Raw genomic sequence first — 144,179 nt, 5'->3', positions numbered from 1 at the left:
TTTTTTGCAAGTGCTATTTGTTTAGATCCATGTATTCCCTAATGTTGCTTATCAGGGGTTTGATGATTTTTGGTGGTGCAAACATGTCTTCATCACCTATGAGTGCTGTTTCTATAGTCCGTGGCAGTTATTATGACTATTGGCATTAATCTAATGGTCGCACATGCGCAGTTGGCTGCAGGAGGTGCGTGTCCCTTTAAGGAACAGACTCTTTAGTTATTTATTTATTTTACACCCCTCGGCGGTTCGCGCACGCGCAGTTGGTTCCGTTTTTTGCAGCCTCTTTATTCCTCGCTTACCTGATCCTTTTGGATGGCTGCATTATATATGTGAGTGTTTCCTAACATGCATAGATGTATTTCCTAAGTGTGCTAGCATTTAAATAGTAAAATAATGGCTGTTTTATGTACTTTGAGAGTTCGAAACCTTGCGCAAACGCAGTTGGTTTTTAATGGAGATTTCCTTGCGTTCCATTAACCATAGATGCGTGTCAGATACACGCAGGTACTCCAGAGCTGCAGCAACCGCTGAGTTGCTGACAGGTACACAAGGGGTTAAACAACATGGATGGGAGGAGTGATTAAGTTCATTATTTCTTCCACCTGTACACTTAATGGGTTTTTAGGTATATATGTGTGTTCGTTCTCACTCTGTAAATCACATCACCTTGATAAAGGTCCCGTTTGTGGACCGAAACGTTGGAATGATGTCTTGTTGATTCAATACAATATTTTGACTACCATTTGGAATGCTGCCTCTGATATTTCATCTTGATGCGGTATCGTATTGCCTACATTATTTTATAGGATTTGCACCCAGTATTTTGTTGATCCAGACGGAGTGCTTGTGGTTCTTTCAAACTGCTATATATATATACACACACCTCTATACTAGGGGTGCGGAAAGAGGTGCGAGATTTTGTGGGAGGGGCGCGGCACTTACAGAAGCCCCACGCTCTTCCCCAAAGCATTTAAATTAAATGCTGGGACACCGCGCAACACCTCTATAAGTTCCCTTACCTTGTGTCCGACGGCTTTGGGCGACGCATCACAGGGTTGCGTGACGTTGCCATGGCAAAGCGACGTCATTTGACGCTGCAGGCAAGGTGAGGCGGCGCAAGCGGGGGGCGGGCGCAGGGGAAAGAGTTTTTGCACCCCTGCTCTATACAACTACCTTCTATTCTCATTTTGTTTTTGTGTCTTCTTCCTTTAATAATAGCATGTTCTTGAATAGCGCTGCTAGTTTATTACGCTTTACAGAGACATTTTGCAGGCACAGGTCCCTGTCACGGTAGCTTATGACAAGATATAATGAACACCAAATATCTGGGTTGAACTGAACGAGGCTTAGATATAATAAAATATATTTATTCCTTGAAAAGGTGAACACAGCAATATAGTACAATTAACAGACAAGAAGATAACACTTACTTAGGGTTGGGGGATGGAGAAGTATCAGCTAGCAATTCTCCAGCAATCCGGTGACATCCCAGGTGGAATCAGAAGAAGAACTAAAAACTGTAGGGTTGACACAGTTTATATACCTGTGTAACCCTATTCTTAACATTGAATACAGACTATTGGTGAACAATTAACTGTATCCAATCCCTAACGTGGAGACACAGATTAACCCATGCCCCCCAGCTAATTAGCCCATGTGTACTGGGACTCTATGGGTAGCCCCATAATTAAATCAGGGGCGACGACCAGTTTACCCAATGAAGTATCTGCATTGTTTGTAGGTGGAGACATAGCACTTACAAACCACTCCAGTTTGATGATTCTCCACCCTCAGGTAACAATTAGAGTGGCAGAGTCTGTTGATTAGTACTTGGTCTGTTGATTAGTACTTAGTGTAAACAATCCGGTCAGTTAACTTTTGATCACAGTGCTTAGGCTCAATCAGCCGGCTGCCCTTCATGACCTATTAGCATAGCAGATGGTCTGCATTTTCAGAGCAGATCCAAAAAAAACATACATATATACTTTAATATCTACACATATTAATAAGTTCCATTCTGGTTGGCTCAGTGGGTCGAAATTTGCCAGTTCTTAATGCCTACAGTGACTCCACACATTGGCCAAATATCAACTCTCTGCGACCTCCATAACTGGAGATACAGAAATGCAATTTAAAACATTAAAATACAGGATTATAATGAAACATGGGAACAGGGGAACATACATTTTTCATGACATGACAAGGTGTAAACCACATTCCTGGACCGCAGGACCCCTTGCCTCCCTGGTGAGGTCAGGGGGTGGCCATATGGGGTGCAACCCCTTTAATACCGGGCCAACCCCTCTCTCCCTCTACAGTCCCTGCCCCGTGGAGCTTACAATCTATGTTTTTGGTGCCTGAGGCACCGGGAGATAAAGTGAGTTGCCCAAGGTCACAAGGAGCCGAAATCAGGAATTGAACCAGGCTCCCCTGCTTCAAACTCTCAGTGCCAGTCAGTGTCGTTACTCACTGAGCCACTCCCTCTCTTAAGGTTCATTTCCTGTGTTAACAGAAAAACATAACACATTCAGGAGTGCGCTCGTTTTCAGATGAATGTGCAGCAGTTTGTTCCCTGGCAAATTCCTAATACCTGCACCATTTATGCTTTCTCCTAAATTATTTAAGAAATGTGGCTGTGTGGATGTTGCCTGGGTAAGCCTTTTGGAATCAGTGTGAGTCTGATGTGTATTCTGTTCTTTCCATTTGTTATGTATTCTTGTAGGGGAGAAACCTTTTAAGTGTGAGCTGTGCTCTTACGCCTCGATCGATTCTAGCTCCCTGCGCCGACACATCAGGACTCACACCAGTGAGAAGCCCTATAAGTGCCAACGCTGTTCTTACAGCTGGTAAGTATACAATTCTCTCGTCTTTTACAGAAAAAATTGTAACAACACTTTTAGCAGAGCAGTGCCATGTAGCATCACATACTGTAATAGAATATATTGAAATCCCTCCGTATTATAGCATATGCTCTACCATTTGAATGTTTATTTCAAGATTTAAAATAAGTTTATAAGCTTTGCTAATTTAAACTTGAAAGCATAACGCGGCGCTTCAAAACAATCGCATTGATGCTATCGCGTGCGCTTATAGTGGATGCGACGGAGCAACGGCGCAACCAAGGATTTTATTTTGCAGAGATGGTCACCCCATGTGACTGCCTATAAGCCAATCACATAGCCCCTCTGCCTTCCCCCTTGCTGACGTTACTCCCCTTGTAGCCAGCGACGTCTCCAAACCTGATTGCAACTTTCGCAATGGCTACGGGTGATGTCATCGGTCGCGTCGCCGGCACTATAAGCGCGCCTAAATGTGAAAAGTTTAACCCTCTCAGCACCAACATGTCTGTTGCATAGATGACATGGCCTCACCACTCCCCTGAACAAGCAATGGGTTATTATTGCTATTATATCCACCGGCATACTGGCTCTTGCGGTGTACCCCGACTGTCATCAGTGAACATGAAGGGTTAATAACAAATATTAGAACATATGTAACCCATATGCTGCATGTTATTACATAGTAGATATAAACATTTCAAACTGAGGAAAGACTATAGCAAATTGTCCAAAATTGCAGTGATCAGGGCTGAGATAATAAGTAGATTGTAGATTATCTCAATAGTAGCCATTTTTAATTGGCCCCTAGAAATCTAGTGATTGATTCCACAATGATGGGCAAAAGCTCTATTAGTCGTATATGGCTAATAGCACTTTTGCCCATTCAAAATAAATCAATAGCCAGCCACCCTATAGTAAATAAAAGTTGTACTTACCCCTGCCAGGATGGGGTGGCGTTATTATCGGCAAGTTAAAATGTCCTGGTCACGTGGGCTGTGACGCGCGTCATTTAAACTTGCAGGAGATACCGGGACCCGATGCCGAGGCCTGTACCTCGGGAAGCAGGGGGTCCCCGGACCTCAAATGAATGCGGGTCAGGCTCGGAGCACCCCTGCTTCAATACTATATTAATACTGTAAAATTAAAATATAAACGGCGTGATCGCCTGTAAGAGCTGTGCAGGGGAGTCTGGAAGTGAACATCAAAAAGACCTGGCTCAAATAGGCGCATGAGAATCCAATTATGAGTCAATCCCGTTAGAGAGATGCAGCTTCTCTCTGCACAGCTCTTCCAGACTGGAGGGAAATCGCACGAGCATATCTCTTGAAAAGCAAATTCTTACTGTTGCGGTATGTCATTTTTGTTCCAAGCGATATATCTTACTGAATACCGTTTTTTTACAAAAATTCATACTGTTCGGTAGGAACATGCAAACACGTTCGATGTTTCAGTGTTAACATCGAAGATACCTAATAGGCCCCTAAGGGTTGATTCTATACACGCTTATTCCAGTCAATAGACATTGAGGTAGCATAGAACAATATGACACAAGGCTAGAATGGCACACAAGGTTGTTGTTTTTTAATCTGAGTAACTTTCTCTTTATCACCCTCTTATTTATCACACTCTTTATTCACGTATTTGTTTCTTGGTGCTGTGATTCTTTAAGATGTCCATCGTCATTATTTGCTAAAAATGTATTTGATAATTTATCCCTGATAACTACAACTTTCAGGCTGTTGAAGATCTTTACAGCACCTGACAATCAAGACATTTATTGCACCTTCTGTTACATTTGTTATAATGCTTTCCACATTGTTGTGCCTAACGTCTAAAGTGTTTTAAACATAGCTTTAATTACAAAGCAGTTGTATGGCAGAGAATGTTACATTTTCACGGAACTGCAAAATCCTGCTGCATGGAACCGTGATTTTAAAATGTAAATGTATGGAAGTAGGGGAAAGATGGGATATTATTAAGACTTCAATAAAAAATAGACAGCTTAAAGCAACCGTGAACTATTTCCAGAGATAGAACAGTGAACCCATCTGTCCTCTAAAGGTGGCAGGGGAATGGAGAAGGTGTAAGCATTAAACAGCCTTTGAGCAAAGTGGAGTGGATTCATCTGAAAGTACTTTGGAAAGATACAGAAAAAACATTAAACATTGGGTAATAAGATGTAGCAGACGTTACTGTGCCTGTTAACACGTCAACATTGCACAAATAACACGTGAAATGATGCGTGTTAAGGAAATGACGTGTGCATTGCCATTTGTTTCAGTGGAACTGCGTCAAATCTTGTGTAGAATATTGCGACAGCTTTGACGTGTGGCGTTGCGTTGAGAGGTGCAATAATGTCTGCTACATCTGTAGGACGTTTATGGGGGGTACATTACATAAATGTTCATGGATCTTTCAGGCGTGGTTGTTGTTCATTGTGACAGCAGGTTTTTTTTTAATGGCAGTATTCAGAAGAAGAGTCTTGATCTCCACATACGTCGCCACCACACCGGGGAGATGTTCAGCTGCAGCGTTTGTGAGTATTCCTCCCCAGACAAGCAGCTACTACAGAAGCATATAAAGAAGTATCACGTCACAGAGGAATCTGCACTGACCAGCACACTGCTCCCCAGCAGCTGACAAATGGGCGATTTCGATATTTTGTATTGATATGAAAAATATGATAGATTTTTAACTTGATGGATGATAAGTAAATATGCAGACAGGACTGAGGCTCCTTATTAATTTACTTGCCAGGGCTGTTTCAGTGAAGTCCTGACATAAGGTAATCAGAGGATTCCAAATTCTGACAAAAAAGACACTACCATTTGTTCGCAATACTGACCAGCAAAAATGTAACTGCTTTAGATGGAGAATCACAGACCAACCAATGAAAGTCTCCATGTGAAAAGACAAAGTGATTCAGTGTGACATAATTGCACATACATTAGACAAAACATTAGTGACTTTGTCATATAAATCACTTTTTCTAATGAGATATTGGTTGCGTTGTGTGTAACTTTCCAAATTATTTTAATGGTCATAAAGCAGGCAGTCCAGGTTTTACATATTTTATCTAATTATTTTTTTTTATTGCTGGTATAATTGGCCTCATTTCAAATGAAAAAGTGATAGACCTTGCATATGGTATCACTTTAGATGAGGCCTGTCAAGTCTCACTCACATAAGGGTTGTTCTTCAGAATTCTGTATCACTCACAGCCTTGGTGGACTCAGATTTCAATAAAGTATTTGATAATTTCTATAAAAAAATTGACATTTTGGTCCATAATACCCTAATCTTTCTAATGTGTGCTTGAACCTTTAAAGCAAAGCTAAATCTGTTGAAACATTATAATCTGGAGTCATGTGGTCATTTTAGATAAAAGGTTAACACCTCAACGACCTTAACGTGGACAAGAAGTTACCCATGTGTTTTTGTGTCTAACTTTTACAAACCCAGTGTTATAGAATCAATCCATGCAGCCTAATAACTTATGTATTTATTCTTTACATATTTTAAATAGGGGACAGTATTAGTCTGCCACAGGTAGTTGTTGGCAACCAGTTATTGACTGTAACCAATGAGATCCGCTTTATAAATTGGTTTTCTTGCAGGAAGCTGTATTGTGGCCAAATTGATTAAGGGCAAATGGCCACTTTAACAAAAAAAAGTAAAAAATGTTCTAGAGAGCCAAGGGATTTCCCGGAGTAAGTCCGCTCTTGTCCCAATCCAAGAAACAACTTTGTTTTAATGCGCCACCAAAGAGGGAGCCGTTTTTACGTAAATGCTGCTTTAAAACGTGTGTAAATGAGGTTACAGGATCGTTAAAGCATAAGTCTGATTTTTTTATTTATAATTTTTTTTTCTTCAAGAGATCTCTTCTCGTCATTTACAGGGGTGTTTTTATGTTTAAAAGCTGATACTCTGTTTAGATATATTAAGTGTATATTAAGTGCCTGGGACCTCTCCCCAGAGCCCAGTACAGTTAAAGATGACTAAAATCATGATATTAAACAGAAAGAATGGTGTTCCGCGCTGGTGCTGTTTTTAAATGTTTATGTACTTTGTTGCTAAATCTTTTGCTGTTGCCTGCCAGGGAGGACTCCACAACCTCCTATAGAAAGGTGAACTCTCATAGAGAGACTCACAAAAACAAGAAGAAAAGATAGACAGGAAGGTGCCCCGAGTAGCAAGGATATTTAATGGATAAAAACCCACAAGGGGTTAACGATAACACTTAAAACCAATGTTCAAGGCAAAATGAATAAAAACCACACCATACAAAATATATCATACAATATAGTATATAAAAGGAAACTTATCAAAATGTGGCGCTCTAAATTATCAGTTAATACACAGTGATACTGGTGCAAACTATATCCAAAAATAAAAAAGGATATATATATATAAACAGTGATACTTATACAAATCAATGGTAAGATGCAGCTGTGACCCGGTAGAGGTTGCTCGGTCAATCCTCGTGATATGAAGTATGAAGAAATGTCCGGGAAGCGCAATATGTGAAAAGAAATACAATTCGTGATAGTGCAATATTGTTAAAATTAAAATCTGGATTTAATATCTTGGCTCAATAGTTAATACTCACAAACGTGAGAGAGTATAGGGCACATAAAGGTATCTTTTTATATGCTGCTCACTCGGTGGACAGGAGATGCAGAACTCAATGTTCCCCCAGATATGTGGACTCCCAAGCACCTTAATAGAAGATAAAACTGGACATAGTGCAGACCGTCTGAACAATTTATAATGGATAAGTGAAAAAGGGGATTACACTCACATGGTATCAGTTAAAAACAAGCATTTAGATCTCTCTGGATCTCGTTGGCCAGATGGATGGTGTCTCCTCTTCCCTTCTCTCGTGGCGTGCGTTCCAGCGGTGCGTTCCACTCAACCGGAAGTGATGTCATCCGCTACGTCCACTTCCTGGGGTTTCGGCCGGCGCTGAAGGAAAACGTCACTCTACGCGTTTCACCACATAGGTTTCATCAGGAGCCAATGTTCAAGGCAAAATGAATAAAAACCACACCATACAAAATATATCATACAATATAGTAAACTTACAATTGTCCTAAATGGAGAGTGGTGCCGGAGAGGTCCGGTTGTCAGCTGGGTGCAGTAGATGGTGTGAGTCCAGACCCAAAATGCTCACTCGCGCTGAAAAACACCTTCACTCTCCCGGCAGCTCTCTCACCAACTGGAAGCTCACGTAGCAACCTCACATGACCTCTACGCGTTTCGCATAGCGTGCTTCGTCAGGAGGACACGTGGAGAGGCTGCTCGCGAGACTACTGCACCGACACACTTTATTCGAGTAAATACCCGGTATGTACCTGGCAGATACCTGGAATGCGCCACTCCTAACCTCTGACAAGCCCCGTTGCATTTGCCTTCCCAGCCTGGGTTCATGCCTGGCTGACAGGCGGCTGATCTGTTAAATGATAATGATTAGGATTTAATAGGCTGCAATGCTTCGCGTGTCTACCAGATGGCATAAATTCATGAATTGTAATGCAGTTTATATATATATACTGTGCAGTATTGCAGCCAGCGGGAATAAAATGCTTCAATCCCTGCTTGGAAAATAACTCAATGTACTCGGGCAGAAAACAGTCACAAACCTCAATACACCCGGGTATACCCGAATTCGTGGGACTAGCCAAGCTCGAATAAAGTGTGTCGCCAGTGTATGTATATTCTTGTAACCAATAGGAACCGTTTGATGTAAAATGTTCACTGATGTAAATGACTTGCAGCTGGACAGGGAGAAATCAATCACACTCCCTGTAATATTTAATATGATGATATTTACAATAATAGAGAATCTACTGCAGAAAACTTACGTTATAAACTATAAAACTAATAATAATATAACAGGCATAATAACACCAATTGTTGGATTACTTTAACATTTAAAAGTGAATATACTTATACTGTATTTGTTATATTAAATGTATCATACTACCCAATATATTATTAATACATAATTTATAAATTAATAAAATTGGTAAATGATGTAATTACACTGTCATATAACACCATTATTTCATGTATGTACATACTTAATATTTATATAAATTTCGTTCTCCTGACACAATAAAAACATTGCTAACCCCAGTCAAAGAGTTAATTGGTCAACAGAGTTGCATATATATGTACACACTAGTGAACCATGCTGCTGCTTTAATTTCTCATCTTAATGCTATTCAATGTTATTCCTTTGGGAAGGGAATGAGCTTAGTATAATCGTTCAAGCCCTGAGGATATCTGGACTGCATAGTATATATGCAATACAGTTCCCTTCTGCTTAAACGGAGCTCTCTGTCCCCCGATCTTTTATTTGCAGTGATAACTTCGATACCCATAAAAGTTAAATCACTTGCGTCACAATGGTGGGTATCCACAAAATGTTTCAATAGATGAGTAAGTGGTTGGTTCTTATCTGTAAGTTTTTGTACATTTTTAATGTTTCTCATGTGTTCTAAAATGCGGATCTTTAAGTTTCTTTTAGTTTTTCCAATGTACTGGAACCCACATTTACACTGAATAAGATAAATCACATGAGTGGTGAAACAATTGATAAAGCTATGAATTTTATAACTTAGTTTAGTAGCAAATGAGATGACGTGTTTATCAGTGGTCATATGCTTACAGACCTTACATCTGTTGCACCGGCAATTGCCCTTTAGTCCTAAATGTGTTCTCATCATTCCATCTCTTACAGTTTCAGATTTAAGTTGGCTGGGGGCCAGTATCTCTTTGAGATTTTGTGCTCTTTTGTACACAATTTTAGGTTTAGGGTCCAATTTTGAACCCAAAACAGGATCCAATGTGAGGACTTTCCAGTGTTTATTTAAAGCTGCAGCTCAGTCAATATCATGCATGTGTTTTTTTTAATACATCAGTTCTGTAATAAGAAAAAATACTTTTAGCATTTTCTGTTTTTAAAAAAACAACTTTGAAAGACCAATTTTCTTGTATTCTATTTTAACAGCCATTTGCTAAGGCACTGCCCCTTCATGTCCTGTCACAAGCTCTGGCACACCCCTTTGTCAGCCCTGCCCTCCCTCTAGCACATGTCGGTGCAGGAGTGCTCATGAATATTCATGAGCTTCCACTGAGTGACAGAAGCAGAGAAAAAACATATGCCATATCTAAAGCTATTCCGTTTTGTTGAATTAACTTTGCCCATAGCTACATCAATGAGATCCTTCTTATATTCTTTTGATACAAAGCAATCCTTGAGAAATAATGTATACTTGAGGAGAAATGAATCTCCATGTAGTGCTGTAGGCTATCCTTGATCAAGCCATTGTAAGGTAAAGCTGTAGCTAATATCCTTTGTATATAACAGGATGAAATTCACAATATAAACTTTGATGCTGGATCCTATATGTAGTATGGTGGGATAGAAACCAATTGGAGCCTCGCAAATAGTTAGGACAACATTAGGGATTACGGGGAAACCCAGCAACCTAGATCCAATTAAGCAACCGAAGCCGCTCCCAAAGGCAAAGTAGCCAGAAAATGTGAAATCTGTACTGACGGTACCACTTCTTTTCAATATTGGTTCATCCTTGCGTGCGTCCCCTCGAGCCAAGTCCAGGAAAGTACAAAAAGTAACATGGAGCACAGCCGAAAAAAAAGAGAACTGGAGGCAGGATCAAAAGTAAAAAATAATAAGAAATGTATTAGCACATAGTGCCCGTGAGGAAACGGAAGTAATACTCTGACGCGTTTCCCGCTGTAGCCAGCGCTTTATCAAAGAGTGTTTACTGCAGGTAAGGTGTAACCTAACATAGGTAAGAACCCCGGCGGAAGTACCACCCTTGGTGTCCCTCCAGGTAAACCGACCGCCGACACCAACCACAAGGCATCCGTGGTCAGACCACATGAAAGATAGCTGCCCCCCCCCCCCCGCCGGAACCCCTCCACAACACAAAGTATAACATAACACAATTAATCAAAATAAACAATGAAACAAATCTACCGTATTAAAAATAAAAACAGAATGTTAAAGCATGAAAACAAGGCAACTCGAATATTTATCCTCAAAGGAAATAGAAAATCCGGACAGAGGAGATAACCGACTGGTTAAGCAAAAATAGCTACTGTTCTGATATAGCTAGAATAATGCTGATCAATTAACAATTAAACATTTGGTTAAAATTCTACATAGCAATTAAATCCTGCATCAGAACAATAACACGAGTTCAGCCAATCCGCATTATAAACACACATTCCCAGCAATCTCAAACTCCCACACCCACCACATGATGAATATATATTTATGTCAAGTGAAGGTGAAAGAAACGGCGCTAGCTCTATTAGTGTGCACTTGTGTTATACAGTGAGTTAATAATAAAATCAAATGATTATAAAACTTTGTGACGTGATTCAATAACGTGCAAAACGATATAAATAAGTTCAAACCCCCTGCTCAAAACCCAGCTGGTGGGGATTGGTTTCACTAGTCCCACAAATCTTCACTCTCCAACTGTAATCCAGGGGGAGCATAAAGGGAAATAGAACAGAAAACAAAAAACAATCTAAGTGCAGACAGTTTTTAAAAGGGTGTATGAATTTGTGTTCTATCTTGGCTCATATGTGTTGCCTACTTACAAGATGTAAGTCAAAAACGAGCGATTTTGACACACAATGGTCTCTGCTAGGAGGATTTCTTAACCAGGTAGTGGGATCTCCAACTCTCAGCTCAGCAGCAGTGTATATGTAAAAGAAATGATACCATAGTGCAGACCAGTAACAATAAAAAACTCGACTTTATAGGGTAAAAATGAACACTTACAATAAAAACAAGTGGTTAAGGCATGTATCACAATGATTGTGATTGAGGAGAGAAAATGGTTAGCTCCAGGCTCACCCGCCTCCTCCGGTGTGACTGCGTGTGGACCACCGCTCTCTGTGACCTTTCACCTCCGCTGGTGATCGCTGTCTCGCCGGTCTAGTCCCCTCGTAGATACCCTCTTGTGTGGGCTATTCGGCTCCCTTTGCTGGGTATATACAGGTGCTGCAGAGGACTTAGACTCCAGCTCTCTCATCGGTCGATGGTCCCGCCTTGCTTGCTCCGATGCGTCACTTCCGCTCAGTCCCGATGCGTCACTTCCGGTCGCGGCTGTGTGAGTGTCAGCTCCCAGATCTCTCCTCTCTCCTCTCAGGGCGGCTACCACTCTACGCGTTTCGCCAGTAAAGGTGTGTGACTTCCTCAGGAGTGTACCGCCCCCTCCTCTCAACTATCTCTATATACCTTCCATAATTGGTATTTAATTAATTAATCAATAAAACACTTGTAAAATCAATTGGTCTGCACTAATTTTGTATCCATATATATAAGGGAGCTCATTATTCAACAGGAGTGGAATCCTAAATATCCTTATGTGGTTTGGCATGGTTTAACCTGTCATTAACCACAACATGTGGGGTAAAAGAAACAAATAATTCTGTATGTTTAGAGGGATAGGGTGGTCCAATTAGATAATTGATGCTAGAATGGTGTTTTATTTCTTTGCACTAAGAATTTAGGCTCATAGTAGTGTAGTTAGAATAGTTTCCAAGTGGGACAGGTTTAAGGCAGACTTAATTTCTGTAATGTGATCTATATTATAATATAGCCCACCAGGGAAGAGTTTAAAGGGCATGGGTATGTTTTTTAGGGGGAGAGAATATTTCCCGTGACAGGACTATGGGGGCATGACAATTACAATTGATATATAAAAAAGTAATTCACAATTAATCTCTTACCACAGATTGTGAAATAAAATCCCATTGACAAAACATATATGATGAAAAGTATAAAGTAAAATACTTCAATAATAATATTAAATACTTGATTATTTAGTTAACCCTTTGGCCAAAGCGTCATAAGCCTGCATACCAACGCCGAGGTATATCCAAATTAATGCAGGTCCTACACTACACTGTGAACCCTTCCTTTTACCTCTGTAAGAGGGGAAGAACCACCATAGGTCCTGTTCCTGCAGCAAATGAAATGACCTCCCAAGTTAAAAAGGTGATGGAGGAGGAGTGAGCTCTGGGGGGAGGTGCCACAAGCCTCCAAATTGACTGCTACCAGTCAGACATTGATAAACACAGATTCCCAGCAAGCTCAAATTCCCACACCCACCACATGATTAATATATATTTATGTCAACCAGAGAGCTTCTGAGCGTGGCAATGGTATACAACAAGAGACAGGGGGTGCCCAATGCTACATCCCATTGACAAAACATATATGATGAAAAGTATAAAGTAAAATACTTCAATAATAATAATAATATTAAATACTTGGTTATTTAGTTAACCCTTTGGCCAAAGCGTCATAAGCCTGCATACCAACGCCAATGTATAATCTGCATTATAGAATTATATCAGGAATCATATATTAGTATTAAGAATTGTAACGATGTAGAAGCAGCCTCCAACTGATGGTATAGTTGCAACAATTAGATATACTGATACAATGTTCAAATTCAAGTCCTGATACAGATGTAGCTGATACCTCAATAAGGTTTGAATTAAATGACTGACAAATCCAAAGTGATTGGCAATAAGCAAATAGGCAATAAGCAATAAGCAAAATGATTGGTCAAAACATATTTAAGGCGAAATAACCATTATTTGTTTAATTGGATACAATAATTCTTTAATGGATTGAAGGAAGTCAACGATCCTGTTTGAGTAGTTGATATGACGCAAAAATCTGACAATAATTGATTGCCTTCCAAACAGTAATCTTTCCTACAGTATCTTGTATAAATATTCCTCCACCTTTATCCACCTCGCGGACAACAATGTTTAAATTGGACCTCAATTCTTTAATGGCCTTAGTCTCACCGTGGTTCATTTTGGAATAAGAATTCCTGTTCAAGCAGTTTACCAAACCGTTAGACATAATGTCCCTTAGAGTAATGAGGATAAAATACTGATTTTGGTTTGTAACCTGAGTGAAAAATAGTTTGGTCATTCACTTGTAAGGGGTTTGTTTGATTCTCTTGTAAGAGACCATTCAAATCCCTATAAACTTGTTGATCTATAGAATCGCTGAACAAGTTAGTTAACACTGGTAAAAGTTTTACCCCATTTTCCTCAGTATTTTTGGAATTTGCAAAATGTCTATGCAATGTTAATTTCCTTAAATATTTTTGAAGGTACACATATAGCTCCAATTCACTTTGATTTGCGGTGGGAGAAAATGTGAGACCTATGGAAAGAACGTTATAAAGTTGATTATCCTATCTGAATGGTTGAGATAGAGAAAGATAACTCTGGACCTCAATGTTTCTGCCTCTGGGTTTCTCTCTTGGATGGTGGACTTTCTCCCTCCTCTCTTTCCCCTCCTGAGTATGATTTTTTCTTGTTACTGATTTTGATGGGGGGTTGTCCAGATTCCAATCCGATCTCCTATGATTTTTCATCTCTCTCCCTTGAAAAAAAACCATACAGATTTATCAACATCATTGTCACTTTGTACGCCATCTACTGCACTCAGCGGACAATCGGACCTCTCCGGCACTACTCTCCATTTAGGACAATAGTACGTTTTACTATATTGTATGATATATTTTGTATTGTGTCGTTTTTATTCATTTTGCCATCGACATTGGTTTTAAGCGTTATTGTTAACCCCCTTGTGGGTTTTTATCCATTAAATATGCTTGCTACACGGTGCGCCTTTCTGCCTATCTTTTCTTCATGATATTTAACACTTAACATTTTTTTTTAAAAATAAGCAGGATGTGCAGATGGGACAAGATACGAACATAGCAGTTAAACCCAGGCTTCTGGTGGACATTGCTGCTTTAAGATACCAATCAATACGTCTGAGCTCATATGTTGTGGACAGTGCAAAATTCTGGATAAACGGATTATACAGAATCTTTTTCACTGAAAGAACTGGGACCTTCATCGAATCCAATTAACAACTTTTGATGCTTAATGATTTTACGCATAATTTTCTCATACTGTATGCTGACTTAAAGTACACACGATTGAGTCAGTACAGTATTTCCTTGTGAGTGGTCTTATAATCCAATAAGGTACTTTTATAAAAAATATATATATATATTCCTGACCCTTTTTTAGTGGGTGGTTTTAAAAATGATTTCCTGATGGTCTTTCTTTTTAATTAAACCACATTTAAAACTTAGAATGTAAATAATGTAATTTTATTTTGATATATCTTTATGCAGATATTTTCACGATCAGTGCTATATATATATATATATAGTTTAACTGTGTGTGTTTCATTTCTATATATATATTTATATACAATACCATTATCATTTGGTTTTGTTAGTATGCATTGGGATAATTGTTTTCCTCTAAGACAAACTTTCAGCTCCCCTATTGAGTATCTACATGTTAGCAGAATCCCCTGATCACTCCTGGACTGTATACTCGAATTTCGGCCGAAATCTCGGCTGAGTGACGTCAGCGGGCTAGTCTCGCGAGATCGGAGGCACACCAGGAAGTCAAGGAGAAGAGCTGCAGCCAGAGGATAACCAGCACGGTGGATTCCGGCGTTCCACGTGGAGGACAGAGACATCATAACTCCAGGCAGCAGGACGGAGAGGATTATAATATCCTATATGCTTATTTACATCTGCTACTTTGTAAGTAGCGATCTACTTTTGCGCATATTCTTTTACTAAACGTACTTCACTATATTTTGTTTTCTCTTCATTTCATTTCAGAACAACCAGCAATCTAAACTTATATCCCCAGTCTTTTTATGCTCAATTTTTATTGTATTGTTAACAGTCTTTTGCGCCATTGTTTCCCCTTTTCCCTATATATATATATATATATATATCAGAACAAAACAAAAATATTAAGGAGCGCCTATTATAACAACCTGCCTAACTGTGAGTGAGTATGCTACTGTGTTGATACAACCAATGGGGTGGCCAAGGGGGGGTAATATTAAAAAGTGGATCCTATGTTACTAGGTATAATACATATAATATAATAAACTTTAATGAAAAAATGCTGTGAAAAATATTTTTAAAAGTATATTAAAAAATATATAAAAAAAAAATATATAAAAAAATAATATTAAAAATCTAAGGTAGATACCAAAACAGAAACCTTAAAAAACATAGAGTCCCGTTCCAATAAATTGCAACCAGGTACAGGCAGCCCGTTTGAAAGGGATCACAACTCCCTTGGAAATACCTATGAGAGAAAAAGAGAAAAAAACAGGCGCACACCTAGTGCATTAAAGTAAAACAATGATTTTATGGAACATTAAAAAACAGACAAATGCCCACTCACAAATCAAACGGAAATAACAAGCAGTTATGAGATTGGCCCTCATAAGCCTCCGGTAGCGTCTGGAACAGCAATCGAGTCTTCTCCTACACACGTGTTGCGCAGTCTCCTTCACCGGAAGTGACGTCCTCCCGGTGTGTGCCCCGCAACAGGAAATCCCTCCGGGAGCCTCAGACTTCGCCTACTTCGTTCTGGCTGCTGCACCTCCAGGAATAGTGGAGATCTGCCCGCTCCTTCTGGTCTGGCTTGCCGCTCTCAATACTGCATCCGCAGTGCACTGAGTTCAGTGGGAAAGTGCCTCCTCCGTCTCAGCCACGCCCTACGCGTTTCGTCATCAGGATGACTTCATCAGGGGATCCTGATGCTCGATTGCTCGATTCTCGAAAACTCGATTGCTGTTCCAGACGCTACCGGAGGCTTATGAGGGCCAATCTCATAACTGCTTGTTATTTCCGTTTGATTTGTGAGTGGGCATTTGTCTGTTTTTTAATGTTCCATAAAATCATTGTTTTACTTTAATGCACTAGGTGTGCGCCTGTTTTTTTCTCTTTTTCTCTCATATATATATATATATATATATATATACACACACACACACACACCACGACATCTGTTTTCTATGGCAGGTTAGGACCAAGTAGCTGTCATTTAGTGTGGTGTAAAAATAATTACAGTTAAGATGTTTTGGCAGCCTTCTGTTTTTTTTTTTTTTTTTTAAATGCTCAGCAAGTTCTAGTTCATCATTGATACGGTTTCTCCTTGGTTTCCTGTTTTCCGCTTCAGACAGTAATTCCTCAGGAGTTCCAGCTTCTATTGGGCCAATGACATTTTGCAAGATATTTTTGTAATTCTTTCCAGATGACAAAGATCTTCATTTTGGCCCTAGTTTTTTTAGGGCATTGGTTTTCAGTTGCAGTGCAATTCATCTTGGATCCTGCACACAGAAAAGCCTGTAATAAAAATGGGAAATATAAATGATTATACCTTCTATTTATACAGCACATTTCCATTCCAGAATGCTTTACAATTATTGCTCTGAAGGATTCATGCAACCTTGTTGGAGGTGGCAATCATGGGAGCACATTTCTGTAGTTCTGCTCTGTATGTCAGACTCTTGAAGAAGTGTGAGTGGGAGCAAAGGAAAATGGAACATACATTACCTCTTGAATATAGGTAGGTAAACGGATGCAGTGTTACTAGATCACACTCCATAGGGACACGGAAATCACCAGGCACTCCTGAGGGTGTTTCAGGTGGAGTGTAATGACATACAATAAAAAACTAGTGATAATGGTGAAATGACAACAAAAAGAAAAATGGGAAGGAAATATACAACCAGTGTTCAAATGCAGCTCAACCTTCAATGGATCTTCCTTGTTGATCCTTTACTAGTTGCTGTGTCGAAGAGTCGGGGAGCGCAGTACACCAGGGTGGACATAGAACGAAAAAGCATAACACAGATAATAGTGCAACACTGTATGATAAGATGGTGTGTAACCTGTAACTGGGATAGGCACAAAGGGAATAGACAAATAAAGAATGGCTACACGGATTGTAAGGACATAAAGTGGATTTAGTGAGCAGACATCATGGAGCACACAGATGCAATGGGGACTTACTGGAAAGCCCCAAATAAAGGCAATATGAATGGAGCACAGTCGGTGTCCGTTGTGAGAGGTAAAAAAACCTGTGAGTGATGAAGCTGTTGCAGGGGGGTCAGGCTGCGCGGGCGATTCCTCCACTGCTAAACATCACAGGACTTCCGGGTTGGATCCTCTCACTCAGTCTTCCGCTACACGTGACAGCGTCACACTGCGGACACAACGGGCTTCTAATGGCACAGGAAACAAGGACTCTATCAATCACCTCCTGTACTTCTTTATCTTTTTTCTTAAACTCCTCTGTATGTTCTAAAGACTCTATTGCGATTTGGATTTTATTAATTTCTGTATCCATTAATCCTAGAGTCTTTTTGTCTATTCCCTTTGTGCCTATCCCAGTTACAGGTCACACACCATCTTATTATACAGTGTTGCACTATTATCTGTGTTATGCTTTTTCGTTCTATGTCCACCCTGGTGTACTGCGCTCCCTGACTCTTCGACACACACTCCATAGGGGCCTCGCATATATTTCCAAGCTAAACCTCTGAAACACATCTCCAAAATAAAAATGGCCATTGATTGAGAATGTCTGGGAGGTGGGAGAAACGGAATTGTCTGTCAATGTGTTACCAGTGATGCAAAGGGTAACATGGAAATTATGTCATACCTGCGTTAAAAGACTGCTGCTTAAAAAAACGTTGCCTCAAACCTCAGGCAGCTTTTCTTATATCAGTATAGGAAGCTAATACATTACACAAGTTACTGTTGTTTGGTGTTTATCACTCCCTTCCTAGTGAAAAGTGACTGCTTTTGATGTACTGTACTAAGGTTCATACTGCCCTGTACCATCTATTCCTCTCATCAACTACAGAAGTCATTGCCTACATTTCCTAACGTGTTATTGCAGCTTATCTGATTTTACATTAGAAAATCTCAATCAAAGTGGTGCTAACCTGGAAGTCATTTTTGTGCATAGAGACAGAAGTAAAAGATTAATAAATTGTGTGTTGCATTGTTTACTTCTGTACAAAACGTAAGCATTGCAGATATTAATAAAATACCTAAAATCGAGGCAATGTTATGTGGCACTGTTTCTCTCCTCTCCCCCCCCCCCTCTGGGAGATTACACAGCTTGTGCTACCTAGTATGTGGTGCACTACCTGTTGGGTGCAGGAGAGCTGAGCTGATCTTCCATGTAGTGGAGATCAGGACAGGCTTAGCTTCTTTCTCTGGTTCTTTCTCTTTGGTGTTCAGCGCCTCCAGCCGTAGTGGGTTTCAGGGTATCCAGAAATCAGTCCCCACTACTGCACTCTTTTCCCCTCAGCCCAAGGACTGATTCTCAGACTGAGGTATATTAGCACATGATCTTTATTGGGTGGCACTCACTGCAGTTCTTTCTCACAGCGGTGCATGGTCTCAGAGGTTCTATTCCTCTGGATGGTGCTTTGCCCTGATAGTATAGAGCAGGCCTGCACAACATACGGCCCGCCCGGCCTCTCTGTGCGGCCCGCGATGAGATTTAAAAAAAAAAAAACTTAAAAAAAATAAAAACTTTAAAAAAAAAAATGGCAGCGATTCCCCGCGGTCCCGGGGGTGATGTGAGGTGCATTGAGGTGAGGTGCAGGGGGGTGAGGTGCAGGGGAGGTGAGGTACAGGGGAGGTGAGGTGCAGGAAGGGTGATGTGAGGTGCAGGAGATGAGGTGCAGGGGTGATTGGAGGTGCAGGGGGGGTGATTGGAGGTGCAGGGAGCGGGGGGGGATTGGAGGTGCAGGGGTGTGATTGGAGGTGCAGAGGGGTCATTGGAGGTGCAGGGGGCGTAATTGGAGGTGGGGGGGCGTCATTGGAGGTGTGGGGGGGGGTCATTGGAGGTGTGGGGGGGGTCATTGGAGGTGCAGGGGGTGGTCACTGGAGGTGAAGGGGGGTCATTGGAGGTGCAGAAAGAAACTAAAATACTGCTGATACAATTTCTTTACAACTAAATGATTTTATTTTGTAATCGTAATGAATCTGAAATTAAGAGACCCAATTTTATATACATACACTGCAGGCTCATTTCATGGGATTTTGTAGATCTTTTTTGTTCTACTTAGAAAATAATAAACATTGGTCATCTAAAACACAAAAAGTAATCTGTAGTAAAACATAAATCCTCCTTCATTCCACTTCCACGTGAGTGTGAAGCATTACTGAAGGCTAATTCCCTACGCCCCGTCAACCAACATGGTATAAATCCATGTGTTCTGCCCATACAGTATATGTGCAAACATGTAAGTAATCATGCTTTGCATTTCTATATTATCTTTAATTTCCAAAGCAATTTTCACTTACCTTAATGTTCAGGCACCTCATGACACCATTTTTAGTGTAGCATCCTGACAGTACAGTATATTAATTCTCCCCAGTATGTAATTGGTTTAGGTTTTCAATAGAGAATCACAGATTATCCAGTTCAAAGCCTCCTGAGAGACTGATACTATTTACAATTTTTTTTTATATGTGAGATAGAGACCTATTTTGCTATAGTCCCAAGTGCTATATTTATCCACCCCCAAACACATCTATAGACAACATCTGGAGAGATCTGTGCACAAATAGGAGCACACCTGGGATATATGCTAATATGGGTACGCATAGGGTTGCCAGATGTCCCATATATATGGGATTGTACCTTATTTCATTGTCCTGTTGTCCCGGAAGGGTCTGTCGGGATGGATAATTGTCCCATATTTTCGTGCCTTGACATGAAATGCCTGAACCTAAGCTTACTGTAATGAAGTCATAAAAATTTAATAGTAATGGATTTGTACCTGTGTAATAGTTACATATTCCGATGGATATCGCCTTACTAAATTATTAAAATAATAAAGTTACGTCATCTGCCATTTAAAGATACACATATTTTCTCCATTTACATGAACTGCGGTTGCAGCGCTCAAAAGCCCTAATCCACAAAAGGGTGCTAAGCCAGCAGTGCGCAAAGTGGTGTGCGCGCCTCTCAGGGGGGGCTGGAGAATTTCCTGGGGGGGGCGCGATGGCTACAGAGGTCCCGCGCTCTCCCCCAAGGCACTTAAATTAAGTGCCAGAGGGACTGAGGCCTCTGCAGCTTCACTAACCTGATCTTCGGCGATTGGTCGCCATGGTAACCGGCGCCAAATGATGTCACGTTGCCATGGTAACGTGACATCACATGACCCCGTGACGTCATTTGACGCCGCAGCCGAGGAGGAGAGGGGGCACGAGGCAGAACGTAAGGAGGCAGGAGAGGCGCAAGTTAAAAACTTTGCTCACCCCTGTGCTAAGCTATAGCAGACTTATGAATGGGAGTAAAGGCATGCTAAAGCTTAGCACCCTTTGTGGATCTGGCTCCAAGTCTCATTCACTTCTAAACAAAACAATATATGGACAAGGATACAATAAACTCTATAGGGGTAATGTATCATATCCCACTGTTATAATGGTGGCAAATACTGTATCTCCATTACATTCAATATTGTTTTTCTCTGATAAACCTGGTGTTGTTTACTTGCAATAACAGTGCAGAGGCCTTGCAGTAGGAAGACCTGTATATGGCTTCTTAAGTCAACCTTTTAATTTACTACTAAACATGTCTCTTCCCTCTTTATCTGCATTTGTTGTTTGCATAGCGTACATGCAGCTGCTATTTAAGATTAATCAAGTCTATTAAGTGGACTTAATATTAATTTAAGTCACGTGTAGTGGAACATTCCTGTTGATACAGTTTGCCTTATAACCGGAAAATCCCTGGATAATTATAACATATATGCATAATTGAGCTGCGTGTTGGAGCATGTAACACGTGGATCTGCAATGCATCCTAGACACATCCCAACTTCACCTGACAGCTCATTGTACCTTATTTTAGAATGATTCATGCAATATCAGAAGATGGGCATGTTTTTATAACACATCCCTTTTTATTTATAAATGAAAGTGGAACTGTTCATGTGTATAAATACTATAAAAAGAGTAGTGGTCCTGTACATGGAAATGCGAGACTACATACAGTAGGTGTCAGCCATGGTTAGCTACCATTGGTTAAGTCGTACCCATTAAAAAATAAAAGATTTCACGGAAACTTGTCAAGAAATGGGGAAATTCTGTGGCAATTAACATAAAATAGCTAACTGAATAATATATATTATAGAAACAGAAAATTCTTACATTACAAGTGATACCTAAATCAGACAGAATTATAAATATATGAATTGTTGTAAAAGTCAAAAGATGGATGTAGAGCGAAGTTTAGATACAGACACGTTAGAATTAGAAATATAAAATACAACCTGTTTATAGACACTAAGTAAACCTTTACAGTGCGCTAATGATATACAAGGTACGTCATGAGCACTAGCTTGTGTTTTGAGGCAGACTGCTCCGATGGTTAAGGATTTTGTAAAAGCCCTAGACATACCATAAATAGAGTGGACGTTGGGATTTGAATGGCATTTATCTGCTTTAAAGACTGGGTTAATAATAATAGCATGTTCTTGTATAGCGCTGTTAGTTTTACGTAGCGCTTTACAGAGACATTTTGCAGGTACAAGTCCCTGCCCCGTGGAGCTTACAATCTATTTTTTTGGTGCCTGAGGCACAGGGAGAAAAAGTGACTTGCCCAAGGTCACAAGGAGTCAACAGCAGGAATTGAACTGCTTCAAACTCTCAGTTCCAGTCAGTGTCTTTACTCACTGAGCCACTCCTTCTCCAGCTACATCAGCCCAACCACTTCCTGTTAAGTGGAAGTTATTTTGTTAGTTTAATACTTTTAGAAGTATATTTTTAATTTCAGTCAGGTCATATAAAATCCTTGCTTACTGACTAGTTGAATTAATATTCTTCTACTTGCCATGATGTTTCTGGAATGATCATAGTTGCTTTTTACGGATACTGGATTGATTATCCAGTAACTTGCATGTATAAAAAAATGAAATCCAGAACATTGTGCATTTTATTCCTGGCAATTAATATCAACTGATCCGTATGGAACTCACACTTACAGTTCTTTTTACTTTTTCACACTAGAAACCGTTAACTTGTACAATTTTTCTAGATTGGAGCCACCGCGTTGTGAATAAGTACCCTCAGCAGAACAAGCCACAGTCTTGGTGTACAGTATGTGATGACAATGTATGTAAGCAGTGGTGCTTTTTTAGATCAGAAGGCAAAATCATACAATGAATATGGACTGGTCTTCATAAAACAGCATTATTAAAGCATGTGGGTTCTTTCACTGCAGTTTGATGTTGCTATTGTACATCTCCGAAAGGTTTGCTTCACAGAGACCACGAAGGAAGAGTGGAACAGAACCTTTGGCTGCAGAATGTTTGAGGGATCCTACAACGGGAATATCCCACACATTACTCATTTTCAATGAAAAAAAGTGGGAGCGATACTCACCGGAGCGGGAATCGGAGTCATCTCATCCGCCCCAGCGGTCGCTATCAGCATGATGTCATCTCCTGCCGGTCAAACGGGGTCCTGGTGCATATCCAGGTCCCGCACCGGAAGGGCGTCGACATCCTGTCACAGCATAGAGGTGGGATCTTTATCCACTTCCGCCACGTGGTCGTCGGCACCGGAAGGCACCTCCATGGGTACTGGAGAATCGCTGGATAGGCCTCTGGACACCTCAACAAAAGGTAGGCTCATCCGTCTCTCAGGTCTCACGGTCGCGGTCATCTGTAATGGGCTCCGCTGTCGTGCAGAGTTGTTGGCACCTTTCGGTCCGTCTTCAATCTCGGTCAGCATAATCGACAGCGGCCGAAACACCACCGAAGATCGGCTACTGGTACAGGAGGAAGAAGGCAGGGACACATCCGCAGGGGAAAGGCACTGGATCATTTCTGAGTCCACAGTGGCAATAGACAAGGCCTCTCCAGGCTCCTGCGCTTCTGGGAGCAACGGTGCCTTCTCACCCCAGGCAGTCACCTTACCCGACATCTCGTGGGCTGGCTCCGGTTCACCGACCGTCTCTGTTCCTCTGCAGGGACCAGGTCTGGTTCCGTCTCAGCCTGCTCGATAGTCATCGGGATGCTCGGATCCCCTTGGGCCTCATTTCGGGCGCATGGGCCCTCAGGAGTCTCCATACTTGAGGTAGATTGTTGCTTGGTAGCAGCAAGGTCGACCGCCACGGTATTGGGGTCGGTCGCATTGTTCTCGGCGAATTCCGTAGGCCGCAGCAGCGTGGGCTTCAGGAACTGTGCTCCACAGCAGGCACACTGGGCTCCCCAGGCTAGTTTGACGCCTAAAAAGTCACACTTGGGGCAGAGGCATCGAAGGTACCTCTCCCCTTCCACTGTTACCACCAAGAGTCCTCCTGGTAGTCTATAGTGGTCGAAATCCATAGTAGCCATTAGTTTCTGAAAATGGGCACAAGAGCAAAGGGTAGCTCACTCCTTTCACTCGCCAGGCTCCAAAGAACTGATGGTGCGGTCCGCTGCATCTGGTACCTGCCTTATTCTCCAAAGTCTTTAGACATGGGTTGTCAACGTGTCCCCTCCATCTGGTGGAGATTAGAGGGGGGCACTCGGTGATGTGGAGTGGGCATGACTCTGACTCCTGGTTGAACCAGTCACATCGCTTGGGTGGGGATCTGACTCTCTCGCCAGATCCCCGCAGAATTGTGCAAAAAGTTTGCGTGCAACCTGTTTGCAAGCAGCACGTGCGCTCTCCAACGTTGGCGGGAGATGCCATTTTAGCTCATGTAACTCATGTGGCGCATTCCCGAAAAGGGGAACCTCTATCTTGGGAACAATTCCTTCACAGACAGACTGCTATTCCGGCAGGAATCCGTTCCTCATGGGATCACGCAGCACATAGATTAGCAGTCTACCAAGAGTAGGTTGTACCCCAGGCTAGCAAAGCTCCATCTCGATACGCTGCACACAATTACAGTCCATTGCAAGCACTCTGTAGTTCCATGATCTGGCTACTGGCTAGTAGAACTCTGGGTTCTTCCCTATTAGTACCCTTATGCTGCCCTGATCGCTGCCGGCATCGCGGACCCTCTTCAAGGTGACTTAGAACAGCAATAGCCTTCTTGTCTCGTGACCATTCACCCAATAGGGCGGTCTAGGTCGTTCTTTGCAAAGAATACTACCCCTGACTACACCTAGCCTCCCTCCTTCATTAGCACTTGTTCTGGAAGCGTACCTTGTTACTTCCAGCCTTGTTTCGCTGAAAGCCTGTCCTGTTACAGATTTTAGCAGCACCTCCAAATGTAACGGTATCTTCACCCTCCCGGTGGGAAATTTGTCCATTACTACGGTGTACGGTGCATATACCTGCTGGCAACAGGAAGGCTGTGTTGTCCTCCAATGGTAGTGGGGACCCAGGACTAGGCTTCTGGGGTTCATACCCTACATATCTCTTTAGCAGTGCAGAGTCTCCATCTGCCGTAGGCTCCAAGAACTGAAGGTGATCTCCCACGGTAGAACTTATTACCTCTCCCCCCAGTAAGGTCATGCACCAGACAGGAGGTATATGCAAACAGGAACAGGTTTATTACTCTTATATACAGTTACAGGAAACAGGCAGGGTTCTGCCTGATGCAGTACTCTCAGCTATTCATTGGATGATGGTCCCTGGACTGTCACTACAGGCCAAGGGCACCTGCAGCCATCCTAGCTCTTCCCCACCTCCCTAGGAGAGGCAGAGGTATGGTCCTCACTCGTTCTCCCCCGGAGGGAAGAGGACTAGGGAAGGCCCCAATCTCAGGCTCCCAGTTGTGCGACCTGCCTTCCTCAGAGGGGAAGACAACCTAGAAATTTAGGGCGGTCCTGCCTTTAAGTACTGCCAGGAGGAGGGCACCAGGTCTGGCTCATGATTGGTCATGCCCAGGCCTGATGTCACCGCCTCCCGCTGTCACTCAAATGCAGCTCCTCGGAGGGGGAAAACCCCATATCAACTACTGGCAACGTGATTGAACCAGGGCTTACTGCCAGCCCAAGGGCAGAATAGTAGCCATCAGGTGACCTGGCTACACTTGTAAATACAAAAGTCTTCAATCGTATGGGTCTTTATTGCAAGTCCACCATTTTCCCCTTCAGGGATTCTCTTCAATATGCTCTGATATAGTCCTCCACTTGCCCCAGAAGATTTCAGTTCTATCCATTTTTTACATATGTACTAATTTCACGATAAACATTCTTTTCTTTCAATTTGAAAATAAATAAAAACCTGCTTATGTTTCTAATTACGGGAATAGACAGCATATTTCCTAACTAAAATATTGTTGGACTGTGGTTGTATTTTTCCAGAATGTGCAGCTCTGTTAAACAGGTCTGCCAAAAAGACTTAAAAACAAAGATTTTGTTTTGTAATATTTGTTGCAAAATACCATTTAAAAGTGTGAAATAACAGTGAGGGTTAGCCGGTAGTTTAATCCAGCATTTTTAAATAAATGGTAAAGCGAGTAGTATAATACATCGCAAAAATCCAAATAAAAACACAGTAGATTGTATAACTTAATTAAATACATATATCTGTCAATATTGTTATAATTTTTTTCCAATTGAACAAAATGGAGATGAAGGATTTAATTAAAAAGGCTGATGAAGGGATTCAAACAGTCACTGCATTAGCGACATTAACAACCAATCACAACAAACCTTACCACACCTTTGAATAGGTGAGACAAACATCTAACCACAGGCGGGGGTGGCGGGGAGGGGGGGGGGGAGGATGTACAGTATGTCATCACTATAATGTCACCCCCATCATGTCTATAATTAGTGTCCCTGTGAATGCTTGTGAATCAAGTGTTTCCTCCACCCACACCTATTAAAGGACAGAGCAGGAAACGGTGGGAACTTTGCCTCTATAGAGGAAGGCAATTTGCTGCATACAAAGGGACATCACAAAAATGGGAAGAGCAAAAGGAAGAAAAAAAACCTTCCTAAATGCCAACTTACAGTGCTGCAAAATAAGGGGGAGTTTTACTAAGGTCTGCTGCAGGGCAACACACCCAATCTGGAGGTAACTGCCATTGCCACCGGATAGGATGTGTCATCCCGCAATTGATCTTAGAGAATCTCCCCCAAGCTCTGTAATATTATTCTAAATGTCAATGTCATTAGACCATTTTCATTCCAAGAGAAGCAGCACATTTAAATTCACACATTGGCCATTTTTAGAGAATAAAGATTCTGGGCCTCATGCAGAGAGCATAGAATTTTAAAAATGGCGAATTTCATAAAAAGTAGCTTTTTTGGAGAGTTTTATTCTCCATATGCAGAAAAGTGCGAATTCTGCTATGTTTAACATGGATGCGTGTGGCGAGTTTAAATTGGCGAGATGCGCGCTTCAGAAACGTGTAAAAACAAATTCGCGCCTTTTTTTTCCCCTTTACTATAGGCGGCGAGCGCCATCTTGCCATATTTTCGTGGCGCGGCAAAAATGCGAGAATCGCGCCTTTTTTTGGCGCGAACAGCCGCTACTTGCCGTTCGCACCTCTCTGCATTCGGAGAGTTTTAAAAATGGCGCGATTGAGGTTCTCGCCAGCCGCGAGGCGAGTTTTAAACATAGAAATAAAAAAATGGCGCGTTTTTCGCAACTCGACATTTTATGCCGTTTTCTGAGGGAAATTGAACAAAAAATGGCGAGTTTTGAAATAACGATGCTCTCTGCATGAGGCCCTCTGTATGCTGTAGTAGAGGCTATCCTTATATAAAGGAATGTTAAATGCAAAATTAAGATTATTAAAGAGACCTCCAATTTAGGATGTCTCTGGTTTGCTGATAAACCGAAGGGCTTCTTACCCTGCAAGAGATGCACGATTTGCCACTTAGCTGAGACCAACAACAACACATTTAGCTCTAAATCCAATGGATTCACTTTTCCTATTAGACATGTTATCAGTTGTTCTACAACTCATGCTATTTATCTTTTGGAGTGTCCCTGTAGATACCAATATGTGGGTACAACAAAAATATCTCTTAAGAAAAGAATACAAGACCATGCCCAGATGCCAGGAACCATGGTAAGGAGGGGTGCACGGGGAAAAGATTGTGCTCCCCTGACCTAAACCCAAATAGTTTTGTTTCTAAGGATATAGATTTTATCAAAATGAATATAAGAGGAGGTGATATATACCAACATTTGGATTAACAGGAGATTCTGGATTTCCCTATTGCATGTAATGTTTCCAAAGGGATGAAATGGTAGCACAGACATTTTATTGAGGATGAATATATGCGTTTGTCCTCATTTTCCCCACTCGTGTTCCCTTTCCCCCTATTCACCACCTCTAACAAATACGAGATCCCTATCACCTAATAAAAAACAGGTTTTTGAAGAAGTAAGGGATTTTATCCCAAATTGAGCCCCCCCCCTCTTTTTTTTCTATTCCACTTTTTTCATCAGTTTCATGTTGAGTATCCGCCACAAAAAAAGAACTATATTAGTGTGTGTGTGTGTGTGTGTGTGTGTGTGTGTGTGTGTGTGTGTGTGTGTGTGTGTGTGTGTGTATATATATATATATATATATATATATATATATACACAGTTGTGTGAAAAAGAAAGTACCAGTTTGAATTCTATCGTTTTACGTATTAGGAAATAATAACAATCATCTGTTCTTTAGCAGGTCTTAAAATTAGGTAAATACAACCTTAGATGAACAACAACACATGACATATTACACCGTGTCAAGATTTATTTAACAAAAATATAGCCAAAATGGAGAAGCCATGTGTGAAAAACCAAGTACACCTTAGGATTCAATAGCTTGTAGAACCACCTTTAGCAGCAATAACTTGAAGTAATCGTTTTCTGTATGACTGTTGCAGGGTACATGCAACCACACGCGGGGTTTCTGGATAAGGCTTATTTATTGAGCCTTAAAATACAGCACACAAAAACAAAATGGCTTCTTTTCAGCATACAAAAACAAAATAGCTTCTCTTCAGCATACAAGAACAAGGCAGCTTCTATTCAGCATGCAGGACACAGACAGTTCATAACATATGTACTTTGAAGACAGACCTTATAGCAGTAATATTTACTTCAGCATTTCACTCCTGTCTTCTGACCAGCTAGCCTGCATGTGTGTACAGCCTGGGGGGTTTTAAAACACCTTGATGAGGCAGCTGGTATCAGACCAATTAAGCAGCTCTCAACTGAAACTTGACCTCGTCACTGCTGCACTGCAAGACTAAACGTAGGTCTGCCAGGTATATGGCTGGTGACGTCTATTCACCCTGTCACAATGACTTTATCAGTCTCTCACATCGTTGTGGAGGAATTTTGGCCCACTCTTCTTTACAACGTTGCTTCAGTTCATTGAGGTTTGCGGGCATTTGTTTATGCACAGCTCTCTTAAGGTCCTGCCACAGCATTTCAATCGGGTTTAGGTCTGGACTTTGACTGGGCCATTGAAACACCTTGATTATTTTCTTTTTCAGCCATTCTGTTATAGATTTGCTGGTATGCTTGGGATCATTGTCCTGTTGCATGACCCCATTTCTGCCATGCTTTAGCTGTCGGACAGATGGCCTCACATTTGACTGTAGAATACTTTGGTATACAGAGGAGTTCATGGTCGACTCAATAACTGCAAGGTTCCCAGGTCCTGTGGCTGCAAAACAAGCCCAAATCATCACCCCTCCACCACCATGCTGGACAGCTGGTATGAGGTGTTTGTGCTGATATGCTGTGTTTAGTTTTCTTCAACCGTGGCGCTGTGCATTATGGCCATACATCTCCACTTTGGTCTCATCTGGCCAAAGGATATTGTTCCAGAAGTTTTGTGGTTTGTTCAGATGCAACTTTGCAAACATAAGCCGTGCTGCCATGTTCTTTTTAGAGAGAATAGGCTTTCTCCTGTCAACCCTTCCAAACAAACCATACTTGTTCAGACTTTTTCTAATTATACTATCATGAACTTTAACATTTAACATGCTAACTGAGGCCTGTAGAGTCTGAGATGTAACTCTGTTTTTTTGCAATTTCTCTGAGCATTGCATGGTCTGACCTTGGGGTGAATTTGCTAGGACGTCCACTCATGGGAAGATTGGCAACTGTCTTGAATGTTTTCCACTTTTGAATAATCTTTCTTACTGTAGAATGATGGACTTTAAATTGTTGGAAATGGCCTTATAACCCTTCCCAGATACAATTGCTTATCTAAGATCATTGCTGATGTCTTTCCTCCTTGGCATTGTGTTAACACACACCTGAATGCTCAAGACAAGCAAACTGCTAAAAGTTTGGCTTTTATAGAGGTAGTCACACTTGCTGATGATCAATTAATCAAGGACATTTGATTAGCAGCACCTTTCTGCTACTTAGCATCTTAATTCCTATAGAAGCAGTAAGGGTATACTGTACTTAGTTTTTCACACATAGCTTCTCATTTTGGCTTTATTTTTGTTAAATAAATCATGACATGGTGTAATATGGCATGTGTTGTTGTTGAAGCTGCAGTTCAGTCTTTTTTTTTTTTTTTTTTTACATTTATTTTTTTATTTCAATAGTTTCATGTGTGCAATCTCTAATTAGCTAAAGAACAGTATAGCTGCAGCTCAATTCGTTTTCCATGTATTGATAGGTCGAAATTTGGTGACATATTAAAAGCTGGGATTTGTTTATAATCTGCTTGACTGGCAGTGGAAGCTCATGAATATTCATGAGCATTCCTGCACTGACAAGTGCTAGAGGGAGGGCAGGGCTGACAAAGGGTGTGCCAGGGCTTGTGACAGGACATGAAGGGGCAGTGTCTTAGCAAATGGCTGTTAAAATAGAATACAAGAAAATTGGTCTTTCAAAGTTGTTTTTTTAAAAACAGAAAATGCTAAAAGTATTTTTTCTTACTACAGAACTGATTTATTAAAAAAAAAAAATGCAGGATATTGACTGAACTGAAATCGCTGGTACAACAATTTTTATTGTTAGTGCAATACCTATCTAGGCATTTACCCCATTATAAAAGGTTTAAGACTGAGCCTCTTTGTGCTTCTTCGTCTTTTAAATGCCTCACTTAGGAGTGGAGTACCTTCCGCAAAAAGCTGCAGGAGCCTGAGAAAAAGCTTTGCTACATTATATTCATCTTTAGATTACATTGTATTTACTTTGTATCTATCTATAATACATGTATACATGTATTTGTTTTACCACTACACTGATATTTATTATAATTAGTTTATGTGATAATTTAGTACTACTTTTCCCATTTATATTTATATGTATATATTTTTTTCTTTATATATATATATATATATTTTTTTTTTTTTTAAATATATACAGTATATATATACTTTATTCTATTATTGCTTACCCGCAAGATTTTGAGTAATGAGTAATTTTCAACTGGATATGGAGAATATTAACATTTCCTCTTAACAATTAGTTGCTTCCCCATCTTTCATTGTAACCACGACATCTATTTCCTTAATGTGTCCCTGAACTTTTTGCCTACAAATTGCTTTTCTGCATCCCTCCACACTTAAAAGACGTTTCCCACCTCTCTCATCCTTCTTCAGTCTGTTTTCCATGTTATTATTTATCTCACATCCTTTACTGCCTATGTAATCTGTTGTTTAAGCTGTATCCTTTCCCCTGTGCTTTCCCTTTTATTCCAGGGATATCTTCTGGTCTAGTTCCTACAGCCAAACATTGCATCTGTGTGCAGCTGTTGCAGCGGTCATGGAATTTCATGTGATAGAAGCATGTACATTTTGGATAATGGGCATAATATCATTCTCTCTCAAAAACCACATTAAGGCAAAACTGTATGCTATCCAAGGATTAGAAGCAGGGAAATGATTAGTTGGGAATTATTATGATGTACAATGTTGAAATAGGAGTTGCTGTACCATATATCTTAATCAAGAACCATATGCTAGACTTCTCTTTTTTATATATAATGTACCATAAATAACGTCCTCAAGGCATTTTGCTTATTCATCCTCAATTATAAGATGTTATCTATACTGTATGATAGATGTTGGCTGTTAGACACAATAAAATAATGACAAATATTTGTTTACATAGAATGATTATGGCTTTAGTTTTCATGTAATGCTTATCTTCATTTAAAAGCATTTAAATGTAAGTATATTTGTATTTATATAGCATGAAGACACAAGAATCAAGCGCAAATACTGTTTAGAATAAAAACCAAGTGGACACATTGGTGAGGGTGAAAAAGTGAAAAAAGGGGGATATAAATACAGTCCTGTGAGGAGCGCTGCTCCTAGGATGGATTCAATCCAGGTCCATAAGAGTAATGAGAGCAGCGGGTCCGGAGCACACTCACTTCCAAGGGTATGTCAGTTATACCCTTGGATGTGAGTGCGCGCCTGACCCGCTGCTCTCATTATTTATAAAGCGTCACAGTTTATGCGGCGCTTTACAAAATGACAATACGAGGTAAATAACACACAATGGGGATATGTATGACAGGTAAGTGTAGGGTAACCATATTTGTCCTGGCAAAAACTGGGACAAATGTCACGCATGCGCAGTTGGCAAGTGCTGACTGCGCATGCACGAAGAGCGCTTTACGACCGCACATTCGCCGGCTGCTCGTGTGCATGCGCGATCGGCACTTGCCGACTGCGCATGCGCGAATGGTTTTTGCCAGTGGTGTGCGTGTGCGATCAGAGCTTGGCAGTAGAGCATGAGCAGTCAGCAAGTGCGGTCGGCAAGCACTCTTTGCCCATGTGCAGTCTGCGCTCGCCAGGAGGACCAAAAAATGGGACAGCACCCAAAAAAGTCGGAACAGAGCCCTAAAAACCGGGACTGTCCGGCTAAACCGGAACATCTTGTCACCCTATGTAAGTGACAACATGGGGCAAATTAGGCCATGCCCCCAAGATCTTACAGTTTAAGTGCAAAATATGGGGGTTCTTTTATAAGACAAAAAACAAACAACCACGCCTCTCAAGACAGAAAGCTTTAGAGGATTGCAGCGAGCTGCCATTTTGATTAGCAGAAGCAGCAAGCGGGCTTAACCTTAATATGTGCATGCCATGCTGCCCCTGCCATCACAGTGTGTGATTGGTCATTGTGTGTCACATGCCCATGTTTACTAAACAGTGATATTTCATAAGACAATGTCTGGTACTAAAAAAACACTTTACAGTCCATTGAAGTGAACGACTCATAAAATGTCTTTTGGAATGCCGCTGCTTTGTCATACAGTTAAATTAAATCAACATTGAAATAAAAACTCAATAAATAAATTTTTCGTGCAGCAGGTAGTTGGGCCTGTTTAGTGGAGAATCATTTACAATGTAAAAAAAAAAAAAAGAAAATACATTTTTCAAGTATAAAAGGATGTTCTTTAAAATGATGAGTCTGTGTAAACACATTAGGTATTTTTTTCTGCAGAACCTTTCTGTTTCTTTGAGGTTTAATGGTATTTCCCCCTGCTTCCCCCAGAGATTAGTATATTTTTTAAAAACTTGGTTTTAAGGGGCCTTGGTAAGGATTACAGGGGTCTCCAGGTAATTAACAGAGCCTGTTAGTCATAATGGTTTTTAAAATACCATGAAAGGGATTGGATTCAGATCACATTTTTATGAGGTTGAATTATGGATCTCTAACTAACAACATATTGTATGTTGCATATGGGAAATAAAACACATAATGAACTATGTGCCATGAGAAAAATATGGTCTCTAAATTGGAGTTTAGAGAGTCTTATTTTGCTGAACAGTAATGTTCCTTTCGTAATATCTCTGGTGCAGTCTGTTTTTATACATCCTGCAACCCTTGTGAGCTGTAGGATTTGATGCTTTGAGACCTGGCCTGTGAATTCAGCTCTATCTATAATATTATGTAGTACACTGATAATACAACACAGACATCTTTATATAAGTAGAATAGTAGTGCAATATCTGTATCTATTTCCCTGACATTCTATTTCTAGAGACTCAAACCTCTTCCACTTCTCATATCAGTCCACTGTACTAATGTGATTAAACACTTAGCATTCCAAGTTTGCACGGCTATTTCTTCCTTGCGCCTGGTTTGCTTGTTGCATCCAACTTATAATAGCCTAAAATAGAAATTCCTGGTTTTGGCCCAGAAAGCTGTGTTAGAGGGTATCACTTTGCATAACTACACAAGCAAGGACAGGAAATGGTCATGTCTGTGCTTTGCACCTGGCCTGTCATATTCCTTTACAGCCTTTCTTGGCGTGCTATGCTTCAGGGCAGGATGTGTCCACTTCCCACAGAGGAACATGTGAACAGTGAGCCATGGTGTTATATGCATCTGTCATGGTAATGCCTTTAACCCAGGGGTAGTCAACTCCAGTTCTCAAGAGCTACCAACAGGTCAGGTTTTCTTTGACTGAGCCACTGATTGAGCCACTTGTGCTGAAGCAGGGATATTCTGAAAACCTGACCTGTTGGTAGCTCTTCAGGACTTGAGTTGGCTACCCCTGCTTTAACCTATTCTGTTATCTTAACAATACAGATAATACAATCAAATGGTTCATTTTAAAAATACCTATTTTTCCTCTGTCTCCTGTAAGATTACCTGGGTCAACGTGATCTTTGCATTAAGGGGCCAATAAAACAATGAAAAAAACGATATGTTTATAATTGTAGTGACTGGTGACAGTGTGCCGATGTACCAGCGATTTCACCCGATCTGACTTTGTAGCTTCAAAGACATCGTAAAATATTATGAGACTTTTCTGGTTAACAACAGATGGGATACTAGGCTAATATCACCTGGTTACTAAACCAAAGGAGATAGGACATCGTAGTGTACCTTACTCCTTTTTTCCTATATACATTCCAACACCTACAAAGGTGATTGAGGAATCCAAATCTGCGTCATTGCTTTTTAACCACCATTATGTTAAAGGATTTATATTAGTAAATGAGTTTTTAACTACTGTATGTCATAACACATCAAATCAGGGGGATTGAGTGCCCATAACTGGGTTTACTTGTTCTGCTGTAGTTCGACTTTTCTGGTTAGCAGACAAAAGGTAAGTGAAGATCTAAGAGAGGTGCACTTACAAACACTCACAATATATCTGCCATGGGTGTTCCGCTCTTCTCTGAAACAGAGAAATACATGAATGAAAAAAACGCACTCCAGAGCACTTAGTGAAAAATGTAATAGTAAGGTTTTTTGGCAAAAATGACATTTAAAAATGCATGATAATTAAATTCTGATGAAATTCACAATAATAAAAGATATAGTTCTGTGGTGGGCAAAATTAGGCGACAATATCAAATGTGAGGGGGTGTCTGTGTTGTATATCTCAGATATTCATTCCCTCTCTCAAAACTAAAACTTGCACTCGCAAAATGATATCTACACTGTCACGGTAGGGGTAGCCTTGATATAATAAAGGTGAAGCTCGGATGGCTGTCTCCAAAACCGTGTATATCTGGCACCTGCCATGCAAAGCCGGATACAGTGTTTGCCTTGTAACACCTGATAACCATGTTTCCCTAGCCGCCTATGTGCACTCCTAAGCAGGGTAAAATAGGTGCATTTTTGACCCCTTGTAGGGAGGTGCCTAAAACCAGGGACTTTGGGAACCTACGTTTAAGGGTGGATATTGGGGGGCAAAAGAGATTAATATGTGTATAAGATGTTTCTGTACTTTATTCCTGATCACCTTGTGTTTTTCACCGCCAAAATAAGCAGGTATAGCGGGGACACGGTTTATTTCTATAAAGGTAATTTCCCATGTAATGTATTGCCAGCCAGCAAGTTCCAAAACCAAGTTTTCGATTTGTAATAATGTAATACAGTGTGTGTAATTAATTTCTACGGATTCAGCCCCGGTAATTCAATTAGCCGAGGTGCCTGCATAGAGATTGTGGATCAAAAGGGAGGATGGGAGCGGTTAAGTGTCGGGCCAACTGGTGTGTGGGGAAGGGCAGAGAACCAGGTCTGGGACATGGTCTATCAGCGGGGGAAACCCTTTGATCATGCAGACACTGTGGCGCCTACCCAGCGGACGGTATGGGGCTGGCCATGGAAAGTCTTTACTGAGACGGAGCAAAAGGCATACACACAATGATACACAAACTACATAAGAAGAGACACACTTACTTGGGAACTGTGGAAAAAAATAGACTTTCCTTGCTAAATGGCATTTAGCACAAGAGTCTTTAGTTGACCGGGACAACCGAAATGTCCTGGATCCCAAATCGGCATGCAATTCCAGACGCCACCGCTCCGTTCCCTCCGGAAGACTTACTTTTCGTTGACCAGGACTTTGCTTCAAACGTCCTGGAACTAAAATCGGCTTGAAATCCCAGCCGCGACCACTCCGTTCGATTTGAGAACTTGGTCCCAAAAAGCTGGACTTAGAAAATATTTGGGGTTGGTTTTTCTCAAGCCGGTCCTCTGATATTTGCGCAGAAGCATCTTTTACACATTCAAAAATCCAGCTGCTGTTTGGTGCTTGAGAATCTCCCGGCTTATTGGCTGCAAGGGTTCTTATAATATTTTGGAGTTGATTCACAAAATACTACAGCCAATCACAGCATAGGAACTTTCTTACCAGCAAATCAGAGCAATGCCAGGCCTGTAAAGCCTGGAAAGTGGGGATTCTGAATCAGCCAAGGGCATGCGCAAGATTGCCACCTCAGCCACTTGCTATTCAGGTGGGGCAAATGGTAGTCTGGAGGACTTCCATTCATCCCAGGATGTGGGTATTTCAGCCCTTCCCTCCTGCCCAAATGTATGTCACACCTCTGGCAACTTCTGTGGCTTTCATGTCCGATGTCTGAGTAGACTCACTGGCACCAAGTTGGTTCTGAAAGTCCCAGCTCATAATACCATGCACAACAGTGCATACCATATTAAAGAACTATTAATAAAATATACTGTTGCATGTCCTAAGTCTCTGGGTATGGGGAATAGAATAAAAAGCTGCACTTTATTTTCTATTAGCCTATATTCCCCTACACACTATAAAATAGACTTAGGACTGGACTTTAAAAATCCCTTCACAACCTTATCTATGGTTGGAGAACCTTTAAATCCCTATATAGATTCTGTGTGACCTGGGCAGTAACTGGGTATCCATAACCTAGGGACCCCTTATAGTTACAGGAACCCTTTGCATCCATTTGCACCATTTACCTTTCTGGGCTGTGCTGAAACAGGGAACCCTACCGGCGAGTTGCGCAAGTGTTTTCAAGGGGAGATATTGCTGGGACAATGCGCCTATACAGTATGTATCTGGGTATCAAGCATGATTCTCGGGTACATTTTTTGGGTATCCAGCAACTCTGGACCCCGAGTAGCTAGAGAAATTCTGAAAACACTTTCTCCGCAAACCCCCGCTTGACACTCATACCCTAGCAATCCCTGCTTGCTGGCATCCCTGGAAAGGTAAAAACACAAAAATTCTTTATTGTCGCATAATTACAGGTAATGCAAATACAACAGTTGTGCTCAAGAGCTGAAACTCTTGATCCCCAAAACATGGATCAGAGGTAACCAAACTGGCTTAACCTTTATTTGAGAGCCTGGTTACCTCCTCACCGTCACAGTAAGCGACTATGATGTGACTGGTGGAGATCCAGAGGGGCTATCTGTGTGTATAGCCCTCTGAGCACCCGGACGAGAAGCGGACAGGGTAAGCCTACCTGAAGCAGGCCCCTGCACCTAGTTGAGGCTAGAGTCGTTTTTCCAGGTCCCCAGTGGGTAATTGTATGTTTTATTGTGTATTTTGTACGTTTGCTGGCTTTGCCAGAATAAACTCTGTTTTGTTCGCCTTCCTTGTCTTGTCACACTGATAATGAATACCGGTAGTTTCGGTGTTAAAGACCTGGTCCCCCATGACATACACCTTCTGCAAAATCATATGAATGCAATGATGAGTGTAGTATTATTCTAATGGATATATAGAGAGAGAGTTATAAAGAATTTTATTCTCTCAAATTCATTTGTTCCAAAAGATTGATGATTGGAGATAAGACACACCCACAAAAGGTTGGCCTGTCCTTGTGACAGAAGCAAAGCTTGGAGCATAAAAAAATATGTTTGGGTATCAAAGGCACAATTCAACATAGAGGGGTGTTATATCCATAATATATGAGTTCTCATATATTCAACTTCAAGATCTCTTTGAAGGGATCTAATATTGTTCATTGGTAAGATATAAGTTCTCTGATTTATTATTAAATTATGTTTTAGTAACATTCTTTTTCTGTAAACAAGCACTGTATATATTTTACATCTAAAATGTAATAAGTACTGTCTTCAGACTCTATTTGAATCTAGTGCCTTTTTTAACTGTTTATTTTGTTATTCAAGACAATTTTAGGAAAGAAAGGACGGGATACAAAAATGCAAAAGAGATGAGGAAAGGGGGAGAAGGTGCAAATAAATTGTTACATTCAAGATATCCAGTTATATAGGCTAAGAAATACTGTACATGTTATCAAAGCAGATACATACTTCGAGTCTACAGAATCTAGTTGAAGAGATTAACCACATTTTGGGACACATTTTGCATTGGGTTTTTGTATTAATTACATATTTTTTCTAGTAAATTGGAGACCAAGGACTCCTGAGGGTAAGACTTTAAATTATTGTTGGTGGTAGAAGCATTATTGAGGTCGTGTGATGGTTTGGGGTGGATATATTGCCCATTTTGAGTGCGCTATTGGGAGGTAAGTGAGTCAGCTGGACACCTGGAGGTTTTAACCCTTTCACATACACAAGTCACGTGCTCATAGGTGTAGCATTCATGACAGCATCTAATCATGTTTATGTTAAACAAGGTGTAGTAGGGCACCAAGTATCTGTTTATTTGTTTTTTTTATTTTTAGATACTGCACAGAAACGCCCATTCAAGTCAATAGGTGTTTCCACCAATTAGTGCCAAATCAGCCCTGTGACAGCTTATTGAATAAGCCCAATTGTGTCATGCAAGTGAATTTGTACACATGTTGGGGTTTATATGGCATGGGGTAAAAGTTCCCTATATATGGTGACATTTGTAAGCAACAGCTTTAGAATGCCTCAAACTTGGTAGATTTTTGACACAGAACAATTGTAGCCATTGTAGTCTGTAAATGAGATAATGGCTTCCAGTACTCAAATCACAAGGTAGTACACACAAGCAAAATTGGAGCAAAGTGCCCTAAAGTATTGGCACAAAAGGGAGCAAGAGAAAATGTCACTATTTGTTCACAATTGTGCTACAAAATTATCCTGATACTTACACATCCATTTAAAATGGTTTGGGATATTTTGTTCTTTGGATTTGCCAAAATATATTAGAGATATAATTTACAGGACAATCTCTTCTTTGTCAGGTTTGAAATCTCCACTCACAAAAATAGGATTTTTTTTTTGTTACATGTACCTCTTTCCCCAAAAAAAAACAAAAACATAGAAATGTGTAACTTATTAAATGACTACTGCATTAAAATTAAAGGATGATGTTAAATCAGAAAGCGAGAAAAAACTATTGGAAGTCTACTTTAAGGAAAGGTGTATTTTAAAATTAAGTAACTGCGAACTGCTTTAAAATAATAATAGTGATAAAATCTTGATTAGTGAAGCAGTAGGTTGGTAAGTGCATGGAGTGATATGTTCTTTAATGCGATCGTCTATACACCAAGATTGCATATGCATAAGAGAGACACCAATAAGTGAGTAATTAGAGGATCTTTATCTTCATGGAGTAAAATACAATCATCTTAACTGTGTAATCTCCCTTGTATGAATGCTTGATGAGCAAGGAATGTCAAGTTGCAATAGGCAAGATAACTTGGACATGGCATAAGATGTGACATGGCTCTGTTGGGAGACATATTCATTGAAAAAGAGATACAGATAGAGCGTTAGTCAAGAAAATCTCTAGGGAGAGTGGAAACTTTTCCAAGCTTCAAGGAAAGTGTATCCATATCACGTCTTCCCATTAGCAGGGATGGACGAATGTCTGAATCCAATCCGTGGATTTACGCAGCTGCTTTTACCTAAATTCGATCCGCACACCAAATTCGGGAGGAGAAGGAGAAGGAAGAGCTGCTGTCCTGAATAACAGAGGTGGTGTGGGTTCTAATCCTATTGGTTCAGATACCAGTATTCCATTCCAGTCATTGGTAGTTTTAGGCTTGCTTACTCAATATACTGTAGTTCTTATGGGAATCCTTTTAAGAAGTGTGGGATGTGACTCATTTAAATATACTTAACATATCAATTAGCATATCTTCAAGGGTACCTCAGGTGTACTCCTTCTTCAGCACAGGCATCTCTCCCTAAAATTGAAGTCCTCCTCTTCCATCACCACTGCACAAAAAAACATATTTAAAGGTATTCAAATCCGAACTCAGATTCAACACGGAAATTCGACCAAATTCAATCCAATTACGGATTCCAAAGTATTCACTCGAAATGTTGAAATCCATCAGTCAGATTTTTACTGATAGTAAAAAACAAAAACAAATCTGCCTTCTTAAAACAAATCCGTGGCTGACAGGAACTGGCTAATCCTCATTGAATTCCAATTTTGGTGGAAAACCTACCCATCTCTACCCATTAGGGATTCTACCTTTGTCCTGTATTGAGAGGTATGAATGACTTTAAATGTAGGTCTCAATTTGTTTCAGGGACTCCCTAGGTGTAAGTCCTTAAAGCAATGCTTGTGATGGCTACTTAATTGGGGTGTAGTGTGAGGGGCTTCGGTGTCTGTGTGTTTATTTCTAGTGCCCTGTAGGGAAGTAAGACAACAGAGTGGCCAGTTCAGGGGATGGCTGGCTTTTTTGCTGTTGCTGGGGGCCAATTCACCCTACTGGCCTGGGTATCAAGTGTATATAGCACATAACATATGTATATAGACACACACACATGTATATAGACACACACACATGCACCACATATGTACATAAACTTGTATATACAGTAGATACCAATACTCTATACTGCTATCTATGCTTTATATACTAATACTGTATGCCATACCACACACACACACACACATATATACACTGTCAGTGATTTCCAACTAGTGGTTCGTGAGGTGTCTCCAAAGGGTTCATCAAAAAAATATGTAATGGCAGATCCCAGGCAGTATAGTGGTTTAGGGACTGTGCACTTAGTAAGGCACCAAAACTGCACCTTAGCGTGGGTGGTATAGCTGTCAATTACAGAAGGGGCTTCCACATGCCCTGCATCCCAGGCAGGGCATTGTGGGGTGTGCCTTTTGTAAGCTCATGCAGTAATTGACCGTTGTACCACCCGTGCTGTCTGTCACACTGAGGTGTAGTTTGGAGCCTTAGGCCTCGGTCCCGCTGCGCTCATTGGCGCGGGCGGCCACACGCGAGTTCCCCACCAGCAGGAGAATCCTCCCGAGCCGGTCCCGGTCCCCCCTGGCTGCACAGCCCACTACACGCTGTGGCGTGTCAGCCGCTATGGGGCACAAGAAAATGGTGATCCCTAGCGTTGACGCGTCACGTGGTGTGGCTGTGAGCCAATGGGGAGGGGAGGCTTCGGGAGGAGGGGCTTCGGGGAGCGGGGAGGAGTGTGGAGTTAAAGTAGCGTGAGTGCCTGTCTGTGTGTGTGTCTGAGTGCGTGCGTGCCTGTCTGTGTGTGTGTATGTGTCTGAGTGCGTGAGTGCCTGTCTGTGTGTGTGTGTGTATGTGTGTGCCTGAGTGCGTGAGTGCCTGCCTCTGTCTGTGTGTGTGTGTGTGTGTGTATGAGTGCGTGAGTGCCTGCCTCTGTCTGTGTGTGTGTGTGTGTATGAGTGCGTGAGTGCCTGCCTCTGTCTGTGTGTGTGTGTGTGTGTGTGAGAGAGAGTGCCTGCGTGTGTGTATGAGTGTGTGTGTGTTGCTTACCATCAGCAGCTCCAGCCCGAGTCCGTGGAGGGAGGGGGGGGGGAGAGTACCTGTGGTCTCCCATGTGTAGCCTGAGACCACAGGAGTGGAGAGCAGATTGTGCATTCAGACTGCTCAATGGTGCCCCCATTGACTGGAAGCAGTTACTGCATTTACTGCTGATCCTGGAGAACATCACCGCTGCAGCTTGTATCAGCACATTCGAGGCTGTCGACCCTGAACTTTGGAACTTAAACCAGCCTTGGGCAGCCCGCTCCTGGGCCAGTTGTTATTAACCCTTTTTACATGCACATTGGCACGAGTGTACGTGACAGCCAGATTGTTAAAAAAAAATGGACAATTTGTCAAGAGTCTTGTGAAAAGGGCATTAAAGGAAGGACAATGTGACCTGCACATTAACTTTGAATGCTTGGAGAATTATTATTATTATTATTTTTTTTAATTAAGCTATTTTTGCCATTGTTTGGAAACTTCAGAAACAAATTCTAGTCCTGTGATGTATAATAATGCACAAGTATCACATTGCTCATCATTCAGCAAAGAGGAAGAAGTTCTTAAAATCTATTTGGATCCATGCTATCTATACAACAAAGAAAGGAGATAAATAAATTGACTTTACGCATTCTAACCCTTTAAGCCCCTGCCAGCGAATTGTTACTTTTACAAATTCACAATGTCTCCCAGTTCCTCTAACATCAAAATCTGATTGTTAACTCTGCCTAAGGAACTTAGTGTGCCTAAAAATTATATGTACAGCAAAGTCTACACTGCAGCACTGGGGAACTATATGAATACAGTTTACTAGACCTAATTGCATCATTCGTGCTTCCCAGTTTACTATGCTACATAAAATACTCTCAGTAAATCATATTACTAATAAGTGACCTGGTATTTTACAGATTCTGAAATATGCAAAAAAAAATCTATTGTGCCCAATTCTGTGGTTTGTTCTGTGAAAGAAATACCATCTGTAAGCAGAGATAATACTGTATCTGTAACATAATTGGAATGTTCTGGCTTCTTTCCAATATGATGTATTCTTTCCCATGAATTTTCTGATTTCCAAACTTTAAACAAGCAATCTAAGCGGCACTTAAAATTTTTTTGTTGTTTTTGTTTTAATATATGCAGCCTTTGATTACCTTTATTGAAAACTAATTACCTAAGCTGCCAATCGATTAGTTCTCCCGTGATCGATCAGCAAAGATCCTGCTTCCTAGGGTTCACTAAATGGCTGCCTTTCAGTTTTACTCAATCCTTTAGTCAGTGTAACTCAGCAGCTACAATGTATCCTAAGGTAACATCTATTGTCTGCAGCTCAAACTGCTGGGAATATTGGCAACAAATGATCACAAATAGGAAAGTGTTACAAAGATCTTGAACTGCTGGGGAGGTGGGCTAAAGCCTGATACAGAAATCAAAGGATGCTCAGTATATTAAAACGTATCAAAAATGTCATTAAGAGTTGGATAATAAAAAAAAAAAAATCTGTAAGTTTCTAATACTAACTGATTTATTATCATCATTAAAAAAAAAACACATTTATGATATTGCTTGGATTGCCTCTTTTAAAAACCTGTCTCAACCACAACTATTAAGAACCATAGTTTTGATACCCTTAATTGTAAGCCCTGTACTTTCCTTTTTATGGAAGTTTAAAAATCTGGGAAATACCATGCTTGAGATAACGTGAAAGTATGTTACGTCTGTGTTCTAAAAACCTAATTTTTATACAACGTTTTGTGCGGCCCACATATACTTAAATACTCCCTGAATCTGAAGTGCTGCCTATTTATACAGGTATGTTGTAACAAATTTGAGTCGCTCTCTATCCAATTTTTTTACTGATTCATGTGCTTCTTGTACATATTTCATATATTCGTAGGTTGTAATGGCTGTTTGGACACTAGGAGTAGCCACCACCCAAATTGGCTTTGAAACATTCCATCAGGGCAGTTTAGACAGGTATGGAAAAACTGTACTAAAAACACCGACTATGAAAATGACTGTTAGAGAGGTTTAAGGAGAAAAACTATGATATGAACTTAAAGCTGCAGTTCAGGCTCCCGTTTTTTTTTTTTTTTAGTTTTTTTTTACTTCAATAGTTTCAGTTGTGCAATCTCTACTTACCTAAAAAAAAAACTGCATAGCTGCCGGTCAATTCGTTCTCCGTCTATTGATTGGCAAAGTTTGGCGACATCTTTAAATATGGGGAATGTAAATTGTTGCTATAGGAACAAGCATGCTTGTTAAAATAGAATATAAGAAAATTGGTCTTTCAAAGTGGTTTTTTTAAAACAGAAAATGCTAAAAGTATTTTTTCTTACTACAGAACTGATTTATTAAAAAAAAACACACATGCAGGATATTGCCTGAACTGCAGCTTTAATACAAGCAGTACATGGATCGGTAAAAAAATTGAATAAGGAGCTATTACTCACTAGTAAGAAGAAATCTGAAACCAAATGAAGCCAACACAATGGACTCAAATTTGTTACAACATATAACCATGCAGCAACTCTCATTCAGAGAGTATTTAAGAAACATTGGGATATTCTGACCAACGGTCCCACCTAACCTAGTTATTGTTTACAAGAATAACAAAAAATTAAAATATTGTCTAGCATTGAGCCAATTGAAAGTAGTTGAAGCGACCAATTCTACACCCTTTCTATCATCTAAAACTTTTTGTTGTTTTAGAGCAATGCTTCAAGATTTGTTACATGTGGTTTTATAGCTACCAATGGTCCGAAAAATATATTCTCAAGCAATACGGGTCTATCCTATAATATTAAAGGTTTTATTAACTGTCAAACCACTTATGTAATTTGTGTTTGGGAATGCCCATGCTGTAAACAATATTTGGGCCACACAAAACATTGTTTAAAAATAAGGTTTTTAGAACATAGACGTAACATACTTTCACGTTATCTCATGCACGGTGTTTCCCTGCATTTTTCAAACTTCCATAATTAGGGAAAGTACTGGTCTTACAATTAAGGGCATCAAAACTGTGGTTCTTAATAGTTGTGGTGGATACAGGTTCTTAAAATTGAGGTAAAAAGAAACGTTTTGGATTCACTCATTTAACACATTAGTTCCACCCAGTCTTAATATTCACAATTGATTTGGCTGCCTATCTGCTTTGCAATAGTTTTACTACTATTAATGTTATTTTAGTAATCATCCAGTAGGTTTTTATATCCTAAGCCACCTGATTTTACCCATCAATTTATTATATGACTTAATGTATGTCTAATTTTATTGTATGTCTTCATTATATATCACTCCTTATTGATAGCAGGGTGTGTTTATTGGATCTATCTACTTGTTTTTATTCATGTGGTTTTTAAAGTTAGATTTTTATCTTTCACTTGATATTTAGCACTGTATCAAGTTTGTACATACACTTGTACACTTAGTCATTTTTTTTTTCCAACTTCAGTTTTATTGGTGTTTCTCATACAAATATTATGCCACAAACCATTATGATGTACACCATCTTTTTCCTTTTTTAACATCGAATAGAAAATTCGTACAAGACATACAATAGGGACTACCTACGAGATTGACAGGACATACCAGACAAAGGACCTGGGGGAGGGGACGGGGGAAAAGGGGGCGAAGGGGAGCCGGTGCGTCTGTTGCATGGGTTTTGGCTCCTTCTTGGGATCGTATGTCAATTAGATTGTAAGCTCCTCGGGGCAGGGACTCCTCTTCCTTAATGTTATGTTTATGTCTAAAGCACTTATTTCCATGATCTGTTATTTATATTATCTGTTATTTATTCGATTACCACATGTATTACTACTGTGAAGCGCTATGTACATTAATGGCGCTATATAAATAAAGACATACAATACAATTCAATACAATACAATTAGTTCTATGATTCTCTAAGGGGATATCAACCTTTTTTCTGCACTTTTCGTGCCATCGTGTAGTCTGGGCTGTCGTCGGTTTCAGGCCTATTTGTCCGTCGCTATGTGGTGTAGGATCTCTTACCGTCAAAGGAGAACGCACTTGTGGCTATTATTGATATATCGCGGCAGCGTCCACCCCCGGGATATCTGTCTGGGCCAATCATGTTGTCCAGACTTTTAGGAAATTTAGGCCGGTGTCATTAACCATACTCGTTAATTGCTCCATCCGGCAGACATGCCAAATCCTGTTCCTGATTTTTGGAAGATTGGTAATTCATTTTGCTTCCATAATGCTGCAATCTCACATCTAATGGCTGTTGCAAAATGTGCGATTAATTTATGCGACGCATTTGATAGACCCTGGATCCGTCTGCCCAGTAGGAACACCCACGGGTCCAGGGGGATCTCCAAACCGAGTATCCTTTGTAGCCAATCTCTAATTTGTTCCCAAACCGGGACCACTTTTCTGCAAGACCACAGCATGTGTTGCAAATCCGCCACCTCCCCGCACTGCTTTTGGCAAAGCGGGGAGTAGCCCCTCACAAATTTAGCTAATCTTGATGGGGTGTAATACCACCGCATAAGGACTTTATATGCATTCTCATTTAACGTGGTGCATATTGAACTTTTCGCTGCTGCCTGTAGGAGTAAAGTCTCTCCTAAGTCGGCTTCCCACTGTCTGATGTAGCTAAGTCTTGTTTCATTAGGTGTCTCAGGACAGATGACTTCCCTGTACATTGTAGATTTCAGTCCCCTTGTGTCGGTTCCTCTAGAACACAGCTGCTCAAAATTCGTTCTTAGAGGTCTAATTGGGGTTTTGTTATAGAAATCTCTGATCTGGATGTATCTAAAAAATATTTGTTTGGTATATCCTTTGTGGACTTAATTTGTTCAAATGTTTTTATATATTTTCTTCCCTCCAGGTGCATAAGTCGTGTAATACCCGACTGTTCCCAAATTAACAGATTCTGCCTATTCATCCCTGGAGCGAAGTCTGGGTTACCGATTATTGGTGTCATAAGAGAGTTCTTGGAGGTTAGATTGCAGCTGTATTTAGTGGCCTCCCAAACCTTTAGTGAACTGACTATGGTCTGGAGCGGCATTGCCACACTTAGTCATTTTTAACTTGTTTTAATCAGTATTTAGTTAAATTATATTATTAAACAATTAGGCTATCCTGTGAGATTTACACATGTATCTATGGCAACGAGAGGTTTCTTATACTGGTATGGGCTAGCCTCTCATTTACCCCTGATGAAGCCGTCACAGGAATGGTGAAACGTCAAATATCGCGAGGCCAGCTATCTTCAGTGCTGCCCTGAGATGGGAGTGTTGGAGCGAACACTGAGGTAGATCCCAGCTTTAGCCAGGCATGAACACCCCGCAGACCCACCCAGCTATGGATCCTTTCATTTAAGGCAGGCTTGCACAACTCGTAAAGTGAGAAGGGCCGAACTGCTCCAAGGAAAAAAAATTGGGCCGCACGGGTAAAATCATCATCATCACCATCATCATCATCATCTCTCCTCCAGTACCTCATCATCATCATCATCCTCATATCTCCATCATATCTCCATCCCAGCACCCTTCATCATCATCCTCATATCTCCCCCAGAACCCCTCACTATCAAACTTTTTGATACTCCCCATCTATCATACCCCCATCTCTCCCACTCACCCACACACATAATACTCCCCCTACACATCAAACACACAATACCCACCTGCACAGCACACACATCACCCCCCCCTGCACCTCACATCCTTCTCCCCCCTTGCACCTCACATCGCTCTCCCCCCTGCACCTCACGTCCCTCTCCCCCCTTGCACCTCACATCACTCTCCCCCCTTGCACCTCACATCACTCTCCCCCCTTGCACCTCACATCACTCTCCCCACTGCACCTCACATCACTCTCCCCCCTTTCACCTCACATCACTCTCCCCCCTTGCACCTCACATCACTCTCCCCCCTTGCACCTCAAATCACCCTCCTTGCACCTCAAATCACTCTCCCCTCTGGCACCTCAAATCACCTCCCTTACACCTCAAATCACCCCCCATGCACCTCAAATCACCCCCGTGCACCTCAAATCACCCCCCTTGCACCTCCAATGACCCCCCTGCACCTCAAATCACACCCCTTGCACCTCAAATCACCCCCCTTGCACCTCAAATCACCACCCTTGCACCTCAAATCACCCCCCATGCACCTCAAATCACCCCCATGCACCTCCAATCACCCCCCATGCACCTCAAATCACCCTTGCACCTCAAATCACCCCCCATGCACCTCCAATCACCCCCCTTGCACCTCAAATCACCCTTGCACCTCAAATCACCCCCCTTGCACCTCCAATCACCCCCTTGCACCTCAAATCACCCCCAATGCACCTCAAATCACCCCCCCTTGCACCTCAAATCACCCCCCCTGCACCTCCAATCACCCACCTGCACCTCCCATCACCCTCCCCCCTGCACCTCACATCACCCTCACCCTCCCCCCCTGCACCTCACATCACCCATCACCCTCTCCCCCCTGCACCTCACATCACTCATTACCCTCTCCCCCTTGCACCTCACATCACCCACAGGGCCACCAACAGAAATCATGGGGCCCGGGACAAATGAAAGGAGCAGCCCCCCCCCGAACCCATAGCGCACCTACCACGAAAAAATATCTTTTAGCGCGCAACTTTTACTTAACTGTTTTCGTATTGTGATACAGAAAAAAACATTACATCTCCCCCTCCTCATACCTCACCCCTCCCCTCCTCATACCTCCCCCCTCCTCATACCTCCCTCCTCCCCTCCTCATACCTCCCCCCTCCCCTCCTCATACCTCCCCCCTCCCTCTCCCTTCGCCACTCTCTCCCTCCACCCACCCTCTCTCTCCCTTCCCCCCCTCTCTCCCTTCTGCCCCCCTCTCTCCCTTCTACCCCCTCTCTCCCTTCTCCCCCCTCTCTCTCCCTTCTGCCCCCCCTCTCTCCCTTCTGCCCCCCCTCTCTCCCTTCTCCCCCCTCTCTCTCCCTTCTCCCCCTTCTGCCTCCTCTCTCCCTTCTGCCTCCTCTCTCCCTTTCTACCAACCCCTTCTCCCCCCCTCCCTCCCTTCTGCTCCCCTCTCTCTCCCTTCTCCCCCTCTCTCTCTTTTCTACCCCCCTCTCTCTCCCTTCTGCCCCCCTCTTTCTCCCTTCTCCCCCTCTCTCTCCCTTCTCCCCCCTCTCTCTCCCTTCTCCCCCACTCTCTCCCTTCTCCCCCCCTCTCTCCCTTCTCCCCGCCTCTCTCTTCCTTCTCCCCCCTCTCTCCCTTCTCCCCCTCTCTCTCCCTTCTGCCCCCCCTCTCTCCCTTCTCCCCCTCTCTCTCCCTTCTGCCCCCTCTCTCTCCCTCCCCCCCTCTCTCCCTTCTGGCCCCGTCTCTCTCCCTTCTTCCCCCCTCTCTCTCCCTTCTCCCCCCTCCTCTCTCCCTTCTCCCCCCTCCTCTCTCCCTTCTCCCCCCTCCTCTCTCCCTTCTCCCCCCCTCTCTCTCCCTTCTGCCCCCCCTCTCTCCCTTCTGGCCCCCCTCTCTCTCCCTTCTCTCCCTCTCTCTCCCTTCTCCCCCCCTCTCTCCCTTCTCTCCCCCCTCTCTCCCTTCTGCCCCCCTCTCTCTCCCTGCTGCCCCCCTCTCTCCCTTCTGCCCCCCTCTCTCTCCCTTCTCCCCCTTCTGCCTCTTCTCTCTCCCCCCACCACACCACTCCGTTTGCTCCCCCCCCACCAGCAGCCCGTTTTACACCCCCACCACTGCACCAGCCCTTCTGCTCCCCTCTCTCTCCCTTCTCCCCCCTCTCTCTCTTTTCTACCCCCCTCTCTCTCCCTTCTGCCCCCCTCTTTCTCCCTTCTCCCCCTCTCTCTCCCTTCTCCCCCCTCTCTCTCCCTTCTCCCCCACTCTCTCCCTTCTCCCCCCCTCTCTCCCTTCTCCCCGCCTCTCTCTTCCTTCTCCCCCCTCTCTCCCTTCTCCCCCTCTCTCTCCCTTCTGCCCCCCCCTCTCTCCCTTCTCCCCCTCTCTCTCCCTTCTGCCCCCTCTCTCTCCCTCCCCCCCTCTCTCCCTTCTGGCCCCGTCTCTCTCCCTTCTTCCCCCCTCTCTCTCCCTTCTCCCCCCTCCTCTCTCCCTTCTCCCCCCTCCTCTCTCCCTTCTCCCCCCTCCTCTCTCCCTTCTCCCCCCCTCTCTCTCCCTTCTGCCCCCCCTCTCTCCCTTCTGGCCCCCCTCTCTCTCCCTTCTCCCCCTCTCTCTCCCTTCTCCCCCCCTCTCTCCCTTCTCTCCCCCCCTCTCTCCCTTCTGCCCCCCTCTCTCTCCCTGCTGCCCCCCTCTCTCCCTTCTGCCCCCCTCTCTCTCCCTTCTCCCCCTTCTGCCTCTTCTCTCTCCCCCCACCACACCACTCCGTTTGCTCCCCCCCCACCAGCAGCCCGTTTTACACCCCCACCACTGCACCAGCCCGTTTTTCACACCCACCCCCCCACCAGCCCGTTTTTCACACCCCCCCCCCACCCCTGCACCAGCCCGTTTTTCACATCCACCCCCCCCCCCCACCCCTGCACCAGCCCGTTTTTCACACCCACCCCTGCACCAGCCCGTTTTTCACACCCACCCCTGCACCAGCCCGTTTTTCACACCCACCCCTGCACCAGCCCGTTTTTCACACCCACCCCCCCACCAGCCCGTTTTTCACACCCCACACCCCCCCACCCCTGCAGCGCACACACACACACACACACACACCTTAGATCAGCACATCCTCCCCGGTACTAAGCCCCAGTACTGAGCCCCGCCCCCGGCATGCTCTGACCTCCAACCCGCCCCCGGCATCCTGCTATTGAAAAAAAAAATACTCACGGTTGCTGCATCCTCCTCATGCTGCTGCCCCCGCGCACCGCAAAACCCGGGGGCGGGGAGGGAGAGGGGGTGGGGGTAAATCGCCGCCATTTTTTAAAACTTAAATTTTTTTTAAAATTTATTTAATTAACTGGCGCCCGGCCGGACTCATCGGGGGCCGCACAGAGAGGCCAGACGGGCCGCATGTTGTGCAGGCCTGATTTAAGGCTTTAACGAATTAAACAACTTGTAAGTGTAAACTCTTTTGGGCCTATTCTATTAGCTTTGATGAGATTGCTGCTATCTCGCAAGGTTTGGCATGTTCCTGGCGAAAGGTTTGTCATTTGTGTTATCACGGTATTCAGAAAGAATCTGAAACCCTCTCAAACCGTGAGGTAGGAAAATGCCAAAACCGTACGGCGTAGAAGCAAAGTGATCTCAGATTTTTTTCTATGTTCTCCCCCTGTGATTTTATTGCAATCTGAGTTGCACAGAGAGAGACGCCTCTCCCTGCACAGCTGTCACAGGCGATCGCAGTGTTTTTATTTAAATTTGAATACTAGTGTGCGAGAGTAGGGGGTCTCCGGAGCTGAACCACATTAATTTCATGTCCGGGGACCCCCTGCTTTCCGAGTTACAGGCCTCGGTATGGGGTTCCGGTATCTCCTATGCATTTAAATGTCCCGGTCACGTGACGCGGAAGATTTAAACATTGCATGGGGATTCCGGCACCCCATAACGTGTCCTGTAACTCGGACAGCAGGGGGTCCCCGGACACGAAATGAATGCGGTTCAGCTCCAGAGACCCCCCTGCTCTCACACAGTAGTATTCAAATTAAAATAAAAACAGCTCAATTACCTTAGCGGCTAGCCATTTTGTTTTAAGGATGTGACGTAACTCCCTTTAAGATGATGTCACATCCTTAAAAAAAAAAAACTGTCACATGGTACAGTCCCAATCGTATTGGAGCTGTACCAGCTGACCCTATATCTGATTGGTTGTAGTAGACCATGTGACTCCATTTGGATGACTTCACATTCCTTACCAAGAATTACTCTGTCACATGGTCTCCTAGAACCAATCAGATTGGGGTATAGTTCTCACAATCTGATTAGCTGAAGTACCATGTGAATGTGGCCATGTGGGTTTGGTGATGTCATGTTAAAGGGGAATGAAGCACAGCCATTCTGATTGGCTGGCTTCAGTCCCTTTCATGACATCACATTAAAAAAAAAGGGCACATGGTTTTCACAGCCAATCAGATGGCTTGTGAACCATTTGCCGCCCAAATGTGACATCACAGGCCATATTTAAGGCCGTGATGTCTCATTTGAGCTCAAGAAGCCGACGGGTCAACATCATGGCTTTAACATGGGGTTATTGGATTAATAGATGAAGATAAAGACAGAAGATAAAGAAAAGCAAGAAATAATCACAGATGAAGAAATAAGAAGATGATGGAAGATTAAAGAAAGAAGAATTTTCTTACCTGTCCTGGATCCTCATGGTGGATGGCGTTGGATTGTGTTTTGTGACGTCACGGTACGAGAGCTTCCTGATTCAACAGGATTCGGAGGGTTAACGCTTCTAGAGGTAAGATAAATATTGAATGTATGTACTTTTATTTTTACAGGTTTTTTTATTGGATTTGTCGTTTTTTATGTTTTTTATTGCCCATTGACTGCTAATGCAGCGGTGCGCAAATTGGGGGCGTGACACCCAGGGGGGGCGCGAGACTGCCTGCGGGGGTGGGGGGGCGATCGTTTTACAGAGGCCTACTTGGTGTGGGTGGTATATTGTTATCCCTTTTTCGTATACATGAAGTAAACTGTTATCTATATCATTGTGTGTGTTATTGCATTGAGTCCTGTGACAGGGTTATCCAACATAGTAGGATCCCACACAGGTGGAGGCACTGTCACCAAATGGATCAGGCACACCCCAGGTTCCAGCAGCGGAGGTTCAGGCCTCCTGTGAGCCACAGGTAAAGCACCACACACAGTTGCCGCCGTATCTCCCATAGGGTGGGGGAAACTGTGCTACACATGTGTGAGGGATAAGTAAATCTTCCATATGTGTCTGTGAGAATGTATATCTTCCATATATGCTTGTGTTATAACCCTGTAGGAGAATGTCTATACAGTATGTCCCTGCATGCTCTGTGAGAGGTCAACATATATGTCTTTGCAATGAGTCTGTGAGAGAGCTGGGGTGTTTGGGGTGGAAGAATTATTGGTATTTTTTGGCTTCCTTTTAATCCATCCCTTATTTTATGGCTAATACCTTAGGAATAGAAAACGGATCAAAGATACTTAAAGAAAATGAGAACAGCAGGTTTAAACATTGAAAAGGCTCATTTTGTATCAAACAACATGGATTACTGATTTAAAAGAAATGTATTACAGGCCCCAGTAGTTTCATACTTGAGAGTGCTAACAATTGCGGTCTCAGAAAGAAAATGTATCAAATGAAGGTTCTAACCTTTTGGAACAAACACATACATATTAAAATTATGTTGCTATAAAAGAGCTTTGAAGACTGCATAGATAATGTCTATAATGGGACCATGGGATCTGACATTTGCAGTACTTAAAAATAAAAAATAAACACGCATGGGAACACAGTGTGAAGTGTACAATATACAAGCCATGAACTTTGTTTTTCTTTTATCTTCCCATTACTCGTTTGCTTTGGTTCATTTTTTAATTAAAATACTATAAACCCAGTGGGAAAGTGTGTATATCACGTTGCTAACACAAATTTGGACTCTCGATATATAGTAAGACACCATTTCTGGAATGAGGTTCAAAAGGAAGTAAAGAAAACGAGAAGAAAGACATTTGGTCGCGGCCGTTTCGCCGCAATCAAATGGCCGCTGGTGTTCGGCCTCAGACAGACCCTCCACCGCAGCCGATTCGCCGCTGGAATACCTGCTGCCTGACACTTTTAAGGTAAGTTGTTTTACTGTTTAGTGTAGGGGGTTAATTGAAGGGTTTTAGTGGTTAGGGTAGGGGGTTAATTTAAGGGTTTTAATGGTTAGGGTAGGGGCTTTTAGGGTAAGGGCTTAGGGTAGAGTTTTTTTGGGGGTAAAAGGCTTAGTGTAGGGTGTTTTAGGGTAAGGGCTTAGCGTAGGGGGTTTAGGGTAAGGGCTTAGCGTAGAGGATTTAGGGTAAGGTCTTAGGGTAGGGGGTTTTAGGAAAAGGGATTAGGGTAGGGTTTTTTGGGCACGTGCTTAGGGTAGGGTTTTAGGAAAAGGGATTAGGGTAGGGTTTTTGGGTACGTGCTTAGGGTAGAGTTTTTGGGTACGTGCTTAGGGTAGGGTTTTTGGGTATGTGCTTAGGGTAGGATTTTTGGGTACGTGCTTAGTGTAGTTTTTTTTAGGTAAGGGATTAGGGTAGGGTTTTTGGGTAAGGGTTTGCCACAATGCCCTTCAATATATTGATGAGAAATGCACAGCAAAGATCAATTATCAGCTCAGGAGTGGCCTGACATAGTTATCCTGGGGCTTTGCTGATGCAAAAGTTGCTGAAAACGAATACAGATGTTCTTTGTTCTTCACCACATGACCCTTCACCTTATTAGCTTCTTGCTGTCTTCTTACTCATTTATGTGGACCATGTCTGAGTTGTGTCTGACATCACCCTTTTCCCCAAGATGAAGGAACCCCGGAAATAAAGGGCTTACTGTACTTCTCAAAGTATTATAGTGACAGAGATAAAGAGAGTCAGGGGTTGGCAATAAGTTTGTTGAATGTTACAAGACAGATTCGATCAAGACTTTAATTCAAATAGAGTCTGTGATGGTGGGGGTAGCCAGCCTTCATAATAAAGGTGAAGCCCAGCTAGCTACCCCTAAAACCAATGTGTGTGTTTTGACCCTCTATGTGTTTTAGCTACAGAACTGGGACTTCGGGAGCGGGACTTTAATAGTTGATACTGGGGGGGGGGGGCAAAAAGGGTTAAAATGTGTATAAAATGTTTTGGGACAACGTAGCGGTTGTCCTATAATTCTACCCGCGAATCACATCTGATTTGCGGGTAGGCGTATGTATTATGATCCCGTTATGTTTCCCTATTAATCTTGCCCAGCCAGCAAGTTATTGAAACTTGATATTAAAACTTGGCTGCTAAAAGCCAAGTTTTATCATCCAACCCCTGAGCTCAAGTTAGAGAAAGAAATGTGTTTTAAAATGTGTATTCATCTCTATGGAGGCAGTCCCAGTGACTTGATTAGCCGAGATGCCTACATAGAGATTGTGGATCAAAGGGGAGGGTCGGAGTAGCGAGGTGTTGGGCCATCTGGTTGAGCGGGGAAGGGTGCAGAACCAGGTCCAGAGACAAAGGCTCCCTGCGGGGGAGACTCTTTGTTCTCTCAGACACTGTGGAGCCTACCCAGCGAGAGGTATGAGGCTCACAAGGGGGAGCCGTTGCTCGTAGGGCATGGTTCCCATTGGCCAGTTCAAATTTCCCACTCACCACTACCTGAGCCCCTCGGTACGCCCCCATACTCTGACAAGTGCAACAAGCCAAGCCTCCCACTTGTGAGTCATGGTTGCACTACGATCCATGGACTGGTTGGTCGGCAGTCCCTGTTCCATGTTAGACATAGGACACAGAGGTCTATGTAAGGGAATACCCAATCAGAGACTTTTGAGACCATCTTGATTATTCCTAGGCTTGGTCCGGTGAAGCAGAGGCAGGCTTTTCAAAGGTGCCTTGCTCACAATAGCAAAGCACTGGGCACTGAGGTGCCGGAGAAGCCTAGCCAAGCTGAGGACAAGTTCTAGGGACGTGGCCAAGGTCTGATAACGAACAAAGACCCAGTCAGCGGGGTTAGCCAGGTATCTATCCCATAGATAGTACCGTGGCGTTCCTGGACAGCGAAGAGGGTAAGCCATCCAGAAGCAGGCGCCCTGCACCAAGTGAGGCTACAGACTCCCCGCATGCCCCCAGTTGTGGTGTGTTTCCCTTGTTTTTGTGTTACATTGTATGCCTGCTCGTTTCACCAGAATAACCCCCATATTATTCCCCTATTGTGTCCTGCCTAGTGAAAGCGATCCCGGAATGTAAAGGTGTTAAAAGTACTGGTCTCCCGTTACAGAGGCATCTATTATTAGGGAGCTGTCCATGTATGCCCAAGGAATGCCACACATTCATCTTTTGTAAATATTATATGTGTGTGAATTCAAGTTGAATGGCAGTTTATCAAATTACAAAATTAGCAAAACAATAGAACAACCAGTCAAAGATTGATAGTAAATTTTTTTAAACATATTTATTGTAGAGTCAACATCTCAGTCTCATCTGAGATCTTCACCAGGACAAAAATGACAGAGAATGTTTATCAGATGACACAGCATGAAATATGTTCTGTGTACTACTGTGTACTACCACTGTGCTTTGTATCTGCAATACTATACTCAGCATAATGAAATACATAAAGCACACAATGTCAATACATGTGTAAATGGAAACGTGGTACGAAGTGAATCACTGCCCTGGAAGCTATTTTACACCTGTACACAGATGTAGATGACGTTATTCCGCGTTAACAAGGGCAATAGTTTCTGCAGTCTCTGTATGTTAAAAATGTGTAACACCTGCAGTATATAACATGCTGTTTTTGGGTGAACTGGCTGCCTCCTGTGTCAAATTGTAATCCAGGACCATGTTCTGACCAAAATATCTTCATGTCTTTCTGTGGTACTACTGTATATTCCATTCTGTGAATACTCTCCCATCCTAAACACTCTTACATTTGTTTTTCTCTTCTTTTTTTTGTTTGTTTTTTTCTTATGGTCTGAAATATAAAGGAAATATTCACATTTTTGGATTTGCACAACGACATGCGTTATGAGTAGTTAAACTGCAGGATAAAATGCCAAACATACAACCCACAAAAAAGTCAAGCTGGTTACTTGCCTTCACTGAATGTCTTACGCTATAAATTCCCTTGGCTTTGCAGCACCCAGAGTAGTTACCTTTATCCCAAGAAGAGAGTGAGATAATTACCTTCTAATTAGCACTGCATTCTTGGAAAGTATATTAAGCGATATGTTGGTCTGGACTTAATAACATGAAATGTACTCACGTGTGTTAGGTACATTGTTCCTAGAGGAAAGAATAAATCTAGCAATATCGCTTAAAAAAACCTCTTACAATAAATTGCTGTATGAGGAAAGAAATTATCCCATAGGAACACTGCAGGGAAGGAATTCTTCCAGTCAAGTCATATTGTACTTGATTGTTCTTGTATCCGAAAACATATGTAACCGTCCTCCCTCCTCCCCCTCCCCCAATCTCACATAGGGTCTCCTAGGGGAAATGCTACTCTGGTTACCTGTGTGTGTGTGCTGCAGACCTGCTGGTAACAGGGGGTCATGAGTCTCCCGTGTTGGCATGGGGAAGAACAGGACAGGCTTTTGGGGTGAAAACTGAATTCTACTTACAACTGGTGCAGCGCCAACATCTCATGCAGCCCCCAGGGTGGGGAGGAACCTCTGCATGAGAAACTCTCTCTCCAGCTTCTCCCTGATAGATTCCAGTCTCAGGCGAGAAGTATAGTGAATCAGTAAAAGACTTTATTACACCGACACATGGCAGACTGCCCATCTTACAGCAGGGTGCTTAGCATCAGCAGGCCATCACCAAAGGATGTCCCTGGACAAACACTCCTGGTCAGGGCCCTAGAAGCTGTCCGTGCTCTTCCCTTACACCCTGGTGGAGTAAGGGGAATAGCCTCCCACCTCTCCCACCTATCTTCTCTCAAGAGGGGAGAGGAATTGGCTAAATCAGGAAATGCAGTTCATTTAGTACAGTTCCAGTAAGACCCCCCCCGTGCCTCTGATTGGACACAAGGCCTGAGTGCTTACCTTCTCTGACTCACTGAACTGCAGTGAGTGGGGAAAACCCATAATTACTCCTGGCAAACCTACTCTTACTAGGGATTACTGCACAGGAGAGGAGGGCAGAATAGTAGTCCAAAACTAGCCATGGCTACATATATATATATATATATAAAATATATATATATGTATATATTTTTTACTCACCATAACTTAACTCAGTATTATGGTTTAGCCTATCCCATAGCCTCTCTTGCATTCCCAGTAAAACCAACCCCAATCTGATTGGACCCATCAAGGTCGAAACAGCTGTCTGTGGGTGGTTTTCTGGGTATGCACCTTAACCCTGGCTGTGCTCAAAGCTGTGACCATGCAGCAAGCTTAAGCCTATATTGAACCATGTTAAAAATGGTTATTGAGGCAAAAAGTGACACTGTGTGCTCATTTGCATGTCATTTCCCAGAATCCCTTGCTGCAGTGGAAGTGCTGTATGCTGGGTGATAATGGGGAAAGGCGGGGTTGCAGACCTGCCTAAGACATGCAGATGAGCATACAGCTATATTTGCATATTTGCTTTCCTGTGGAGGGTTTTTGTCACTTTTTTTACTCACCATAACTTAACTCAGTATTATGGTTTAGCCTATCCCATAGCCTCTCTTGCATTCCCAGTAAAACCAACCCCACACTGATGAGACCCATCAAGGTCGAAACAGCTGTCTGTGGGTGGTTTTCTGGGTATGCACCTTAACCCTGGCTGTGCTCAAAGCTGTGACCATGCAGCAAGCTTAAGCCTATAGGGAACCATGTTAAAAATGGTTATTGAGGCAAAAAGTGACACTGTGTGCTCATTTGCATGTCATTTCCCAGAATCCCTTGCTGCAGTGGAAGTGCTGTATGCTGGGTGATAATGGGGAAAGGCGGGGTTGCAGACCTGCCTAAGACATGCAGATGAGCATACAGCTATATTTGCATATTTGCTTTCCTGTGGAGGGTTTATGTCACTTTTTTTACTCACCATAACTTAACTCAGTATTATGGTTTAGCCTATCCCATAGCCTCTCTAGCATTCCCAGTAAAACCAACCCCACACTGATGAGACCCATCAAGGTCGAAACAGCTGTCTGTGGGTGGTTTTCTGGGTATGCACCTTAACCCTGGCTGTGCTCAAAGCTGTGACCATGCAGCAAGCTTAAGCCTATAGGGAACCATGTTAAAAATGGTTATTGAGGCCAAAAGTGACACTGTGTGCTCATTTGCATGTCATTTCCCAGAATTTCTTGCTGCAGTGGAAGTGCTGTATGCTGGGTGATAATGGGGAAAGGCGGGGTTGCAGACCTGCCTAAGACATGCAGATGAGCATACAGCTATATTTGCATATATATATCTATATATATATAGATATATATATATATATCCTAACAAAATCCACATCTTACCGTGCACCCCAAAACTGGAACAACCTACCAGAGACTCTTACATCCACCACCAGTCTAAGTTCTTTCAAATCTAAGGCTGTCACACATTTTAATGTGGTCTGTAACTGTTTCATACGCCCATAATACAAATTATCTTTAACTGTGCATGCAAGGTCTTGTATATAATGTATACCCTGTTCATTATGTAACTGTATTTGTAAACATGTATTATTTGTCTTGACTCTGTGCGCAGGACATACTTGAAAACGAGAGGTAACTCTCAATGTATTACTTCCTGGTAAAATATTTTATAAATAAATAAATACAACTCACCCTGTTTCTACGGAATTATGGAGGTGCATAAAGCTGCTGAACTTTCCTAGCTTTGGATCCCAACTCACAGATGTGAAAAAGCAGCACATTCTCTGCTTTGCAGCTGAGCACTGCTTTTCCGCAGAAGAAATGTTCTGTTGACAAGGAGTTGCAAGGTCTGAGACAGTATTGCTGTCTTATTGTGTTCTTGCTGTCACCTTTTACAAATCCTTTTTATTCATTCTACAATGTTCCAAATGCTTATGTTTTTTTAATTCCATCAATATCCCTTTGTGCTTTTTTTTGTCATGTCGGAATTAATCAAAATTGGGCCCATAAACTAAAAAAGTCTGTGAAGCCATCTTGTGAAGGCCCCATTCAAATTAGGGGAACTGAAATTCTCCAGAGAAAGTGGAAGATGGCCTCACATATTATAGGGGCTAACAGCAGCAATGTATTTGCTTCTTAGTATTTGAATAAGAATGATTCATGACTTAAAATTAATTATAAAAAAACTCATGCAGATTCCCAAGCCTGTTTCAGCTTTTTTTTACACAACTCAATGTTTAAATTATAGATATTAACTAGAAATGGGCACGATTTTGATAGAAATTTCAATCTCTCTCTCTCTCTCCCCTTGTTACATACAGGACCACACGTGGCCTACCGTCAGACGGCAGGAATAATACAAACACAGCCAGGGTAATTCACTTGGTTTACTATAACACCTATTAAACTCAGGCACCTGGTGATCCTCTTACATTTAAAGAAAGATACTCAAATTTACAGGAAAAACTGGATCATTTAGAACACAACATATTAAATGTCAAAATATATATATTTTTTTAAAGAGATGAAGAGGATTTCTCCAGGAAGAACCATAGAGGATGGAATAAAGAGAAACGAGAAGTGTGAGAATCTAGAGACAGTAATTTGAATACGAAACGATACAAAGATATCCCATTTAGAGATAAGGATTGGGAACACAATAGAGACACCACAAAATAGATCATATCAAAGAGAAAGAGTAAATGAGTATGGCACAAAGTATGGAGAGAGATCTAACATCCAACACACAAATGATAGAAGCTTTAGTAGAGATTCAAACAAATCTAATAGAGACAAGTTTGGAGGAAGAACACCGAACCGCTACAGTCCAAGAAGATACACAACTAACAGAAGTTATCAGAGAGATTGGGGAAAGGCAAGAATAGGATAGAAATTCTAATTGCCGAGAAAATATTAATAATAATAATAATAATTTTGATAGATCTAATAGAAATTTGAAGCAGGATACTTACCAACAATGAAGGAAATAAGAGAGGAAACAAGAAAGAATACAAATGTCCGTTGGGATCAAACGAGTAGATATTCAGATGCTCATACCCATAGAGATATAGGCACCAGACAAAAAGATCAAAGTGAAAGTTTTTTTTTAGAGCCAACCTCCCCACTAAACAGGTGGGAAACACTGGTTTCCATATACATGGTTAATCAGGACACAGACACAATTGCATACAGTAAGTGCCTTAAGTCAAATACACTGGTCCAAGTTACCCATCGGTATTTAAATAATACAACTACAAGAATGAGGGTAAAGGAACACTAGATGAGCTATAAACAGCACTACATCATAAAGCATAAAGCACAACATGATTAAAAAAGAACTGTTATTCCAAAACCAGAGCTTAAAGTTCATGATGGGAATGAAAGAATTGCAGAGGGGCATGTCATAGCACCATCCAATGAATGACAAATACTGTTTTTTTTAAAATGTAACACACGTAGATGTTTCTTAGTAGACCTCAGCAGAAAGTGACATGATGTATCAGGACAAAACGATAACATAATCACAAAGGGTACTTGATTTACAACCTGTTAATTCGTTGGCTTAGTACATGCAATCAGTGTCTGGACTTTGGCACTTTGCAGGATTGCAATATTTATCTAACCTATGGATTCCCTATTTGGTATGGAGATATTGTGGATTTATGGCTGTTTACCCCTGCAGAGACACGAGGGATATCCCAGCCGACAACTTTGGGTTGTTGCTGGTATTTCAGGATGTACAGAATCATTTTGTGCTTTATGCTGTATGTATGAAGTAGTTCTGTTCATACCTAATGTACTGTTTATTTACCCACATTTTTATTATTATCATTTATTTGTGAAGTGCCAACATATTCCGCAGCACCCCTGGGTGTGGCTCAGGTTAGAGTATGGCCCAGTCTGACAGCTGAAGCCATTAAGGTTTGGGGGGGGGGGGGAGAATGTTATATAGGGTGGAGATTGATCCAGCCATGCAGCTGGTCCCAATGGGGTTGGATGGGGAGGGCAATAAGATGTTAGCGGTATGGCGGGTAGACTTCCTTGAAAAGGTGAGTTTTCAGGGAGTTTTTAAACATCTGAAAGCTGGGGTAGAGTGATGGTGCATGGTAGGGAATTCAAGGGAGAGGGGTCAGCATGGGAGAAGTCTGCAGGCAGTAATGAGAGGAGGTAATAAGGTGGATGTTGTGGACAGAACATAGGGGGCATTTAGTTATGTATTTGTGGATTAGGGCTGAGATGCAAGGGTGGGGGGCACTGTCGTTGAGACCTTTGTAAATCATTACTATGGTTTTAAATTTAATTCTAGAGGTAATTGGAAGCCAGTGTAGGGGTATGCATAGTGGAGCAGTAGAAGTGGAATGGTAAATGAGGTAGATAAGTCTAATAGCACCATTTTGGATGGATTGGAGCTGAGAGAGGTGGAAAAGGGGAATGCCAACTAAGAGAAGATTGTAATTATCGAGTCGGGACATAATTAGTGGATGGATTATGATTTAAATTGCATCATGAGTGAGAAAGGGTGTATCTTGTTGATATTTCATTGGTAGAGATGGCAGGTCTTTGTGAGGGACTGAATGTGATGGAGAGATCAGAGTCAAAGATGATCCCTTTACAGCGGGCTTTGCGGTGTTTAGGAGATTGTGATGTTATTGTCCGTGAGGGAAAGTGTTGGTGTAGCGGTGGCAGTGGAAGGGGGAAAAAATATTAATTCCGTTTTTGAACATGTTTAGCTTCAGGTCGGTGTGTAACATCCAGGAGGAGATTATAGAGAGACAATTGAGGACACGGGACAGGAGAGAGGTCATGGGAGGAGAGATAGATTTGGGTATCATCAGCATAAAGATGATACTAAAAGCCAAAAGATTGTATTAGTTTACCAAGAGAAGAGGTGTAGAATGAGAAGAGCCGACGGCCAAGGACAGAGCACTTAGGGATCCAAGAGAAATATGGAGTGAAGAGGAGACACCAGGGAAGGAAACACTGAAGGAGCGGTTGGATAGGTAGGACATGACCCAGGAGAAGGCTGCGTCATGGAGGCCAATGGAGTGGAGAATATTTAGGAGAAGGGGATGATTGACAGTGTCAAAGGCAGCAAAGAGCAAAGAGTTCCTGGAGATTTAGTATGGAGGAATGATTCTCAGATTTAGCTGGGAGTAGGTAATTGTTCACTTTTATCAGTTCTGTCTCAGTGAACTGTAGAGGACAGAAACCATATTGTAAAGAGTCAAGCAGATTGCTGGAAGAGAGAAAGTGAGTCAGGTAGTTGTATTCAAGTCGCTCAAGAAGCTTGGAGGCAGAGGGGAGATTAGATATATGGAGGTAATTGAGGGGGAGGACGAGTCAAGTGAAGGTTTCTTGAGAATGGGCGTGATGAGTGTATGTTTGAAAGAAGATGGGAATGGCCATAGGCAAGAGAGAGGTTAAAAAGGAGAGTTATGGTAGGGCTTAATGTGCCAGAGACAATGCAGAGGAAATGTGAGGGAATAGGACCAAGTGGTTAGGATGTAGGGTGAGATGATGAGAGGAGCATCGAGACTTCATCCTCGGTCACAGGGGAAAATGAGCTGAGATTGGATATAGGTGTGCGAGGGGAGATAGGTGTTGGATAGGAATAACGTTTTGGTGATGGTATAATGAATGTATATATTTAAGACATTTTTAGTCAATATACAGCTCAACCCCGTTATAACGTGATCCGTTACAACGCAAAGCCGCTTATAACACGATGCAAGCGTGGCACCCAATTTTCGTATTTATGAATACTTTACAACATAATTATTGGTGTCCTAAATACTTTATTGTACAATGCATACAATTGTATATTATTTCTAATGCAATCCACTTATATCGCGATGTGATTCTTTGGACCCCAAGCACAGTGTTATAACAGGATATTACTATTTTTTGGTGTGAGATCACAATGCCAGAAAGATTGGAACTTTTGAATTTCAATAGTTTTTATTTATTTATTATTATTATTATTATGGAGTACAGTAACTTTTACAGTTCTCTGTCAATTTCACCTTTTTTTTTCTGTTTATAATCCCTTCTGTTTGTTTTGTGAAGTAACCTACTCTGAAGTCACTCAGCTGTACACAGCTTCATCAGATAAATGAATAATTATATTCTATACAATGCTATATTACGGGTAAAATTACAAGTTGTAGTAGCCCTAGTGGTCGTGGAGAAGTACAGATTTCTTGTAAGTTGTGCTAGTTTTCATGCACCATCAAGAGAGTTCATCATGTAACTGTGAATACAGGACTTTGAAAACCTCACACACCCATGCACCAGCTAAATTTAGAAATATCCCAGTGCATTGGAATGTGATGTATAACATGTTTTCCATGCGGTGCCATTACCTAATATGACGGTTTCCTTCCCACGTCTATGCCCTGACCTTCAGTATTGACAAGCTAGCTCATTATGATGCAATGGTCCAATCTCTGTTTTAGAACACTCATCCTATTGCTTTCTGACGTCTAATTGTCTAATAACTCTTTGGAAAGCTGGTATTTAGTCAACCAGAATTGGAATCGTGATAATATGGAGCCAAGTCGGCCAACACTGAACTTTTTATCACATAATATTTATACCCCAAACTCTTCAGTAGCAGATTGAAGAAACCGTTCCTCTTACACTGAAGGGCTAAACTCATCTCTTAAATATGTTTATGAGTTCTGTGAACAGGGGAAAATAGGATAAACAAGAGATAACCCTTCCCTGCAAACTTTGCAGCCTGTAAATCTTTAGCAATTAGACAATATTAGAAGAAAAAAAATCACCATGACTATTAGAGTAACAACAAGTTAGTTACAAGTTTGATGCTGTAACTAGATTATGTAATATTTATGAACAATTGTATGACATTTGCCAAAAAAGTCCTGTCTAATAGTGTAACTGTTCCAGTAATTCCAGAAGAAATGAAACAGGATTGTTTTTACATGCCACATATTTAGCAGTGTCTGGTTATGTGAGACAGTACTGTATTTAACGCTACTAGTTTCTTTTATTTCTGTGCCAATAGTTTTCAACTGTTTAAAAATGATGGAACTCATTGTGAATATATTGTGACTCGTGAAACTTCTTAAAAATTATTATAACTTTACATGCTACTGACTATTTATCTTGTTTTTGTTAAAAAAATAAAACAATTCAGAAACCATTACATATACTTTAAATAAGCAGACAGCTATCTGTATAACTTAGCATAGTGCTTCTCAACCCTCAGCCAGGTTATGATTTAAAGATAATCACACATTCGCATATAAGTGCAAGCATGTGTGCTAGATAATTCATTGGTTAAAAACTGGTCTGGCTACAGTAGGTTTTCTGAGGATATGGTTGAGAAACACTGATTAAGGGACCTATGTGTTAAGCGGGGCAAACAGTTTTTTTGGCACACAATTGGCTCACAGAAATGTAATTTTAAATTGTGCTTGTGTGCACCTATGTGCTAACCTGAAATGTCTCAATCTGCACATCAAAGTAACAAATATGTCATTTTTTTGGAGGGGGGAGGTGCCTGCAGAAATGGACTGCACTATGCATACATATGTTAATGGCATGTACTAAAACATTACATTTCTGTGCGCCCATAACAACTACAAAATGTATCAAAATTATCCGATAAATTCAACTTGCTGCTATAAAATAGCTCCCCTAAAAAGTCTGCTTATAATTAAGTTGCTATGTATCAACTGATATGGGAGAGGGTGTTTGGCCCGGTATTAAAGGGGTTACACCCCATTTGGCCACCCCCTGCTCTCACTTGGGAAGCAAGGGTTTAACTGGACTGCGGTCCAGTAATGTATTTTTACCTTGCTTCAGAATTCAAATGTATATTCCCCTGTAAAAATGTATTGTTTCTGTTCTAGTGTTTGCACCAACACATACACTGGGATTGATGCGGGAGGGAAAGGGTTAAGGTTAACTTAGTGTTTATAGCCCTTTGTTCCAGGTTCCCGCCTTTTCAGGCTCCATCTTGCAGCCTTCCATAGGTCACCATTGCTGCTCCATGCATTCCAATGGCAGATCTGGCGGTTTTGAACCTGTTTCCATCGAAGACCAGCAGGTGGCGTCCGAGAGGAGGAGCGGCGGTTTCCCATTGTAAGTCAATGGGGCCATCGACTTCAATGGGGATTCCTCGACGCCGACCTCCAAGAACAGGTTGGCAGCCATCCAAACCGCAGACCGCAAAAGCGGATACAATGTCTTTGAAAAGAGCTTTATCACTGAGTTCAAGTTCAACCACAATTGGCGTGGGAACCTTAGGTTCTAGGGCACCTAGAAATAAAATTATTTTTGCCCCTAGCTCCTAGGCGTCCCCACACTCGACCACCACCGGGTCCGAGAATCAAGGACCCCCGTAAAGGGTCGAGCTCAACAAGAGGGTCGCGCCATTGACTCTAATGGCGGAGCGGAGGTCCCATTGAATCTAATGGTGGCGCTCGCCCATTGATTCCAATGGGAGAGAGCCGCGTGGCGGTAAAACGGCTAAGTCCAAAACTGTAAAAAGTGTAAGTCCATATCTCCGGTTCTGGGAGGACCAGAGGGCTGGGATTTGGGTCGCATGTAAAAACGGGTCCGGCATGAATGCATGGCCACTTCCAACCCTCTCCGACCAACCAGACAGAGTGTGGGCAACTGTAAAGATGAGTGGTTTGCCCCATAGACTACAATGGCGGAGTTTCCCCATTGAAAGTCTATGGCGGCGGAACCCATTGACTTCAACGGCGGAGTTGCTCCATTAAAAGCCTATGGCGGCGGAGCCCATTGATTTCAATGGGAAAAGAGTGAAAGGCAGAGATTCATTTTAAAGCGGAGAATCCTGTATTAAATTGAAAAGTGTTTTAAACTGCATTTGTGTATCTCCGATTCTGGGGGTCGCAGAGAGCTGAAACTTGGCCACTATGGAGAGTACCCTCCCGCATGAGGGATTAGCAAGTATCAGCCCACTGGGCCCAGCAGAACAGATTATTTTAATATGTGAACGTATTAAACTATGAATTGTATTTTGGGTCTGGTATGAAAACTCAGAGCCCATATGCTATGTTAATGATCCGGATGGCAGACAATGGGTCGATCATAAACTCCTGATCAAAGACTCCCCCACCCTGCTTGTGTATGCAAGCACAACAGAAGGCAGGACATGGGTACTTGAGATTAAGTGTGGTAATTCACACCTTGGACAAAGGGGATCCCGGCCAAGCTAGACTTTAAGACGCCAGGCTTGTGGGAGGGGGGCTGAGGAATTAAGCCCCCTGATTAGAATAATATCCACCCAGTGGGCGGGTGTTAAGGTGCCCCTCAGGTGAGGTGGCAAGGAGAGATTGGGTGCAGGTAATTGTTCTCCAATGGCCTACACTCAATAGTAAGGTATAGACTGGAAATTGCATATAAACCAATGTCCAGCCTATACTCTGTGTTCGTGCTTTCGTGACTTCAAGTTTACCAACTATTTGATGCCTGATGAATTGCTAATCCTGTTTCCTGATTATTTCATCATCCCCATTCCAACCCTAAGTAAGTGTATATTTTGCCTGTTATTTGTATATCTTGTGTGTTCACCTTCTTTAAGGAATAAACTTTAATTTATCATATCTAAGTCGTGTTCAATTCAATGATACAAAAGAGTGATCTGCGCTCATAAGTGGTTAAAAAGTGATTGGTGATATTGTGACCCTTTAGGGAATTAAGACAACCTGATTAGGATGAGGTTTGTGCCGCTGTTCTGGTGGGATGGCTCAGCACTCCAAACTAGTACAAAACAAAAGAAAAAACAGCGCAAAAAATCCTCATATTGAAGTATATTAAAAGATAATTTTATATAACAAAGGTGAGTATTGCACGTACATCAGGATTAAAATAACACAGCATGACATGTTAGGGACATGTTACCACTCGGCGGGACAGCAGCACAGGAACACAGGATATGGGCTTTGATAACCTTCCTCTGGTAGCAGGGACCCAGGATCGAAGAGACCAGCTCGCAGTCGAAGTTCCTTCCTTAGCAATGGGGATACCACTGCCGTTGGTTCAGAGGAGGTAACTCTCCTGACCGGTTCCGGGTTAGTCCGTGTGTGCGTATGACGTCATCGAGTGGCGTCTCTCTACCGTCCACGTCGCGCCGCGCTGGATGATTAACCAGACAAGCGAATGTCCCAAAAAAACAGCTGTTCAAACGGGAAATACCTCAATGGGTGAAAGAAAGTCAGGAACGCGCCCTCTCCTACGCGTTTCGTATCGAAATACTTCTTCAGGGAATGGTCTCTTCTTCGAGCTGGTCTCTTCGATCCTGGGTCCCTGCTACCAGAGGAAGGTTATCAAAGCCCATTTCCTGTGTTCCTGTGCTGCTGTCCCGCCGAGTGGTAACATGTCCCTAACATGTCATGCTGTGTTATTTTAATCCTGATGTACGTGCAATACTCACCTTTGTTATATAAAATTATCTTTTAATATACTACACTATGAGGTTTTTTTGCGCTGTTTTTTCTTTTGTTGTGTTCAATTCAACACAGAGATATTTTTGGTAGTGTATTATTATAGGCCTCTCACAAGTTCCTGTGACATCAACCAAAACTGTATTTGATGCAGCAGAGCTGTTTCATTATATAGGTTAACAAAATATATTCGTTCCACAGTATTGTTATTATACCGGTATGCATTATTACACTAATAATTGATATTTACTAACACTAGTTACACATACAAAATGCACATCATTCTGTTTACTTTGAATTATATCAATCAGGTATACTACATGATGCAATGCACCACAATGAATTGCAAACAACAAATGATGGGTATATAGCAAAAGTGGAGCAATTTTGAGACAAAATAAATGCACCGTGTGTATCAAAGAAAAAAGTGCAATTGAAATCAATAGGATATTTTTCTTTGATATATCTTATGCAGTTTTTATGTCCCAGAATTGCTCAAATTTAGCATTGATACATAGACCCTTATGCATAATATCTAAGAAGCCTTCATACTTACAGATGTAGCAGACGTTATTGTTCCCAATGCTGCATTGCAGCGCGACACACACAGACGAGTGCAGCAACGTCAGCTACATCTGTATGTTGCGCACTGTATGGTGCACTTTGTGTGGTGCACATTGTGTGGTGCGCATTGTGTGGTGCGCATTGTGTGGTGCGCATTGTGTGGTGCGCATTGTATGAAGGTTTGCATTACTTTTTAGCACTACATTTTTCAGATTCTGTCATTTGTTTATTTCCCTGCATTTTAATAGCAGTAGTTATTAGAGACGCAAATATATAAAGATTTGTATATTTTTTAACATGAATTCCAGAAAAATAAATTGATACAAATTGAGAGAAATGAAAGTATCACTGTGAAATAATTTATATCTAAATAAAATGGTTATTAAAAATTATTTGTGGGTAGAATTACATCAGGAAAGGATGGGGGGTGCGGACACCTCCCCCCACTCAACAACCTGGGGCCCCGGTAGAAACTCTAGTCATGGGTCCCTGGGAAAGCTGTTGTCTGCCCTGATTAAAGCAGCATTCCTCGTAGCACTTATTAAAAATTGTTTATGTACCTTTAATGAAAACTAATTACCGAAGCTGCCGATCCGGTCTCCTGTGATTGATCAGCGAATATCCTGCTCTCTGAGTTCATGTAATGGCTGCTGCTGAATCAATCCTTCTGTCAGTGGAATGCAACAGCTACAGGCAGTCCTCGTTTTACAACGCTTCGCTTTACAACGAATGGCTTATCCAACGCTATGCAATGCATACCTATGTTCATTTTTACAACGCCAAAACGGCTTATCCAACACTCTTACGACGCTTTGCAACGTTGTTTATGTGTATGTGTGTGTACTGTATATATATACACACATACACATAAACAACGTTGCAAAGCGTCGTAAGAGCATATATATAATATTATATTATACTATATAATATTATATTATACTATATAATATATTATTTATTATGTTATATTATATATATAATATAGTATAGACACTACAGTATATAATTTAGCTGTGTGCTGCATATCTTATTGCCTGCGTAAAATATTTGGTGTATTTTAGTGTTAAAAATGCCTTCAGGAACGGAACCTTTCATTTAAACAGTGTTCCTATGGGAAAACGTGTTTCGCTTTACAACGTTTCGCTATCCAACGCCATTTTGAGTAACGCATTGTGTCGGATAACCGAGGACTGCCTGTATAATGTAATCGTATATTACTAAGGTAACATTGTTTATTGTTACAGCTTTCACCTCAGCCCAAAAAAATGGTATGGAGTTCAACATTATTAATAATACCATAATTCAGCTAATACTACCAGAACTGATTCATATATATATATTTTTCCCCTTTGACAGCCCCCTCCGCAAGTGCCGAGCAATCGCGGGTGCCGCCGTCGCCACTGACGGACCCGCCAGCATAACGTGAGGGTGGGGGCTAATGCAGGGAGCCGTGCGCTGTTCCCTGAGGCGGCCGGTTGCCGGGGACGCGAGCGGCCCGTTGTTAGGGCCGCGATCGCATTGCCGAGGTCCGGGCGGCTCGCGGAACAGGGCGCCGCCATTGCGCGTTAGTTCGCGCATGCGCAGTGACAGGCAGGCGCAGGGAAGGACCCAGACAGATTGCGCGAGAGCAGGGTCAGCCAGAGAGAGGTTGCGGCGGCCATTAGGCGTTCACGCATGCACAGGGCAAGTGCGCACGCGGCCCCAATACAGATATAGCCTCCTTGGGACTACAACTCCCAGGAGGCCTAGGGAGGCAGGCACCAGGTGCCTGATAGGAGCCAATAGGGCTGGAGGATTCCCAGACAGCCAGAATAAGATACATTTCGGGCGCTGTGCAACGGCAGTTGGAGCTGGGAGCAGGAAGGGGAAGGAAGGGTGCAGGGAGCGAGTGTATCCTGCACCAGGTGAGGATCCCCAAGTCCCAGGCAGGCCCCAATCCCTGTTAGGGTAGTGGGTAAATGATAAGGGACGGCCCGAGATAGGGAGGCTGCCCTTAGGTGTGAGAGTGTGTGCAGCGTGTGCGGTGTGTTATTGCTGCAGGTTGTTGCTGCGAGGCTAGTGCTAGTTACAGTTAGGACTGGGACGAGCGAGGGGAGTGGGGCAGGTTATTAACCCCTGTAGGCCCCTAGGAGTTTTCCCCAAAGCCATCAAGGTTGCTGTACTATAGGGACGGCCTATAGTATAGCGTGTGTCACTTAGATAGCTAGGGACTCAGCGGCTGCTGCTGTTCCTGTGAAGCGGTTCGGACCCACGTTGGGGTCCGCAGAGACTACTCCAGAGTGGGACCGCCCTGATGGTCCACGTGCAAGGAGTTCGGTTGGAGGATCAGAAGGAGGCATCGCCCGACTGATCCTTTGTGAAGAGTTGCTGACCCGAGCACCGCAATGCTCGGCAGGTATCATACTATCATACGTGCACCACCGGGCCCTTAGTTAATAGTGACTGCGCAGTCACCAACGATCTCTGCAAGAGTGCGGGACATTGGGTGGGGTTCTTTGGACACTGGGTGGGATCACCTGGTGTTGGGGGAAGCGTTTGGTGAGACGCTTTGGTTATTAGTGTTTCCTCCAGAGAGGGACACCCGTCATTCGGTGTAGGTTATGTTGTGTTATGTTCTCTATGCACGGTAGTAAAGTATTAGTTATTATCTATACAGTGTGTGTGTGTTGTATTTCTTGCCCAGGGGAATCTCACGTCACGGGGATCCTGGGTAAGTGGAGGCGCTGCGCTATGTAAATGTGTAAGTATTACCCCAGGCTCCCAGCTAGCGGAGGCTTAGATCTCCTGGAGCCGCAGGTGTGGTACAGCGACCAGTAGTTCCTTTGGGAGGGTTCAGAAAAAGGGCTACATATATATATATATATATATATATATATAAAGTTTTTTTTTGCTTTTGAGTAACATTTATTTTTTGAGTCTCTGAAACGGGGAAGGTGTTTTTTCTAATCTTCTTTTAGCCTGTGCCTCTATAACAGAGAGTCAATAAAGATTAGAGGAAGGAGGTTGCCTGTGCAAATTCTTGTTGTACACACAGCAACATTAGACATAATGGAGTAGCTAGAGAAAATCCTAAACTCCCAAGTCTCAGCTCACCATGTTTATAAACTAAAATACCTATTGGAGTCTGATTTTGTAAGAAATGTTTATACCGCCCAGATTTAACCTCATGTCCGTTTCATTTTTAACCTCATGTCATTTTGATCCTAGGAATGACTGCACCTTTTTAAGTAGTTGTGAAAGAAATAAAAACATACAAGGCTGTAATCTGTGCTTATTTATCTCTTTTATTGTTTGCCATTTTGATCTCCTACACATTTCTATAAATATTTAGATTGTGAAACCTACCACAGGATCACGTGGTTAGAGAGCGATATGATTCACGGGTTTGTCTGAGAAAGAGGAAATGAAGGGAGAATTACATCATTTGGCATTCAGTAGAAGGCTGGAAGGATGCCATTCTCACAACTTTAGATTTTGTCTTTTAAAGCTGCTTGTACCTATTGCAGTTTGGCATAGTTCCCTCGTTTTCACAAAACGTAATTATTTTACTTCTGAGCGCCTTGTATCTCTGAAATGTGCACATGTTCTGAGGCTCAGCCTGCAGTTTATGAGCCATATTTATTAAGCAGCCCTCTGCCATAAAACACTTTACAATTGCTGGAAGACATGTTATAACATATTCTAGTCAATGGGTTGTACATAGTTACATAGTTACATAGTATATGAGGCTGAAAAAAAACATACGTCCAAGTTCAACCTATGCTAAAATTTAGACAACAGATACTTTATCCTATATCTACACTTCCTTATTGATCCAGAGGAAGGCAAACAAAAAAAACCAGAGTCATATCATCCAATGAAATCTCATAAGGGGAAAAATAAATTCCTTCCTGACTCCAAGAATTGGCAGTCAAATTATTCCCTGGATCAACATTCTTCCCATGTTTACTTATTTGGTATTTGGTCGTTTCTAAAAAGATGTCCAACTTTTTTTTGAACAAATCTATTGTATCTGGCATCACAGTCTCTATGGGTAATGAATTCCACATTTTAACAGCCCTTACTGTAAATAACCCTTTCCTTTGTTGCTGGTGAAATCTCCTTTCCTCCAACCTAAAGGTTAATAGTAGAAACAGAGTGGGGGAGTGCAAGACATGGAAGAGAAATAACATACACAGTGTCAGTAATGATCCTGCCAAAATAAGACAGTGTGGTGTATGGATGGATGGGAGGTGGGGTAAATATAATGGAATACTAAAGACTTACACGGCCAAGTGTAAGTCAATGCTTCAAACAGTATCTTTCTCAATCTTCCTTGATCATTTTCCCAGAGAATGTGCAATCTTAGTGCTCCACGTCTAGTATAACTGGTGCAACAGTGATGCTGATATAGCAAAGTGGTGGTGATAATAAAAAATAGAGGATATCGACTCTCACGGCCATGTGTGTCAAAGCCCCAAGCGATATCTTTGCTCTGAGTGTCTGTCCTCAGGATATTCCCCCGCGTCTGCTCGCTCTCGCAGTCAGGAAGGTCTAAGTATCCCGTGTGTACCACAAGTATCCAGAGTAATAAAGGTTAGAATACAATGTTTATTAGATTAAAAAACAAATGTAATAAACCACTCACATTGTGGGTTGGAACAATCAGTGTGGCTGTTCCAGTCTCCTTCCAGTCTCCTTCTCGCGATGAGCTCCACTGTGCGCCGTGTCTGGAGTACAGTGTTAGAGGCAATATCAAGCCGGTGACTACGGAAGCCATCAAGGTCCAAAAGGGGTCCACGCTCATCGAACAATGTGTTTCTCACTGGTACGTGCTTCATCAGGTCAGACCGATCGTGGGAGATTCTACATCGGGTTGAGCTGCGAGATACCTCTCTCGGGCCAGTATTGTACATTATGTACTTTTTATTTTTTGGCATTTTCACGTTTCAATTGTGTTAAATCAATCACACACATAGATACTCCAGTGTGGGAAGCGCCCCAGTTTTCTTTTCTGTTCTCCAACCTAAAGGGATGTCCCCGAGTCCGTTGTACTGCCCTTAGGATGAATAGTTCTTTTGAAAGCTCCCCGTATGATAGAAGAATACATCATTGGTTCTAGGATCTCTCTGACACTTTTGGCATAGAGCACAGAATCCTGAACTCCCATGAATTCTCACATTTCTCGAAGAGCAAAGTCACTGTGTTTGGTAGGAGGTCGGGATGATGGATACTGTATCTCCTTGATTGGGCAGTAACCAATTAGGAAGGTCTGTGGAAAAGCACTTGGCTCTACTTGGAGCTGGGGTATTTAACCCTATGGAACAGGGAGCATATTGTCTAGTTTTTTGTGTAGATCTCTCCTGGAGTCTCCCCAACAGCAATGTCCCAAATAGGGTCTTCCCACCATGCTTCCCCTTCATTGCTCCTGTCCACTAAGCCAGCGTGGACAGGGTTAATTTAATCAAGACAGACATCTTGAAACACCTGGAAATTGTTACCTTCTCCTTGCCCTCTGTATTTTTGCTGGGAGGGTCTGTTTGCTTCAAGCTGTAATCCCTTCAACTCAGGACTTCTTTGATATGAGACCACACAAGTCTCTCCAAAGGCGGCAGCCAAAAGATGTCAGAAATTTGCTGCCGTTTGCTGATGTTAGATATGCTCTGTTACAATTGCCATAATCATGTATTATCTCTAACTGTCCATGACATGTCTGTAAACCCAATGTATAACCGCTGTTCATTTAATGTAATTCATCCTCCAACCCTTTTGTACTGTGCTACGGAAAATGTTGGAGTGTTATAAATAAATGATGATAATAATAATAATATTATATGCAGTAGTGGACATTTGTATATGCTATCCAACATAAATTATTCTTTAGCTAGTGTATTATCATATGAGGAAGTATACCACATGAATTACTTCCTGCTTTTAAAAATATATTCTAACCAACTGGGTAAAGAAAACCGACCCCCCCCCCTTCACACCTCCTCCTCAGCCACCTCCTCTATCCCCCCTCCCCTCTACACATGTATTTCTCTCACTCTTCCCCTCTCTCTTGCTCACTAACTCTCCCCCACCCCAACCTTTCACTCTCCCATTTTCCTCTTCCACCCCCTCTCTCCTGCCACACTCTCCCCTTTCTGCTATCCCTTAATAACCCCCTCTCTCTCAATCCTGCTCCCCCCATGCCCCCTTCCACTACAACTTAATTACATCCTCTCACTTCATCCTGCTCCCTCAATCCCCCCTCCTCAGATGTTTTTCCCCACTCCCCTGGCCAAACATACACACAATCCCCCCCCTCCCACACACACAATGTAATATACCCCCTCTCACACACAAAATACAATAACCCCCTCCCAGTGGTGTGTAACCCTCTATGTTTGTTATCAGCACAGGACGTTGCCCCTTTAAGAATTACATTCTACTGGACCATGTGACTGTGCTTAGCCAGAGGAATGACAGTTGGTGACAGTTGGAAAGGGAGTTTAGGGAGTGAGGGCCCATCCTGCTCAGAGACAAAAAGAGAGAGAAAGAGAGAAAGAGAGAGAGAGAGTGAGAGTTGGCCCAGTGGACCAATGCACGCAGACGGGCCCAGCAGAGACCAGGACCTGACAGTGCAGAGGGAAGCAGGCAGACAGAGGCTACTACAGAGAGATTAGGGAGCCCAGATGTGCAGGAATTACAGAATGTTGGAGTGGGTGAGCTAACCCACAAAGGATATAAACTGCAGTTACTGTATATTACCATCACAGTTTGATCTTTGTGAAACACCAGGCCTGCAACACACATACAGTTAATGAGCTCTAGCGAATGTGCTATCACACCAGGATCTACAGGCCAGAACCCCATGATTGGGAGGCTGGGCACAGATACGTTATTGTTTGCGCAGCATTCGCACTGTTGGTATAGTTTGTGTAAGTATATATGTGTATGGAGTGATTCTGAGATTAAGAGTCACCATACTGATTCATATGAGATATGTAACACCACAAATTATAGCTATAGGAGTATATAATGCTTGTTATAATTCATTACCACTGTGTTGTGTCTAATCACTACAGTCTCACATAACAAGTACCACACACTATAAGATATAAACAGTAACCCATAGGACTCCGGCTCCCACCTCAGTGATAGGCCATATAATCTGAGGTAAAATAAAGAGGGGTTACAGGTAGATTTACAATTTTGCCGCCCATAGGCACTTACATTTTCGCCACCCGGTTTTCTCCTCTTGCAGCATCCCAACATTACATGATGACGCATTTCAATAACAATGTGACGCCATGTGATTTTGCACCGTCATTTGACGCTTTTATGCTGCCGGAGGAGGCAAGAGACCTTTACAGAGGCCCCACGATCACCCCGGGCAATCAGTTTAATTGTTGTGGTTAAGTGAGCGGGGCCTCTTTAACAGCAGCACCGGCCTCCCGCAGCATTAGTCTACCACAACACTGGCCCAAAATAAAGAAGAAAAATGGGAAATTTGCCGCTCCCAAATGTACCCCTTCCCCATGAGAGGCGGATTTCCATGGTAACGCAACATCATGACGTCATTTGACGCTGTGACACCGAGTTGCCATGTCAACGAGATGCCTCGTAACATCACGTTGGTGACGTCCATGGTGTAATTTGATGCTGCGGTTCAGAAGGAAGAGGGGGAGCGTCGGTAAGGGGCGGTCGCAACAGCTACTGTAAGTGCCTTCCCATCAGGCACGATAGGCCCAAGAGTGCAGTAAATGCATATGGGGCGGAAATCTTTGCCACCCCAAAATTTTTACGCCCTAGGCCCAGGCCTAATGGGAAATCTGCCACTACTCCCCACACAAAATACAATACCCGCCTCCCCACACAAAATACAATACCCCCCTCCCCACACAAAATACAATACACCCCTCCCCACACATAATTCAATCCCCGCTCCCCACACAAAATACAATACCCCCCTCCCCACACAAAAAACAATCCTTACTCCCCACACAAAGTACAATATCCCCCTCCTCACGCAAAATACAATGCCCCCTCCCCACACAAAGTACAATACCCTCCACCCCACACAAAATAAAATACCCCCCCACTCCCACACAAAATAAATAAATACCACCCCTACCCCACACACAAAATACAATAACCCCCACACACAAAATTCAATACCCCCCCACAAAAATGTAATACCTCCTCACACACAAAACAAAAAACAATACCCCCCCTCACACACACACAATACACACACACACAAAATACATATATACGGTCCAAGAGGTACCCTCCCTGGTAGTTTTTAAAAACAGACTCAAGACTTACCTCTTCAAACAGGTATTTGATGTGTGAGCCACAGCCTGACATGCAATCATTTCATTTTCAATTCTGTTCATCCTATATTATTATATTTTAAGAGCTCTGAGTCTGCTTTAGGAGAAAAGTGCTATGCGAATACTGTTATTATTAACTAAAAATGAAAGGTTATCGGGTTGAAAGCAGGGGGGAAGTGTGGGAAATTTTGAAACAACTATTGGTGCAAAAGCCAGTGTTGAAGTTTCATGCACCAGAAAGGCATATTCATATTTCAGTAGATGTTTACAATTGGTGCTGCATGTAGTAATTCTCCAGAAACACAATGTTGGCAAGCAACCTTTGGCTTATGCTTCCACATTACTAACTGTTGCAGAAACCAGGTAAACACAGATTAAGCAGGAGCCATATACAGTAACTGCATACTAACGATTCAAAAAATTATGACAACATTGCAGAAATATGATATAGTTGTATGCCAGGAAAATTAATACACCTCACAAACAGAGATGTAAGCTTATGTTGAGCTAATTGTAAAGTCAATCCATGTACTGTAGCTAAGCACCAACTGCAAAAAAAATCAAACAAGAAGTGGGAACAGAGGGGCTAATTCACAAAGCAGTGCTTAGTGGTTTATACAGTATCTTGATAAATGCAGTTATTGCGTGAAACTGGCTGCTTTGCTATTCACAAAGCAGTGATAACAGTGTAGTATTGAGCACGAATGGCTTTTTAATGAGATAAGTTATTGTTTGCGCAGCATTCGCACTGTTGGTATAGTTTGTGTAAGTATATATGTGTATGGAGTGATTCTGAGATTAAGAGTCACCATACTGATTCATATGAGATATGTAACACCACAAATTATAGCTATAGGAGTATATAATGCTTGTTATAATTCATTACCACTGTGTTGTGTCTAATCACTACAGTCTCACATAACAAGTACCACACACTATAAGATATAAACAGTAACCCATAGGACTCCGGCTCCCACCTCAGTGATAGGCCATATAATCTGAGGTAAAATAAAGAGGGGTTACAGGTAGATTTACAATTTTGCCGCCCATAGGCACTTACATTTTCGCCACCCGGTTTTCTCCTCTTGCAGCATCCCAACATTACATGATGACGCATTTCAATAACAATGTGACGCCATGTGATTTTGCACCGTCATTTGACGCTTTTATGCTGCCGGAGGAGGCAAGAGACCTTTACAGAGGCCCCACGATCACCCCGGGCAATCAGTTTAATTGTTGTGGTTAAGTGAGCGGGGCCTCTTTAACAGCAGCACCGGCCTCCCGCAGCATTAGTCTACCACAACACTGGCCCAAAATAAAGAAGAAAAATGGGAAATTTGCCGCTCCCAAATGTACCCCTTCCCCATGAGAGGCGGATTTCCATGGTAACGCAACATCATGACGTCATTTGACGCTGTGACACCGAGTTGCCATGTCAACGAGATGCCTCGTAACATCACGTTGGTGACGTCCATGGTGTAATTTGATGCTGCGGTTCAGAAGGAAGAGGGGGAGCGTCGGTAAGGGGCGGTCGCAACAGCTACTGTAAGTGCCTTCCCATCAGGCACGATAGGCCCAAGAGTGCAGTAAATGCATATGGGGCGGAAATCTTTGCCACCCCAAAATTTTTACGCCCTAGGCCCAGGCCTAATGGGAAATCTGCCACTACTCCCCACACAAAATACAATACCCGCCTCCCCACACAAAATACAATACCCCCCTCCCCACACAAAATACAATACACCCCTCCCCACACATAATTCAATCCCCGCTCCCCACACAAAATACAATACCCCCCTCCCCACACAAAAAACAATCCTTACTCCCCACACAAAGTACAATATCCCCCTCCTCACGCAAAATACAATGCCCCCTCCCCACACAAAGTACAATACCCTCCACCCCACACAAAATAAAATACCCCCCACACTCCCACACAAAATAAATAAATACCACCCCTACCCCACACACAAAATACAATAACCCCCACACACAAAATTCAATACCCCCCCACAAAAATGTAATACCTCCTCACACACAAAACAAAAAACAATACCCCCCCTCACACACACACAATACACACACACACAAAATACATATACTGTATACGGTCCAAGAGGTACCCTCCCTGGTAGTTTTTAAAAACAGACTCAAGACTTACCTCTTCAAACAGGTATTTGATGTGTGAGCCACAGCCTGACATGCAATCATTTCATTTTCAATTCTGTTCATCCTATATTATTATATTTTAAGAGCTCTGAGTCTGCTTTAGGAGAAAAGTGCTATGCGAATACTGTTATTATTAACTAAAAATGAAAGGTTATCGGGTTGAAAGCAGGGGGGAAGTGTGGGAAATTTTGAAACAACTATTGGTGCAAAAGCCAGTGTTGAAGTTTCATGCACCAGAAAGGCATATTCATATTTCAGTAGATGTTTACAATTGGTGCTGCATGTAGTAATTCTCCAGAAACACAATGTTGGCAAGCAACCTTTGGCTTATGCTTCCACATTACTAACTGTTGCAGAAACCAGGTAAACACAGATTAAGCAGGAGCCATATACAGTAACTGCATACTAACGATTCAAAAAATTATGACAACATTGCAGAAATATGATATAGTTGTATGCCAGGAAAATTAATACACCTCACAAACAGAGATGTAAGCTTATGTTGAGCTAATTGTAAAGTCAATCCATGTACTGTAGCTAAGCACCAACTGCAAAAAAAATCAAACAAGAAGTGGGAACAGAGGGGCTAATTCACAAAGCAGTGCTTAGTGGTTTATACAGTATCTTGATAAATGCAGTTATTGCGTGAAACTGGCTGCTTTGCTATTCACAAAGCAGTGATAACAGTGTAGTATTGAGCACGAATGGCTTTTTAATGAGATAAGTTATTGTTTGCGCAGCATTCGCACTGTTGGTATAGTTTGTGTAAGTATATATGTGTATGGAGTGATTCTGAGATTAAGAGTCACCATACTGATTCATATGAGATATGTAACACCACAAATTATAGCTATAGGAGTATATAATGCTTGTTATAATTCATTACCACTGTGTTGTGTCTAATCACTACAGTCTCACATAACAAGTACCACACACTATAAGATATAAACAGTAACCCATAGGACTCCGGCTCCCACCTCAGTGATAGGCCATATAATCTGAGGTAAAATAAAGAGGGGTTACAGGTAGATTTACAATTTTGCCGCCCATAGGCACTTACATTTTCGCCACCCGGTTTTCTCCTCTTGCAGCATCCCAACATTACATGATGACGCATTTCAATAACAATGTGACGCCATGTGATTTTGCACCGTCATTTGACGCTTTTATGCTGCCGGAGGAGGCAAGAGACCTTTACAGAGGCCCCACGATCACCCCGGGCAATCAGTTTAATTGTTGTGGTTAAGTGAGCGGGGCCTCTTTAACAGCAGCACCGGCCTCCCGCAGCATTAGTCTACCACAACACTGGCCCAAAATAAAGAAGAAAAATGGGAAATTTGCCGCTCCCAAATGTACCCCTTCCCCATGAGAGGCGGATTTCCATGGTAACGCAACATCATGACGTCATTTGACGCTGTGACACCGAGTTGCCATGTCAACGAGATGCCTCGTAACATCACGTTGGTGACGTCCATGGTGTAATTTGATGCTGCGGTTCAGAAGGAAGAGGGGGAGCGTCGGTAAGGGGCGGTCGCAACAGCTACTGTAAGTGCCTTCCCATCAGGCACGATAGGCCCAAGAGTGCAGTAAATGCATATGGGGCGGAAATCTTTGCCACCCCAAAATTTTTACGCCCTAGGCCCAGGCCTAATGGGAAATCTGCCACTACTCCCCACACAAAATACAATACCCGCCTCCCCACACAAAATACAATACCCCCCTCCCCACACAAAATACAATACACCCCTCCCCACACATAATTCAATCCCCGCTCCCCACACAAAATACAATACCCCCCTCCCCACACAAAAAACAATCCTTACTCCCCACACAAAGTACAATATCCCCCTCCTCACGCAAAATACAATGCCCCCTCCCCACACAAAGTACAATACCCTCCACCCCACACAAAATAAAATACCCCCCCACTCCCACACAAAATAAATAAATACCACCCCTACCCCACACACAAAATACAATAACCCCCACACACAAAATTCAATACCCCCCCACAAAAATGTAATACCTCCTCACACACAAAACAAAAAACAATACCCCCCCTCACACACACACAATACACACACACACAAAATACATATATACGGTCCAAGAGGTACCCTCCCTGGTAGTTTTTAAAAACAGACTCAAGACTTACCTCTTCAAACAGGTATTTGATGTGTGAGCCACAGCCTGACATGCAATCATTTCATTTTCAATTCTGTTCATCCTATATTATTATATTTTAAGAGCTCTGAGTCTGCTTTAGGAGAAAAGTGCTATGCGAATACTGTTATTATTAACTAAAAATGAAAGGTTATCGGGTTGAAAGCAGGGGGGAAGTGTGGGAAATTTTGAAACAACTATTGGTGCAAAAGCCAGTGTTGAAGTTTCATGCACCAGAAAGGCATATTCATATTTCAGTAGATGTTTACAATTGGTGCTGCATGTAGTAATTCTCCAGAAACACAATGTTGGCAAGCAACCTTTGGCTTATGCTTCCACATTACTAACTGTTGCAGAAACCAGGTAAACACAGATTAAGCAGGAGCCATATACAGTAACTGCATACTAACGATTCAAAAAATTATGACAACATTGCAGAAATATGATATAGTTGTATGCCAGGAAAATTAATACACCTCACAAACAGAGATGTAAGCTTATGTTGAGCTAATTGTAAAGTCAATCCATGTACTGTAGCTAAGCACCAACTGCAAAAAAAATCAAACAAGAAGTGGGAACAGAGGGGCTAATTCACAAAGCAGTGCTTAGTGGTTTATACAGTATCTTGATAAATGCAGTTATTGCGTGAAACTGGCTGCTTTGCTATTCACAAAGCAGTGATAACAGTGTAGTATTGAGCACGAATGGCTTTTTAATGAGATAAGTTATTGTTTGCGCAGCATTCGCACTGTTGGTATAGTTTGTGTAAGTATATATGTGTATGGAGTGATTCTGAGATTAAGAGTCACCATACTGATTCATATGAGATATGTAACACCACAAATTATAGCTATAGGAGTATATAATGCTTGTTATAATTCATTACCACTGTGTTGTGTCTAATCACTACAGTCTCACATAACAAGTACCACACACTATAAGATATAAACAGTAACCCATAGGACTCCGGCTCCCACCTCAGTGATAGGCCATATAATCTGAGGTAAAATAAAGAGGGGTTACAGGTAGATTTACAATTTTGCCGCCCATAGGCACTTACATTTTCGCCACCCGGTTTTCTCCTCTTGCAGCATCCCAACATTACATGATGACGCATTTCAATAACAATGTGACGCCATGTGATTTTGCACCGTCATTTGACGCTTTTATGCTGCCGGAGGAGGCAAGAGACCTTTACAGAGGCCCCACGATCACCCCGGGCAATCAGTTTAATTGTTGTGGTTAAGTGAGCGGGGCCTCTTTAACAGCAGCACCGGCCTCCCGCAGCATTAGTCTACCACAACACTGGCCCAAAATAAAGAAGAAAAATGGGAAATTTGCCGCTCCCAAATGTACCCCTTCCCCATGAGAGGCGGATTTCCATGGTAACGCAACATCATGACGTCATTTGACGCTGTGACACCGAGTTGCCATGTCAACGAGATGCCTCGTAACATCACGTTGGTGACGTCCATGGTGTAATTTGATGCTGCGGTTCAGAAGGAAGAGGGGGAGCGTCGGTAAGGGGCGGTCGCAACAGCTACTGTAAGTGCCTTCCCATCAGGCACGATAGGCCCAAGAGTGCAGTAAATGCATATGGGGCGGAAATCTTTGCCACCCCAAAATTTTTACGCCCTAGGCCCAGGCCTAATGGGAAATCTGCCACTACTCCCCACACAAAATACAATACCCGCCTCCCCACACAAAATACAATACCCCCCTCCCCACACAAAATACAATACACCCCTCCCCACACATAATTCAATCCCCGCTCCCCACACAAAATACAATACCCCCCTCCCCACACAAAAAACAATCCTTACTCCCCACACAAAGTACAATATCCCCCTCCTCACGCAAAATACAATGCCCCCTCCCCACACAAAGTACAATACCCTCCACCCCACACAAAATAAAATACCCCCCCACTCCCACACAAAATAAATAAATACCACCCCTACCCCACACACAAAATACAATAACCCCCACACACAAAATTCAATACCCCCCCACAAAAATGTAATACCTCCTCACACACAAAACAAAAAACAATACCCCCCCTCACACACACACAATACACACACACACAAAATACATATACTGTATACGGTCCAAGAGGTACCCTCCCTGGTAGTTTTTAAAAACAGACTCAAGACTTACCTCTTCAAACAGGTATTTGATGTGTGAGCCACAGCCTGACATGCAATCATTTCATTTTCAATTCTGTTCATCCTATATTATTATATTTTAAGAGCTCTGAGTCTGCTTTAGGAGAAAAGTGCTATGCGAATACTGTTATTATTAACTAAAAATGAAAGGTTATCGGGTTGAAAGCAGGGGGGAAGTGTGGGAAATTTTGAAACAACTATTGGTGCAAAAGCCAGTGTTGAAGTTTCATGCACCAGAAAGGCATATTCATATTTCAGTAGATGTTTACAATTGGTGCTGCATGTAGTAATTCTCCAGAAACACAATGTTGGCAAGCAACCTTTGGCTTATGCTTCCACATTACTAACTGTTGCAGAAACCAGGTAAACACAGATTAAGCAGGAGCCATATACAGTAACTGCATACTAACGATTCAAAAAATTATGACAACATTGCAGAAATATGATATAGTTGTATGCCAGGAAAATTAATACACCTCACAAACAGAGATGTAAGCTTATGTTGAGCTAATTGTAAAGTCAATCCATGTACTGTAGCTAAGCACCAACTGCAAAAAAAATCAAACAAGAAGTGGGAACAGAGGGGCTAATTCACAAAGCAGTGCTTAGTGGTTTATACAGTATCTTGATAAATGCAGTTATTGCGTGAAACTGGCTGCTTTGCTATTCACAAAGCAGTGATAACAGTGTAGTATTGAGCACGAATGGCTTTTTAATGAGATAAGTTATTGTTTGCGCAGCATTCGCACTGTTGGTATAGTTTGTGTAAGTATATATGTGTATGGAGTGATTCTGAGATTAAGAGTCACCATACTGATTCATATGAGATATGTAACACCACAAATTATAGCTATAGGAGTATATAATGCTTGTTATAATTCATTACCACTGTGTTGTGTCTAATCACTACAGTCTCACATAACAAGTACCACACACTATAAGATATAAACAGTAACCCATAGGACTCCGGCTCCCACCTCAGTGATAGGCCATATAATCTGAGGTAAAATAAAGAGGGGTTACAGGTAGATTTACAATTTTGCCGCCCATAGGCACTTACATTTTCGCCACCCGGTTTTCTCCTCTTGCAGCATCCCAACATTACATGATGACGCATTTCAATAACAATGTGACGCCATGTGATTTTGCACCGTCATTTGACGCTTTTATGCTGCCGGAGGAGGCAAGAGACCTTTACAGAGGCCCCACGATCACCCCGGGCAATCAGTTTAATTGTTGTGGTTAAGTGAGCGGGGCCTCTTTAACAGCAGCACCGGCCTCCCGCAGCATTAGTCTACCACAACACTGGCCCAAAATAAAGAAGAAAAATGGGAAATTTGCCGCTCCCAAATGTACCCCTTCCCCATGAGAGGCGGATTTCCATGGTAACGCAACATCATGACGTCATTTGACGCTGTGACACCGAGTGGCCATGTCAACGAGATGCCTCGTAACATCACGTTGGTGACGTCCATGGTGTAATTTGATGCTGCGGTTCAGAAGGAAGAGGGGGAGCGTCGGTAAGGGGCGGTCGCAACAGCTACTGTAAGTGCCTTCCCATCAGGCACGATAGGCCCAAGAGTGCAGTAAATGCATATGGGGCGGAAATCTTTGCCACCCCAAAATTTTTACGCCCTAGGCCCAGGCCTAATGGGAAATCTGCCACTACTCCCCACACAAAATACAATACCCGCCTCCCCACACAAAATACAATACCCCCCTCCCCACACAAAATACAATACACCCCTCCCCACACATAATTCAATCCCCGCTCCCCACACAAAATACAATACCCCCCTCCCCACACAAAAAACAATCCTTACTCCCCACACAAAGTACAATATCCCCCTCCTCACGCAAAATACAATGCCCCCTCCCCACACAAAGTACAATACCCTCCACCCCACACAAAATAAAATACCCCCCCACTCCCACACAAAATAAATAAATACCACCCCTACCCCACACACAAAATACAATAACCCCCACACACAAAATTCAATACCCCCCCACAAAAATGTAATACCTCCTCACACACAAAACAAAAAACAATACCCCCCCTCACACACACACAATACACACACACACAAAATACATATATACGGTCCAAGAGGTACCCTCCCTGGTAGTTTTTAAAAACAGACTCAAGACTTACCTCTTCAAACAGGTATTTGATGTGTGAGCCACAGCCTGACATGCAATCATTTCATTTTCAATTCTGTTCATCCTATATTATTATATTTTAAGAGCTCTGAGTCTGCTTTAGGAGAAAAGTGCTATGCGAATACTGTTATTATTAACTAAAAATGAAAGGTTATCGGGTTGAAAGCAGGGGGGAAGTGTGGGAAATTTTGAAACAACTATTGGTGCAAAAGCCAGTGTTGAAGTTTCATGCACCAGAAAGGCATATTCATATTTCAGTAGATGTTTACAATTGGTGCTGCATGTAGTAATTCTCCAGAAACACAATGTTGGCAAGCAACCTTTGGCTTATGCTTCCACATTACTAACTGTTGCAGAAACCAGGTAAACACAGATTAAGCAGGAGCCATATACAGTAACTGCATACTAACGATTCAAAAAATTATGACAACATTGCAGAAATATGATATAGTTGTATGCCAGGAAAATTAATACACCTCACAAACAGAGATGTAAGCTTATGTTGAGCTAATTGTAAAGTCAATCCATGTACTGTAGCTAAGCACCAACTGCAAAAAAAATCAAACAAGAAGTGGGAACAGAGGGGCTAATTCACAAAGCAGTGCTTAGTGGTTTATACAGTATCTTGATAAATGCAGTTATTGCGTGAAACTGGCTGCTTTGCTATTCACAAAGCAGTGATAACAGTGTAGTATTGAGCACGATTGGCTTTTTAATGAGCTTTAACAGCCTGAGCCAAAAATATTGTCCGACAAGCCAAAAAAAGCCCAAATCACTTTTTTTTGCCAGTATTAGCTATCCACAAAGCAGTGATAAGCTTATCGACCTTGTGACAGAGTGAAGTCAACTCCTATCAGTTACGCCTGGGAGACATATGTCTGAGTGCTTCATCCAGCACTCATAAGGGTTAACTCAGGTGGAAGTTAGGAAATCAGAACTCTTTAGCTGACACCTGAGAGCCAGCAAGGTAGATAAAGGATCATGTGACTGGCAGTAGGAGAGAGAGAGAGAGACAGAGAGAGACAGAGAGAGACAGAGAGAGACAGAGAGAGACAGAGAGAGACAGAGAGAGACAGAGAGAGACAGAGAGAGACAGAGAGACAGAGAGACAGAGACAGAGACAGACAGAGAGAGAGAGAGAGAGAGATTTATTTTGTTAAAGGGACAGTGTACCCGCATGTTATGTTACTGTGGAGAAATAAAGCCACTGAACGTTTTTATTTATCCTGAAACTATACGTGTGGACTGTTCCCTGACCTCGGCTACAGGCCGTCCTGCCACAGGTGGTGTCAGAAGTGGGATGTCGGACGGCCCCTGTATCTGAAGGGCCACACAAAAAAAAAAATGGAAAAAACGGAGAAATTTTTTTCTCAGTTCCTTGAGCAACAGCTCCAGCTAGCAGAGAAGCAAGCAGAGCGACAAGCCCAGCAAGATGAGCGACAAGCCCAGCAAGCTGAGCGACAAGCCCAGCAAGATGAGCAACAGGCCCGGAGAGAGGAAAAGCTACTCCAACTGCTGGTCGAAGGCCCAACCCCAGGCAGACCAGGGATTCCAAATAACCCACCGGTGATGCTGCCTAAAATGAAGCCAAACAAAGACCCAGAGGCATTTCTCCTCACTTTTGAAAGGGTAGCCACGGCCCACGGCTGGACAGTTAATTGCTGGGTAACGACTCTGGCTCCACTCCTCATAGGGGAAGCTCAGGCAGCCTACCAGGCTCTTCCAGCGGACGAGGCCATGGACTATCAGAAACTAAAGGCTGCTATTCTGGATCGCCTAGGCCTCACGCCAGAGACCTACCGACAGCGGTTCCGGACAGTCAAATATACAAACCGAGACAGACCCCGGGTCGTAGCCCACCGCTTAGTAGACTTGTGTGCCAGGTGGATACAACCGGAAAAACATGACAAGGCAGAGATCCTTGAACAGTTTGTGCTCGAGCAGTTCATACAGATACTGCCCCCCTCCTCCCGCTCTGGGTAAAAAGACACGCTGCATTTTCCCTGGATTCAGTGGTCCGCTTGGTGGAAAACTTCCTGGGCGACGACACCCAACAGGATAGCTGGGAACGGCCGGTGCAAACACCAGTTGCTTCCGGTGATACTAGAGGCAGGAGAGCAGACAATCGAGGGGTCTACAACCCGCCAGCTCGGGAGATCCAGTCAACCCGATCGGAAGACCCTTTCCCATCTCGGAGGGTTCCTGGTACAAACTCCCGCATAGACGCCCATCCTGGGTCCGAGGCCACTGGATCACTCAAGGGAGGCCGCCACCCACAGTATTCCCCGAGAACCTGGACTCCTGTCACCCACCCGGTGGAGAGGATAACCCCACCAACCAGAAGGGAGGACCCCATCCAACAGCGGAGAGGTCCAAACACCGAGCCCCGTCAAGAGCTTCCGCGGACGACGAGTTTGCAGACTCAGGAGATGAGGAAATGGACTGTTCATATGGCAGAACCACTGCCACAGCTTGTCTCCGAGGGGACCACAATCCGTGGTTAGTCCCAGCATCTCTGGAGGGGACAAAAGTAAACGCCATGCTGGACTCGGGCTCTGGAAAAACCCTGATCCTAGAGGGCCTAATTCCAAGCAATAGACTATCTTATGACTCTCCTTGGAATATCGAGTGTATCCATGGGGATACAAAGAGATACCCGACGGCGAACGTTACACTGCGTATCCAGGATCAAGAGGCTAGCCTACTAGTGGGAGTTGTCCCTGGCTACCTGCTCCTGTTCTACTTGGCCGAGACTGGCCCTACCTCGAAACATTGTTGGCCCCTACTCCTACGGAGCCTACTTCTCTGGTACCGGAGAAGCCCGGAGACTTGTTCCCTTTTTCCCCAGAGATTTTCCCCCGTAGACACCATGTCCCAAAGACACGTAAACAGAGACGTGCGGAAAAAGAGGACTGGTTAAGAAAGGCTGGGACTTTTGGTAACATTAGTCAGCCCAAAGGACTGCAGGTCATGGCCGGGGATGACCAGAGTGGGGAACAGATAGATACGGGAGTGTTGCCAGACCTGGATCTTCCTGACTTCTGTCAGAGGCAGAGGGAGGACCCAGCTCTGGCTAGACAATATGAGAAGGTGGTACAGGTCAACAACAAGATAATAGATGAACAAGGTGTAAAAGTGTTTCCACATTTTGAACTGTTGAATGACATACTATATCGTGTGAATAAGGTTACACAAACAGGGGAGGTCATTCGACAGATGCTAGTCCCTAAAGGGTTGATTAAAACAGTGTTTACCCTAGCCCATACTCTCCCATGGGGTGGTCATTTGGGCAGAGATAAGACCACGGACCGCATCTCGTCCCGGTTTTACTGGCCAGGCATACATGGTGACATCATGAAACTATGTGAGACATGTCCTGAATGCCAGTTAACTAGCCAAAAAGGACAGAAGCCGGCTCCTTTGGTTCCTCTGCCCTTGGTAGCCGTCCCATTCGAGAGAATTGGGGTAGATCTGGTCGGACCTTTAGAACCCTCTGCGAAGGGACATAAATTTATACTCGTTGTTGTTGATTATGCCACCAGGTATCCTGAGGCCTTCCCTCTGAGATCAGCCACTGCTAAACAGGTTGCTCACAGGCTGTTAGAACTGTTTTCTAGGGTAGGACTTCCCCAAGTAATGTTAACTGACCAGGGAACAAATTTCATGGCAAAGTTAATGCAGGATGTCCTGAAGTTATTGGAGGTAAAATCCGTCCGGACCTCGGTCTACCATCCTCAGACTGATGGATTGGTAGAGAGGTTGAACCGTACTTTAAAAACTATGCTTTGGAAGTTTGTGGACACTGAAAAGCGAGCTTGGGATGAACTTCTCCCTTTCCTGTTGTTTGCGGTACGAGAAGTTCTCCAATCATCCACAGGCTTCTCCCCGTTTGAGCTCCTATATGGATGCCAACCTCGGGGTATTCTCGACCTACTGAAGGAATCCTGGGAGGAGGAGCCCTCCCCCTCCAAGAATACCCTTCAGTATGTCATAGACCTTAGAAACCGCCTAGACATGATAGGTCGGTTTGCGAAGGAAAACCTCAAATCTGCTCAAGAATGTCAAGAGAGGCAGTACAACCAAAATGCTCACTTGAGGGTCTTCCAACCAGGGGACCAAGTGATGCTACTACTACCGACATCAGAGAGTAAACTCCTTGCGAAGTGGCAGGGTCCTTTCCAAGTTCTCCGCCGCACCGGGGAGGTGAACTATGAGATCTCTCAACCAGGGTCCAGGAAGGGTAAACAAATCTACCACGTGAACCTCCTGAAACCCTGGAAAACGATGAGATCACTGTTCATTCACCCTCGGGAAGGAGAGACGGATTTGGGTCCAAAGCTTCCAAAGGGTAGTACGTACACTGACCATCAGGTTCCCATGGGAGAGCAGTTAACAACGGAACAAAGGTCAGACCTACTTGATGTATGTGACCAGTTCCCAGATGTTTTTTCTGAGCTGCCAGGGCAGACTGATTTAGTGTCCCATAGGATTGAGACAGAACCTGGCGTAAAAGTACGGTCCTGTCCCTATAGATTTCCAGAGGGCCGAAAAGACCTGGTAGAGAGGGAGATAATAGACATGTTGGAATTGGGCGTGATCGAGGAGTCCCACAGCGAATGGTGTAGCCCTATCGTGTTGGTCCCTAAACCTGCGAAAGGTAAATGCTGTATCCAGATTTGATGCATATCCAATGCCTAGGGTGGATGAATTGCTTGATTCGCTTGGTAAAGCAGAGTATATCTCCACCCTAGATCTCACGAAAGGATATTGGCAGATACCTCTAGCGGAAGAATCCAAATGCAAAACTGCCTTCGCCACCCCTCTCGGTTTATACCAATTCGTCACTATGCCATTTGGGTTACATGGGGCTCACAAGCGACGTTCCAAAGGTTAATGGACAAGGTACTACGACCCCATAGGGCATATGCCGCGGCCTACTTGGATGACATAGTCATCTATAGCAGACACTGGCAGTCTCATATAAAAAGGTTAAGGGCAGTCCTAACGTTCTTAAGAGAAGCAGGGCTCACTGCAAATCCCAAAAAATGTGCCCTGGGTAAATCCACTACAAAGTACTTGGGCTATGCCGTTGGGGGAGGGATAGTAAGGCCACTAGCTAGCAAGGTGGCCGCCATAAAGGAAGTCCCCACCCCACAGACAAAGACACAGATCCGCTCCCTTTTGGGGTTAGCAGGGTATTACCGGCGGTTTATCCCCAATTTTTCAGAAATATCTGCACCCCTAACAGATCTGACATAAAAGAGTGCCCCGACCCAAGTTAAATGGTCTTGGGAGTGCCAAGACGCCATTGACATGCTAAAAAAGTGCCTGTCAGAGGGCCCCGCTCTTCGGAGCCCAGATTTTAAAGAGCCCTTCATCATCCAGACGGATGCCTCAGAGGTAGGACTGGGAGCAGTGCTGTCTCAGCAATTTGATGGTGTTGAACACCCCATACTGTTCATCAGCCGGAAGCTGTTCCCAAGGGAAGTGAGGTATTCCGTTATTGAGAAGGAGTGCCTCGCTGTAAAATGGGCAATTGAGGCCTTGAGACATTATGTCGCCGGAGTACACTTCACCCTGGTCACTGACCATGCGCCCTTGAAGTGGTTAAACACCATGAAGGACACAAATCCAAGGTTGACCAGGTGGTATATTGCCCTCCAACCCTTCTCTTTTGATATTCAGCATAGACCTGGAAAGGACCATGGAAATGCTGATTTTCTGTCAAGGGAAGGAGTGGAGGGTCGGGCTTCAGCCGTGTGGGACACTAGCTACACACAAACAGGGGAGGTATGTGACAGAGTGAAGTCAATTCCTATCAGTTACGCCTGGGAGCCATATGTCTGAGTGCTTCATCCAGCACTCATAAGGGTTAACTCAGGTGGAAGTTAGGAAATCAGAACTCTTTAGCTGACAACTGAGAGCCAGCAAGGTAGATAAAGGATCATGTGACTGGCAGTAGCTGCCAGAGAGAGAGAGAGAGAGAGAGAGAAGCACACTGCTGCGTGAGCCCTTAGCCAGAGGGATTTCACCAAAGACTACTTCAACTAAAGTAAGGATTATTCATTTGTTTACTGACTGCTTAAAGTACCCTTATGGTTTGGTTCTGGTTTAGCCAGCCAGCCTGCTAGATAGGTCTGCTGTGTTATTAGTCAGTTTTTCTCCCAAAGTGGAGCAGGATTTATTTTGTTAAAGGGACAGTGTACCCGCATGTTATGTTACTGTGGAGAAATAAAGCCACTGAACGTTTTTATTTATCCTGAAACTATACGTGTGGACTGTTCCCTGACCTCGGCTACAGGCCGTCCTGCCACAGACCTTTAAAATCTGTCAACATTTTAGCACCAGCGAAAGGTTGGTGCTAAACGTATTGCAAGATGCAGAAAGGCATTTTTTAATTTTTTATGCACAGGATTGATAAGAGGCCGGCAGGTGTCTCTGGGTGATCCCTGCGGGTGTCCGGGTGTCCCCGCGGAACCCCGTTGGCCTGCGGTATCAATCCTATGCAGAAAAAAAATTGTAGTATGTCACGGGAGACCAGGATTTTGACACTTATTTATATTTATACCGGGATCATTCACTAGGCAAAACAAGGTAGGGAAAACAAAATGCCGTTTATTCAGGTAAACCCGCGTACAAGTCAAAGAAAACACAAAATACAGATAAAAGCACACTTACTGGGGGCCTGGGGGTGAAATCTACGTTCTACTAGGTGCAGGATGCCTGCTTAGGTAGGCTTACCCTGACGGTGTAACGCCTGTATGCCCTCAGACCTGGCCAGTCCCCAGTACTGAGGTGGGTAGGGTTATAACACCCACCCACAGCAGTGAGGGCGTGCCCGGAGTGTGGTAGTGCGTTGCCGGGCCTGTAGAAAGAGGGTTAAGGTATACTTGCAACGCCTTGGGTTTCAGAGTTTGGATAGTGATGTCCGTGTGCCAGAGTCCACGGGCAATAGAGAGCAGGATAGCGATGTCCGTAAGCCAGAGTAAAGGGGTAACAGAAGGCAGCGAAGTCGTATCTGGATGCAGGGTTCATGGGCAGGAGAGCGCAGGGTAATCCAGTACAAAGCAGAGTTCAAGCCAGGGAGATCCAAAGGTAAGCAGGAACATGAACAATCGCTGAAAGAGACAGTAGAGCCAAGCATAGGACTGCACATACAGGGGTCACAAGAAGCTATGCAGAGCAATGAGTGAGAGGACAGACAGGGGTTATAAAGCAGGGAACACCAATGGGAGAGAGAGGAGGATTAGAGGGTAGAGTGAGAGGCAGAAGGGATAGGTGAGAAGGAGAGAGGGAGGAGACAGGTAAATCAGAGAGGGAGATGGCTTGTACAGCATGGGGGGCGGAGCCAGAGGTCTGGGGAAGTTTACAAGAGGAGCGTGTGCACGCGCCATCTGTAAGGTTGGGGTGCGCGCGCACAGGCTGCATCAGAAAGTGAGCGGAGCGCCGCGCCGCAGGGGCGCCCGCCGAGGGAGGAGAGAGAACAGGAGGAGTGACTGCAGAAGGTACTGAGACCGGAGGGGAGACAGAGGGACGCAGCGAGCAGAGAGTGCCGTGGAGGGGATCGGGTGTTTGGGAACATGCGCGCACCCTGCGGGGAACGCGCGCGGCAGCTGGGAGTACGTCAGAGCATGCCGTGAGGGAGGAGGAAGGGAGAGCAGAATGAGGAGGCAAGGGGGAAAGATCAGAGGCAGGGAAAAGCGCAGTGACGGTGACACATGGAGAGGAAGGAATCCCCTGAACCGTCACAGTGTCCCCCCCTTGAGGATCGATCTCCGGGCGATCCTGCCATGGTTTCTGGGGGAATTTCTGATAGAATTGCCGGAGGAGTTTGGGAGCGTGAATGTGACATAACGGAATCCATGAACGCTCCTCTGGGCCATACCCCTTCCAATGAACGAGGAACTGTAGGTTATTTCTGGACCAACGGGAGTCAATTATGGAGTGAACTTCGTATTCCTGCTGTCCATGAATGGTCACCGGATTGGGTTTTCGGGAACGGTCCAGGAAGTGAGAGCTCTGGATAAATGGTTTGAGTAAGGACACATGGAACACAGAAGGAATCCTCATGGTGGAAGGAAGTGCCAAACAGTATGCGACTGGATGGATCCTCTCTAATATCTTAAAGGGACCCAAGAATCTCGGAGACAACTTTGGAGACGGGGTCTTGAGCCTAATATTTTTTGATGACAACCACACTCTGTCTCCGGGTTTGAACGAGGGACCCGGTTGACGACGTCGATTTGCCTTTGTTTTTTGTCAGCAATTTGTAGGGTCTCAAGGATCTTCCTCCAAGACTTCTGAAGAGTAGAAACACGAGAATCCGCTGCGGGAACACCAGAAGAGAGGGACGAGAGGGGAAGACTGCTAGGGTGGAATCCGAAATTAATGAAGAAAGGGGACTCTTGTGTAGATTCATTTTTAAGAGAGTTTATAGCAAATTCAGCCCACGGTAACAGATCCACCCAGTTATCTTGAGATTCGGAGACGAAACATCTGAGATACTGCTCTAAGGTTTGATTCATTATTTCTGTCTGACCATTGGTCTGAGGGTGATATCCAGAAGAAAAAAGAAGGGAAATCCCAAGTCTGTGGGAAAACGCACGCCAGAACTTAGAGATGAATTGAGAACCTCTGTCAGAAACAATCGAAACAGGGACACAGTGCAATCTGAAAATTTCCTTAGAAAAAGTAGCAGAATTAGGAAGGCCCTTGAGGGGAATGAAGTTTGAATGCTTAGAAAATCAGTCTACAACCACAAGAATGGTATTCATTCCTTTAGAATTGGGAAGTTCGACCTTGAAGTCCATAGAGGTTTCCAAGGTTGCTCCGGAATGGGAAGAGGCATGAGAAGGCCAGAAGGTTTGTGATGGGCGGATTTACTCTGGGCACATACCGGACAAGCACTGGTGAAATCAAAAATGTCCTTATTCTTCTTAGGCCACCAAAAGGTCTGTTTAATAAGATCCGATGTCCTGTTGAACCCTGAATCTCCTAGGAATGTGAACCTGGGCCTTGTTGATTTCATCCAACGCATCAAAATTATTGGCAGAGATTATGCACTTGGCGGGGAGAATAGATTCAGCGGACTCATTGGATTCGTTCTCCGTGGCGAACTGGCGAGAGAGAGCGTCCGCTTTGATATTTTTGGTACCAGGAATATAAGAAATTGTATAGTTGAAACGGGAAAAAAAAAGAGACCAACGGGCCTGACGAGATCCTCATCGTCGAGCCCCCTCGATATACAGTAAATTTTTGTTATCGGTGAGGATGGCTCCCTGGTGCCTTCGAGAAGATGCCTCCACTCGTGAAGAGCCAATTTAATGGCCAATAGCTCACGATTCCCAAGATCATAATTTCTCTCGGCAGACGAGAATTTCCGAGAAAAAAACCCACAGGGATGGAATTTTTCTTGGGGAGAGGATCTCTGAGAGAGTACTGCACTGGCTCCCACATCCGAGGCGTCAACTTATAACGTGAAGGGAAGTGAGGTATCAGGATGTCCTAGGATGGGTGCAGAAACGAAGGCTTTTTTGAGAAACTCGAAGGCGTCAATGGCTTCGGGAGGCCAAGACGTGGGGTCAGCACCTTTTTTAGTCAAGGCGGTAATGGGCAGAGCAATGGAAGAAAAATTACGGATGAATTTCCTGTAATTATTGGCAAAGCCAAGAAAACGCTGCACGGCCTTGAGAGAATTTGGCAGCGGCCAGTCGAGAACGGGCTTCAATTTTTCTGGGTCCATAGAAAAACCTTGGTTAGAAATAATATAGCTTAAGAAGGCGGTAGACGTTTGGTGGAACAAACACTTCTCCATCTTGGCGTATAGGCGATTGGCACGGAGCCTAGAAAGTACCAATTTGGTATGGTGAATGTGCTCATCTAAGTCTTTAGAAAAAATGAGAATGTCATCCAAGTATACGATAACAAATGTTCCCAATACGTCTCGGAAGATATCGTTCATGAACTCTTGGAAAACGGCAGGAGCATTGCATAGCCGAAGGGCATCACTAGATACTCATAATGTCCAGATCGCGTATTAAACGCCGTTTTCCATTCGTCCCCTTCCCTTATACGAATGAGATTATAGGCCCCTCTTAAATCGAGCTTGGAGAAGATAGAGGCTCCTTGGAGACGATCGAACAGTTCAGAGATTAGGGGAAGGGGATATCGTTTTTTACCGTGATTTTGTTGAGTCCGCGAAAGTCGATACAAGGTCTTAGCGATCCATCCTTCTTTTTCACAAAGAAGAAGCCTGCCCCAGCGGGGGAGGTAGAATTGCGGATGAATCCTTTCTCCAAATTTTCTTGGATGTAAGACGTCATAGCTTCAGTTTCAGGGACTGAAAAGGGATATGATTTCGACTTCGGGAGGATGGTTCCTGGAATTAAATCAATAGGACAATCGTAGGGACAATGAGGAGGCAGTACTTCAGCTTGTACTTTGTTGAACACATCCAGGAACTCGAAGTAAGAGGAATGGACTCCCAGATGATGAAGGCTGGCTGAAGCAGACATCCATCGATAGCTTCGAGGTCAAGGGGTGCTTTTCTCTTGACCAGAGGAATTTGGTTCTCAGAGGCGAAGGTATGATCCAAGAAGTTACTGCCAGATCCAGAGTCAATGAAGGCTTTTACTTCTAATAGAAGGTGAGGAACCGCCAGCGTTACAGGAAGCATGCATTTCTTTGGTAGATCCTTAGGGAGAGAGGGGCAAGAAGAGATAGTACCCAGTAGAAGCCCCTCTACCTTTACTGGGTGTTCCCGTTTCCCGGCTTCAGGGAACAGTTCTGGAGGCGATGTTCTGGAGAACCACAGTAGAAACAGAGTCCCTTCTGACGACATCGCATTCTCTCCGTAGCCCGCGGTTGTTGGCTACCGATTTGCATTGGTTCCGGGGCGTCCAATGCCAGGAAGGGCGAAGGGGAAGACCTGTGAGAGACAACCGGGGAAGAAAGAGAACGGGAACAGTGTCGCTCATGACGTCGTTCCTGGGTGCGTTGATCCATTCGTACGCTGAGAGTGATCAGTTCTTCCAGAGAGGATGGCCGGGCGTGGGTTGTGACATCCCGTCTCCTCTTTGAACTCCGATGTCTATCCAGACTTACCGGCACCTGTATGGATGCCCGGGCTGACTGAATAGACATTTATAGTAAAAGCACAAATGAAATTAAATATACTTTAATACATGGGAACACTTAAGGAGACTTATATTTGTAAGTTATATAGGACTGGGATATCTGGGCTCGAAAACCAGGTGTCTGGGGGATACTGGGCAGCCCCGGTATAATTCAAACCACGTACTGGCAAGTCATGCCTGCAAACAAAGCAATTGCATTTCTACCCAAATATCCCACCTAGAACTTACACATAGAAAGTTTCATGAGTCTAGGGTACAGGGAACATGAAAAGTGGAAAAGCAGGGGACACTTAAACTTTTACATATTACAATCCCTTGCCCCTGGCTTATGGTGCTATTTAAAGAAGACGGTCCGGGGACTGTTGGGGGCGGGTGATCGTGCATAAGATCAGGAGAACAGACAGACGCGAGCATACTCTTTGACAAAGGGATTGTCTCCCGAAACACGTCAGAGTGCTTTTTGTACCCCTCACTCACCATGGAATAAAGGCTTTTTAACAGATCTTGCTGGTGTCTAGCCCCCGTCTCTTCCACACAGCTGTGCTCCGCATTGGATCCCCGGACCGTCTTCTTTGACTATTACTGGCGTGATGCACGCACCCGGATGAGCTGCGTTCTATGTGAGTACTCCCACTTCTACATATATTGAAGAATACACAAAAATTAAGTAGCACTAAAGAGGATGTGAAATAACCCTAATAAATGATCAATTATAATAACATATTTAAAATATTAAAATAAATTCAAATTACCACAATTTAACCTAATAATATCTACAAACCATAACGTGATAGTGAAAAAAAAAAGAAAATCCAAATTGAATGTTCCACTCAACCAAAAAATCCAGAGAGAAATATACTCCCAATAGAAGATCCAGGGAGCGTCTTTGCAGCTTTAAGGGGAGTGGTATAGTCAACCACTTTTGGAATCTATGAACAAAAAGCAAACAAAAGCGCAAGCTCCATAGCACGTAACTGAGTAAGAAATAAGGTACATTTATTTAAAAAATCAGCAACCCATAAGAATGTGCACTTGTGGTCATCTGCGGTGGTAGGGTGAGTCCCAGGTTTGCAGAGTGGATGTAAACAGCCCAGGTTCACCATGAACTCCTATCCCAAATTGGCAGCAAGATATAAAGGCATTGTGTTAGTTGAGTTTATACATAATTAAATTGTTTAGTTTTAGCTATTTTCATTGTATGATGTGCATAAATATTGATGTTTTTTTGTTGTTATTCATTGTAATGTTGATATTTATAGTAATTTTAGAGTTATACGATTTGTGGTGAAACTTAGTACCAATGTGAAAATAGGTTTACTTGATCCAGCCTATTTAATTGGCTGTCCTTGACAATCACATAACTCCTGACGAAGTCGCCGCAGTGCGACGAAACGCATGGAGCTGTGACGTCATCGCGTTTGTGTTGGTGTATTTGGAGTCCCTGGCTTCCCTGCGCTCCGGCTGGCGGTAATTTCAAGTGTTAGCAACCATTGTATGAGGGAGCAAAGGACGTGCAGGCATTGGATGCCTTTATATCTTGCTGCCAATTCAGGATAGGAGTTCATGGTGAACCTGGGCTGTTTACATCCACTCTGCAAACCTGGGACTCACCCTACCACCGCAGATGACCACAATAGAGATTTCTCTCCCACGAATGGTTCTGTTTAAAATACTGTAAGTGCACATTCTTATGGGTTGCTGATTTTTTAAATAAATGTCTCTTATTTTTTACTCAGTTACGTGCTATGGAGCTTGCGCTTTTGTTTGTTTTTTGTTCATATATTGAAGAATGTTTGACCATCTTTAAAGTGCCACTCCAGGAGGTTTGTCCCAGTGGTATTATAGACATGACCATGATTATCATTCAGAGTTCTCTCTTTATCACAGGGACTATTATACTTTCCACACAGGAGATTTATGCACTGGTCTAATGAGTCTCACTCAGCTTTAATTAGAGCTCTACTCCATCTCAAGTGATCATTTATATTTGAACTTTGCATATACCACCGTCCATCAATCTACACAGCCCCGAACTTTGGGATCCATTCCCTTTTTCTCTATGGTGCTATTTAGCTGCCAGGGGCCCACGGCTTTCAGGGGTAACCAGATGGGCTTGACCTTTATTGTATAGCCTGTGTAGCAGAGTCCCCTACTTTGCCTCTGGTGTAGGGGACTGATCAGCTGTTTAGCTGGCAGAGACCTGCGCGATCGGGAAGAGTGGCGGAGTTAGGGGCCATTAGATTGTATTTCTGATTGTACTGTTGCTGCCAATGGAGGACATGCACGGTGATGAGGATGAGGATGCCCTTCATCCTGGCAGGTTGGCAGGGGTAAGTGCAAGTTTTATTGACTTTATGCTGCTGGTTTATGTTTTATTTTAAATGGGCAAATGCCCTATTATCCATATTATCCCGCATCTCACACTCAATTCTTCTCCTCACTTTTAAAGCTTTACACTCTTCTGCCCCTCCTTATATCCCAGCCCTAATTTCTCGTTATGCACCATCCCGACTCTTGCGTTCTTCTCAAGGATGTCTTCTTTATACCCCCTTTGTATCTAAAGCCCTCTACCGCCTTAAACCTTTTTCATTGACTGCCCCTCACCTCTGGAATGCCCTTCCCCTCAGTACCCGACTAGCACCCTCTCTATCCACCTATAAGACCCACCTTAAGTCCCACTTGCTTTAAGAAGCATATGAATATGTGGATATTCTGAACACATGCTACATAAAGCTTGGCCCCCTGCAGACGCACTTACCAGAACTCCCTCCTGTCTCTGTATGTTCTCCCTACCTACCAATTAGACTGTAAGCTCCTCGGGGCAGGGACTCCTCTTTCTTAATGTTACTTTTATGTCTAAAGCACTTATTCCCATGATCTGTTATTTATATTATCTGTTATTTATTTGATTACCACGTGTATTACTACTGTGAAGTGCTATGTACATTAATGGCGCTATATAAATAAAGACATACAATATAATATTTGGATCATCGTAATTTTGCCTATTGCTGTATTGGGGGGGTTGTTCGGGTACATGGGGTGGGTTGTGTATTGGTGGGTAGTAGGTATTGTAATGTTTATTGGGGTTAGAGAGGGTGAGTGAAGGGGGTACTTGACCAAGGCAGGGTGGTTAGGCCTATCGGGTGGGTCAACCCCTTCATTACCATAGCAGTTACTACTGCTATGGTAATAAAGGGGTTAACTCATCACGCATCCTTCCTGGTAGGTCTAACCACCCACCCTTGGCCAAGTACCCCCTTCACTAACCCCCTCTGCCCCCCAATAAACCTGCTATTGTGCCTTAACCCCTTCAATGCCTTAGCGGCTAGCCGCTAAGGTAATGAAGCTGCTATAATGTAATTTTTAATACAAGTGTATGGGAGCAAGGGGGTCTCCCAACCAGGACCGCATTGATTTCAGCCTCAGGGACCCCCTACTTCCTGAGATACAGGCACCGTTATGGGCCTCGATCCTGTGACCTGGGTCAGTGATGCAAAGGCAGGCTTTTCAAAGTTGCTCTGTTGCAAATAGCAGAGCAACAGCTTCATTTTTGGAGCTAAGAAAGCCTGCCTAGCTGTGGCTAAGTCAAACGAGAAGTCCAAGTTCTCATTTTAGAACATAGCGGTCGCGGCTAAGGTTTTTAGCCGAAAAGAGGACCAGGAAGCCGGGTAGATATCCTGGTCAGGGTAAGCCTTCTGAAGTAGGTGCCCTGCACCTATTTGAGCCTAGTTAACACCCCCAGTAAGTGTGTATTTTGTCTTTATTTTGTGTATTCATTGTGTGTATGCGAGTTTACCCGAATAAACTCCATTTTATTCAACTACTGTGCTTTGCCTAGTGAATGGTCCCAGTATCAAAATGTTAAAAGTCCTGGTCTCCTGTGACAGGCTTTTTTTCTGGTGGCAATTAGGCTTTGGGCTATAAGTTCCTGCCGGGATCTATAGCACAAAGACAAACTCATAGATTGCAAGCTCTCAAAACAAGTAGTGTCGGATACACGTTACACAAAGCAGGAAATCACACTTTTCCGTGTCACTTAGTTTAGTGCCACAAGGTGAAGATGGCTTCCAGATCAGGAAAGTATAGGTTCTGGGACCGTGCAGCGGTAGCTGCCAAGTGTGAGACCTTCAGTCTGCAAACGGAGAGCCGCACCAAGGCTGAGCTGGAAGCGATACTGGAGGAGCGTGAAGATGCCCTTGTCAGTGCCAATCCGGCAGTGGCTGTTGCCAGTGCAGAGAGAAGAGGAACAGAGCCCGGGGGACCGTTATGGTTGCCCCAGTGGCTCAGGGGGTACCCGTGGCTTCGGAGACCCCGGCTCGCTCCCCTGTGGGACTTGCAGCTTTGTGTAACGGAGTGCTCACCACAAACAAGGTGTGACATGAGGCTGAGGTGGGGATATTTATAAACACCAACCCACAGTCGCGTGGGCTTGTTTGAAGTGTAAATGGAGAGAAGAAGGTGGTGCAGCTGCCTACGTCAGTGAAACAGACCGGGAATCCTCTGGATCAGCAAACTATAAATTTATTGGCACATTAAACAGCAAAAAACGTTCACTCTGACATGTTTCGTGCGAGGGATCACACTTTATCAAAGAGCGTTTGTTCTTTGCCAGCACATTGGTAGGAGCACGCCGACAGCGCCAGGATCCCACACATCAACAGTGAGTTATGCATTGATTTGTTCCAGTTTCTTCTTGCAAAGTGTTCCTCAGTGAAGAGGTTATAGAGGGGTCGGATACCACTGTGTTATAGAGTGTGGCTACGTTGAATTTCACTTACATTGCGTTGTATATACGTCTCAATATTGTATTTGTGCCTGATCTAGTCTGAGTAGCGTCGCTGAGGGAAGTGGTGTCCCCATTTCTCCAGAAGTGTTTGGAGTGTAGATTGGTCGAGGTAGCAAGGTCGGGGTTGGAGAGGTATGGACAGTCACAGGTACTTACCGAGGTCGGGGTTGGAGAGATGCGGATCGTTGAAGGTACTTATCCGTGGTCTGGATTGGAGAGGTGCGGAATGTCGTGGTACTTTGCCGAGGTCGGGATTGGAGAGGTGTGGATCATCATTGGTAGCCGGGGTCAGGAGCGTAGAAGAGCAGAGTCCAAAAGAATAGCCAGGCGCAGGTATGTAGAAGCTAGGAACCATACAAGACAAGACTGTGGAGACAAGGGTAGCAGTGAACACTTCGCACACAGGAACGTTTATGCTCAGTCAATTTGCCAGTGGGCCGGCTGAGCATATATAGGAGAGAGGAACCAATGAGGCTGCAGACAGAAGGAGGTGCGTCCACCGTGATTGGTAGTTTGGGTGTAGAAGACAGGTGTGGGAAGAAACCCTGATGACGCCAAATGACGTCGCCCCATGAGCAGAGTCTGGAGGCGGAACCGGAGGGAAGCGTATTTACCTTAAAACATAAAAATAAATAAATACAATTTAAAAAAAATGAAAAAAGACAATGGCATATATTCAATATTTTACTTACCTTTAGAAGTCTTCACCCTTCGAATCCTGGCGTATAAAATCTTCTTTCTTTAATCTTCTTTCTTCATTGTCTTTTTTCAGGTTTTATTTATTTATGTATTTATTTTTATGTATTTGCTTGCCCATAGACTGATAATGTATTAATCTGTGCCCAGGGTACAGATAAATACAGTGACAGACAATGCATTTTTTGGCAAATGCTTGTTTTCAATTGATTGTTATTTTTTCTATTTCTGTTTATTGTTTGGATTAAATTGTTTGGAATTTGGATGGCTTCTTTTAGGATTGGTTAGTGTTTTAAATTAGTTAATTGTTTTGTTGGCTAGTGTTTTATTGATTTAATTGATTTGTTGGCTAGTGCTTTTATTTCTTGAATTTGTTGAATAGGTGTTTATTTAATTTAATTCTTATGTTTTGGAATAATATAATTTGTATTCTTTTGCTGTTTCGGTGATAGATATTTTTTATTCATGTGTACTATTAGGCTTTTTAAATTTTTGTTGTTGGGGTGTGCTTGTGTATTTCTTTTATTCTTGTGTATTTTGGGCCTTAATGATTTCTATTAGATTAACCATTGATTGCTATAGTGGCTTATCATGCCCATATTATATGGGTATGATATACCAATATGCCAATCAATGGGTAGAGGGTGGGTATAGTGGCCCTTGGGTGGGTGTTTAGGCCTCCCAGGTGGGTAGCAGGGGAGGGTGGGTTAACCCCTTAATTACTTGTAGCCTAGCCTCCGGCCGCTACTTCTCTGCCTGGACCTTTCCAGTGTAAGTCCTGTTAGGTGCTTACAGTGGAGGGGTTAATTCCTTCTTTTAGGCCCTGTGTGTTTTGCAGACTTGGATATGTATCCAAGGGCGGGCCTTAGCAACAACCAGAAAGTGTCAGCCTGAGGGAAGGATACTGATTGGTTCATCTATAGTGTGCAATAGCCAATTAGTATTCAACCTGCTCTGTTAAGGGGCAGAGTTACAGTCAACCACCTCAGATTATAAATATTTGCACTTTCCCAAATTGAGGGGGTCCCTGTCTTATTCTCTCTCCTCCCTCTGTGGAGTGAGGAACAACATCAGCCCTCCACCTCATAAGGAGATGGGGGAGGGGTACACACGGCCTGATCTGGGCCTAATGCCTGAATCAGAGCACTGTCCTTAAGGAAGCTGAGAAAAGAATTGTACAAGCTCAGTTAAATATCCTGCATGCAATAAAACCCATGACAAGAGACAGGGGGTGCCCAATGCTACATCCCATTGACAAAACATATATGGTAAAAAGTATAAAGTAAAATATTTCAATAATAATATTAAATACTTGGTTATTTAGTTAACCCTTTGGCCAAAGAATCATAAGCCTGCATACCAACGCCAAGGTATAACCAAATTAATGCAGGTCCTACACTACACTGTGAACCCAACCCTTTACCTTTGTAAGAGGGGAAGAACCATTATAGGTCCTGTTCCTGCAGCAAAATGAAAAGACCTCCCAAGTTAAACAGGTGAAGGAGGAGGAGTGAGCTCTGGGGGTAGGTGCCACTAGCCTCCAAACGACTGCTACCAGTCAGAAATTGATTAACACACATTCCCAGCAAGCTCAAACTCCCACACCCACCAAATCATGAATATATATTTATGTCAACAAGAGAGCTACTGAGCGTGGCAATTGTATATAACAAGAGACAGGGGGTGCCCAATGCTACATCCCATTGACAAAACATATATGGTAAAAAGTATAAAGTAAAATACTTCAATAATAATATTAAATACTTGGTTATTTAGTTAACCCTTTGGCCAAAGCGTCATAAGACTGCATACCAACGCCGAGGTATAACCAAATTAATGCAGGTCCTACACTACACTGTGAACCCTTCCCTTTACCTCTGTAAGAGGGGAAGAACCATTATAGGTTCCTGCAGCAAAATGATAGGACCAATCAGAATGGCTGAGCTTCAATTGCCGGCAACACATGGTACGGTAGCCAATCAGAGCGTGGGAACGAAATCCCAACTCTGATTGACTCTGGAAGACCATGTGACAGAGGCTTTGCTTCAGCCAATCAGAGTGTGTCATGGTTTATTTTTAACTTGTACATGTTTTTTTTATTTTTTTTACATGTCATATATTTTTTTATTTACAGATCATTTCTTGCCACTGTATGTATGTATGTCTAGATCGATATATACATACAGGGTAAGAAATGATTTGGTAGGAAATGCATGTTTTGCTGTCTTTAAAATGTTTTTGGCTATGCTGCTATGCATAAATATGTGTGTAATGTATTTTGGAATTAGATAGATGTAATTGTTGGTGTTGTATGCTGTACTTTAGGTCATGGTAGGGCTTGCTTTTGTATATTGTATTCTTTTTGGTACTTATATTTTGTCTGATGGTAACTTGTTTTAACGATTGAAATAGTTAATTGTGTAATTGTTATGGATGGTATTTTAATTGTTTTGGGAAATAATTAATGAATGCTAATTGATTTCTGTTGACTTGCTTGGTTTAAATAGTATACTTGTTTGGATTTAATGGTATTTTGTTTGGAATATTTTATTGTTAACATTGATTGGCAGAGTGTACATGGTGCATAGATTTTATGCATCATGTATACAATGTAAATTCAGTGTTTTGATTGGCATTTGATGCTTTTGATTGGAAGATGAGATTGATTTTTTTAGGAAATAGGATTTTATTTTACTGTGGCTGATATGGAGAAGTGGTATTTTTTTAGAGCATGTTTTTGATAACCTTCTAACATTTCTTTGTATATTGGTGTTATATGTATGTGTGTATATATATATATACCCACCATAACCTTAATAAGTGTGGTGATTACCGACTCTTATCTCATTTGAGCAAATGCCAGCAACCAACCTCACACTGATGATACCCATCAAGGTTGAAACATGTCTGTGAGTGGGTTTACTGGCTTTGCATCTCCCAAGCCCTTGCTTAAAAGCTGTGTCTAAAGCAGCATGCATTGGCTAAGGGTTGCTCATGTAATGTGAGCTTGAGATAAAAGGTGGCACTGTGTGCTCATTTGCATGTCATTTCCCAGAATCCCTTGCTGCAGTGGAAGTGCTGTGTGCTGGGTGATAATGATGAAAGACAGGGTTGTAGACCTGTCTAAGACATGCAAATGAATATACAGGAATATTTACAGTTGATATATATATATATATATATATATATATATATATATCCCACTGTACAAATGAATGGGGGCAGGGTGGGTGACCGGATGCCCATCATTGCCAGGGGGTAAGTAGAACACAATTTATTTATGCTGATTTATGTGTTTAATAATGGGCAAATAATCTATTATCCATATGTGGATAATAGTTATTTTGCCCATTACTGTATTGTATGTGTTAGGGGGTGGGGGAATGTGTGTTGTATATTGCTATGTTTATTGGGGGCAGTTGTCCCCAATAAACATGCTATTGTGCCTTAACCCCTTAATTGCCTTAGCAGTTACCCGCTAAGGTAATGAAGCTGCTTTAATGTATTTTTATTAAGTGTGCGGGAGCAGGGGGTCCCCTGAGCAGAAACGCATTGATTTCTGACTCAGAGACCCCCAGCTTCCTGAGTTACAGGCCCCGGTTTGGGGCATCGGTGCCAGTGTCGCTGCCATGTTTATAGCATCCACGTCGCGTATGGGACGCTATAAAGATGGCGGCGACACTGGCACCGATGCCCCATACCTTGCCCTGTAACGTGGGAAGCAGGGTGTCTCTGAGGCAGAAATCAATGCGATTCAGCTCAGGAGACCCCCTGCTCCGGCACACTATTATTAAAATGTACATTAATGCAGCTTCATTACCATTGCAGATAGCCGCTACGGTAAGGAATTATTGTTTATTGATATGTGTGTTTTGACAGTAGTGTAGACGTGTAGGGGGTCTCCTGAGCTGAACCGCATTGGTTTCAGCCTCGGGGACCCCCTACTTCAGGAGATACAGGCCCCGTTATGGGGTGCCGATATCCCCTGCAGAATGTAAATATCCCGGTCACGTGACGCGGGAGCTTGAAAGTGCAGGGGATACCGGCACCCCATAATGGGGCCTGTATCTCCTGAAGTAGGGGGCCCCCGGACCTGAAACCAATGCGGTTCAGGTCCTGAGACCCCCTGCTCATGTACACTATTATTAAAATGTATTTATTTAGTGTCCGATCGCCTGTAACAGCCTTGCATGGAGATGCCAAATCTCCATGCAAATGTTACAAGCGGCTTTTTTTTCTATCAGCTAGCGTACGTAAAGTTTAAGAACGCTAGCAGGGGAAAAAAGCAACCCGTACGCTGTGGCTGTTTTGAGCCCGTACGTTAGAAAATGGGATCAAGGCCTTAGTGAATCGCGTCTCCGGCCTCACTTTTTAACGGACGTGCTTTTTGTTTTCATCCGGACGCAAAAGCCTTGAGCTTAGTGCATAGCCCCCTAAGTCTTTAGTGATTACTAAAATGTGATATTGACCTGGAAATAGAAGGTATAAATTGACAAAACCACTGAAGAAAAAGAAATTATACATCATTAACTCTTAATTCAGAAAAGTATCCCTCTTCCTCTCTAATGAAATCCATAATTAAATTATCAATCTCTTCAATTTGTGTCTACTTTTCCACCCTATTTTTTAGTAGTACTAAGTTGGCATTTAAGTTTTTTTTTTAAACATGCATTTTAATAAAACAAAGAGTTAGTGTCTTTTGGGTGAATGTTGGGGGTAGTGACTCATCTCTAGGTCACCATCGTAGATTGCACTTGTTCAGCACAGCAACTGCTTCCTCTCTGACAAACATAGCCCATACCAGTGAAACTGACTCACATGACATACTGTAAATAACACAAAGGTTGGGAAGCAAAGTGAGTAGCCAATAAAAGATGGAGATATAATAACATGTAATAAATTCATATCTGTGTTCAAGAGTTTTTGAAAAACATCTGTATTATTATTCAGTTCTATATTCAAGTTCTTAAAGGTGTTGTCATGCGTACATGGCTACTTTTGCTACACTGCTGTATATGTGGGACTGCTGTTACGAAACTAAATTGCAAGTGTGCAACATAACCCCAGCCGCAAAGGGAGTACTAGAGGAAACTTTATAATTGCAGGCCTGGTAACACATACATTTCAGAGAGGACAGTTAAGTAAGGTTTACTAGCCACTAATTTGTTATTCTCCCAAAGACATGAAGATCGTCTGTTTTTTTTTTGTCTGGGTGACTTTCAGTCTCCGACTTCCCTAAAAACATAGCGAAACAAACACAAATGTAAACAGCTTGTCAATGTCATTGGTTTCCTTAGAAAGATTTTTTAATTCTCAAAGTGGATATGTAACAGATTTACTATGTCCTCTGAAATAAATCAGATATGTATTATCAAACACTGATTTGTTTTACTAGCATAATTACCACCTAACATGGAATAAAGGGAAAACTGGCAATTAACGTCAATATTCTAGGATCAACAGTCTTAATGCAAAAGAGATTAGGCAAACTCCAAAGCAATTGGTTACCATGGAAACATTAAGGGCTACAGTTCATAAATGGTGCTGTTCCATAAGACACCTTATGGTCCCTTTACTGAAATAGGACATAAGGTGTCTTCTGCTGCAGGAAGGTGTCTAATGGAATAGCACTGCTTAAAAAATATGTCCCTAAAGGTTTTTCAAATTGTTTAAAAATACTTATGCATTCAGATTTTTGTTTTTTTAAATGAGGTGCCAATCTCGTATTTAACCAATGAAACACCCGGCAGCCATTTGTTCTGTTTGGTCCTTGGTGTAACTACCTCTTTAACATTCATTCCACACAGACTTTACTTTCACAACACAGCTGAAAATATATGTAGCCCTGGTAAGATTAGGTGCTATATATCTATAATCCTCCTGTGTTTAATCCCTGCTAAGGGCAGGTGCCAGGAGTAATCATGGATTTTCCCTACTTCTGACACTGTGCTGAGTAAGTGAAGGTACTGATGCAGCTACCAATATTAGAACACTTACCTGAGAAATTCCTGGGAGATTCTGGGGCAGTCTCACAGTAAATGCCTCAACATTTTTGTAAAATTCTTAATGGCCCATCGGATTAACACAGCAGGGGGTCCCCGCAGTCCCATTCAGTTTGCAGGGACTCCCTGCTGTGTTAATCCTATGGGCCATTAAGAATCTCACAGAAATGTTGAGGCAATGTTGCTGCAATGTTGAGGAATTTACTGTGAGACTGCCCCAGAATCTACCCAGGCAGAGTTCTAATACTCGTTGCTGCATCTGTAGGTCACGTGTCCAATCAAGAGACACAAGGGCGGTGCCTACTGGAAGCTACAAAAGAGCAGTGTCACTTCCTATTTAGTGTGGACACAGTGGGACCGAGTGTCTAGTCTAGTGATTAGTGAGGAGAGGAGAGTGAGCAGCCTATGAGTAGAGCTGATAGTGAGGTGGACCAAATACCTCTTACCCTGCTTAGGGGGTAAGGGAAGAGCTAGCCCCACTCTGGATGGCCCGGGGTCCAGAGTGGAGGCAGGGACCATCCTAACGGAGAACAGCTAGCTGCTGTGTACATTGATTGTATCTGTCTGCTGCTGCTGAGAGAAATAAAGAGCTGCTGCTAATTTGAAAAGGAACTACTGCTGCGGCCGAGTTTATTTGAGCATTTGCCCGTTCTCGTCCGCAGCAGTAACCTGGCGCACGCCAGAGGGTGCCGGGCGCGCGCCGAAGACACGGAGGAGCGCCCTCCGATCGGGGCTTTCTCTCTCCCGCTGCCGGGTCCGCCGGGTCCCCCGGAACCCCCTGCCGACGTCCCCCACATCGCGGGACACCAGGGCTCCCTCGGGGAGCCCTGGACGCGCGTGCAGGGGGCGCAGGCACCCGATGACGCGTGACCGCACGTCGATGACGCGCGGCACGCCGAGGGAGTGCGGCTAGCATGCCGGGGCATCCCCAGGCTTGCGGAGCTAGCCGCACTCAAATAAAGTGTGCCGGTAGTGTATTGTGTGAGACTGGAATCTCTCATCCCTGGGAGGGGATTCTGCGGTAGGGATTCCACCCCATATCCCTGGGGCTTACTGCAGATGGAGGCGCTGTACCAGTAGAAGGAGAACAAAGGCATTCACCCCAGAAAACTGTCCTGTTGTTCCCCATGTCACCGCGGGAGACTCAGGCCCTCCTGTTGCCAGCAGGTTTGCACCACACAGAGACATGTAGCCAGACCCCAGAACACCTTAGGGGACCTGATCTGCGATTGGGTGTGGATCCATGGGTTACATATACATGGATGATTAGTAAGGATTCTTTTTTTGTGTCCAATGGATTAAAATCCCTATTATAGAAAATGTGATTGTAAACAATAAAAAATTCAAATTACTATATGTTTTAAATGTTCACATTTAAACTGAGTCAATATATAAAACTGTAAATCAAAATCATACTAACTATTTTTGCATTACTGTACAGATGTAGCCAGACTTACTGTCTTCGGTACCGTGACAAGACATGAGATTCCACCCGGGGAACACATTGTTCACTGCGGTCCGGCCGGCAGTATGTGGCAGCAGATAGCACGGTGGATACCTTTGCCTATGTCCATGGTGAACCTATTGAACGGCATAAGAAATTAACAGGTCTTTTTATACTTTAACTGATTTCAGTGGTGGGCAATTGTTCACATATAAAATAAATTATATTTATCTACTGTACCTTTTAAACATATAATTTTTTTTATAGAGACACCCAGCAAGGGGAATAGATGGAGACAACTTTGTGTGAGACACTTTCAGGTCATTCAACACCTCCCTCGCTTTGTTTATACTGTACGTGGTTAACTAAGAGCAACAATTTAATGTCCCCCTGCTAGAAATTTCAAATAATTTCTAAGATGGCAGGCATACCACTGGGAGGTCCCACAAAGCCTGCCCGGCCCCTTAGAAGCATCCTGATATTCTGGCAGCAACCGCGGGAATATTGGGACACAATGTGCTGTGTATGGATAGTTAAAACTGCAGCCAGAATTCCGTATCGTACTTCTCCAGCGTGAGGAGTTGGTGGAGGAACACCGATCCACCTCCTATGTGAAAACTGACCCGGACTCCTCGTCTAGGTTGGACACAAGGAAGAGGTCCACTTAGTTTTGCACTGTCATGGGAACAGTAATTCTTGCTTCATCTGTATGTATTGGGTTATAGTGACTAAGATTGCAATAGTGAGGACGTTTTAACGTTCTATATAAGTGTTTGCTGCTTTTTTAAGTTCCCATAGGAAAACTGCATAGCCTCAACACCTTCATTAAAAGTACTGAACACGGTGTGCGGATGACACTTCTGGCCCTGAAGGAGATGTAGAAGGAAAATGATTCTCTTAGCTTTTTTTTATCACCACTGAGACAGTGACAAGAGCCTGCATCTTACTCTGTGACCCTGACAGTTGAGGAAATATGTCTTTCATTAAAGCCGAGCCTGGGAGCTGAGAAGCCGGATTTCATTTAAAAAAAGGATAAAGCTTTCCCATACCAAAGAAACACAAACCACAACGTCCCCAGTTTTATAACTCTTATTATGGGACAACAATTCATCTTTGCAAGAACCTTGGGTAGAACAAAAATTAAGTAGGCAGGAGGATCGGTGACCAATTTTATAGAAGTCTCCACATAAAATAAGACTCCAGAGTCTTTTAGTATTGAGTGTGATTTAACTCTTTCTGAGAAATATTATGTAAATTATGCATTTGATATACAGTATGTCCTTTCCTATTGTTTATTGATTTTTTTTTTAAATGTGCAAGCCAACTTATACACATTGTTTGTACACATTTCCTTGTATATATATATATATATATATATATATATATATATATATATATATTATATATATATATATATATATATATATATATATAGAAGAGATCAGTGTATCTCGAAAGCTCGCACAAATTAAAGCATTTCGTTAGCCACAGAACGGTATCATCTATTTATTTTTTATTTATTTATTTATCATCTATTATATATATGTGTGTACAAGGAAATGTGTACAAACAATGTGTATAAGTTGGCTTGCACATTTAAAAAAAGTCAATAAACAATAGGAAAGGACATACTGTATATCAAATGCATAATTTACATAATATTTTTCTGAGAGAGTTAACTCGCACTCAATACTAAAAGACTCTGGAGTCTTTTTTTTATGTGGAGACTTCTATAAAATTGCTCACCGATAATATATATATACAGTGGTCGACAAATCACCAAAAAATCTACTCGACGAACAAAAAAATCTAGTCGCCACCTAGTACCATACGTGTGCTGCACGTATATATATAAATATATATATATATAGACACATATTTATATCGTATTATTTTATGTGTCTATGCATAGTTAGGCTTTCAATTCTAAAAAATAAGTTGAACAGAATGTAACGGGTTCCCCCCCCCCCCCCCCCAATCGCAGATTATACTGTGTGGGTGCAGGAACATATAATGTTACGCGGTATTTGGTGCTATACCTGTTGGCTCGCAGGAGGGCTGAGCTTCCGCCACGGGGAACCTGGGGCAATTATACTATGGACAACTTACTTATAACGATGCAGCGCCTCCACCTGCGATGGCTCCCACCAGAGGGGGAGTGGTTCCTCGCAGGACAAACTCAATAATCATATACACGTGAAGTATAATAACTAAGGACTTTACTACATGCAAGAATAACATATCACATGCATAATAATACCTGTGTCCCTCTCTCGAGGAGACACCTACTGCGTCGCACAGGACGCTTCCCCAACACCAAGTGAACCCACCCAGTGTCCAAAGAAACCCCACCCAATGTCCCGCACTCTTGCAGAGAGTCAATGGGTGACTGCGCAGTCACAGTTAAGCTAAGGGCCCGGTGGTGCACTTATGTATCAGATACCTGCCGAGCACTCCGGTACTCGGATCAGCAACTGGCTTCGCAAAGGGTCAGACGTGTGATGAATCCGTCTGATGCTCCAACCGAACTCCTGGCACGCGTGGACCGCCAGGGCGGTCCCACTCCAGAATAGTTTCTGCGGACCCCAACGTGGGTCCAACCGCTTCAACAGGAACAGCAACAGCCGCTGTGTCCCTATCTAGTCTAAGTGGCACGTGCTACACTATAGGCCGTCCCTATAGTACAGCAACCTGTAGTGGCTTGGGGAACTCCTATGGGCCTAAAGGGGTTAAGGACCTGTCCCACTCCCCTAACTACCCAAGTCCCTTCAGCCTCACTAAATGCTGACAGCCAACGTGCTGCGCAACAAGGTGCCTGCCTGTCAGACCTCACAGCACTGACCGCTGTGACTCTGACAAGGCAGCACTCTAAACTAAGGGCAGCGTCCCTATCTTGGGCCTCCCTCAGCAATTAACCCACTACCCTAGTGGGGGGTTGGGGCCTAACTGGGGTGTGGGTACCTATAGGGCCGCAGGAGCTGTACTTGCTCCCCGTGCCCTTCCCTCACAGCTCCCCTGCTCCAACGGGTTAACCTGAGTGACAGGGTCCCTCTCTATAGAGCAGTCCCTGGCAACACTCTCTCTATCAGAGTAACTAACTACCTCAGACCCTGGGGGTGCTGGCCTAGTACAGCGAGTCCTGGACTCCTGTACCCTACCTCCTTCCTTGGGCTGCTCGGTCTCTGACTGCTGGCTAACATGCTGTAAGCCCGCCAAATGTATCTCTTCTCTAGAGGCTTCCTAAGCCCTATTGGCTCCCTGGTGTCACGTGGGGCATACAGAGGCTCTTGGGATATGTAGTCCCAGCTCAGAGACTTCCCTGGTAGGCTATGGCTTCGCGGGCTTTTCCCTACCTCTCCTGCGCCTGCGCAAGCTGTCCTGGGCTGCCTCAACCTTCCCTGATCTAGCCCTGCTCTCGCGCGAGCTATCTGGGGGCCTTTCGCGCTATCGCGTCCCTGCGCATGCGCAACCCACAGCGCAATGGCGGTGCCCTGCTTCACCGGCCGCCGGGACCTTAGAGACGCGATCGCGGCCTTAGCAACGGCCCGATCGCGTCCCCGGCAACCGGCCGCAGGCAGGGGAAGCCGCGCTGCTCCCTGCTCCAGCCCCCACCCTTGGAAGCAGCCGTCGGGTCTGTCGGCACCCGCGACCGCGCTGCACCAAGGGAGGGGGGTCTCCAGGAGCCACGGGAGCTCCAGGCTACACTCTCCCCCTGGTGGAACTCCAACGTCCTCGCTTGGATAGCAGATGTAATCATGCACAAACATTACATAATAGAAATGCAGTACAGAGAATATACAACACATCACAATACTACCCGAGGCTAGCTGAGACCATTTGTGGGGTGCCCCTAACTGATCATGTAGGGGTACCTCACTTTTGCGTCCGTGAGCCTCCCCCAGAAAAATTTCCTGAAGAGCACACCGGAGCGCAACAGTCACTGGTTCCTCGCTACTTCCTCCCCCTGGTGGAAGGAGTAGCACAATGTCTCTGAAGCAGGCCTTTACCCGGTCATCCGCGGCAGGGATGCGGTAGACCAGGAGGCCAGGACCTTTCCCCGCGGTCCACTACCTGGTGAATGGGGCGCTCCTTTGTGGGCTTAAAGGAGGACAGTCTCCCTGGATCTTTCTCTACACAGTCCTTGTCCCTACAGACTTGTGAGGCTTCCACTGGGAAGCGAGAAATGAACAACGTCTCTTTTTCACCTGGCCGGGGGTACAGGGTAGACACCTTACCACGGCGGTGATTCATGGTGGCCAACAGGTCGTCGGGGACGCTGTCAGTTCCCACCTCGGCTGTATCGGGACCTGTCCACAACTCTTCTGGGACAGTCCACTCACTGGCTCGAAACTCGGGAGCATTGGATCCCAGTCCTGGGACCATTTGGGTCGGAGCGTACGGGCTCACACTCAGTTCAGGAACCGTAGCTCTGGCCCTTTTCACGGCCACCTCCATCGGAGCCCATGGGGAGCAAGGGGGTTCCTTACCACTCGGCTGGCTTGCGATGGGTTTCTCCTCTTCTGGCCCGATAGGCGGTGGGCACTGGTCCACCCGCACCACTGGACAGCTACCTTCTAAGGAGGACACCTCCGCCAGGAGGCGATGCAGAGGGGAGCCCTTCGCCCGGGCGACCAGACTTAAGGAGCCATCGTGCTCCGCGGTCACCTGGAGGCTCACCCCTAACACCCCATGGGCAGTCAACTCACCCTTGTCGTCGATCGGTACTGGTCCCCATTCTAGGACCGATGGTACCATAGGAATACGCCGGACCGGCCATTGTAGGGCACACGGGCCCACAGCAGGGTCCGCAACATCGGGATACACTTCCTCTAGGGCACACGGGCCCACAGCAGGCTCTGCATCCGCCGAGATAGTGTGTTCATTGGTGTCACTAAAGTGGTCCGCCGACAGGCGCATCACCACAAGTGCTGGGTCACTGGATTCACTAGAAGAAGGTGGGGGTATATACACCTTACCCTGTGATTCCTCTGTATCATCGCTGGGGTGGTTCGCCGGTAGGCGCATCGCCACCGATGGGACTTCAACCTCGTCCCGCTCAGGAACCGGACAAGTTTCTGCAATTTTAGCATTTGCAGCATTTTCTGCAACTGGCTCACGCGGTCTCCCAGGGAAGCGGGAACCGCCATTTTGGATCGCTCTGCCATCCATATTCGCAGCAGTTGCAACTTCATGTTTCTCTATCTCATCCACTAGCCTCCTCCAGGAAAGGGGGTCACCCCGCATCCAGGAGCACCGCATCCTGACCACGACAGGATGGTCAGGTATCGCTCCTCTCAGAATTTGATCACAACAGTACACATCCACCTCGGTGTCCTTAATACGATCCCCTTTTCGCATCTCCCGTAGGACTGCTCCAATCCGCAGGAGGAAATCCAATAGCTCCTCTCCGTCTTTCTGACGAAGACTGTAGTACCGCTTCATCAATTGTCCCATGTCCTCTGCTGGTTCTGCAAACTGGGGCACAATAGGCTTCAAGAACCGAGCACCGCAACAGTCACACTTAGGCGCCCACGCCAATGCCTCCCTAGAACAGTCAAAGGTAGGGCTAAAATACTGTATGCTCAGCTCTCCGTCCACTGTGCCGGTCTTGCACTCCAGCGGTAGCTGAAACAGGTCGGCTCCCTGGACATAAACGTTTTGCAGGCAAGTGCACATTAGTGTAAGGGCTTTCACTCCTGGCACATACCGGACCACATACGCATTGGGATGTACCCCCTTACATTCTGTCTCATTCACGTTTGGTTGAAAGTCCCAGTGCTGGCTCCCCCTGGTGGAATCTGAAGGAGGGGCACTTTCTACAAGGGAGTGGGTCTGGCTCTGCACTGACTCACTCACATTGCAGGGGCGGGGCTTAGGTTTTCCCGCCAGCCCTGGACAGGTTTCTGCAATACTTTCCTTCTGTGCCTCGTGCGCGGCACCACGTGCCTTCTGCCGACTTGGAGAAAGTTGCCATGGCGCTGGGTCAGCATAGACTAAAGGGCAGCCCTCAGGAGGGCAGCCAGGTATAAACACTGTGGATGGTGCCTCTGCCAGGCATATATCTTCATCGAATGACACTGTAATAAGCAGCGCTCCCCACGTGGACGGGGAGCCTAGACCTATATCCATCGTAAAGGCGTTATGCCACCCGGGGATTTTATACATATGCTCATAGAGCTCCCGCAGTGGAACAGTGCGGGGAAAACCTTCTACAGCCACCACACTGCGGGGATTTTGGTCCCTCCTCAAGGCCCAGGCGAGGACCTCGTGTCCGGATATTACAGGCATGGTGAAAAATAGGAATTGAACAGTTTGAAAAAAAAATACAGGGCACCCCAGGGCTCTCAGCAGCGCCTCCAAAATGTAACGGGTTTCCCCCCCCCCCCAATCGCAGATTATACTGTGTGGGTGCAGGAACATATAATGTTACGCGGTATTTGGTGCTATACCTGTTGGCTCGCAGGAGGGCTGAGCTTCCGCCACGGGGAACCTGGGGCAATTATACTATGGACAACTTACTTATAACGATGCAGCGCCTCCACCTGCGATGGCTCCCACCAGAGGGGGAATGGTTCCTCGCAGGACAAACTCAATAATCATATACACGTGAAGTATAATAACTAAGGACTTTACTACATGCAAGAATAACATATCACATGCATAATAATACCTGTGTCCCTCTCTCGAGGAGACACCTACTGCGTCGCACAGGACGCTTCCCCAACACCAAGTGAACCCACCCAGTGTCCAAAGAAACCCCACCCAATGACCCGCACTCTTGCAGGGAGTCAATGGGTGACTGCGCAGTCACAGTTAAGCTAAGGGCCCGGTGGTGCACTTATGTATCAGATACCTGCCGAGCACTCCGGTACTCAGATCAGCAACTGGCTTCGCAAAGGGTCAGACGTGTGATGAATCCGTCTGATGCTCCAACCGAACTCCTGGCACGCGTGGACCGCCAGGGCGGTCCCACTCCGGAATAGTCTCTGCGGACCCCAACGTGGGTCCAACCGCTTCAACAGGAACAGCAACAGCCGCTGTGTCCCTATCTAGTCTAAGTGGCACGTGCTACACTATAGGCCGTCCCTATAGTACAGCAACCTGTAGTGGCTTGGGGAACTCCTATGGGCCTAAAGGGGTTAAGGACCTGTCCCACTCCCCTAACTACCCAAGTCCCTTCAGCCTCACTAAATGCTGACAGCCAACGTGCTGCGCAACAAGGTGCCTGCCTGTCAGACCTCACAGCACTGACCGCTGTGACTCTGACAAGGCAGCACTCTAAACTAAGGGCAGCGTCCCTATCTTGGGCCTCCCTCAGCAATTAACCCACTACCCAGGTGGGGGGTTGGGGCCTAACTGGGGTGTGGGTACCTATAGGGCCGCAGGAGCTGTACTTGCTCCCCGCGCCCTTCCTTCCCTCACAGCTCCCCTGCTCCAATGGGTTAACCTGAGTGACAGGGTCCCTCTCTATAGAGCAGTCCCTGGCAAAACTCTCTCTATCAGAGTAACTAACTACCTCAGACCCTGGGGGTGCTGGCCTAGTACAGCGAGTCCTGGACTCCTGTACCCTACCTCCTTCCTTGGGCTGCTCCGGTCTCTGACTGCTGGCTAACGTGCTGTAAGTCCGCCAAATGTATCTCTTCTCTAGAGGCTTCCTAAGCCCTATTGGCTCCCTGGTGTCACGTGGGGCATACAGAGGCTCTTGGGATATGTAGTCCCAGCTCAGAGCCTTCCCTGGTAGGCTAGGGCTTCGCGGGCTTTTCCCTACCTCTCCTGCACCTGCGCAAGCTGTCCTGGGCTGCCTGGGGGCCTTTCGCGCTATCGCGTCCCTGCGCATGCGCAACCCGCAGCGCAATGGCGGCGCCCTGCTTCACCGGCCGCCGGGACCTTAGTGACGCGATCGCGGCCTTAGCAACGGCCCGATCGCGTCCCCGGCAACCGGCCGCAGGCAGGGGAAGCCGCGCTGCTCCCTGCTCCAGCCCCCACCCTTGGAAGCAGCCGTCGGGTCTGTCGGCACCCGCGACCGCGCTGCACCAAGGGAGGGGGGTCTCCAGGAGCCACGGGAGCTCCAGGCTACAAGAACAAATACAGAATTGTAAAGCCGGAGGTAATCTAGTTGCTAAAATAAAACTGTCTCTTAAAAAAAACATTTTTATGAATTATTCAAAGTTTTAAATAAAAGTCTTAAATCCTTTTTCTTTAAAAGCTATGAACAATAAGTAGCTATCACAGCTGATTGGCACTATCGCAGTTCAAAAAATAGATAAATATTCCGGCGCCTGATGGATAAAGTCTTGGTTTAATATTACTAATACTGTGCAGGTGTGATAAATACAAGCGTTTGTAGTCCAAGACGCAACAAACGTTCTGGTCCCTCCAAACGAATATTAATGCAGAAGGTTGGTCACAGCATATGAAAAGAGAAAAATAAGTACATAGCATAATACTGTTTTGTACTAAAATAAACGCCATTTAAGTGCTAGATATAGATGCCTTATAGGTGATTGGTCAATATAAGGAAAATGAGGGGTAAGTGAAAAAAGGGTATTATCGCAGTTCACGGAATAACTCTCATGACGTGGTAAACTAATGAAAATAATGTAGTGGCCCATCAAAATTCAGAATACAGCTGCCATACTATAAACAAAAAGATGTTCTCCTGATGTAAATCCAACCTGTTTCACAACTAACAAACCACATCTCTAGAAAGATTGATGATATCAGTACTCTCATAAGGTTATTTGCACGGCAGATTAGAGGAAATGTATACGGAAGCTGCAGTACCGTCTTAACACTATGAGGTAAGTGACTGAGTGGGTTACTCTGTTGCAATTAGAACCATGTTACTCCAGCTCTGGCATTGGCCTGCATTGGGGAACACCTACAGTATAGCAACAGAAATGAACACGGCTCAAGTCAGCAGGCGGCCTATGGGTCCTAAACCAAACTTGGAGGCTTCCTGTGAGCATATACTGGCTGAGCCAACAGAAGCTAGTGCCTGCAGATTGTACCCAACTGCAAAACATATGGCTATTTAAAAAAAGACATAGTAAAACCTGTATGATTTAGAAAGGGTTTGGTTAAAAGAGTGCACTTAAAAAACATGGTGACTCGCCTTAGAAACTCTGTAAATGGCAAAAGATTGCTAACACATTTATGTTATGACTCTGGAATAAAACTGGAAGCGGTAGATGTTATTTAGTCCATAGATTGTGTCACCTGCAGTGGATTACACATGCACCTACTTGTACATTTTATCATTGCCATTAACATTTATTGAGTGAGGGCTTTCTTCGAAGAGAAACTTGTACTCATTAACAAGAGTTTACACAAAGTCTTTAACCTGTCAGCTAAAATTCCGGTCAGGTTAGAGTGTTGTAAACAGAGCTGCGATCTTATCAGTGATATTTATACTTTTAACTTTAAGGGGAATGTCCTTAGAGTCAGAGAACCATATTAGCAGAACTGAGATGTACATTGGATGTGGAACCCATGGAGGAATAGCAGTGAATGTTCCAATCTATTACTCCTGAGATAAAGCAGTGCATAGCAGCCATTTTCAAACCAAAGCAAGATGTATTTCTTTTTTGGTTGCTATGATTATGGCTATGGACAGCAGTGAACAAGAAAAATATTATAGTATAAATGATCTCAAACTCCTACATAACAGAATTGTATTTCCAAATATTTGCTTTTTGGACCTTCAAAGTGTGTGGTAATTAATTAGGTTCGATTAAGAACTATACACTGGAACCTTATTGCACAAACATTTTCCCTCAAAATACCACATGGTAGAATGATTTGATTTATGAATATTAGTTGTTTCTTGTTGTTTTATGATGTGTTGGGAAGTGTATAAGTGCACAGAAACTGTCTGGTAGGTTGGAACTGGAGAAAATCCTAATACTTTCTTCGCTCCAGTTGTATGCATGGACAGGTTTGATGACAAGTTTGATGCATTGGTCAGGGTGCTTCAAAACCTCTATATTAGATATCTTGGTTTCTACATGTTCTCCATGTAATTATTAGCAATGGGGATTTATTGAGTTAATTCCTGTGACCTGACACAATTCTCATATCATAATTCTCAATTCTGATCTCATTATCATTGACAAGTGTTAATATGTGAGTAGAAAATGAGTATTCAACAATGATATATTTTATGCTTGCTTGATCATCACAACACACGAGCACCATGATTAGATGATGATGTAAGTGGTACAAGGGTTGCAGACAGATTTCCTGGGGCCTAGGACTACAGTTTGTTATTCCCCCCCCCCATGTTTGCAGCCTTGCTGGCCTTCACCATTCATACCTGTATTTCTCTTCCCCCCTCTCTTCCTAACTCTCTCCCCCCTCCACCCCATCTCTCATCTCACTCTTCGCCCCATTCTGCTATCATTCACTTACAGCTTCTCACTCAATCCCGTAAACCCCCTCCTAACACTAATTTTCCCCCTCCTCCCCTCGCCACATACAAACACACACACACACAAATAATTACCCCCTATTCAGATATCACTACCCCCAAAAACACAGGCACCACTACCCCCCAAATATAGACACCCCTTCCCCCCTTACATAGACACCCCTACACACACCCAAATAAATAAACCACTACTCCCTCTGAAATACAGACACCCCTATTCTCCCCAAAACAGACACCCCTACGCACCCCAAGATACAATTACCACTACCCCCAAATACAACTACCATTACCACCCGGATAAAATTACTACTAACCCCCCTCAGATACAACTACCACTACCCCCCAGATAAAATTTACTATTAACCCCCATCAGATACAATTATCACTACCCCCCAGATAGAATTACCACTTACCTCTGTTGCTGCCACAACTGGGACCTGGCTCTCCCAGCTGCCTCTTCCCACGCCATGCCTCACTGTCTCCCATGCCAGGCCTGCCTCTCTATCCCACTGGTGCGTGCCGGAAGCTGGACCCAACTTCTGGGCGGACCCAGCTTCATAGGTTAGGAGAAAGAGGCCCACTGTGGGAAGAGGCAGGCAGCAGCTAGGGTGAGCAGGGGCACGGCTGCGGCAAACAGAGACCCAGCAGGCAGCTGGATGCAGAATTTGGCCAGGCCAAACTTGCAGCGCCGGCTGGCCAGGCACCCCATAGCCCCCAGGCCCGGCTCTCCCCCCTGACAGCGGCCCTGAGTTTATTTCACTCTTTAGGGTTTATACATTAAACTCTGATAGTTCTAATCTGGACATTATCACACATAAACTCCCATTGACTTCAGTGGGAGTTTACGTACAACAGTGCCCTGACCGGCAGCACCACAGTTTAATTCATATCTTTTGTTGAGTTGGCTAGTTTGTTTCCTAAAACATTCAATCAGTTAATACTTTCTTATCTTTATTGAATTATGACTCCAAATTTAGTGTATAAATAAAATCTGCAAGTGTGCTATTTTTGGAACAACTCAGATGAAGATTTAATTTGTGTATGAAATAGAGAACAGCAAAGCCATTCAGAAGTTCTGCTGACTTTCCTTTCTGAAACAATTCATGGCAATTGTTATACTGTAAAAGTGACAATTAATAAACTGTAGCATGACTATTCTTTTTGCACAAATCATGGGCTTTGTATTCGGCTTGGATGAAAACAATCCATTTTTTTTTATTAACAAAGAGAAAACCATAAAAAAGAAGTTCAATGAGTTGTGTCCCTCTGATGGCGCATCACAAGTTTTTAAAATATGTACTTGCTCATCAACTATTCATAACCCCTTCTATAATAATACCATTTAGCTTTGAAGACACTTCCTTGTAAATCATTTTTTAACAAGCGCACTAAATACCCAACTCCTCATTGAATTAGATTATCCAGAGTACCTTTATGTAAAACAGCACTGAGCGCCATATTTTATGTATATCTTCTATTTTACTTTAATTTCTTCCCTCACATGCACACACAAATTGGTGTTACATAGTCACATAGTAGATGAGATTGAAAAAAGACATATATCCATCAAGTTCAACCTATGTAAAATTGATACATTTAGACAACATATACTTATCCTATATTGGTATTTACAGCGTTAACAGTCATATATATATATCTATATCTATATATATATATAGATATAGATATATATATCTATATATACGACAAGAATGACCTAGGCGCAAAAGGAGAAAAGAGAAAAGAACATAGGGTAGTATGTACTGGTAATTGACACTTTGAATGGTAAGATATGCACTCACAGAATAGTAGTTTATAAAGGGCCTTTAATCCACCCTGGGATCTGGACCGGATAACGATCTCCCCCAGTCCTCACGAGACTTCTTTATTCCAGACAATTATATAAAACTGCTACAGGATTCCAATGGTCTGTCCTCCGTCTCACAGGTATACCATATATATAAAGGGAAGTAAAAAACACTAATATAGTGTAATTCTATTTTATTAAAAGACTTTAGTATACCATGATAGGTAAAAAGCTCACATTGTGTTAGCCCTTTAAAAGCAGTTGAGAATATTTGGGAGTCTCTCACACTCGTCCTATAAGCCGGTTCTCACACTGTCCTGCAGTCCTGCAGTTGGTACCCCAATGTACCTGACATGTTTAGGTGATCTCTGTGGTCACAGCTGGTCTGCCAGCTCCTTGCCTCCCTGTACCCGATCACTCGGTACACAGCTCCCACTTCCGTGTCTCGCAGCTGCGAGACTTGCGTCTGGATTTCGCGAGACTCGCACGGTTCTCCTCCGATGACGTCACAGATGCCAGTTACAGGCACAAAGTGTGTAGACTGTCCCCTCACGTCTCCACTCTGCTACCACTAATACAGAATATCAGTCTGCCCTACGCGTTTCTCCGTTTAGGATGTGTGTGTGTGTGTGTCATGGAATGTGTACCAAATACATAATCATCAGTATGGTACAATTATCATGTAACCTACATTAGAATGTCAAGGCTCCCCTTTCTTTTAAACACACATAAGCCTAAACACATACAACCATGGATAGATGAGTTAACTATTGGTTTAGATGGACCTCATACAACAAACCTTGTTTATAGGTACAAGGATGTTGGCCTCACTAATATTCATGTATCTGTAACCCTTCTTGCCCGGCACTAAAGGTTACATGCGCTCGTATTTACATGGTAGTTCTCAGTCTCGGTTACCTTATCAGGGTGCTTGATGCGCGCAGGCTGGGTGTAATTATGATGTGCGCCAGAAACGTTCTTAGTACAAACAACAAGCCTTTATTACTCTTCATTGACACTGCTCTGCAGTCACATATATTTATAAATAGTATGTTTCCTTTACCTCACATTGCTTGCACTCTTTTAAAGGTCTTCCCTAGGTGCCTTTCGCTTAACAACCTAGGCAGGTACTGACACTTGACTTGGCATGGATCAACTGACCGGTCCCCGTTCTGCATAACGTCCGTCATTCACTGTCACTATGAGCCCCTTTTTGTGACCTAGCCAACGCAATGCTGTCAAGGGATCCATATCCTGCTTCTGTATTCTAACTGCCACTTCTAGGCAGATTGGTACTGAGGTCACTATGGACCTGTCTGTAGAGTTGGGTCTGTCATACCTTGGACTCCCTCTAATGGGGACCTCTGTAGGGTATTTGCCTCCTCTGTTGTCAACCATTGTGTTCACCGAGGCCATATCTGTGGGCACTCTCTGAAGGGACACTTGCCCTAACTATGACATAATAAATTAGATTCTTCTTGCCTACTTATATATCAGGAACATATCTATTCTGTATACATGTGAGGTTCCTCCATTGTTACACCTCCAGGAACATGCGTTTGAGAACCTTCTCCTCAGTATATACTGTATACACTATATTGGTGATGTCACTATCACAAGGAAGAAAGTGGGCATGGCTTAGTTTCTGCCAATGTCACCCCTTTGACCCTCTAAGACAGCGGTCTGCGACCTTTCAAGGAAGAAGAGACAATTTTATAAAAAATGTTTTTGTCCAAAATATTCAGAGAGCCGCAACACATGCATGAATATTACACCCCCACAAACACATACATATACTGTACACACACTAATAGGTACAGTTAGGTCCGTAAATAATCGGACACTGATAAAAGATTTGTTATTTTGGCTGTGTACCAAAATAAATTCAAGTTACAGTTAAATAATGAATATGGGGTTAAAGTGCAGTCTATCAGCTTTAATTTGAGGGTATTCACATCCAAATTGGAGGAAGGGTTTAGGAATTACATCTCTTTAATATGTAGTCCCCTCTTTTTCAAGGGACCAAAAGTAATTGGACAATTGACTCAAAAGCTGTTTCATGGACAGGTGTGGGCTATTCCTTCGTTATTTCATCATCAACTAAGCAGGTAAAAGGTCGGGAGTTGATTCCAGGTGTGGCATTCGCATTTGGAAGCTGTTGCTGTGAAACCACAACATGCGATCAAAAGAGCTCTCAATGCAAGTGAAACAGGGCATCATTAGGCTGCAAAAAAAAGAAAATCCATCAGAGAGATAGCAGAAACAGTAGGAGTGGCCAAATCAACAGTTTGGTACATTGTGAGAAAAAAAGAACGCACTGGTGAGCTCTGCAACACAAAAAGGACTGGACATCCACGGAAGACAACAGGGGTGGATGATCGTAGGATCCTTCCATGGTAAAGAAAAACCCCTTCACAACATCCAGCCAAGTGAAGAACACTCTCCAGGAGGTAGGCATATCATTATCGAAGTCTAGCATAAAGTGAAGACTTCACGAGAGCAAATACAGAGCGTTCACCACAGGGTGAAAACCACTCATAAGCCTCAAGAATAGAAAGGCCAGATTAGACTTTGCTAAAAAATATCTAAAAAAGCCAGCCCAGTTCTGGAACAGCATTCTTTGGACAGATGAAACCAAGATCAACCTGTACCAGAATGATGGGAAGAAAAAAGTATGGAGAAGGCTTGGAACGGCTCATGATCCGAATCAGCTCACATCATCTGTAAAACACGGTGGAGGCAGTGTGATGGCATGGGCATGAATGGCTTACAATGGCACTGGGTCACTAGTGTTTATTGATGATGTGACAGAAGACAGAAGCAGCCGGATGAATTCTGAAGTGTATAGGGATATATTGTCTGCTCAGATTCAGCCAAATTCAGCAAAATTGATTGGACAGCGCTTCACTTTACAGATGGACAATGACCCAAAACATACTGCGAAAGCAACCCAGGAGTTTTTTTAAGGCAAAGAAGTGGAATATTCTGCAATGGCCGAGTCAATCTCCTGATCTCAACCCGATCAAGCAAGCATTTCACTTGCTGAAGACAAATCTTAAGGCAGAAAAACCCACAAACACAAACAACAGAAGACAGCTGCAGTAAAGGCCTGGCAAAGCATCACAAAGGAGGAAACCCAGCGTTCGGTGATGTCCATGCGTTCCAGACTTCAAGCAGTCATTGACTGCAAAGGATTCTCGACAAAGTATTAAAAATTAACATTTTATTTATGATTGTGTTAATTTGTCCAATTACATTTGAGCCCCTGAAATAAGGGGACTGTGTATGAAAATGGTTGCAATTCCTAAACGTTTCATACAATATTTTTGTTCAACACCTTGAATTAAAGCTGAAAGTCTGCACTTCTATTGCATCTCGGTTGTTTCATTTGAAATCCATTGTGGTGGCGTACAGAACCCAAATTATGAAAATTGTGTCAGTGTCCAATTATTTCCGGACCTAACTGTATATACTGTATAAGCATTAATATACGACAAACTTACTTTAATCAGAATTAGGGAAAGGAAAAAATATTTGGAGGAATAAAATGCATCTCACAATAATAAGTCCATTTATATAGTTTTTTTTCATTGTTTTCCTGTGACACACACACACACACACACACACACACACACACACACACACACACACACACACACACACACACACACACACACACACACACACACACACACACACACACACACACACACACACACACACCTGCTCCCCCAAATACACACACTACTACCCCCTAAATACACACACACACTACCCCCTTAAACATACACACACACTACTACCTCCCCCCAAATACACACACATACACACACATACACTAACCCCACAAAATACACACACACACACTACCCCCACAAAATACACACACACACACACACACACACACACACACACACACACACACACACACACACACACACACACACACACACACACACACACACACACACACACACACACACACACACACACACTACTATTGACCCCCAAATACACCCCCCCCAAATATACACACATACATACTTACATTGGACGTGCTCTCTCCTCACTATTCTGAGTTTTCACTCCCCTGCTGCTGCCTCTCTCCCTGACTGTGCTGCTCTTGGCTGTGGGGGGCCCGGCTGGCGCTGGTTGGACCTCTTGTTGCCGCTCGGCATCTCCCCAGCTGATGGTATGCCTCCTGCACTGTCCCACACCGGGCTGCTCTGTGACGTCAGCACGCGCCAGGATCAGTCATAAAGTTAAAGGAAATGATCACAAAAGGGGCGCCTGTCCATCAAGGGCTACACACACACTCATAAAGACAGGAATGTTAACAGGATTCATTCCTATGTAAAGTAAGGAGTGTTGTCTGGAAGCCTATACAGAAGAAAAGCATTGCATGTGATGTATGAGAATATGTAAAAGGTACAACAGCCTGTGTTTATTTGCAAGTGTATGAAGATGTTCCCATCCAGGAGAACCTATAATAAGAGTCCTGTTGTGTCACCCAAAAGGTTCTAGCGCCCTATTTGTCATCGCCCAGCCGACCACAACAGCCCCTGAGATAAGTCTAATTATTGCTGAGTTGGACATTATAACACTACACGGATGTAACCTCCATAGGGAGCCAGGCAAGGAGGGTTACAATTGGAAAATAGTACTAAGGATAGTAATAGTAATGCCTGAAAATATAAGATCCTCACCGGCACTGCATGTAGCCTGAGTAATGTTTTGTGTTGGTATATTTAATAGTGCATGAAATCAGTTGTTTGCTTTGGAATGGTTTTTGTGTAATGGCTCAAACTTCTGCTTGTTAACAGGACACTGGGTGTTTGTTCATATAAACTTTTATAGCACAGGGTAGTGTTTTTTTAAATTAAACTTCTGGTGATGAATGTAGTTGCAGTGCCATCTTAAGGCATGAGCTAACTGGGCTATAATCCAAGGCCCCCAACCTTTCAGAGGCTCCACAGCCTATGGCCTAAAATGTAATCTAAAATTTGGTTCTAACTTAATGCAGCAAACGTTACTTAATTATCTTTTTTTTATGTAGCCAGGTCCCCCAGGTTTACCCTCACCTTCGCTGCAATGGGAGAGTAAGGGAAGGTTGCAGAGCGTGCAGGGAGCGCTCCGGTGCACCGGAGGCTCCGAGTCTGCCCGAGGGCGCCGCCATTATGGTACTTTCGCATGCGCAGCGAGTCCCGGAGGCGACGGCGTCAAACGGGAGTTCGTGCATGAGCAGAGAGTGGCTGCAGTAGCGCGCGAAGAATGTGACCTTTTGTGGGTGGGACCCCCAATTTATACTTAGCCCAGGGCCCCACACATTGTTAACACGGCTCTAGGTGTGTGGGGGAGTGGATGACAATGGTGGGCAATTGTAGGACTCAGAACTAGAAAAATACTTGAATTAATGATTGAGAAAGACTCTCAAAATGTTGCAGACAACATGTCACTTTTTGTTTAACTTGGCAGAACACAAACAAACATGTCTGTTTTGTACACTAACAGCAATGAGATTTGAGGTTGAATCCCTGAACAGCAAAGCAACAACTCATTCCCAAGCTCACAACCTGTCAGTTGATGGCATAAAATAACCGAGTATGCTTGTCTGTTCAGTTTATCAAAGCACTTTGCATCAGTTTTCTTCACTTTCAATCAAGTAACAGTAGGCTATTGCAGGGGTGCTCAGCTCCAGTCCTCAAGCCTCCCTAACAGGTCAGGTTTTCAGGATATCCCTGCTTCAACACAAGTGGCTCAATCCGTCCTTGCTTCAGCACAGGTGGCCCAATCAGAGGCTCAGTCTGAAGCAGGGATATTCTGAAAACCGGACTTGTTAGGAGGGTGTCGATAGGACTGGAGTTGATCACCCCTTGGCTACTGGATAAATGTGAGGTATTAGTATATGAGTTATTTGCGGCACAAATGATAATTGTACTTATACGTAACAATTCAAGTGACTTAGCATTATACTTTACTAGTTGCTCCTCATTTAAGTTCTGACCTGAAAAACAAATGTCACATTTAAAAAAAAAATGTTGTTTCATTTACTATAATAGAATAATAATGCATTGAGCAGGTATAGGCCATGAATACAGCTTGCTTCATAAATAGCCCACATCCTTTAAAGCCGTCTTCAGCATAACAGTGCAGCAATCCCTACTGATTCAGGATATATAGTGTGGCAGTGGCAGTGGGGATGCGAGGTATTTAAAATGTGATGTTCAACAATTAAACCTAGAGTATATTTATCTTTCAAATTAAAGCTATAATTCAGTTGCTTGGACAGCACAGCAGTTTTCTGTTCGTGCGTTCTCACCTCGCTCTTATTCCAGTCCATGTGAATGTGTTTCTTTATGAAGTAGTATTCAGCTGTTATAATTTTATTTTTATACTTATTTTTACGGGAAACTGAACTGATTGCACATTTTTTATTTTAACGGAAATTGTGGAACAAAGGCAATTAAAAGATCTGTCTTATAGTCATTTATTCCAGTTGCTGTTGTACACGTTAGACTTAACCAAAAAGAAGAAAAACACAACCTACTCAGAAATCAAGGTTAACATTCACTGCACAGCTGGGTGCAAGTCAATTTAAAAGCAACATCTCATCATGTCTCAGCCAAGTGGTTCCCTTTCAAATGTGAACATGATGCAGTATACTGTACAGCAACAGTACCAACATATCGTGCCCGCTTGAAGTTCCTACTAATTAAAGAGTAGTCGTAATAAATGTATAAAGCATCACACTGTTTGTCTGTCTTGGTTCACAGCAGTTATACACGTGACATGCACCCTTTTTCCATCTAGCCCATCTAATCTTAGAAAAAGGAATCTGTAGGTCATCTCCTGACAAGTAACGCAAGGCAAAACCAGTGCAAAATTAATGCAACACATTTCTAAAAAGAAAGTTATTTTGGTTTCAATGGGTATGCTTTTTAAAATAATCTATCGAGTGCAGTAATTTTTGGCAGGAGACTGTGAAATGGTCCAGTTTTTTTTATTTTCCAAGTAACGCTTGGATGCCAAAGTTGCAACACTATGCATTAGCTTATACTTATTTTCAGAGCGGTCGCTTTGACCTTTTTTTTTTCCCAAACTTTTTTATTAGGCAGGTAATATAATAATTTGCATACATTGAAATGCAACAGTGGCCTAATACAACATGGATTTTTCTTTATTAGAGAGTATTAAGGATAGAAAAGAGCTTCGCCAGAGGAGGCGAGACCTCAGGCCCACATAGTGAACCGGCAAGAGTGAAGCAAGAATGAGAGGGGGGGGGGGGGGGGAGGAGGGAAGGGGAAGGAGGGAGGGCCGGGACTCGTACACTTGGAATGGAGGCCTTCTCTTATGACCAAGGCCTGGTGGGGTGATTTTTATATGAAGTCAGTGGGTAAGCCAAGGCTCCCAGATTTTATAAAAGCCTTCTGTTGAGCGCTTAAGGAAAGCAGTCAGTCTCTCCATAAGCATGACTTCGTTCAGCCTTTTTTTTACCATTTGTAAGGAGGGGGGCGACACCTTCTTCCAGGAGGACGCGACCGCACATCTCGCCGCAGTGAGAATTAAGGATATCAATTTCCTATATTGTCGGTCAATTTCCTCTATGGGCCTGGCCAGTAGGAAGGTCAGCGGATCAATGGGTATTGTGAGGTTGATTACCTCTTCTATTAAAGTTTGCACATTGAGCCAATATTCTTGGGCATGAAAACCAAATGTGGGCCATGTCTCCCCTTTGTCCGCAGCCTCTCCAACACAGATCAGAAGCCAAGGGGTAGATTTGCTTTAGTCTCACTGGAGTCAGGTACCAATGATACAGAATCTTATAAATATTTTCCTTCGTTGTGGTACATATGGAAGTTCCTGACGCCGTGTCCCAGATGTCTTCCCAGTCCTCTCTGTCTATAACTGTGTTCAATTCCGCTGCCCATTTGAGCATGTATTCATGTGCGGGGGGACCTGCTGGTATCTCCATTCCAGCGTAAATTTTTGTTATTAGACCTTTTTGATGAGTGGCGACTTGGCACACTATGAATAAAAATAAAATGTAAGCCGCTTCATTACCTTAGCAGCTACCCGCTAAGGTAATGATTTTTTATTTGGAGGGGGGGGGGGGGGGGTTGATACTAGTGTGGGGGAGCAGGGGGTCTTCCGAGCTAAACAAAGTTTATTTCAGCCTTGGAGACCCACTACTTCCCGAGATACAGGCCCTGTTATGGGGTGAGAAGGTGAAAGAACAGTGCGCAACTATTAAGCAATTCACAAACGTGAAGTGATACAGTGATAAAATATATATAAATAAATATTACGTGACCTTAGTAGAGGGGATAGGGTTAAAGAGTTATCCGTGCAAGAAACCTTCTGGATACATAAACTGAGTACTTTGCATCCGGGGGGTTTAAATGAGGACATCGATATTTGGTCCCTCTATTGATTGTCCTCTATGACTTAATGTGGTTCGATTTGATTTCTCTTCATTTCCTTTAATTGATACAATATTAACTAATTTATATACAGTATTTTTTTTAATGGTTTTAAACAGTTTATGTCATCTGATATTCCAATGTCCATTTTTAATGGTTTCGTGCTTCTTCTTGGAGATTTGTTATTGACAACTCTCTTTAGGTCTAGTTGATTCTGGGTGTGTTATTCTATTGTATTTTATTACACATTATATATTATATATTGCTTTGAATTATTTTAATGAGAATGTACTAATACCTCTTTCTTTATTTTAGAGTCGTCTTTCTTTCTTTCTTTCTTTCTTTCTTTCTTTCTTTCTTTCTTATTTTGTGTTATTGTAATGTTGTTGATGCTAATAAAGCTTGATGTGTTGTGAGGTTGCTAATATCAACTGCATATTGATGTGTACCGGGTGATTGACTCCTCCCCGCCGCCATCCTATTGGCTGGAGCGTCTGTTTGACGGGCCAATGGGGCGCCGGCGTGGGGTATTTCAATGCCTGCATTCTGACCATTCAGTATTCCCTGATGAAGAAACCTTTACGGTTTCGAAACGCGTTGGATAGTGTAATAGTGTTCTGCCTTAATATTTTGCCCTAATACTGTGGGCTGATTCGGCCACCAGAGGAGGATTGCGACGCGATTTTCGGTGCAACCCTCCAGTGACGTCACCAACCCGGAAGTGCCGGAACGGAGGACAGCAAGAGGAATCCAGCCATCGCGGAGTTCCGCTTGAAACGGCCGTTCTCACGTGAGCTGCGGGTGTGCTGGACTCTGTTCATATGCGAGTGGGGACTCTAAAGACTCTTTACCTACCCATCCGGAACCAGGATATCACGGAACAGCTTCCAATACCTTTGATGACATCTGATCCGGCTTTCCATGTGGTGTATGGGTAACTAATCCCTGTTATGAGGTGCCGGTATCCCTCTGCATTGTTTTGATTCGATCCCACAGGATTTTAACATGGTGGGTGTACCGGCACCCCATAACGGGGCCTGTAACTCGGGACGTAGGGGTTCCCCGGACCTTAAATCAACTTTGTTCAGCTAAGGAGACCCCATGCTACAAAACTGTTATTTTAGAATTTTAAGAAAACCCCCGCGATCGCCTGTGAGAGGCGCGCAGTTAGAGGGACTGATTCAGACTCTCTTTCTGCGCGTCTATTACACAAAGGCAGACGCCGGTAGCATTCACACAGCAGGGGTCCCTGCTTTGGGAAGCTAATGCGTCGCGGTCATTTCATTAAACACAGCAAGCTTTGTCCCCGTTGTGATCACTGTTTCCCGCACTAATTGCAGCGTGAAGTGTTCGAATAACGGCCGCTGCATCAGTATCTGGCACTCCTAAGCCCCCTCTTGATCTTGATGACATAAGTACTGACCTAGCGACCCTGGGCCTCCTGCCCTGCCAAATAAATTTGAACAGTCTATTTTGAATGTTTTTCAATTCAGGACCTGGCACACGGATCGGGAGTGTCTGGAAAAAATATAACAATCTGGGGAGTATATTCATGAAAAAGAACGCTGTGACGTTCGAAACGCGTTGGATGGGTCTTTGTCACATTAAAATGCCCTTTTAATTTATTTTTGATTCTGGGTCCTTCCTGCTCCGTTTTTGCTTGTGTGCTTTGTCCTCTATTCACTCCCGATCCATGAGATCTGGTAGTCTTCCCATTTGTCCAGATCTTTTTTAATTTTCCCGAAGAGAGTCGGGTAATTGTGTCTGTACAATGAGTGATAGTTTCCGGATACATTCACTTCCAGATATTTAATGTATGAGGAACTCCACCTATAATTGAAATTTTATTTAAGTTGTTTTACTTTGGCTCTGGTAAATTTATACTCAGGGCTTCGGATGTATCATTATTAATTTTGTATCCTGATATTTTGCCAAATTCTAACAGTTCTTTATGCAGATTGGGAAGAGAGGTCTGAGGTTGTGTTAGGGTTAGAATAATGTCGTCGGCAAATAAGGAAAGGGGGAGGGAGGAGGGGGAGAGGAGGGGGAGGGGGGGAGACCACAACAACAGTATAGCGGGTTACACTTCAATATTTCGGAGGCATAGTTAGTAGTTAGTGGTGGGGGGGACCGGGTTGGAGGGGGGAGGGATGGGGAGGCAGTAGGAAGAAGGGAGGGAGGGGGTGGGATGAGGGGGTAGGAGGAAGGAGGGGGAGGGGGAGAGGGGGGGAGTGAGAGGGAGGGGGAGGAGGGGGAGTGAGATGGAGGGGGGGGGAGTAATAGGGGGGAGGAAGGAGGGGGGAGGAGGGGGAGTGAGAGGGAGGGGGGGAGTAATAGGGGGGAAGGGAGGAGGGGGAGGGGAAGGTGGGGAGACCACAACAACAGTATAGCAGGTTACACTTCAATATTTTGGCAGCATAGTTAGTAGTTAGTGGTGGGGGGGGCTGGGTTGTAGGGATGGGGAGGTGGTAGGAAGAAGGGGGGGTAGGAGGAAGGTGGGGGAATGGGGGGGGAGGGGAGGAGAGGGGTGAATGGCATGGGGGAGGGGAGGATAGGGGTGGATGGGGGGGAGGGTGGGGGAGGGGAGGAGAGAGGGGGGAGGAGAGGGGGGTGGGGGGGAGGGGAGGCATGTAGCAGGAGGTGATTTCTAACCTACTTCTGAAAAACTTATATACTTGCATATAGTTAAGTTGCATTTGACAGCATTGATAGTTCCTGTTGCGCGGCCCCTGTCTTAGTTGAACTTGGGGGGGGGGACCGGAGGGATACGAGCAGAGAAGGCAGAGAGGGCAGGGGTGGATGAAGGGGCTGCGAGGGGGACTCGAGGTGGGGCAGGAAAGAGGGCCACTGCGGGGGGGGGGGGGGCATGCGTCAATAATTGCAAATAGGGTGAAACAGCAGGTTTAATTCAACAGTTAAACTAAGAGCCAGCAAGCACGCCGGGATCAGTGTTGTAAGGCAGTAGACTAGAGCCTGGGCCATGCAGGATGTGAAATCCCAGTGGTTGCTGGCAGAGTGCTAGGAGTTGGGGAAGAAGACATAGACCTCAGCTCCAGCCCGGGCATCTCTCTCTGTCGGGCCAAATGAGCTGAAGGGGCCATGTATTGCGTGGATCCTTAGCGTCGGCAGCTATTCATCTTTTTCTCCTTCGCGGATGACCACATGGGATGGTTTTAGGGTCCACGTAGTTGCTGAAGCTTCTCCAGGGTGGGTCGGGAAGGTCGATGTCCCACTCTTGGCGTCTCAGCTGATCTCCTGCTCGGCTCATCCTGGCTCTTCATGTGAGAACTGTTGCCAACAGGGCCGAACTGCAATGGGCACTTTGGGGGTTACTTAATCTCTGAGTGTGCTGGTCACTTGTGGCTTGGTTAGAAGCTTCCTCTGAAGCACGGCTCCTGGGGTCTGCACTGTCGTCATTCCAGGAGGGTGGGGGGGGACAAGCCGAGCGAATTGGTACATTTTGGTGGGTCATCTTAGGGTAAGGAATTTACCGTGCCTGCTGGCAATCAGCTTAAACGGAAATCCCCAGCGATACCTGACTCCCTCTTCACGGAGGAGAGTAGTCAGGGTCCAGAGCTCCCGGCGATGGGCAATTGTGACTTTAGACAAATCTTTGAATATTTGTAAGGACTCATTCTTGAATTTTATGCTGTCCTTCTCGCGGCAGGCTCCTATTAGTTTCTCCTTTGTGGAATAACTGTGGAGGTGGATGATTACATCCCTCCTGCGGCGGGGGTCATCAGATTTAGGGCTTAGGGCGCGGTGAGCCCGGTCGATTTCTGCGTCCCTTTCGTCCAGGTCCCCGCAGATTGAGTTGAACAGCTTCTTGAGGTATGGGCGGAGGAGTTCAGGGAGGACCGATTCAGGGATGTTTCGGATTCTCAAATTCTGTCGTCGGTCCCTGTTTTCCTGATCCTCCAGCCCATCTTTCAGGTAGGAGACTTCTTCACCCAGCCGGATGATTTCTTCTTCTGCCTCCAGTTGATGGTGTAGGGCCTCTCCCAGCTTAGTCTCAAGTTTGGAGGTTCTCTCCGTCAGGCCTGTAATCTCGTGCTTCAACTCTGTCACTGAACTCCTAAGGTCTGCATGCAGGGAGGCATGTAGCTTGTCGTGCATGGAGGCGAAGAGCTCCTCCATATATTCTCGGGTGATTCCTCTTTCTGGCTCCGGGCTGTTCTTTGATTGGCCACTTTTGCTTCCTGGAGATGCGGGCCGCGTGGGCTGATGCCATCTTTATTTTCTCCAGCCGTCTCCATGCTTCGCTGGGACGGAGTGAAGTACTTCGTAACCCCTTGGGTTTGTTGTTGCCTTTTTGTTCTGTTGGACATTGCTGATTGTTTGGCAGTCTTACACAAAAGGGGTATTGAAGAACTGCTCACCTAATTAACCAATGGTCCTTAAAAAGTAGGTGCAAGGGGTGGGTTATAATGCGAACAGGATTTGAACAGAGAAGTTCAAGAAGTACCCCTATAACTGCACTCTAAACTGTATGTAAATGTTTCAGAAGTAGTAGGGTAAAATATCCCCCATACCAGAAACTAAAAGGCGAAAGCGGCGCAAAAAATAAAAAAGTTTTATTACATAATTCAATAATAGACACTCAAATAGATAAAAATGGGTATGAACTGGACCCCTAAAAGGAGCGAATGGAGTCCTAATGGAGGTGCTTATAGTACTATTAAACCTTTTAATTGCAGGGTGCACCCCATAGGCTCCTGCAAACTTAGGGACACATATAGCCACTGAGTCTGGGTATATAGGAGTGGTATTCCTACTGGTGTATATACTCCTAGAACTGTGTTGCAATAACCAGGGTGTGGACCCTATAGCGTGTGTAGCTGGAGTACTGCAGTCTGTGTGATTGGCTGGGAATGGGTAAGTGACAGAGTATTCCTAGGTTGGTAAATATCAGCACTATGTGCTACGTGTAGGGTAAACCAAGGATATATATACTGTGGATAATGCAGTCCTATATGCGACAGTATAATCACAGACCCCAAGAGGGTAATGGCTTATCCGTCTCGCAATTCACACCTCTGCCAAGTTAGCTCACAAAGCTAGAAACTCCTTAAACACAGATGGCTGCCGTTACAGCCGCAACAAAGCCCGTGGTTGGCGAATTGCCAAAGCCCACAAGGAGGGAGGTATAATAAGTCCCAGCTTCAGGGAGCTGAAAACCGGCTAGCCTATACCAGGAGAATAAAGGAATACAACCCGTTTCAGATGGCTGAGAGTGTCTTTGCAGTCGCTCCTACAGTGACGTCGCCGTCATGACGTCAGCAAACACCCGACACGTGTTTCGCGCGGATGACGCGCTTCATCAGGGGGAGGAGTCTGCCCTTCCGTCTAGGTGACTGGTATATATAGGGGGATCTGTGTTCCTATTGGTCCCTATTATAATTGGTAATATTAGCATTGAAACATAGCGTAAATGACCCTGTCAGACCGGGTTAAGTCAAAAAACGAATCGTTCAGGACTTCTAATATTCGTAACTTTAGTAAAGGTTTGCACATTCAGTGTACTGTGTGTTATCCTTATGCACAGGTGTCCTGATACTGTGGTGCACTCATTGTGGTAAGTGCAGTACCAGATAACTTTATGTGGCTGGTGGGAGACTCAAAAAGGTAGGTAAGAGGACTTGTGTAATGATAAGGCTATCTCATTTATCAAGTGTAAATAGGGTAAGTAAACAGTGGCATATGGGTATAGCCCTCTATAGTACATACTGGCGTATAGATGTATATATCTCACTAACGTGGGAGTGAGGACTACATAAATATACTGAATGCCATTGTAAACGTAGGTTACTCTTGCAAAAGGTAGATAAACGCGTACAGTAGTAGAGGTGTAGGAGTGTGCACCCACTTAGGTGATCCGCCCCTAAGGTCAATACGGATCTAGACTTTCTTTACATGCTGTATACCATGATCCCAAAAAGATGTCTCATTATTCAACTATATGTTAAGTAAAGCAATGGCATAGATGTATATAAATGTAGCTCACTATACTAGCATGTAGGTGTATATACGTATTGACTTTCTATCGTGGGGGTGAGGGCTACATTGATGAACTGGATGCCATAATAGTGGTGTCTCTTGAAAAGGTAAGTAAGCAAGGGGATGTGTAGTGTCCTTGCTTAACATTAACACTAGCGTAGAAATGAGGAATACATGAAACCCTCGTTAAGTCCCGAGGGGGCCTGTGTCTGAAGGAGATAAATCCATCGACATTCATGTTGGAGGAGGATTTTATCCCAGTCGCCTCCTCTCGGTCTTGGAGGAACATGTTCAATTGCAGAGAACATCATTGTTTTGGGGTTACCCTGATGATGCTCGGCAACGTGTCTAGCAATGGGGGTATCCGTAAGATTCCTTACGTTACCCAGGTGTTCTAATACCCGTACTTTGAAGGGTCTGTGGGTCTTCCCCACATACCTCTTTCCACAGCTACATGTCATGAGATATATAACACCACTGGTATCACAATTCATAAAGTCATTGATCTGGTAAGATGTTGTGCAGTTGTTATTTGTATATGATTTAATGTTCTGCATGTAGGGACAGGCCTTGCATCTCGTACACTTATAAAAACCTTTTGGTTTCTCTCCTAACCATGTTTTTTTAGGGATCGTTTGAAAATGGCTGCGTACGAGCCGATCCTTGACGTTTCTGCTGCGCCTACAGCCCATGCTTGGTCTTCCTGGTAGTATCTTCTTCAGATCTGCGTCTTCCAGAAGGATATGCCAGAACCGATTAAAGATGTTTCTAACTTCCTGCCATTGGCTGCTGTATTTGCCAATAAAGCGTATGGTATTGTCCTCATTTAGCCTTTGTCTTTGTACAAGAAGTTAATTAGGTGAGCAGTTCTTCAATACCCCTTTTGTATACGAGTATGAGATAGCTATTGTCTCATTCCATTTGGAATTGGCTCCCACTTTCCTGAGTACCACTTATATTTACACAACAGTTTGTTTTAGGTTGCCCAATTTACCATGACGGGCTTCCTTGATAATGCACAGGATTTTGAGATTTGGACCACTGAGGCTCTCAATGTCTTTTCTTCCAACCCAGTTCCCAATACAGATCAAACCACATCTAATATTAAAACATATTTTTCTGATTTAGAACGAACACACATACAACAGGCCAAAATCTGGTGGGAGGTGACTAGTCTAGACAATTATCTTAAGAGCAATCTGGTTCCTAGAGGACTTAGGGCTAGACTATCACCATCCCACCAGATAACAGATGTAAATTTTCTAGCGAATTGGGATAGAATTTTGCTGGAATGTTCAGCAAAATTAATGACTTTGCTTATGGAATTCGAAGCTAATAAATTCGAAAACATAAAAACTGAGATCAAGGCCCAATTAGAGGAACTTCCAACGTGGCGGGGTGACCCTGAATTTGTACAGTTAGAGACTAAACTAAAGAACACAATTGACAAACTGACTAAAGACATAAAAGATAGGAAACAAAGGAAATACAACAGGGATAAAATAGATTTTGATACTGGCAAAATCTTCACTTTCAAAACAAGGCGAAATACGAGACGTAATTATATTTACACACAGGAAACTTCAACTGACTGTGAAGCATCTGAAAGTGAGACAGAGCTCCCCCGGGATAATACCAACCCCGATACCCCTAGTGTAATTACAGGTCTCCCTTTTCCCCTACCCCAAAGAACAACTCCTTTTTTAGGGGAGACAAGCCAATCAGGCCCTACCCCAAGAGCAAAACAAGGAGGGGGAAGGGCAGACTATCTCAGGGACAGGGAAAGATGGGCCTATCAGGAACAGAACCAGACAAGGGGGAGACCCAGAAAGAATCGGAGATACAGATAATCAACCTCTCATCTAAAGCTCTCAACGCCAATCACATTAGTCTATTATCAAAAGGCTTATCATACTGCCCAACTAACCAACTTGACATTTTTGATACCATTAAGGATGTGAATCTGTTTTGCCGTAAGTTGAACTTACATAAGTTTTTTAAGAAACGCAGACTATGGCAAAACAGAAACACACCAATGGAGCACATGAACACACAGGACTGTACAAATATGGAAAACTTGGAAGGTCTTCTAGAAGAGAGTAATAGACCCCAAGGTGAAGGTCCATTCACCAAACTCAAAAACAAATCCATGTTTGTACCACCACCAGACACATGTGCCAATGTAGACGTGTTTTGCCAATTAGTTACCAAAGAGCTGGAGTCCATTAAGATAAGGAAGGGTACACAAAATCTTACATTCCTTGAAAGAGAGGCCCTCCATGATTTAGAAACTGATCCCTCAATAGTCCTGAAACCATCTGACAAAGGGGGGAATGTTGTACTACTCAATACAACAGACTATGAAAGTGAATGTAAACGGATTTTATCCGACCGTGACTGCTATAGGGTACTAACTAGTAACCCTACGACTAAGTTCATGCAAGAACTAATGAACATACTTACAGAAGCTTTAACGAATAAACTCATCTCCAAGCAGGAGTATGACTTTATGCTGGTTAAAAAGCCGCAAGTAGCCACCTTCTATAGCCTTCCAAAGATCCATAAAGGCAAGATCCCTCCCCCAGGAAGACCAATTGTCTCAGGGATTGATAATATCACGTCCCATGTTAGTGTATACCTGGACACTTTCCTACGCCAATACGTCACGTGTTTACCCTCCTACGTCAAAGATACTAAAGATGTCCTTCTGAGAATAGAAAATGTAATTTTGGAACAACACACTATTCTAGTAGGACTTGACGTTGAGGCTCTGTACTCGAGCATCCCTCACGAACTAGGGATCACTGCGGTTGAGCATTTCCTCCAAGCACGAGGGCACTCTGACATTCCACATAACGCCCTGGTGCTAAACCTATTAAGATATACTCTGACCCATAATTTTTTCCTCTTTGACCACCTCCTTTACCACCAGGTACAGGGCACAGCTATGGGTACGACCTGTGCACCCACATATGCCAACCTGTACCTGGGATGGTGGGAAGAGACCGCTGTCTTCCTTGAGGAATTTGAGAGATATACCCAACACGTCGTATTATGGGTCAGATATATCGATGACATTCTCCTCTTTTGGAATGGTACCAGGGCGTTACTGGTGGAATTTATTGCACACCTAAATAATAATGCTTTCAACCTCAAACTCACATATCAGTCCAGTAAGCAACAATTAGACTTTTTGGACATCACCATTAGTAAGACTGAGACTGGGAGCCTGGAGACTAACATCTTCAGGAAACCAACATCTACCAACTCATTACTTATGGCTACAAGCCATCACCCCAGGCATATTGTTGATAATATTCCCGTTGGTCAGTTTTTGCGGTTGAAACGGAATTGCTCCTCCCTAGAGGAATTCAAATTGCAATCCGTAGACATGACAAGGAGGTTTAGGGAAAGGGGCTACTCCAACAAGGTCATTAAAAAAGCCCACTACAGGGCACTAACGACAGTTAGAACTGAACTTCTTGTACAAAGACAAAAGCTAAATGAGGACAATACCATACGCTTTATTGGCAAATACAGCAGCCAATGGCAGGAAGTTAGAAACATCTTTAATCGGTTCTGACATATCCTTCTGGAAGACGCTGATCTGAAGAAGATACTACCAGGAAGACCAAGCATGGGCTGTAGGCGCAGCAGAAACGTCAAGGATCGGCTCGTATGCAGCCATTTTCAAACGATCCCTAAAAAAACATGGTTAGGAGAGAAACCAAAAGGTTTTTATAAGTGTACGAGATGCAAGGCCTGTCCCTACATGCAGAACATTAAATCATATACAAATAACAACTGCACAACATCTTACCAGATCAATGACTTTATGAATTGTGATACCAGTGGTGTTATATATCTCATGACATGTAGCTGTGGAAAGAGGTATGTGGGGAAGACCCACAGACCCTTCAAAGTACGGGTATTAGAACACCTGGGTAACGTAAGGAATCTTACGGATACCCCCATTGCTAGACACGTTGCCGAGCATCATCAGGGTAACCCCAAAACAATGATGTTCTCTGCAATTGAACATGTTCCTCCAAGACCGAGAGGAGGCGACTGGGATAAAATCCTCCTCCAACATGAATGTCGATGGATTTATCTCCTTCAGACACAGGCCCCCTCGGGACTTAACGAGGGTTTCATGTATTCCTCATTTCTACGCTAGTGTTAATGTTAAGCAAGGACACTACACATCCCCTTGCTTACTTACCTTTTCAAGAGACACCACTATTATGGCATCCAGTTCATCAATGTAGCCCTCACCCCCACGATAGAAAGTCAATACGTATATACACCTACATGCTAGTATAGTGAGCTACATTTATATACATCTATGCCATTGCTTTACTTAACATATAGTTGAATAATGAGACATCTTTTTGGGATCATGGTATACAGCATGTAAAGAAAGTCTAGATCCGTATTGACCTTAGGGGCGGATCACCTAAGTGGGTGCACACTCCTACACCTCTACTACTGTACGCGTTTATCTACCTTTTGCAAGAGTAACCTACGTTTACAATGGCATTCAGTATATTTATGTAGTCCTCACTCCCACGTTAGTGAGATATATACATCTATACGCCAGTATGTACTATAGAGGGCTATACCCATATGCCACTGTTTACTTACCCTATTTACACTTGATAAATGAGATAGCCTTATCATTACACAAGTCCTCTTACCTACCTTTTTGAGTCTCCCACCAGCCACATAAAGTTATCTGGTACTGCACTTACCACAATGAGTGCACCACAGTATCAGGACACCTGTGCATAAGGATAACACACAGTACACTGAATGTGCAAACCTTTACTAAAGTTACGAATATTAGAAGTCCTGAACGATTCGTTTTTTGACTTAACCCGGTCTGACAGGGTCATTTACGCTATGTTTCAATGCTAATATTACCAATTATAATAGGGACCAATAGGAACACAGATCCCCCTATATATACCAGTCACCTAGACGGAAGGGCAGACTCCTCCCCCTGATGAAGCGCGTCATCCGCGCGAAACACGTGTCGGGTGTTTGCTGACGTCATGACGGCGACGTCACTGTAGGAGCGACTGCAAAGACACTCTCAGCCATCTGAAACGGGTTGTATTCCTTTATTCTCCTGGTATAGGCTAGTCGGTTTTCAGCTCCCTGAAGCTGGGACTTATTATACCTCCCTCCTTGTGGGCTTTGGCATTTCGCCAACCACGGGCTTTGTTGCGGCTGTAACGGCAGCCATCTGTGTTTAAGGAGTTTCTAGCTTTGTGAGCTAACTTGGCAGAGGTGTGAATTGCGAGACGGATAAGCCATTACCCTCTTGGGGTCTGTGATTATACTGTCGCATATAGGACTGCATTATCCACAGTATATAAATCCTTAGTTTACCCTACACGTAGCACATAGTGCTGATATTTACCAACCTAGGAATACTCTGTCACTTACCCATTCCCAGCCAATCACACAGACTGCAGTACTCCAGCTACACACGCTATAGGGTCCACACCCTGGTTATTGCAACACAGTTCTAGGAGTATATACACCAGTAGGAATACCACTCCTATATACCCAGACTCAGTGGCTATATGTGTCCCTAAGTTTGCAGGAGCCTATGGGGTGCACCCTGCAATTAAAAGGTTTAATAGTACTATAAGCACCTCCATTAGGACTCCATTCGCTCCTTTTAGGGGTCCAGTTCATACCCATTTTTATCTATTTGAGTGTCTATTATTGAATTATGTAATAAAACTTTTTTATTTTTTGCGCCGCTTTCGCCTTTTAGTTTCTGGTATGGGGGATATTTTACCCTACTACTTCTGAAACATTTACATACAGTTTAGAGTGCAGTTATAGGGGTACTTCTTGAACTTCTCTGTTCAAATCCTGTTTGTGTTTGGCAGTCTTAGGCAGGTTTAGGGGGGAAAAAACGGGCCGGGGGAAAAGCGCTTATTATATGTTTATATGAGAGGGTCTGCAGAGCTCTCTCCTCACACAGCCATACCAGGTGACGTCACAGGGAACCCCCCCTACCCCCCCTGCTTTTACCTTTCAACGTGAATGCAGTTTAACTAAATGCAGCAGAAATAAACATATAAAATATGGAGAACTTTTCTGTTTTCTGTTGCGTCGAAGGTCAAAACACCCATGTCCTTATTGGGCAGCCCAAAAGTAGTTGTCTTTTAGAAGTTGCCCTCACTTAATCACTTACTTCACTATCCAGAACTCCGGCTATTTTTATTACCAGAGACATGTTGATGGGAAATAATTCTTGAGGGTGTTTTAAATGGCCACTACTGTAAAGTTTCTAGGAAAGGCAACCCAAAAATTCAGCACCACTGTTCCATGCCTTGCTCATTTGTGCATGATCGCTAATTGGCCAATAAAAAAATAATGTTTTGTAAAGCTAGGAAGACATTGTAAATTATTAGAAAACAAATACAAACCAGCGCCCACAACAATAAATGATAAATGATAGTGTCCAATGATGTAAGTCCAATAAGTCCAAATCAATGATGAAACTCCATTCGATTGGTCCGTGACATGTGAACAAGTACAAAAGAAAAAATCATAGTGTAAACTGCATAATACCACAAACTACATGAAAACAGAAAGGACAAACAACATAAAACATATAACACAGAAGCTGAAAATATAAACTAATTTATTATAAAACACAGAGGAGCCAGTTGCAGCAGATCATCAAGGGGTTAAAATCCAAAACCTTACTTACAACAGGACCGGATACAATGGGCGTGGAAGACCAAACAGTCAGATGACAGAAGCAGAGCGAGTCCTCCGTGTGGAATCGGGTCGGTGGGGAAATGCCACAAACTCCCTCCGATATCCAGGGAGGTCCCAGGGATGATGCAGGGATGCACAGATGAATGAAATGCAACTTCTCTCATGATAACGTCACTTCCTGCGGGGATGGTCCAACACGCAACACAGATCCAGCTTCCTCCAAAGGCGCCGTGACCTCTGACCCTACGCGTTTCATGATAACGTCACTTCCTCAGGGGAAGCGAAACGCGTAGGGTCAGAGGTCACGGCACCTTTGGAGGAAGCTGGACTTACTGGACTTACATCATTGGACACTATCATTTATTGTTGAGGGCGCTGGTTTGTATTTGTTTTCTGTTTTTCATCTGGTGTTGTTCATACCAGTTTATTCTTGGCTGCCCTGTTATATTTTAAGCTTATTTCATTTTTTGCATAATTTGTTGCACATATATTATAGTTCTCATTCTATAGTGATAAGCGCTGTGTAAGCACATTTATTTTTGTGTTATTGTAAATTATTGTATTGTATTGTATTGTATGTCTTTATTTATATAGCGCCATTAATGTACATAGCGCTTCACAGCAGTAATACATGTGGTAATCCAATAAATAACAGATAATATAAATAACAGATCATGGGAATAAGTGCTTTAGACATTAAGGAAGAGGAGTCCCTGCTCCGAGGAGCTTACAGTCTAATTGGTAGGTAGGGAGAACGTACAGAGACAGTAGGAGGGAGTTCTGGTAAGTGCATCTGCAGGGGGCCAAGCTTTATGTGCCATGTGTTCAGAATAGCCACAGTCCTATTCATATGCTTCTTTAAGCAAGTGTGTCTTAAGGTGGGTCTTAAAGGTGGATAGAGAGGGTGCTAGTCGGGTACTGAGGGGAAGGGCATTCCAGAGGTGAGGGGCAGTCAATGAAAAAGGTTTAAGGCGGGAGAGGGCTTTAGATACAAAGGGGGTAGAAAGAAGACATCCTTGAGAAGAACGCAAGAGTCTGGATGGTGCATAACGAGAAATTAGGGCTGAGATGTAAGGAGGGGCAGAAGAGTGTAAAGCTTTAAAAGTGAGGAGAAGAATGGAGTGTGAGATGCGGGATTTGATCGGAAGCCAGGAGAGGGATTTCATGAGGGGAGATGCTGAGACAGATCTAGGAAAGAGTAGAGTGATTCTGGCAGCAGCGTTAAGGATAGATTGTAGGGGAGACAGGTGAGAGGCAGGAAGGCCGGACAGCAGGAGGTTACAGTAATCAAGACGGGAGAGAATGAGGGCCTGAGTCAGAGTTTTAGCAGTCGAGCAACAGAGGAAAGGGCGTATCTTTGTTATATTGCGGAGGAAAAAGCGACAGGTTTTAGAAATGTTTTGAATGTGAGGGGCAAATGTGAGAGAGGAGTCGAGTGTGACCCCAAGGCAGCGTGCTTGGGCTACTGGGTGAATGATCGTAGTTCCAACAGTAATGTGGAAGGAGGTAGTAGGGCCAGGTTTGGGAGGAAG

At 43.6% G+C, this 144,179-nt stretch overlaps 1 protein-coding gene and 3 long non-coding RNA genes across 4 annotated transcripts in view; 3 read left to right on the top strand and 1 right to left on the bottom strand.

Annotated features, from left to right (window-relative positions):
* LOC142488178 (uncharacterized) overlaps positions 1-6,131 on the top strand; it is a 47,668-nt gene extending 41,537 nt beyond the window's left edge. The window contains exons 5-6 of the mRNA XM_075588551.1: positions 2,712-2,846; positions 5,306-6,131. Coding sequence (XP_075444666.1) covers positions 2,712-2,846; positions 5,306-5,480 — 310 coding nt within the window. The 3' untranslated portion in view covers positions 5,481-6,131. The remainder of the gene's footprint in view (positions 1-2,711; positions 2,847-5,305) is intronic.
* Positions 6,132-55,633: 49,502 nt separating this feature from the next.
* On the bottom strand, positions 55,634-121,721 carry LOC142487071 (uncharacterized). The gene is made up of 3 exons (XR_012799127.1): positions 121,479-121,721; positions 109,261-109,384; positions 55,634-56,111 (listed from the first exon to the last, which is right to left on the bottom strand). It is a non-coding gene; the product is annotated as an uncharacterized LOC142487071 (long non-coding RNA).
* On the top strand, positions 74,677-136,721 carry LOC142487073 (uncharacterized). The gene is made up of 2 exons (XR_012799129.1): positions 74,677-74,904; positions 136,529-136,721. It is a non-coding gene; the product is annotated as an uncharacterized LOC142487073 (long non-coding RNA).
* LOC142487072 (uncharacterized) lies at positions 109,124-128,173 on the top strand. Its single transcript, XR_012799128.1, has 3 exons — positions 109,124-109,411; positions 109,515-109,600; positions 127,980-128,173. It is a non-coding gene; the product is annotated as an uncharacterized LOC142487072 (long non-coding RNA).
* Positions 136,722-144,179: the final 7,458 nt, after the last annotated feature.

The sequence above is a fragment of the Ascaphus truei genome, chromosome 2, assembly GCF_040206685.1.
Source record: "Ascaphus truei isolate aAscTru1 chromosome 2, aAscTru1.hap1, whole genome shotgun sequence".
Lineage (NCBI taxonomy): Eukaryota > Metazoa > Chordata > Amphibia > Anura > Ascaphidae > Ascaphus > Ascaphus truei.
The sequence above is the reverse complement of the archived record's forward strand: the minus strand, read 5'-3'. Positions and strand labels throughout refer to the sequence as shown.